The sequence below is a fragment of the Fundulus heteroclitus genome, unplaced genomic scaffold (assembly GCF_011125445.2).
Source record: "Fundulus heteroclitus isolate FHET01 unplaced genomic scaffold, MU-UCD_Fhet_4.1 scaffold_54, whole genome shotgun sequence".
Lineage (NCBI taxonomy): Eukaryota > Metazoa > Chordata > Actinopteri > Cyprinodontiformes > Fundulidae > Fundulus > Fundulus heteroclitus.
In genome coordinates this window covers 2,298,419-2,442,597 of record NW_023396967.1, presented here as the reverse complement: position 1 = coordinate 2,442,597, position 144,179 = coordinate 2,298,419, and the positions used below count along the sequence as shown (strand labels likewise).

The 144,179-nt window shown below is 39.3% G+C and overlaps 5 protein-coding genes across 20 annotated transcripts in view; 3 read left to right on the top strand and 2 right to left on the bottom strand.

Annotated features, from left to right (window-relative positions):
* LOC105926067 (glutamate receptor-interacting protein 2) overlaps positions 1-9,935 on the bottom strand; it is a 54,466-nt gene extending 44,531 nt beyond the window's left edge. For 3 of the 7 annotated variants that reach the window (XM_036132776.1, XM_036132778.1, XM_036132781.1), the window contains exons 1-3: positions 9,588-9,911; positions 3,428-3,502; positions 1-95 (exon numbers count right to left, since the gene is read on the bottom strand). The exon at positions 1-95 is cut by the window's left edge and continues 44 nt beyond it. In XM_036132776.1, coding sequence (XP_035988669.1) covers positions 1-95; positions 3,428-3,502; positions 9,588-9,765 — 348 coding nt within the window. In that variant the 5' untranslated portion in view covers positions 9,766-9,911. Of the gene's footprint in view, positions 96-3,427; positions 3,503-7,622; positions 8,128-9,587 lie in introns of those variants that run through there. The other 4 variants (XM_036132782.1, XM_036132777.1, XM_036132779.1 and 1 more) reach the window with 4 other exon arrangements.
* Positions 9,936-12,009: 2,074 nt separating this feature from the next.
* Positions 12,010-15,357, bottom strand: rpl32 (ribosomal protein L32). Its single transcript, XM_036132784.1, has 4 exons — positions 15,225-15,357; positions 14,499-14,599; positions 14,161-14,342; positions 12,010-12,172 (listed from the first exon to the last, which is right to left on the bottom strand). The coding sequence occupies exons 2-4, from the start codon at positions 14,592-14,594 to the stop codon at positions 12,043-12,045; spliced, it is 408 nt and encodes a 135-aa protein (XP_035988677.1). The 5' UTR covers positions 14,595-14,599; positions 15,225-15,357; the 3' UTR covers positions 12,010-12,042.
* Positions 15,358-20,758: 5,401 nt separating this feature from the next.
* On the top strand, positions 20,759-42,070 carry ssuh2rs1 (ssu-2 homolog, related sequence 1). 6 transcript variants are annotated; one of them, XM_036132756.1, is made up of 14 exons: positions 20,759-20,869; positions 20,964-21,008; positions 21,099-21,166; positions 23,011-23,112; positions 35,749-35,824; positions 35,976-36,105; positions 36,257-36,317; positions 39,309-39,430; positions 39,654-39,716; positions 39,826-39,908; positions 40,003-40,095; positions 40,215-40,320; positions 41,144-41,251; positions 41,341-42,070. In XM_036132756.1, the coding sequence occupies exons 2-14, from the start codon at positions 20,986-20,988 to the stop codon at positions 41,479-41,481; spliced, it is 1,176 nt and encodes a 391-aa protein (XP_035988649.1). In that variant the 5' UTR covers positions 20,759-20,869; positions 20,964-20,985; the 3' UTR covers positions 41,482-42,070. The 6 variants fall into 6 exon arrangements, with proteins under 6 accessions (XP_035988649.1, XP_035988650.1, XP_035988648.1 ...); XM_036132757.1 differs by having other exon boundaries at positions 20,764-20,855; XM_036132755.1 differs by lacking the exon at positions 20,759-20,869 and having other exon boundaries at positions 20,907-21,008.
* Positions 42,071-42,098: 28 nt separating this feature from the next.
* Positions 42,099-62,483, top strand: LOC105926104 (DDB1- and CUL4-associated factor 1). Its single transcript, XM_012862305.3, has 25 exons — positions 42,099-42,305; positions 44,304-44,424; positions 44,530-44,606; positions 44,714-44,787; positions 44,904-45,017; positions 46,185-46,322; positions 46,470-47,066; positions 47,656-47,757; positions 47,843-48,001; positions 49,848-50,027; positions 50,168-50,377; positions 50,501-50,670; positions 50,777-50,901; positions 51,157-51,392; positions 51,506-52,590; positions 52,668-52,866; positions 54,530-54,612; positions 55,058-55,142; positions 55,238-55,471; positions 57,154-57,247; positions 57,681-57,785; positions 57,956-58,029; positions 58,117-58,212; positions 58,299-58,569; positions 61,386-62,483. Exons 2-25 carry the CDS (start codon positions 44,312-44,314, stop codon positions 61,439-61,441), a joined length of 4,677 nt encoding a protein of 1,558 aa, XP_012717759.2. The 5' UTR covers positions 42,099-42,305; positions 44,304-44,311; the 3' UTR covers positions 61,442-62,483.
* Positions 62,484-67,709: 5,226 nt separating this feature from the next.
* Positions 67,710-141,226, top strand: LOC105926120 (dedicator of cytokinesis protein 3). 5 transcript variants are annotated; one of them, XM_036132765.1, is made up of 54 exons: positions 67,710-68,460; positions 80,060-80,143; positions 84,082-84,122; positions 86,488-86,543; positions 92,682-92,778; positions 96,356-96,504; positions 98,267-98,351; positions 99,683-99,724; positions 100,769-100,923; positions 101,105-101,186; positions 102,423-102,483; positions 102,571-102,718; positions 103,720-103,808; positions 105,698-105,823; positions 107,746-107,870; positions 107,971-108,133; positions 108,272-108,378; positions 109,756-109,927; positions 110,010-110,107; positions 111,746-111,829; positions 111,930-112,030; positions 112,140-112,221; positions 112,642-112,812; positions 115,524-115,716; positions 115,847-115,974; positions 116,249-116,395; positions 116,520-116,618; positions 116,759-116,853; positions 117,039-117,114; positions 117,254-117,354; positions 117,454-117,512; positions 118,252-118,400; positions 118,506-118,591; positions 118,674-118,700; positions 118,793-118,888; positions 118,963-119,023; positions 119,116-119,209; positions 125,061-125,209; positions 128,267-128,353; positions 128,605-128,709; positions 129,402-129,543; positions 129,769-129,935; positions 131,424-131,510; positions 131,593-131,772; positions 131,879-131,962; positions 132,065-132,181; positions 133,003-133,127; positions 133,505-133,640; positions 133,779-133,860; positions 134,197-134,312; positions 134,419-134,503; positions 134,592-134,708; positions 134,895-134,977; positions 138,465-139,079. In XM_036132765.1, exons 1-54 carry the CDS (start codon positions 68,424-68,426, stop codon positions 139,077-139,079), a joined length of 6,243 nt encoding a protein of 2,080 aa, XP_035988658.1. In that variant the 5' UTR covers positions 67,710-68,423. The 5 variants fall into 5 exon arrangements, with proteins under 5 accessions (XP_035988658.1, XP_012717787.2, XP_012717785.2 ...); XM_012862333.3 differs by having other exon boundaries at positions 67,711-68,460; positions 133,006-133,127; positions 134,416-134,503; positions 138,465-141,226; XM_012862331.3 differs by having other exon boundaries at positions 67,711-68,460; positions 134,416-134,503; positions 138,465-141,226.
* Positions 141,227-144,179: the final 2,953 nt, after the last annotated feature.

The following is a 144,179-nucleotide window of genomic DNA, read 5'->3' as shown; positions in this document are numbered from 1 at the left end:
GCCATCTTTATCAGAGCCTCCGGAGATGGTGAGGCCAAGGCTGCTGCCTTCCCTTTTCATCAGCTCCACCGTGGTCACTCCTCGATACTCCTCTGCTGACAGACGCAGGCACAGACCCACAGAAAGAATTAGCCTCTGCTTGACAGAGCTGCTCTGTCTGCAAGGCACAGAAAGACTTTTTTTTTCCTCCCTGAATCTTTCAGAAAATATTCTCCAAGATACAACCACTGGCAACAGTTTCCAGCTACTTTCTCTTTTCTTTGTTCCTTCACATCTCAAAGCGAATCTTTGTGTTGGAATGTGAAGGAAACTAAGGGGCTTAGTTTGAAATTTGAAATGGGGGAAAAAAATGATAAATGCAAAAGTAGGTGAACGCTAAGATGACATGTTATAGTATATCCGTATTTCTTTAAGAAAAACACATTGTCTATTAAAACTAAAAATGGCCTTACTGATTCTATACAAATAAAGAACAGCGAAGCAAAGCGAAGAACTGCTTCTCCTATACTCTGGACTGATTTGACAAACTGGGTTTGGGCAAAAATGTAAATGCAAAGGTTTTCACAGTTTGTCGCTCAGGGGCATTAGTGGTATTTTAACACAACACCAAAAAGGGATGACAGCAGCAATGACCTTAGAGAAGTAATCGCTGCAGCCCATTTAACTGGGAAGCCTTACAGAGCCATTTTCAAATGATTTCGAGTAGCAAGTATTCACAATAAGATTCTAGAGTGGACACCCCAGGATGCTCTTCCCAAGGAGTGAAACTCAAAGAAGTGGGAAAGAAACTCAACGATTCACAGGGCCTTACAGAAGTATTCATTTTCAGATGATAGATTGAGCCACTGGTGGGCAAGTCCAATCCTCGAGGGTTGGTGTCCTGCATGTCTGTTTCCCTGCTTGGATACACCTGACTTAAACAATTGTATCACTAAGGCTACATTCACACTGTAGGTATTGATGCTCCATTCCAATATTTTGCTGAAATTAAAATTTTTTGAGGCGTCCGTTCATATTACTATTGAATGCGGTCGCTATCAGACTCCTCTCTGAACGGTTCAAGACCGCAAAGCGGCTCGCAGATACCAGAAGGAGACGTCACAGAGCAGCACATTGTGGAAGTGATGGTGAATGTAATTGTTTCTAGAAGAGTTCAATAAAGTTTTGTTAAAAAAAAAGCTTGAAAAGAAGATAAAAACGTGGATACTGGCCGGAATCTCTCCTTGTTATTACTAGAAACGTGTTGAGCAATGGGAGCAGACAACATTAAGACAGCATAATAGCAAGATGAAGTAAGGTAGGAAGAAGCAGCACAGCTATTAACAATGGTCTTTCGTGGAGCGCTAATTGCTACTGCTGTGTGTGGATTTGTAATGAGATATGTATCATATGCGGCGCAAATTAGATTTTTTTTTTTTTTGGGGGTGGGGGGGGTGAAAAGATCGGAATTGGGCCGTTCACACTGGGATGAAAAAGAAGGATATGGGTTGGATATGGGCAAAAAGATCAGATTTGGGTCACATTACCTGCAGTGTGAACGTAGTGCCCCTGTTGCAACAATTGCTTTTTGCCCAAATGCGACCTATGTCCGTCTTTTTCATCCCAGTGTGAACGGCCCAATTCCGATCTTTTCACCCCATAAAAAAATCTGATTTGTGCCACATATGATACGTATCAGAGTTTTTTCAAAGCATCCACAGTCTGAATGGTCACATCCACACACAGTAGTAGCAGTTGCCGCTCCATAAAATACCATTGCCAACTGTGCTGCTTTCTTTTCACCTTACTTCGTCTTGCTATGATGTGGTCTTAATATTGTCAACACCCATTGTGCAACAGCTTTCTAATAATAGCAAGGAGAGATGCCAGGAGCATCCACGTTTTTTATTTTTACGTTTTTTTTTTTTTTTTTTTACTAAATTTTATTGAACGCTTCCAGAAACCATTGCATTCACCATTACTTACATAAATAGTGAGTTGCTTTGTGACGTCTCCTTCTGTTATCTGCATGTGGGTCGCTTTGCGGCCTTGAACCGTTCAGACAGCAGTATGATGGCAATCACATGTAGTATGAATGGCCACGTCAAAAATATCTGATTCCAGCCAAAAAAATCAGAATTGAACATCAAGACCTGCAGTGTGAACTTAGCCTTAGGACACTGGCCCTGGGGGGCTGAAGTTACAAAGCCCTCTGTGAGTTAGTAAAGGTTTGGAAAAATCTTTTGGAAACACTTTTATATTTTAACTCTTCTGCAAAATACTCCACTACTCTATTTCAAGTCCAGACTTGTCCTCATCATTGTTCACTAGTGTCCCCTAACACCCTTTGAGGCCTTATTTAGGTGGACCATTTACTGTCCAGGTTACTTGAGCAAGCAGTTGGTTGATCGATTTTATTTAGGAAATAGGAGTGAAGCATGCCACACTTTTCATATTTGTATTTATAAAAACCTTGTATAATTTTCCTTAAACCTTATAGCTATGCATTACTATGTTCTATTGCTTAAAATCCCAACAAACTACTACTAAATAGATTATCGTTACAAAGTGAGAAAAATCTGAAAAAGTTGAAAGTGTATGAATATTTTTGCAAGGTACTATACAAGACTCTACAAGTTTCATTTAATTTGTGAAATGGTAAAGTACACGTCACCACGATGGGAACGAAAATACTGCTGTTGAGAGAAAGCTGCTTTTCTACTACAGTTTAATTTGCTGTGGCATGTGGATAAAGCACTTGATTTAATAGACAATATCCTTTGTGTAGGTGAGAACCAGGCAAAAAATGCCTGACCATAAAGAAGTTTGCTATATTAGCCCATAAATAAGAGACTAATACTTTGTTATTGCATAGGAGGTTTTACTGAAAGCTTTTGAATCTCAAGCATATTTGGATTTCATATTCTGCTTTAACATTTTTGGCTTATTTTTTCTGCATTGTCACGTGTTGGAGTTCAACTTAGCTTGTGTTTACTTGAGACCTGTCAAAAACAAGATTTGTTTGTTGTCGAAAATGTACTTAATAAACAGGGTTTACCTACTTTAACAGTGATTTAAAGTGAGTTTTGAAGCACAGTTTTATTATTAAATTAATGGCAAAAGAAATATAATTTGACTGATGCCTGCGTGGTTTTGTTGTGTCATGAGAGAACTCATTCTGTCTTCTGGTCCACTTTGTGCTGTGCTAGTAAATCCTCCTTGACCATCCTGCCCACAGCAGTTTAATACCAATGACAGGTATGCCACAAGTGCATTTTTTTCAACTTACCTAAGCATTTATAACATCAGAAGATAAAGCAAATCACTGGATGCACATAATTCAAAATTCCACAAAGACGGCATGCAATTTCTCTTCTTGGGGACCCAAAAGGATTATGACTCAGGCAGCGTATGAAACAAAACAAAGTTAGGTTTGACTGTAATGTACCTGAAAGGATTCGCCCCCGGGAGGAATGTGATTGGTCAGTTGTCTCTTTGCTGCCCTTTGAGTATGGTCCTTCATCTGAGGAGACAACAGAGATGTGAAGGAGGTTATATAAAGACTGTGGGAGAAGGATAAATACTGCCTATTTCTAACAGTGGCCCACACCTCCATGCTCTGAACTTTAACCCAAGTTAAAGGAACGCAGCGCTGAATGAGGGGGGGCTTTAAAGCTATTCAATCAACATGAGAATACATTTGCAGGAAATCCTAAGTACGCAACCACTTGGGCATGGAAACAGCATGGAGTTAATGGACTGATTTTCAATGGGGAGAAAATGATCATTTGCATGTCATTTACAGCAGCTGCTATGGAAAGCAGCAAAATGTTCAATCTGTTCAGCAGAGAAACAGATTTTTTTTCACTCCTCACTCATGGTGGGAACCATTTCTGACACCGTTCACAGATTAGCAGAGTCAGTGCCCAGCCATCTGAGCCTGAACGCAGCAATGAAGCCATATCTGCAGTCACCCCGATGAGGAAACTGACTTGGCATTTTTGTAATCCTGTCCACTATGGATTATCTTTTCGTGTGAATTAAACATCAATCTGGAAGCCTGAAGAAAAGCTTGGACATGTTCTCTTTTTAACGGGGGAACAAACGAATGTAAGAACGAGTTATACTTTTGTGACAAAGCTAAAAAAAACAACCTTTAGTTCATTTTTGCAAAAAGAGGTTTTCACCCTTCTAAGAAGACTCACTACTGCTTTTGAACTAAAAGATAAAATGAATCAATAAAATTAGGCATTTACAATATGTAAAATATGCAACAATGCAACTATATTTCAATTTTTGACAAATAGTTGCTTTGTTTACAGTCACTCATTTTTTTACTGTACTAGCAAGAAGTACAAAAACCTCCATAATATAAGCTAGGTAAACCCTGCCAAGACGGCTACAACTACAATTACAAATCAACATCATAATACAGTGACTCGCAGACCTTGAATGTTTTTTTTTTTACTTTTTGAACAATTTTGGACATTACAACCACACACAGGTAATATTATATATCTCAATGGGATTCTTTGTGAAAGATCAACACAAAGCCATACATAATTGTCAAGTAAATGGGAATGATCCATGGTTTTCAAAAAAAAAATACAATTATAAATCTGAAAAAATGTGGTGTGCACTGGTTTCATGACCCCTTTGACAACCCTAAATGAAACCAGGAGGTAGCATCTACCTTTAGAAGTCCCCTAATTGAGGAATCCCAGTGTGTCTGATTTCATTTTGCTATAATATGGTTGCTTTATGACATATTCAAAGGGTTCAGCCTTATTAAGACCAAGGAACACAGCAGACAGCTGTAGGTGTAAAGTTGTAGAAAAAGTTAAAGCAGGATAATGTTTTTAAATTATTTTCCCAATCATGGAACACTTCACAGAGCTCTGATCAGTCCATCATCTGATAATGGAAAGAGTTTGTCATAATGGCAAACCTACCAAGACATGGCCATCCACCTAAAAAGATAGAGTTTGACTCTAGAAAAGGAAATTGAAGGCTGATTGTAACTTTGTAGGAGCTGCAGGGATTCCCCCAGGAAAATATTCCCCCCGGGAATCTATTAGCTATAGGTTGGAAGTTCCACTCATATGGCCTTAATGAATGGGTGGCAATAAACGTTACATAAAAAGTGATTTTCAGAGTTTCCCATAAGTCAAGAGGAGGACATAGCAAACAGATGCTCTGGTCAGAGGAGACAAAAATTGAACATTTGGCCTACAGTTGGTAGTTTACAACACTATTGTCTTGCTGCGAGAAGGTCCTGGGTTTGAATCCCACCTCGGGGTCTTTCTTCATGGAGTTTGCATGTTCTCCCTGGGTTCTCTTGGGTCCTCCCACAGTCAATGTGACTGTTAGGTAAATTAGGTGTGAGTGTGTGTATTGTTGTTTGTCTTGTGTGTCTCTATGCTGCCCTGTGATGGACTGGTGACCTATCCTGGGTGTACCCTGCTTCTTGCCCAGATAAGCTAGAGTGCTAGAGAGAGGCACCTACCACCCACAACCTTGCATGGAAAAGCAGGTATAGACATAGGTGGCAGAAAATCAGCAATGCACATAAACCCGAAACCCATCATGACTACCACAAAAGCACTGCGGCGGCAGCACAACACTACAGGGATTTTTTTCATTCAGCAGAGACAGGAAAGATGCTCAGAGTTGACGTAACAATGGGTGAAGAAAATATTAGGCAACAATGGAAGAAAGCCTGCTACAGGCTGCAAAAGACTTGAAACTTTGACAAAGCTGCACCTTCAAGCAGCATGACCAGTTTTAACATAAATTAAAGCTATATTAATAATAATGATAATAATAATTGTACTTTATTGATCTCACAATGGAGAAATTCACTTCTGCATCTTAACCCATCCCGTTGGGGAACAGTGGGCTGCCACTATGTGGCACCTGGGGAGCAATCGGGTGTTAAGGGTCTTGCTCAAGGACCCAGAGTGCAGGCTGTGAGGATCAAACCAGGTACTTGCAACCTTCTCAGAGCGCAGAGCGCAACCGAACTGCTCTAACCATTAGGCCACCAATCCCCTTCCCTTATAATGGGGTGATTTAGCTCAAAACATAAAACGACCCAACTCAAAGTCCAGACTTAAGTCACATTAGGAATATGCTGAGAGATTTGAAACCTAATGCTCTCCATCAAGTCTGAACATAAAACTTTTCAACATTTTTAGATTTCTACTTGTAAAAAATCAGGAAGCCATTCCTCACACTTAAGGTTGTACTGCTCTGTCACATACAGTTCTCATGAAATGCGTTGAAGTCTGTGGTTGTGATATGATAAACTGTGCAAACGGTCAAGGGGTGTGAATACTTTTGCAGAGCTCTAGTTTGTGTATGCACAAGCACTGAGACATAAAAGGTCAAAGCACTGCTCACCTGCTCCAGAGGTCAGAAACAACTGAACAGGTTGCATGTTATATCTGGGCATTTATCAGGTTAAAATACTAGATGCCACTTCCAACTAAACTATAAGTGTTTCTAGTCCTTCTCTGCGTTGATGAGCCAAGCCTGAATCCTAAAGAAGTAGAGCCAGAGGACATCAGGCCCCTTTATCTCTGTGTACAGCGACTCTACGTCTGTCCAGCTGAAGCTGAAACCTTCGGACAGCCAAGAGGTATGGATCCTTCGTCATACCTTCAGTGATCTGAAACCTTCGGGCAGCTGCATGAAACACGAAAAATGTTAGCAGCAGCTGCATGAGTCAGCCCTCAACCACAAAAATATCTCAAGTGGACCCACGTATCACGGCGATGTGGAGAGCACAAACATCCGTGATGGTATTTCACTTGCTTCCTCGCATCCTTCGCTCGGTGCGTCGAGACGATTTGAACACACACGGACACGGAGTGAATGACACATCACCGACACTTTGGGCAAGGCAGAAGCAGAGTAACCATGCAGGCTCCCGGGGGCCTTGACAGTCCAGCAGCTGTCACCTCTGTCAAAAGGCAGCATTAGCTCTGGGTTACACAGACCCGACGGAGTGCACGTGACTGAACGTTACTGTATCATCAAGCTGTCCGCCAGCAGTCCTCCTCCAGCTTAAAATAACCATCACTCACCCGAAGAGCCGGGGCCGTGAGCAAGCTGATTACATGCGACCCCCCAACAACAATGCATGGCAGACTAATCTATCTGTCGGCCAATCTGTAGAAGATGTGAGTTATGGTTATATAATTAGAGGCTGAGCAGAAGCATGATCCCCCCCCCTTTATAAATAAATAGAGCTAATTAAGTCCTCTTTAGAATCAGGGCGCTGAGTGACATCCGTTTCATATCCGACCAGAATGTGGGTTAAATACGGGGCCAGAGATGACACTGAAAGCCTAAGCTTATTTTCAGATGTAAAACTTTATTTTTAAAATGGGCGGCCCCATATCTGGTGTATGCTGCTATTCCTGCCCTAATTACACATGGTAAGATGCAATGCCGAGCTGGTGGTCCAGTCCACTCGCATTTAAATCTTTTCCAGTCTATCAAAGCCATTAAGCATGCAGCGTAGCGATTACACAGATTTCATCCAGGGCGGACGGAGGCAGAGCAACACTCGTTTACGAGATAAAGCGCGATCGGCGACCTCCTGCTCACTCTTAAGGCTCAAAGTGGAGTGCTCTTACCAATGCTGTTCTTGGTGTCTCTCCTCAGACCACACAGCATGGCTGCAGCTCCTCTAGAAGCTGATCTTCAGCTTAGTGTGCAGAGAGTTGGGGTTCCACCTGAGAGACCAGGTCACAGGCGCTCACATGGCACAAGAAACGCATCTCTGCTTTGTCACTGCCAACATTTTCTTCAGCCACGTTGCTGTTCATAAGAAAGACCAATGTCGTCCCTCAAATGGTCTCCCGATCTTCTTCTTCTTCTTCTTAAACTTGCAGGATAAATCACTTGCAGTCCTCACAGGCGGAAACCTCTATCAGCCGAGACCTTCATGAAAATCCATAGCGTGGAGAGGAGTGACTCGTGCCCTGTTCTTGGCGTCTCGCTGTGGCCCTCTTTTTCCCAGCTATCCTTACAAATGGTTTGTGGATTTTGCAGAGATTTTCTCATGCCCTACTCACACACTCACATGTGAGCTCACGCACAACCCTTCTTTCTCTCTCTCTCTCTCTCTCTGGTTGCTCATCCTCTCCTCCTCTCTGCCAGAGGGGCTCAGCGAGGCAGTCACATACGATAGTCACTCTCCCACTCCCTTTATACACACACACACACACACACACACACACACACAAACTCACACTTTATCCCACCAAGCCCTGAATTCCACCCTCTCACACATGCACAGTTCACACACTGAGATTAGGCACGACACAACAGCGCACAGCGCACAACAGCGAACTGTCGGCACAATTAACACCACCTGCGCATTCACTGCCAGACTCCGTGTCACGTTTTTCTCACATAGATTCTGCCCCCCGCGTTACAGAGCATGTATCTTCATGGTCCTGGCGTGTCTCACACACACACACACACGCACGCATAATGGAAAATGCATATGCAAAATTCCTGGGCCGAGCAGCTGCCCGCAAGCCTTGCAGTTGGGACTGATTTAAAGTACAGAGCAGCTGTCACAAAGGTGAACGACTCCTACCGCAGTGGTGAGAAAACAAGTCATATCTAACTATGGAATGCGACACTTTAATCTGTGCAAATTTGTGAAAAATCAAATGTATTTTCACTGAGAGGAGCTTTAAATGACCCATTAGTAATTCATGACCCAGTGAGACTCCACAAACCCAAACACATCGTTGCAAAGGCACTCATTTGTCATGCACTCATGTCCCAGCGCCTGCCACTTCCTGACCCCCACAGGCAACCCCGCTAAACCTCCTCTGCCTCATTTTTGGGTTCAATGCAAACAGCGTTCTCCTTTCCAAGACTCTAGAACAAGGCACAACACCAGCAATATTCAGATAATGCACCGAATAAAAAAAAAAAAAAAAAGCCATCTCACTTGGACTATTTTTTTCAACAGATTTTGGAAGTGAGGGAGAACTTGCAGCATAATTTGCAGACGTTCCAGTGGACACAGTAAACGTGGCATCTAATTTCCTTTGAGGCTGTTGTCCTTAATACCCCATTTACAGTGGGTGTGATTGTAGGCTTTTCGAGCAAGACTAATTAATTTCCTGCAGGAGAAAGAGAACTGGGAGATAAAACAGTGTTAGACTGAAGAAAAGAAAAACCCTCTGGGAACAAAAACCAGCAGTGATTTACTTGTAGAAGTGATTTAAGCTAACGTTAAAATAAGGGAGGTACGAAATGCTTTAGTATAATTTATCTCAAATTACACAGTATATTTAATTTAAATTGGAGTACTAGTTGTCATTTCTCTTAATCAAACCAACTACACTGCCATCTTATGGTGGTCTACTCCAGCTGCAGAAGAAAACTGGAGGGTGATATTTTTTTTTTTTACCTGAAATTCAAAAACAACTCAAATAAACTATTAACTTCTAAAGTTTTAAATAAATGAAATTAATTTAACACATGGCCTAGATGTATTTAAAAATATATATAAAAAAATCCACAATTTTGTCAAAGCAAATTTTCTACAGGTAATAAAGCGTTCCCATTTATTTTACCTTTGGTTCGCCCTCTGATGATGCCCAGTCGACATCTGAGCGAAAAAGAAAACATCCTCCTCTTTCCTCCTGCACACCGACCGCCTTTCCTCAGGGAATCTGTCTGAGGGAAGGCGAATGAAAGCTGTTTGGGGGTGAGGTGCCCTTTTCCAAACACTGCCCTTGCTGACATATTCATTTTCTGACCCGTCAAAACAAAAACAACAACAACAAAAAACACAGGATTCTGTCCTACTCCTTGCTTTGCAGCCTGCGCCTGTCCTGCTGCTCTCCTGTTCTCCTCCCTTTTCTGGAGAACATCCAGTCCCGTCAGATGAGTCTTCCACAAACAGGTGCAGGTTCTCAAACGGGGCAATGTTCAGATCCAATTCAGGTTTTTTTTCTACCTCCAAGCCTTCCTTGGTCTGTTACTTACTGACCTAAGCGGACCGGCAGAAAAAATGTTGTGTTTTTACATCTCTGGCAATATCAGCTTTGCAGGAGCAGATGGCAGCGAGTTCACGGCTGTGGGGCACAGCTTGGCTGCCAGGATGCAATGGAAACCTTCTCTACAGGGAGTCACCATTCTACCTTTTAAAACAAAGCGACGCCTGAGCAAGCAAATGCAGGGCAATGTCATTCGATGGCAAACTCCTGCAAGTTGCATATGAATGTCACCAGAGGACACAGACTAACCTTGGAGACGGTCAAGGGACCTTGGCTGGCATTTTCTTGGCTTTAACTTTTCTGCACCTATGGACCTCCAAAGAGTTTGACTGTTAATCTCTCTCCCAATCCCAATGGATTTAGTAAATACTACAAATTAGTATTTGTCCCTCTAACTGTTCTTCAGAATCAGCTGTACAGCCATAATCGTGTGCACATTTTTTTCTTACTTTGGTTACAACGCTGTGTTCAGATATTTGGTATACATATAAACAGTATGTTTTGGGTGTATAGTTTTTTTTCATTTTATGAAAAGAAAGGGGATATTCTTTTTTTCACAGCAGTGTAGCTGACTAATCAGGCTATAAGCCCAGGGGACTACAAGTCTCTGGTGGCTGCTCTTTACTGCCAACCTGAGGTTAAACGTCCAACCAGTTGGTGTGCAGGTTGTGTGGGGTCTGCAGAGAGGTCAGCTGGTTGTTTCCCTGACCCTAAACCTGTGCAAGTCATGGATGGGACAATCCGCCCTGATGATTCTCTATGCAGACCAAGTCATTCGTTGTTGTCTGGGCGTCCTGTTTTGTGGATGAGCCGATCTACACAACGATGGGTGAACACAAGGAGCCCCATTCATGGTTGCTTATAACTGAACTCACTTTTCTGTTAAGCCTCTTCATATTTTGGAATTTGAACACCAATACACTACGGATAGATTAAAACTTTTGTCACTTTTCAGAAAGTCAAACTCAATATATATATATATACATTAAATATAGTGAAGTGCTGCAAGCTTTTGTTTCTTGTAGTTTTGATGATTATGGGATACAAATTAAAAACTCAAATCCGGCATCTCAAAAAAAATTAGAACATTGTTAAAAAGTACTGAAAATTAATGGTGTCACTCTGTTCAGTTAATCAACTCAAAACTATTTGAAGGAATAGTTGAGGCACAGAATTCATGTTGCTTGAAGGTTCCAGTCAGTCGTGGTTTGAGGTGCCGTGTTGTCTGCTGGTGTTGGTCCAGTGTTTTCTGAAGCCATCAATGTAGCCATCTAACAATTCTAGAGCATCCCTATGCTGACGGGTTTTATGGAGATGCTGATTTCCCAAGAAAAAAGAAAAAAAAAAAAAAGCCAAAATGTTTACCTTCGTGTAATGAGTTTCACTTTGGAGTGACAAAGTAGAAATACTTAAATATCTACAATAAAGCTTTGTTTCCTGTATTATTCCAAGATGCAACACCACGCTAAATATCTGCCTATGCATTGTCTTTATAAATTGGCATCACTGAATAGTTTACTTTAGCTTAAACCAGTTCAATCCAACTCCCTAGTGCCTTCAGCTAATTAAAAAAAGGAAACGTTTAAACTTACATTTCAGCAAAGTGAATGTGTGAAACTAAAGCTGATTTGTGACTCACCCAAAGTACAGGACACGGTCTATGACCAAAGTGTCAAAGTAAATCCTTCATTTTTAAGCTTATTCCAAACAGGTTTTCCGCCTTAATTTAAATGTTCACACATGCATTCAAAAGTTATCCCTTTCATATAAATTACTTTTGATGCAGCTGAGCTGTGGCCTACAAAGTAGAGCATCCACCTTCACATACAACTAGTTCATATTTCTCCTCCAATGTTCAACAACTGAGTCACAATTGGGCAGAAAAGAGCTTTTCAGAATTATTCAGTATAAATTTGGTTTTACACTTTTCAAAAGTTGCCAAAGCCATTAAACAGACCCGTGGGAAAATAGATAAGGTAACAGATCCAGAAACCAGTTACTTTTAATGAGTTTATTGGAAATAAGCAGTTTATTCGTTCTCCTCGCTCCTGAGCCTGGCATTGGGGTTGGTGACCTTAATTGCCAGCTGAGCTGCTCTTTCCACGATCACCTTCCTGTTCTTGGAAGAGACGTTGTGGGCAATCTCAGCACAATGAGTCCTACAGGTGCAGAAAAAAAAAAAAAACATCACTGAGGATTACAGTGCAAAGTATTGACACGTTACTACTGAAATATCAATGAGAAAATTTAAACCGAGAACAGTAACAGTAAAACAATGTGATCTTAACATATCTTTAGGGTTCCCTGGTAAAATCAAATGCTTCACACCGTAATCTTACTTTTTCTGTAATTAAACTGGTGCAAAACCAAATGACTAGTCTGACTACTTCAACACTGGGTTCAATAGTGACAGCGGTGGGCTAATATTTGGGCATATCAACAATGTCACAGTGATAAAAACCACGAGACAATAACTGTTTACATGCACAAACTTTCACGATTGGATTAAAATATCCGATTGCACCGTTTATATGGGCACGCAATCCGATCAAAATGTGTTTGTATATGCACCTGGCTTTATTCAGAATAACTGACGTGTGCAGTTATCAACCCCCCACCCCCCATAAAAAATAAAATAAAAAAATAAAAACATAGAACTTCCATCTTTGCTAAACAAAAAAAAAAATTGTAATCAAAGAAATTGTAAATGAGTTTGTTTTCCGAACGCCCGGGCTAGACTTTCACGACATTCTAATTACAGTTGAAACGTTACTGAGTAAGCAACAACTTTGAGCTCATCTTTTCAAACGGATATATCAGAAACCCCGACAGTTTTACTTCCCGATGCATTTCTGCCACTTAACGCGGACATACGTCACGTTTATGTTGGGTCAGTTTGCCTCATTCGGAGTAACTTGAGCCTGACTGAAGATTTTATACGCACGTTGATCGGATTATTAATCGGCATAAACCACTCCTCTCATTCAGAATACAATTTTATTCCCATTGAGCCTAATCCATTCATACTCCGATTGGCTTGTTTACATGACGCCTTTTTTTATACTGATCGGGCCTTTATTCAGATTACTTTTGTCTATGTAAATGTAGCTATTGAGAGAACCCCCGAACAAAAATTTTTTTTCACCTCATGCAATATTGAAATACCATAAAAATAAGGAAATTATACCAGACTTAAGAACCTTCTTAAAACAAAATAAATTGTTTACAACAAGGGCAAAGGACTTAAATTGTTAAATGACCTGCCTTCAAACTCTTATTTGGGCAATCTAGATGCAGCAGTTATAACTGGAAAGGTCAGCTTTGAAGTTTCCAATTTATTTTCCCCTCATGGAAATACGCCCAAAATTGCTTAACCGAAATAAAGACAATGTTGTGACTGCAGAATAGATTTTCAGCAGGACAATAGTTTCTTCACAAATGAAAAACAATACTGCAATCATAAAGAATGAGAGACTGTTCAAGATGTCTGGCACAAAGCTGTACCAGCGTTGTGGATGCAGGTATGAATACTTAATTCAGAAGTTCTGGATGAATGTCTTCATTCAGCCAAGCAGGTAGAGGAGTTCTAACACCGGACTTGTACTTTACCTCAGCTTCTCAGATCTTAATAAGGATTGTATTTTTAACGCTCTCTCTCTATGCCTCATGAAAAGACAAACTATTCCCTGCGCTTAGGTTTGTGGTCATAAACCAGATTTTAATCACGGACAACAGTGTGCGGGAACTCTTCTTAAAAACTTTAAGGACTTTAGCTAATTTTAAAGAACATCTTTATTACAATGTTTTATTTATATATATATATATATATATATATATATATATATATATATATATATATATATATATATATATATATATATATATATATATAGACAGAAATTGACAATAAATATCAATCTGAGTTTAGCCGTTAAGGTTTGTTTTCACTGCAAAACAGGCCTTTGCCAAAGCATCAGTAAGCATCTGCCTCCACCTCAACATACAAGTTGTTACAGGTTTTGTAAACAGATATTAAAAACTAAACGCATTACTAGATATTACAGAATTTATCGTAATACACTGAGATATAAATTCCAGTGTGATCCTCATAATTTCTCACCCACATTTGTAAAATGGATCAACTTACTTGTTACTCATCATCAGCACCTCCAACTCCTTGACATTGTGCACCAGGAACTTCTTGAACCCAGTTGGCAGCATGAACTTGGTCTTCTTGTTGCTACCATAACCAATGTTGGGCATCAGCATCTGGCCCTTGAACCTCCTGCGGACCCTGTTATCAATACCTCTGGGCTTGCGCCAGTTTTGCTGTTAACAGAAATACAAGATTAAAAAGGTACCTCATTAGAGGGAGATATGTACAAGTATTGAATGACTTACAAGGCAAGTTTATTTTCTATAGACAGTTCATGAACAGAACATAAGGAAACAGAGGAAAGTACACTGGATGCATGCCACACTTACCCTAATCTTGACATATCTATCAGATTGATGGCGAATGAACTTCTTGGTTCTCTTTTTAACAATCTTGGGTTTCGTTAGGGGTCTGAGGGCTGGCATGATGACTGTGGACAAACAGTTAAAGGCAAAGTCAGGATAAAATGGCAACTCAGGCGTTACTGTGCTATTTGTCCAATATTATTATCTCGGACAGTGAAAAGCATGAATGTCTGGTGTGCAAACAACACTGCTGAAGCATTAAGAATAGAGATAACGTTTACGCCTTTTAAAACTACAAACTTGCATGTGTCTTAAACCCAAACAAACGCGCTTTTACAGGCGGAGTGAGCTATAAATTAAAACGTGTTGCACAAGGTTAGCATGCTAGCTACTACGAAGCACCGCTTAGCTTTCCAGTAGGCCGTGGTACTTTTCACTTTTGCTCTGCAGGTATGAGCTGAACAGAACATATATAACATAAAACCAAGAGTGTCTTAGCGTGAAATAATGTATGTTAGCCGCGAAACACAGTTGGTCTTCGATGAATGCTATCGGGGAAGCACTGCTAGCCGGCCAGCCAACTACTAGCATCACGTCACTCCGTATGGACATATTTAACCCACAACTTGGAATACTACTGCCAATATGATCCATCCCGTAAATATCAGCGGTTAATAAGATATTACCGACGTCGGGTTGATCAGATTATGGTCGATATCATGCGGATTATGTTAGATTGTCTCAACTCACCCGCCGATGTAAATCCAAAAGGACCTTCGGCGACGGCGGAAAGAAAGAAAAGGACTTCCGCTAATCTGGCAATGCCTGATGGGTAATGTATTCTCTCTAAATAACAAACTTTAGCTTACGGCACAAAGGTCTATCACTTTTTAAAAACATGTTGGTAAAAATATGTTAGCATCAAACTAACAAAGAAATCTAATAATTTGAACACATTAAAGTTAAAAATGAGTTTGTTATTTCTTATGTTCCAAAGTAAGTTTAATTTAAAATTGTCATTGGTTATCTTGAGGGTTCTACTCAGCAAGCCTGAACATTTATTTATGTTTTGGTGCATACACAGTGTCACCAGAAATTATTCAACCCCTTTTACTTTTATATAGTTATTGTAAAATTCAATTTAATTTTATTTATATAGAGCTTATTCACAAGTCAAATAAGTTCAGTTAGTCATACATCAATCAGATTGGACTGACTTTGTAAAGTGCCTTGAAATGACGTGTTGTGAATTGGTGCCAAATAAAAAAAAACGAATTGAACTGAACTGAATATTAACTGAACAGGAAACTCGGATGTGACCCCAAACTGCAACAATAAGAGTGCAAACAAACCTAAATTCTGTGTGCAAAATGACAGAAATGTCTTCAAACATATGTTCCAGCCTGAATTTAAATCTGGGGAGTCCAAGTTTGAAAACAAGGACCATTGCCTTGGATGTGTTGCATGTTAGTATTCAAAGGGCCTGGTATGTGCACATGCAGCTCTTCCCACACAGAAAGGATAAAACCCAGTATCTACTCACAGTATCTTGTGATAGCAAGTCAAAAACTGCTATTTTGACTTGCCATTACAAATGAGACTGTTTTCATTGCCAGAGATCCAGAGTTTTATGAGTAAGCCATCCACACAAATTGCTTAGTTTTATTTTCTTATGAACCTTTGGCAGCAATCACATCCTCAAGTCTTCTTGGATATGTGTCTACAAGCTCTGCACGCCTGTTATGTGGTATTTTCCCTTATTTTTCCAAGCAGATCCCCTCAAACCCCTGTTAGATGGGCAGTGTAAATTAGCAGCTAGGTCTTAGATGTTCAATTGGATTTATGTTTTAGCGCTGACTGGGCCACTTCCGGGAATTCACAGACCGCTCATGAACCCAACATTTGCTATCTTCGTGTTGCATTGACTACCATAGAACTGTAAAGAAGTTTTATTTTTGTAGCTTCTGCTACAAAAAAAATAAATAAAAAAAACTTCCCCAACAGCATGATTCTGCTACCTCTTTGCTTCAGACTAAAGTTCCTGTTAGCAAGATGATGAGCAATGTCTGTTTTTCTCTAAACATTATAGTCAAAGTTCAGGCCAAAAAGTTCCGTTTTGATTTCATCAGGCCATAGGAATTTGTTTCTCCTGGTTTTTAAGATAAGTTCAAGTTTGCTTCTATGTACATTTTAATCAGGAGTGGTTTCCATTTCTGCTTAAAAAAGCCTGATTGGTCAAGTGGATTAGCAATGGTTGGCTTGGTGGATAGTTTTTATATTTTCACAAGGGAACATTGGAGTTTCATCTGTATGAGTAATAGATTCTTAGTCACCTCTCTGATCAAGGCTCTTCTTTCCTTACTCTGGTCAGGCAACCATTTTTATAGATCCCGGTGAATACAAACTCATATTCAAATAATGGCGGCAAAGTGCTCTTTTAATTTTCAGTGTTGACAATTTTTTTATATCCTTCTCTAGATCTGTGCCTTGACAGAATCTGGTCTTGGACATCTGTGATCCTTGGCTTTGTTGCACGGTTTCTGTTCTTGTGGCACACTCTCAACAGTGAGACCCCGTCCACACTGAATTTATCATTAATTGACTCAAAAAAATGATGGACTCCATTAAAGTTGTAAAGCCATCTTTAGGATAGTTTTAGATTAGTGGAAATCATCTGTGCCTGAGCTCAATTTTGAGTCCAAAAGCAAAGGAGGTAAATAATTATATTTAATGCGTCTATTTGTTTTATTGTTGGACACTTATTAGTTATTCATTGACAATCCAAACATGTTGTTGCACAACAATACAATATCTCAGACTTAATAGCCCCATTTAGGCTGTGTCACTTAGCAGAATTTCTAACGTAAAAAAGGAAAATTGGACCCCAGCTAAATTTAGCTGTTTTTCAGTTCCTCCATTCAGTCCCACAAACTACTAATTCAGTCTTTATAGGCACATTGTGAATATTCAGTGAAAATATAATAACTCTGAACCTGTGGTAAAAAAAAACAGGCCATTAATGTAGATCACATTTGTGGATGCTGAGTAGGTCACTGCTACCAAGCTGCTTGTGGGATTGTGGGAGAGAATTAAAAGCTGCAAGTTTCAGCAATGGCTACAGATTCTGTCTCAATCAATCACACCAGCTCAAGTTATTTTAGCCAATGCAATTTTCCAAAGTCAAAAGGAAAACTTCTGTTTGCACTTGCAAAGTAAACTGGTGAAGATTCCTGTCAAAAATCTACATTGGACAAAACATGGCACTATTTATGATGGATTCTATTCACAGTCTCCCTGATGTGGTGAAACATTTTATTTGTATGGTTTAACTAGTGACTGTCCACACGTCTCCTGAAAGCATTTTTCTCAAGGAGAACCTCCTGGGTCAACATATTTTTGGATGATATGAGGTGTGGAGACAATGTTGGAATACATGCAGAATGTGGTTGGATCCGGTCCTGCTGAAATCAGAGAACTCTTCCCTCAGAAAACTGTTTTACCTTGCGGTTGCAAGATGGGTTCCTTTCAAATCTGTAGATATTATCAGCCATTAATTGCATAATTTAAAAACTGCCAGCATCCTTTATTATGTGTGCAGATAACAAACGGTAGGTCGCCTACTTGTATAGTGCTTTGTCAAGTCTGAGGACCCGGAAGTGCTTCACACTACACTCAGTCATTCACACCCACACACGGTGGTGAGCTACACTGTAGCCACAGCTGCCCTGGGGCAGAATGACAGAAGAGGGGCTGCTATGACCACCGGCAGCAGGCAAAGCCGAAGAAGTGTCTTGCCCAAGGACACAACAACTGAGATGAACTGACCCTGGAGTTTGAACCGGCAACTCACTGGTTACAGGATGAATTCCTAGTTTCTGCTCCACTAACTGCTCGCCCCATAACAAGTGAGGTGGTTCTTTAACTCTAGAGGGGAGAAGTGTATTTGATTCTAAATAAACATGGACCCAGAGAAGAGGATGCAGCCTTTACACTGCCTCTGTTTCAAATTATCTTTAAATTTTTTGGGGACAGTAAAAAAAAAAAAAATGCAGGTTTCAAAATGTTACCTTTGTTTTAAATGTGATGCAAATTGTTTATTTCAGATTTTTATTTATATCAATTCAAAAAGGGAATCAGTTATTAGCGGTGGCAGGCCTGAGCTTTAAGTGGAAGCTGTTTCTATTGCTGTCACAAAGCATGCATCCAGCCTCCCTCACCCTAAACAACGTTGGATATTTTAGTTTTCAAGTTGTTTGACAGCTTATTGAACGTTACAATAACATCATTTATATGAACATAATTTATATTTATATTTTAGCCAGAATATACATTCGAAAGTAGTATTTTTTTTTCTCACTGACATCAAAACCTCTGCTGTAGATACAAATTGTGGCATGAACCAGGAAATGCCAGCTGGTACCTTTTTGGGAACCTGCTGAACTGAAAAAAGAGGCCCCAGGAGGAGAAGCCGTAAAATTCACTGCAGCTGATGTTGCTCCCAGCTGTCCCTCCATCGACCGGAGAAGAAGAAGGAATGGGGCCCTCATCTTCGCCTACTTTTGGACCTACAGGCTTTCTTCACTGATGGTTCCCTACAGCACTTTACCTTGACATGGGGTAGGTCAATATAGCTGGCTACATACTCAACAACCCACTGGTGGGTGCAGTCAGCAGACCTAAAATCCATCTAAATGCAGTCATTCGACAGGCAAAGACTCCCTCCTTTCCTAGATCTGACCCAAAACAGCGTGCGTACCAATAGTTGGTGGAGAAGTTGTAGCAGGCATCTGTGAGTCAGCAGTGGCAAAGCATTCAGCCGAAACCTTTAGACTGACTACAGTGAGAAATGTCAAAGCAATTCACATTCTCTCAGTCTCTCAGTCTGGGTTGTCAAAGTAGTAATCAGCGGATGTACGTTGGCTGGAGATCTTGTTGAATTGTATGAGAGTCAGTTTAAAGTCTGATAGGCGTATCGGTTCAATTTTTAGCTCTTCTGTGTGTTGGTTGATTTTTTTTTTATTATACTCTTGTTTTTTTTCTATCCCTGCTTTTCTCTTTTACTTATTTTTTCACTCTGTCTCTATTTGGCAGTGACTGTCCAGTGAAAAAGTCTTCCGTGACGACCCCTGGTTGTGGGAGTGTGTCGAGCAGAGGGGCATTTTCCTCCACATTCCTCGCCTCGCAATTAAATTACAATTTTTGTGTCTATGTGTTCACTTTGTGTCTGTCCATTCTCTCTGTCTTTCACTCTTTCTTTGTTTTTCCACTTCCTCTGTCATGTTTGGCATCAGTTTGTGCATCATACCTTGACAGCAATAAAATAAATCATCAAGGATTTCTAGGTATAAAGCGTTCTTGGATAAGCAAATATGTTTGCCATGACTGCAGCTGCTATTCTGTCTGCCATGACGTTGGACATAACAGGGGAAAAAAACAACTTCCCTGTAACACAATAAAAGCTTACCCTGATTTTTTCCCCTCTACTTTTTGTTATACATTGAAATACCTTTGTTTCTGCTACCAGTACCACTGCTCTGTATTTAACAATATTCCGTTCGATCAAATGCTCTTTTCTCAGGAAAAACTGTCTTGAGTTCTTTTCATTTCGAGCAATCATAAAATCCTATCAGATACCAAATTTGGTATTATAAGCCTCCCCTGGGTGTTCGGCAACATTACCCAGTCCACTGTGCACATGACAGCCAGGGGGGGAGTCCACTCCTCTTGGCTGGACACGTCAATAAGCCATTAAATATTTGATCTGGGTTTAACTGACAGTTTTCTAGTTTTAATGAAGCCCAATAAAGCTGAAAACTGATAGGTGAGCGCTAGCACTTTCTGCTTTTGCAAGTTTGACACCCCTGAAAGCACCTGCTCAGCCACTGCTGTGCAGACGGCTTTGCTTTTATAACTTTTCTTCTGCCATGTGGTGGCTAAGCTGCTCTGGACAAAAAGCCATATAAGGCATCAACAATGCAATACTGAATGCAACTGTTGCATGCTTCACCTTGTGTAACAATGTATGTGATTTAAACTAATTTATCTGCTAGATCAAGCTTCAGTTTGTTCATGGCAAACCCTAAACACTTAATTAAAACAAACTAAAATCACATACTAGTGCACATGCTCTGCATTAATCGGACACTTGAGATCAACGAGGTGACCAGTCATTTATTCATTTGGGGGCAAGTGCATTTATTTTTCCGGTCATAAACGCTTTCGACCTCTGGTTCCTCACAGCTATGCGCACTTCCTGATCAGATGATCAGCCTGGTGATACTTTGATTGAGGGTACGTTTTCACTTCACAGACTTCCACATTAAAAGTTCCTCTTCTGCTGTGAGCGTAGGGGGCGGTAGTTGCGGGAAACGGGCTTGAGGGGTGAGTGATTAAAGGTAAATAATTTTTTTGTGTGTCACATGATGAGTTGTCTGACATTTCCTCTTCAGGCTCGGACTCTGAGGTCTCTTTTTATGTTTGCTCTTCCAGCTGCGTAAAACGGGACGGAGGGATGGATTCTAAGCCTATATTGAGGTGAGGATCTCTTGCTGTTTTTAACACCACAGCAAAGCATGCTCTCAAAGTTATCTTGCTTAAGTTTTCGTTTCACTTAACTCGTTTCAGCGGCGGGCAGCACAAAAAATATGGCATTGATAACCCCGGTTTCCCACCAGCAGCGACAGGAACCGCAGGTAAGAGCTGCAAACCTGTATTTCGACTTCAGTCTGAGTATTACCACTTTTATTTAATGCAACACTTGCTCGTGACTTCATTCTTCCTGTGACGTCACAATTGAGTTGATGTCGAGAGTTCAGTGAGCAGAGCCTCTAAAACATGTTTTTTTGTGAAGTTTTGGCTGATAGATCAACAGTTGCCTAACATTTTAGTTTACAGCGGGAAAATGTTATCGGTGGTGAGATGCAACCTTGAAGCTTCATTTGTATCCGGGTCATTTCGCCCCGTCCTTTCAGTCATTTTGAAACCGTAAACAAACCATTTTGTACCCACGTGCCTGCCATTTCGCTCTGTCATATCTAACTTGGCTTACACAATTACTTGATATGCAATAAACTGTGGAAATATATATTCGTCAATAAAACAATGAAGCTTTATTTACATTAGATTTATTTATTACCCCCCCCCCCCCCCACACACACACACACACAGACAGATTCTCAAGTCGTGTATGAGCTAAATGTTGAAATTTAGGCAGGCAGAAGGGTGTCACGTGATATTCCGAGGTACCAAACGTTTTTTTTTTTTTTTTTTGCAAAAACTTAAAGAAAATATTTTGTAGTTTAAAAAGAATACTGTAATTAATTACTTCTTTCTGCTTTCATTACTGGTTTCTGATGAACTAACAACGTGCAGATTCTGGTCAATCCCTATGTTGTGGTAAATTGATAATTACATAATTAGATTTTTTTTAAATGCAAAGATTATTATTATTAATTATTATTATTATTATTATTATTATTGGCCAGAAACAGATAAGGTAACATTTCACATTTTAAATATATAATATATTAAACAACTGAGTCTTGTTCATTATTGTACGTCTTATTATTTTTGCAAAAAAAAAAAAAAAAAAAAGCAAATATTCTATTATCATTGTTTAATAAGAAGATTGGAACCCCGGGTCTGACTCTAAAAACCTCTTAAAATTTGCAAGAGGACGTGGCTGCAGACTCTCCACGAGGAGGCGCTGGCGATCCTTACGTGCCATCATTACAATATTTAGGAGCGATTAAAGAAGGTGGAACCAAGCAGCAGGCTGTGTGAATATCTGTCAAAAAAATCAATTCTAAGGCCGAAATCGCCGCGGTGTCGCATAATGGATTATCAGCGTTTACCAAGGTGAGGGTCGCAGCGTGTTTCCTATCTAGAGAAAATTCAAGACTACTTCTGTTTCTTAACTTTCGATTTCCCCGTTACTCGCTTTTAGCAGCGGAGAGCACCTAAATTACGGCATTCCCAACCCCGGTTATGTGCCAGCAGCTGCACCAGGTATGATCCACGGGCCTGAATTTCCACTACAAAGCATGTTTTAAAGTCGACACTTTGGCACTCTTGTTTATGTTCCTCCGCCAATGCTTCGTGGACAGCGACTGCGCTCGTCTGGTGACGTGACGTCACAGGTCAAAATGGGTGGCAACATGTTTTTGGAGTTGTTGCAAAATCTAGAGGAGCTTTAAGTTTCTCAGACAGTTGCAGAAGTTTACGCTGAGGGATTATGAGCTAGCTGGAAACGTGTATTTGCGGCGTTGGGTTCAGAAAAGCTGTCAGGAATGGACACCGTAACAGAAGGGCACGGTAAGTCGCTGCGTGTCTGAGGATGTTGACATGCAGGAACGTGTATTAACCTGAAAATGACTGTAACCAGTCCAATGAGTTTCCTGAGCCAGGAACCTGTTGCTGGGCTGTAGTGGAGGGCTTTGGGTTTATGGAGAAATGTACTAAGAAATTCACAGTTGTGCTTAATATTTCAACGTTTGCTTCTGTTTCTGACTAAACTGGTTCCTCTGGCTTGATTTAGCAATGATGGCCCCACCCGCGGATGGCTCCCAGGGCCCCAGCGCGCCTCCGGTCAGCTTGTTTGACAACATGCCCGGATATGAAGGGACGGGGGCTGGAGGAGGTACAGTGAGCTATACTGACACGCTAACCCAGTGTTTAATAATCGACAAGAGTTTTAAAGTGAAAACAACATATAGTAACACAATCATTTTGATGAAACCTCTTGATTAAGACGGCAAACGGGCTTAAATCGGGGGCAACTGGACTTCCTCTCAGTTTGTCCCAAAGTCTGGTTGCCTCAGGTTTAAGCCTGTTTGCCTGTTTATGAGACAAATGAGAATTTGCCCAGGCTTCATGATTGAGTTTCATTTGTGCTGATTCAAAAGAAATGTCATTTATTTCACATTTCAGGATAAACCGTACCACTTTATATCCAATAATTTAAGGAATGGGACTGCAGATAGCTATAAACATCACCACTTCTTCTACCAATATATTTCTCCAGTAATAAGTCTTTTAGAAAATAGTCCATAGCTATCTACAACCTACCTTTTTTTTCTAAAATAAATAAATAAATAAAAGCCCTCTGAATTTAGATGGTTAAACCTAAGACAAAGTCTAAGTTGTTTTTGGGGAACAAAATAGTGCTAGGCATTTTTGCAGGGTTATATATACTAAAACCAAATTAATCAGGTTACGGGTTGGGAGCTTTGGGTTGGGCGGTGATGCTGCATCACAGTTCCCATTCACTAATGGTTCAAATTCAAGTCTACCGAGTTCATTCCTGTACATCCAGTCGTAAAGTCAGATACAGTTTGCCTAATACCACTGAATGTAATACGGAATAATTAAATTCTTTGATTGTGCCACGCAGATGGTAAGTTAGTTTTTGTAAGGAAGATTGCATCAAGTTTCTGCTTTTGACACAGTCGTTCCTTTTGCATGTTGCAGTGGTGTAAAGCAGGGGTTCTCATAATATTGCAACTTTATTCTTGTATATGACTTTATTCTTGTACACCTAATATTATCACTTTATTCTTGTAATTTCCTAAGAGTATTACGGTCACTGTAGATTAAATAGCATGAATTATTGGCCACTAGGAAGTAAATTTCCGAAAAAAAAAAAAATACTCCAGAATTTTGAGCTGAATTTCACGTATTTGCCAGAAAAAATGTGGATGTATTCTGATGTCAAATAGTCATACATTTTCTAGAAAAAAGTATTTTCATGATTAAAGGCATAAATTGGCTATATTAAAACAAGTATATCTCTTGTATTTTGGATCATTTGCGACCCCCACAAAGTGTCTCACGAACCCAGGGGTCCAATACATTTATTGTTGAACTATTTTAAGAGGAGTCAATAATAATAATAATAATAATAATATAATAATAATATCAATTTTAATTGTATCATGATTATTTAATTATGTCTAATTCATTTATACACATTCAATTATTTAATTCATTTTACTCACATTCAATTATTTAATTCATTTATTCACATTCAATTATTTAATTCATTTATTCACATTCAATTATTTTATTCATTCTATACAAATTCTATTATTTAATTCATTTGTACACATTCAATTATTTATTTTATTTTATATACACCCAATCTTGACGCTCAGCAGCATACCCGTCAGACTTTAAATAAACTTTGCTGAATACGGATCCTACGGGGGAAAAAAAACCTCTGTCCCGCACTGTTGTGATTGCGCAGACATAATCCAGAGGAGCAGGTGAAATAGGGAATCCTTTAAGAAAACCTCTTTTAACCATCCGTCTTTGGTCATAATATAAAGCTTAATTCAGTCCTTCCTCCAAACTAAAGGCATTTACTGATCCCTTCAGTAGTACAGCCGAGAAGAAAACGCGTCACCATACAGCGGTAGTCAGTGTCTTAGGCCGTTTCTCAATATGCGTTCTTGAGCGGGCTCGTGTGCTCATGACACGTCATCAGCCTCAATCCGAGCACTGTTCCAATTGCCGAGAACGCACCACATCCCCGGATGTTGTTCTTTCCCCGCCCTCTTTATCGAGCATGCATCAGAGCAGACTTGTGAGTTCTTCAGACTGACCGCTTTCCCAGAATGCACCGCGGCAAGATCATTTTTAGGCTTTTTAGAAATTAAAAATGTTGTTTAAAATTTTTTTTCAATAAAATTTATTGTGGTATATAAATACTTTTGAATGTTAAAGAAATTCTAAAGAACTGTGCGTCTCATGACGTCACGAGTACGCTTCTGTTCCAATACAGATACGTGCTGCGTGCTCGCGTTCTCGTCAAGTCCGATCTTCCTGTGTTCTCGCCAAGACCGGACTTGTCGAGAACGCGAGTACAGACTCGCGTTCTCGTGAATTGAGAAACGCAGTATTGACCACAACCTCAGTTTCAAGAGATCTGTTGGGGGAGGAGTTTCTCAAAAGAGCACCTGTGTGGGCTTTGGACGCTGGAGGAAAGGGGGAAACGAATCAGCTATCTGAATGAATAGACTTGTGTCGGGCGTTATCTTAACACTTCATACACCTAACAACAAAACTGTCCCTTTCAACGTGCATGACACCTTTTTTTTATTGTTAGGTATTAAACAAAACAGGAAACGTCTCTGTTATCTCAATGAACAGACTGACTGGTCAGCGCAGGTCAGTGCATGACACAGCATTTCATTGTTAGGTAATAAACAAATCTGGAAACGTATCTGTTATCTTCCTCAGCATAACATCATCCCACTAAAAATTAATACGGTCAGTAAAAGTCAATACGCCGGTGGAAGTCACGACTTTCTTATCCTACGACTCTTGGTTAAAAAAAAAAAAAAAAACTATATTTGAACCAAATCTGAAGGCAGTCATTTCTCTACAGATGGTACTAATATTTGTCCTGTCACCTGTACATGTCCTAACTAAGGCTCTTATAAACTATTATTTTAATAAATGATTATTCTAATGATTATGCAGACAATTAATCATGTAATCATTAAAAATTTACAAATTCTGCTAATTCTTAACATAATTACTTAAGCTTATTGTATGAGTAATAGAAATGGAAAAAAATGCTAATCAGTGAATAATTCACTCTGAATAACAAGGATAAATCTCCAACTAAAAAAGTTCTTGGATCAAAATGTTAAAAGTCCAGCACCTTCTGGTTGACTTAACAGTAGTGAAAATATTCACAAAACGTATCAAGTTCCACCTGTACATTACATTCTGGATTTTTTTTTTTTTTTTTAGATTAGAATAGATTTTATTCTACTCTATTTATATAAAACAGATCCTTCTACTGTACTGCCGGGGCAAAGTTAAACAATTTTTTTTTTTTTAGTTGACAAATGATAATATAATGATAATGACACATTTGTCAAATAAGGTAAATTCAATTTTCGATTCAATTTTATTTATATAGCGCCAATTCATGAAACATGTCATCTCAAGGCACTTTACAAAGTCAAATTCAATCATATTATACAGATTGATTAAAAATTTCCTATTTAAGGGAACCAGTTGATTGCTTCAAAGTCCCGACAAGCAGCATTAACTCCTGGAGAAGCGTAGAGCCACAGGGAGAGTCGTCTGCATTGTACATGGCTTTACAGCAATCCCTCTTACTGAGCAAGCATGAAGCGACAGCGGAAAGAAAAACTCCCCTTTAACAGGAAGGAAAAACCTCCAGCAGAACCAGGCTCAGTATGAACGGTCATCTGCCTCGACCGACTGGGGGTTACAGAAGACAGAACAGAGACACAACAAGACAGACAAAAAAGCACAGAAGCACACATTGATCCAGTAATCTGTTCTACATTAGATGGTAATAGCGGGTGATCTGTCTTCGTTGGATGATGTCACAGTTAGACAACAGTCATTTCAATGCAATGCAAAGCAAAACTGGGGAACTGTAGAAATCAGTAGTGAGAGAAATAGACCCTGGTGTCCTCCAGTAACCTAAGCCTATAGCAGCATAACTATAGAGGTAGCTCAGGGTAACATGAGCCACTCTAACTATAAGCTTTGTCAAAAAGGAAAGTTTTAAGATTAGTCTTAAAAGTAGACGGGTGTCTGCCTCACGGACCAAAAACTGGGAGTTGGTTCCACAGGAGAGGAGCCTGATAGCTAAAGGATCTCTAAGAACCACCAGCAGACCTGCAGCCTGAGAGCGAAGTGCTCTGTTAGGAACATAGGGGGTAATCAGAGCTCTGATATATGATGGAGCTTGATTATGAAGGGCTTTATACGTTAGAAGAAGAATTTTAAATTCTATTCTTCATTTAACAGGAAGCCATTGAAGGGAAGCTAAAATTGGAGAAATATGATCCCTCTTGTTGATTTTCATCAGAACTCTTGCTGCAGTATTTTGGATCTTTGAACTGCATTTTGTGGACTTCCTGATAGTAAAGAATTACAATAGTCCAGCCTTGAAGTAACAAATGCATGGACTAGCTTTTCAGCATCACCCCTGGACAGAATGTTTCTAATTTTGGCGATATTCCTGAGGTGAAAAAGGAAACTCTGGAAACCTGTTTAATATCGGATTTAAATGACATGTCTTGGTCGAAAATAACACCAAGACTTTTTACTTTATTACCAGAGGCCAAGTTAATGCCATCCAGATTAAGTGATTGATTAAGAACTTTATTTTTTTGAGGACTCTGGTCCAAAGATTACAACTTCTGTCTTGTCAGAATTTAAGTGCAGGAAATTTAAAGTCATCCAGCATTTGATGTCATCAAGACATGACTGCAGTTGAAGTAATTGATTGGATTCATCAGGATTTATGGATAAATATAGCTGAGTGTCATCAGCATAACAGTGGAAATTAATCCCATGCTGTCTGATAATTTTGCCAATCGGAAGCATATATATAGTAAAGAGAATTGGTCCAAGGACTGAACCCTGTGGTACTCCACAAGTGACCCTAGAGTTTGAAGATTTATTATTAACATGAACAAACTGCAATCTGTCCGACAGATAAGATTTAAACCAGCCTAATGATTTCCCCTTAATCCCTACAGTATGCTCAAGTCTTTGTAGGAGAATATTGTGATCAACTGTGTCAAATGCAGCACTGAGATCTAACAGGACAAGTATAGACACAAGTCCATTATCTAAGGCCACAAGAATATCATTAGTGACCTTCACCAGAGCTGTTTCAGTGCTATGACGAGCTCTGAAGCCTGACTGAAACTCCTCAAGTAGGTCATTATTTTGTAAATGTTCACAAAGTTGATTAGCTACTACTTTCTCAAGAATTTTAGATAAGAAAAGAAGATTAGATATAGGTCTGTAATTTACTAATTCATCTTGATTAAGAGATGGTTTCTTTAGTAAAGGTTTAATAACAGCTACTTTAAAAGCCTGTGGTACATATCCATTTACTAAGGATAGATTAATCATGTCTAAAATAGTGCCACTGATCAGAGGGAATATCTCTTTAAACAAGTTGGTTGGGATTGGGTCTAACATACAGGTAGAAGGTTTAGATGAAGCTAGAATTTTAGATAGCTCAGAAAGCTCTACTGCTTCTAAACAGTTCAGACACCGCGCAGGTTCTAAAGATTCCTCCAATGCTGCCTCACTTACTAAGGACGAGGTAATCATGTTTGGGAGGATGCCAGTTATTTTATTTTTAATGGAATCAATTTTTTTTATGAAGAATCCCATAAAATCATTACTGCTAAGAGCTAAGGGAATGGATGGATCAACAGAGCAATGTTTGGCAACTGTACTGAAGAGAAATCTAGGATCATTTTTGTTCTCCTCAACTAATGATGAAAAATATGCTGCTCTAACTCTGCAAAGGGTCTTGTTATACAACAAAAGACTGTCCCTCCAGATTAGGTAGGATTCCTCTTGGTGTGTAGAGCGCTATTTTCTCTCCAATTTCCTAACATTGTGCTTCAAGGAACGCAGCTCTGAATTAAACCAGGGAGCCAGCTTCCTGTGAAAAATCCCCTTCTTTTTCAAGGGAGCTACATTGTCTAATGCAGAACGCAATGACGAAGTCACACCGTTAACAAAGACATCTATTTGTGAATGGGAAGAAACAACATTGCTGCTATCTGCAGGGTATTTCTGCAATACTGACGATATTACTGACAACTGATCCAAAAACTGAGAGTAAGGGCCCAGTGGACGATACAAAACAACAAGCAGAAGAGGTTCTATTGCTTTGCAATTTGGATGAGGGAAACTGAGGGTTAAATGTTCAAAAAAACTGTAGTTACTTGTTGGCCTGGGACTAATTAAAATATCTAACTGAAAGATGGTTGCCACTCCTCTTCCTCTTCCCACAGATCTGGGAATGTGGAAATTTGATTAACTGGAGGGAGTTGACTCATTTATACTAACGTAGTCCTCTCGTAGCCAGGTTTCTGTGAGACAAAATAAATCAATCTGTTTATCAGAAATCAATTCATTTAACTAACAAAGTCTTTGGAGGGAGAGACCTTTATATTTTTATTAGTCCATATTTAATTGTTTTATTTTTTGGTTCAAGGTGAGCCATATTGATTTTTAATAGATTTTTATGATTTGTTCCTTTTTTTTAGATCAGTTTTTGATCTGTTAAGTTTTGGCCGGGGGAAAGACACCGTCTCAATAGGATAATGGGTGGGTAACAGTACAGAAGCTGCAGAGAGGTGTGTTAAACTACGGCTTTACTTCCTGGTCTGGACCCTGGGTTGTCAGCATTTAGGAGAACTAATAAATCTGGCCAGATTCCTAGAAAGATTCAAAGTGGGATGGATGCCGTCTCTCCGGATCAGACCAGGTTTTCCCCAGAAAGTTTGCCAGTTAGCAATGTAGCCCACGTCGTTTTCAGGACACCACCTAGACAACCAGCGGTTGAATGATGACATGCAGCTAAACATGTCATCACTGGTCAGATCAGGCAGGGGACCAGAGAAAATTCTGGAGTCAGACATTGTTTTAGCAAACTTACACACCAAAGCAACACCAACTTTAGTGACCTCCGGTCGGTGTGACCGGGTGTCATTACAGCCAGCGTGAATAACAATTTTACTGTATTTACGCTTATCCTTAGCCAGCAGTTTCAGGTAAGATTCGATGTCGCCCGTTCTGGCCCCTGGCAGGCATTTAACTTTGGTCTCTGGTGTCTCTAGTGCCACGTTTCTGACTATTGAGCTCCCAATCACCAGGGTCGGCTACTCAGCGGGTGCGTCACTGAGTGGGGAAAATTTATTAGAAACGCAGACGGGTTGGTGGGGACCTGGGAGCTGAAATCTAGAGCTATGCTTCCTATGAACCGTCACCCAGCCAGCCTGGTTACCCGGCTGCACGGGTGCTGCTTCTGGAGGACCGCTACATAAAGTTACTCTATGTGGCTCCATACTAGCAAAGGGGCGGCAATCAGCTGGTTTTCCATAGCATGGAGCCGGGTCTCCAATTCTGACACCCTTGCCTCCAAAGCTACAAAAACACTACATTTATTACAAGTACCATTATCACTAAAGGAGGCAGAGGAATAACTAAACTTCTGACACAGAGAGCAGGAGATAGGGGGAGACTTAAACGGAGAAGCGGAGAAGAGAGTAAGGGAGGAAGCCATTATGGAGCTAAAGCTAGGCTAAAGCTAGGCTAGCGCCCTTTTACCACGCCAAAAAGCAAACCGTTTGAAACACAAGGAGTTCCCAAGCGCGATGTGCAGCAACAGAAAATGTTTTAAAAGTGCTTATGTGTTAGAAACAGATGTTACAGCAAAGAGATTAAAGATAAAAGCGAGAAAGTCTGGAGCAACAGTCTGTAATTCACACCATGAAAACAGAAAGTGACACAATACGCCATACCGCAAACAGGAAGTGACGCATCAGCACTTTCTTGACAACAAAGGAGATTAAACATCTAGCTTAAATTAAGGCATGATAAAACTACCTTTTTCATATCATTCTGCCCAAGTTTTAACAGAATAGAAATAGCTGTACCGTCCCACAGTGGGGAGATTCAGGTGTGAAAGTGGCAAAACAAGTGGGCCTAGACAGCAGACTTGCAGACAAGACTAATTAAAATGGAACAGAGCTCAACTTAAAGTTAAGCCGTACAGCAGAAGAAAAAGAAAACAAACTGCAATTGTTAATACATAAGGCCTAGTCAGATAAAAATGGGAAAGAATTAGTTCATTTGCAGAGTAATGTAATATTTTAAACATATTTTGTTACACAAATTAACAAAGACTTCCACAGACTTCCAGTCAGTAGCTTTATGGAGCTACTTAAATTCTTAATTTCTGCTTTGTATGTAGTACCTTTGTGTCGCAATCTTTCCATTTACATATTTTTTTTTTATTTTTATCTGACTAGGCCTTATGTATTAATAATTGCAGTTTCACTCTTCTGCCTTTGTGCCAAATAAGGAATAACAAGACGTTGTGTTTGAGTGATAGCGATAGATAAAAAGGTCTGACCAGTAACCAACATGTGGATGGGGTGTGAAAACTTTCCAGTGCACCGTCAGGTTTTGACTTGATGTCAGAACTTTTGCTCTCTTGTTTTTTAACACACGTTAATTAAACATCAATTAAAGTTCACACATTGTGAAAGACTTTACTGTGGATGAACAAAATATTGAATACATTAAATGAGAGTGTATATATAAATGATTTAAGTGCAGTTTAACAAGTTTTTGAGTAATTTAATTGCAGATTTTATAATTTATTGATTATATTTTATGTAAAATTTCACAAAGTAAAAGCTATATGAAAAAAGATGCGTAAAATATTTTTTTGTAACTGTTGTAAAATCTGACTATACCAGATATTCTTTTCATTATTTGACTCGATTCTGATCTCAGTTTCAAATGAACAATCCTTTAGAATTTCAGCACATAGTCCTCTTGCAACTAGGTCTTCCAAATGCAAACAATTAATGCTATAAAATAAATAACTTTGGTGACCATCGTAAACGTTGCTCGTAAACAAAGCAGCGTGTTTTTAACCAATGAAATTAGACACCTCATAAACATCATACTATCTATCCTCTTTACCAAAGACAAATTCAAAAACTAGCAATAAATTATTTTTCTACATGATTACCCCCAAAGGAGTAATAACTGGTGGGTTTTTATAGCATATATGCCATAAAGTGACACACACACACCCTGACCTATTTGACACCTTAGGGTGTCAAATACATTTACAATCCACACTAGTATTCTATGTTGGTTTCTTAATGCTAATTTTGGACTGTTCTTTTTCAGAGTGGACAGACAATACAACTTTAGAAATAAAAAAAACACTCAGGTTTTCAAGTTTAAATTTAATATTTTCCATAAATCTACATACAATACAATTTTACTTTTAATCTGGCAGAAGCAGAGACACAAAAACAAAACAGAGACACTGATCCACAAATGGTTTCTACGGTAAAGAGGGTAATGGCGTCACAGCTAAACAGAATGCCAAGGTGGATGTACCTACTATGAAGAGAAAAAAACAGAGAGAACAAAGTTGAAATAACAACAAATATTGCATAAAATAAAAAGGACCCAAAGGGTGTAAGTGTTGACTTTGAAAAATAGAAGTAGAAAAGTTATTTAGTCAATCTAGACCGTTTACATATTTTTTTTAAATAGTTTCACCTATACAGGGACAACATATCCTGGTATTTTCCAGTCAGAAGTTTACATACACTGATTGCAGAGATGAATTTTGGAGGGGAAAAAAAATGAAATTTTTAGCAATTTGGTGAAAAGCCGTGAATTTATTGTGGGGGGTTTTGCCACTCTAGACGGGGTCAAAACATTTACAGGCTAAACCTCTCCGCATGTTCACCTAAATGTTTTAACCAATGGTGCTGGGTCTAGATGTGTTTGGAAACTAAATGAAAACTAAGAGAAACTTCTATCCACCACAAAACTCCCCCCATAGTTCAGGGTTCACTCCATGTAGCTTTAGAGGATTTGCAGGACTGGTTTGTCTGTTAAAGAGTCTGTTGTTCTGCGGTTGCCATTGATTTCAAAGCAAAATCCAACAACTTTGTGTTTGTCAGCAGTTTTGTCGAGTAAAAGAGAAAGTTTAGACAATTACTGCCATTATTCAACAAGAAAAAAGCCACTTCCAAACCGACTGATTTAACCTAAGTCAAGATCGGTCTGTTAGTACAAACAGACTGCGTGGTTTGCGTGACAAAAAACGGCAGTGCCAATGTTGGCTTTACCGATTACCACCCAACAGGTATTGCTGAAATCAATGAGTAACTGACAGCACCGCGGCATTGTTACTGTGCTGCAGGCCGGGCAGTACCCTGCATGGTTTTCTGTTGCTGCTCACAGCCGCTTGAAGATCAACAGCCTTTGTATCCACCAAATAATGGATCAATGTTTATAATCATAAAAAACGCAATTATTATGTATTAATAATTGCAATTTGTTTTCTTTTTCTTCTGCTGTACGGCTTAACTTTAAATTGAGCTGTGTTCCATTTTAATCAGTCTTGTCTGCAAGTCTGCTGTCTAGGCCCACTTGTTTTTGCCACTTTCACACCTGAATCTCCCCACTGTGGGACGGTACAGCTATTTCTATTCTGTTAAAACTTGGGCAGAATGATATGAAAAAGGTAGTATTTATCATGCCTTAATTTAAGCCAGATGTTTACCTTATTTGACAAATGTGTCATTATCATTATATTATCATTTGTCAACTAAAAAAAAGCTAAGTTTAACTTTGCCCCTGCAGTATACTTGAAGCATCTGTTTTATATAAATTGAATAAAATTTATTCTAATCTAATAAAGAAAAAATCCAGAATGTAATGTACAGGTGGAACTTAATACTTTTTTTGTGACTATTTTCACTACAGAGGCATCTGCACTGTTAAGTCAACTAGAAAGGGCTGGACTTTTAACATTTTGATCTTAGAACTTTTTTAGTTGGAGATTTATCCTTGTTATTCAGAGTGAATTATTCACTGATTATCATTTTTTTCCCCATTTCTATTACTCATACAATAGGCTTTAGTAATTATGTTAAGAATTAGCAGAATTTGTATATTTTTAACGTTTACACAATTAATTGTCTGAATAATCATTAGAATAATCATTTATTAAAATAATAGTTTATAAGAGCCTTAGTTAGGACATGTACAGGTGACAGGACAAATATTAGTACCATCTGTAGAGAAATGGCTGCCTTCAGATTTAGTTAAAATATATATGTTATGCTGAGGAAGATAACAGATACGTTTCCAGTTTTGTTTATTACCTAACAATGAAATGCTGTGTCATGCACTGACCTGCGCTGACCAGTCAGTCTGTTTATTGAGATAACAGAGACATTTCCTGTTTTGTTTAATACCTAAGAATGGAATGGTGTCGTGCTTGTTGAAAGGGATGATTTTGTTGTTAGGTGTATGAAATAAGATAACGCCCGACACAAGTCTGTTCATTCTGATAGCTGATTTGTATCCCCCTTTCCTCCAGCGTCCAAAGCCCACACAGGTGCTCTTTTGAGAAACTCCTCCCCCAACAGATCTCCTGAAACTGAGGTCGTGGTCCATAAGACACTGACTACCGCTGTATGGTGAAGCGTGTTCTTCTCGGCTGTACTACTGAAGGGATCAGCAAATGCCTTTAGTTTGGAGGAAGGACTGGATTGACCTTTATATTAGCACTAAAGACGTATAGTTGAAAGAGGTTTTCTTAAAGGATTCCCTATTTCACCGGATTATTTCTGCGCAAACGCAACGGTGCGGGAGGGAGGTTTTTTCCGTATGATAGGTATTCAGCTTTACGTAGAGTATAAATCTGACGGGTATGCAGTGCAGCGTCAAAATTGTGTATAAAATTAATTAAATAATTGAATGTGAATGAAATGAATAATTGAATGTGTATAAGTGAATTAAATATTTGAATGTGTATAGAATGAATTACATAATTAGACATAATTAATCACTATATTATTATTATTATTATTATTATTATTATTATTATTATTATTATTATTATTATTATTTATTTTTATTATATCATATTGACAATAATTTAATATGGGTGGGGGGAGCTGGCTGAGTGAAAGGGAGGGGTCGTGGGGGGCAATAAATAATCCATCAACTCGATTAATTAAAATTTGACATTAGGGTTATCCTATTAGTGTGTTTGAACTATTTTAAGAGCAGTCCAACATTGCAAACTTTCTTGTTTACCAGTAGACAGAAGTTATTTAAGATCTAAAATATTTGCAAGTTTGCTATTTTAATGCTGAGCAATAAAAATAAGCCAGTTAGGTTTGTACGACGGACAAAAATTTGTCAGGGGCGTTTGAAATCCCTGCCGTTATTGTCCTTTTATCTTCAGCCTTTTAATCAATGCTGTGTCCTGTTTATTTAATTTACTGTAAATTAAATGTATTCTACAATAAAAGGTTTGAAATAAGTTGCAATAAGAACATTTAAAAACATTGGTTTCTAATAGGTTTTTGACTAGTTTAACAATCCTCTCTTCAACTTATTTGAAAACGTTTTTAGAGATATAATGATGGTAATTACAATCCAGATGAAAACTTTGGCTTTTATAAAAATGAAAATGGCAAGTTTCTGTCAGAGGGTAGTTTTAGACATTTGTTGATTTTGGTTGGCATCAGTTTAGCTTGCATTCTACTGAATTGTGGGTTTAACATTTTTCTTTCCTCATATAACTCTAAATAAGAGCTCTTGGACAGTAAGATCTGAGATCAGATGTTATCAGCCTTACCTGAATAAATTGGGAAACCATCCTGAAAAGACTTGTTCTTCTTAACTTTTGTTGCAGGTGGCTTTCTTCCACCTCCCATGCCTGCTTACCCAGCCCCCCAGCCTACACCTGGACCTGAACAACCTCAGTGGAAGTAATGCTTACACCATGTCCCTTCTTTTCACAGTGGCTTCGGATATTACAAAACTTCCCAAATTGGAAACAAAAATACTAACAGCTGTTGCATGATTTGTAAATGTCCCAATATATGTGTCATTCTGCATACCATTGCGTCTTGCTTGCAGTATCCCATCTATAACTGAAGATACAGCCAGGGATGCCTTTAGTCTGTATGTCTCCAGCAAGTGTTGCTACAGTTCTGCACCAGTAAAGGATGGAGTGATCACCAACATGGAGGCATTCAATACTTATAGGGTAAGAGGGAATCTCGTTTGAAAAGGTTTTGGAAAAACTTGTGAGAATTGAGTGAAAGTAAAACAGATGGGGGCATGTCAGCTTTTTCCTTTCATGCATTTCTGTGCTAATAAATTGTCTTCACTCTTCTTCTTCTTCTTTTTTATTGTAGTATCGCCTAGAAACATTTACCGAATCCAGATCTACTGAGTGGAATCATGAGCCATACCACGGTGGGTTTCTGTCGCTACTATCTGCATTTTTTTTTTTTTTTTGCTTTGTTTAATTTTTATAACAAAAAATTGTGGCTTTAGCTGGCCCAACCTGACAGTTGGGCCACTTCCAGCACCTCTTACCCAAACCCACATATACACGCACATAAGCACAGAAATAGTTCATGGACATGTACAAACATGGAGGCTGTGGGTTTTGTTTGCAAACACATTTGGTTATCTGCGTGTTTACGCTGGAGCTGTGGTACATTTAAAGTGTGACCACTTAGCCTGAAGCAGTTTGAGATTCTCACTGCATAATAACCATGGGTAAAACTAGGTCTGGTACTTTAAAGCATTGGTTTCAGTCAATCTCAGGAAAAAAAGTTAAATTACAGATTTTATTTCACCTGTCTCATTTCCATCCTTTCTGGCTCACCAGCGACACTGATGCACACACTCCAACGCTGCTGGTGGTGGTAAGGCAACTAAAGATGCAAATGATGCATTGACTACCACAGCATTTTTAGGCTTTCAGTACTGTATCCTGTCTGTGTTTTTGCCACTGTTGCACCCACATTTCCCCATTGTGGGACAATAAAGATATTTCCATTCTATTCTAACGTGTTGTTGCAAGCGGTCGCAACAGATGACAGTAATGCTGTAATGCTCCATTGCAAGCATGTAATGAAGCAGAGGACAGATAGGAGTTGAGAGCCAGAATTTGTAAATCTTATGTCTGACATGACGCAAAATATTGCTCTTTGCAGGTTGGCTTAAGCGGTTTAAAAACATGATTCATCAAGATTCATTTACAAAGCTTTAATTTTAAATTTGTATCTTATTTAGGGGAGTGCTTGCCTTGTGGTTAGAGCACAGAGCTTTCGGTCCCAGAGGTTCTGAGTTCAACTCCCACAAGCTGCCATTCTGGGTCCCTGAGCAAGACCCTTAACCCCCAATTGCTCCCCAGGCGCCGCACAGTGGCAGCCCAATGCTCCCCAAGGGGATGGGTTAAGATGCAGAAGTGAATTTCTCCATTGTGAGATCAATAAAAGTTTTATTATTATTATTATTATTATTATTATTATTATTATTATTATTATTATTATTATTATTATTATTATTATTATTATTATTATTATTATTATATTTTTATAACATTAATAAAAATACTATCGATACCAATTATTAATGTGCTGATTCACTGATTAACGCAAACATTTCAAATAAATGCCTTCAAAATTTAGTAGTAGTTGGTAGTAGTTGCCAAGTGCTTATTGTGCAAAAAATATAAACTGTTCTACTTTTTTTTTATTATATTGTCATTCTGCAGAGTAATACTGGATGTATAGCAAACTGATAACTTAAGTTGAGATAACTTGTAACACAACTGCATGCAAATTTCACCACTGGAAGCTTCAAATGTCATTCAAACAGTCATGAGGCAGACATTCGTATTTTGTAGAATCCACATGAATGCATATGCATATATATTTTTGGTGTTCATGAAATTGGATATTTATTAAAACACAATCTATCTTATATTCCATTTGGCAATTTTTTTTTGGTTAAAATAAAAAGTTAAAATATAAATTGTTAAAACTTTCTCATTAGAAATGTTATATTCTTCTGACTTAAGCAAGAAAGACAGAATAAGGTGGCAGGAAGAAATATGAGGAGTTTTTGTACAGTCATATTTAATAAATTAGAATATGTGTTTCAGTGAGGCTTGTTTGTCAGACGAAAAGTACCTTTATGTACCTGCTTAATAACCTTTAAGCAGGTATTCAACATACCTTTTTATTAGGCAACCATTTCTGCATTAAAACTTGTTTTGTTGGTCTGATGTAACTTTCCAATCCTAAATGACACATTTTCATTAGCTGTAATAGAACTGAATAGAAATACCTTTATTGTTCCGCAATAGGGAAATTTGGGTGTGACAGTGGCAAAAACACGTAACAGGATACACCAGATTTACACTCTAGATTAAGTAATGAGTTAAAAAAACAAAAAACAAATTTAAAGTAAAGTTGTAAAGCAGAAGATAATTAGAAAGAGAAAAAAGCCCAATTATTAATTATAAATACAAAATATTCAGATAAAATGCGATAAACAAGTTAGAGTAAGGATAACCAATTTACAGAATGATGTGAGACAACTGCAATATGTATGACTGCACAAGCAAACACCTCAGAGACGCTAAAACGTGCATATTGTCATTGGTATCAGAGATCAGATAGATAGAACTAAAGGCTGAAAATTATCAGTCTGGGTATAATTAATCCGTAATGTGATTAATTTTGTGAATTGTGTCAGAAATTAATGAGCTTTTCAAAGATCCAATTTATTAAATAATTTAATTGAATAAAAAAAGGTTCTTATTTCATAGTTTAGCAGATTATGTGACATTTAACAGTAACTCATAATGAACTGTATTAAAGATTCTTTACATAACGAGGGCCATTCATTTGAGAAAGATTCTGAACATGTTGAAGGACATTCCGACAAAAATCCTTTTGAACACAACACTTGTTAAGGTCCTAAAAACATTCATACTTGAGAGATTCGATAGGTGGGTATTTTTGCTCATTAAAAAGATCTGCCAATGCCATTTTAAAGTGACCTGGAAAAAAAAAACTGTTCTTATTGGTGAAAGGTCTGATCTGACGTGTTGATGTGCACTTCATTAAAGTTTAAACATGTGGACAAACATTAAGTGTAAGATGCTTATTTGTTTGGTTGGTGAGATTAAAAGCTTGCATGACAAGTTATTTTTATTTTAATGGCAAAAAACAATACATCACAAAGACAAGTCTCAATAGCATGGCATAGTTCTGCTGATGGTTCCTGCACCTCACAGTGTGACATTCTTTCATTAACTAGATGATAGTTAGACTGATCAGTGTATATTTTTATTTTTTTTGCCAATGATTACTAAACACCATTTTGATTTATTTAATTTAATCGCAATGTTTTGACCCCTAGTTTATGTTGTTTATTGCGGAACAGGTCAGCCAGTGGATGCCTTTTCTCAGCAACCTCCAGGGCCGTGGGATATTCCTGCCAGAGCCCCCACCTTTTTTGTGGAAGGCGAACAGAAGATTAAGGTTCCGTACACGTCATCTATGAAGGTAAGCTACACAGAACAAGCAGGAGGAGGGAAAAGAAGGAACGTTTGTGACTTAGAATAGGGATTTTTCCTGATAAACATCCTTATACACGCATTAAACGTTTCTTGAATCTTGGATTATTTTTATAGTCTAAAGGAACTTCATTTCGTTCTCAATGTGGCCTACCTGATGTATGTATATTTTTGAGTGACGAATAACTGGATGGTTTATTCTGTTGTCCTAGCCTTGCCATGGATGTGTAGGAATGGGGCGAAATCCTTGCAAAGACTGTGCAGGCTCTGGGAACGTAAGTGTTTCCCACTTAATTAAAGAATATCAAAGTCTTTTAGTGCAAAAACATGTAAATAGGTCTTTTTTTCTTCATCTTCTTTTTTTTTTTTTTTTTTTTTTAACAGAAAGTTTGCTGGGTGTGTAATGGATCTGGTTACCGTCATGGAGACGATCGATGCCTCCAATGCAGTGGAAGAGGGAGGGAAAAGTGTGTTTTTATTTCTAATTAAATTTAAACGACAAGGATGCAGCACAAAGCATTTATAAACGGATGTACTTTAAAAGCTTGTCTTTTGTTTCAGCTGCACACAGTGTCAGGGGCAAGGATCAAAGCTATGTGACATGTGTCGTGGAAAACAGCAGCTTCTGGTGTACATCAACCTCACTGTGAAATGGTACACTTTTGTCAGTGATGTTTATCAAAGCTGTCGATTTTCTGATAGAACAGAGTCGTCTTAGGTTGTTTCGGTGTCTGAAGACGCTGTAATCTGATCAGCTGTATTTGTGTTTGCAGGACTAACAACACTGACGATTATGTTGTTGAACAGTCGAGTGGTCTTCAGTTGGCAAACCTCAGTAAGGTGACAGGGAAGGAGCTTTTCAGAGACTCTCAATACATGGTAAGGGCCATTTTTTTTTAAGTAAAAATTACGCTTAATATTATATTTAGGTTTTAAAAAGAGGTGAAATATTTTTCTCGGTTGTTTTTTAAATTTTACTTTTTATTAATGCACATGCTGATGTTTACCATGCAATAAGAAATATTTGCTCCTTTACATATTTCTTCTGTTTTATGCTTTTTTTTCTGTTTTGTTTTGTTTTAATGGTAGAGATTAACAAATACAATGTTATATTGGAAAAAATATTACCTGAGTAAATGCAAAACATCGCTTTTAAATGTGTATCCAGTTCATTAATGAAAAAAACTACCAAACCAACCTGACCCAATTTGAAAATATAACAAAGTAGTTAAAAAAAAAAAGGAACACAATAAGTTATTAGGTTCAGGTGGACGTTAATCCCTGGTACGTCAAAATTGCTTTTTCCCTTTCTAAATTACATTCTAATTTAAAAAATGCATTTCGTCTTTTCTTTTTTCTAATAAAATTTATTTTGTGATCTGAAATATTGAAGGCTGGTTAAAACAAACAAAAAAAGCTAAATCAAAAACAATCTGTAAAAGAGCAAAAACGTTTTTTAATGCACTATGAATACCACAATATACTATTTATTTTTATAGTACACCTAGATCTATAGAGTAAGTCAATACAATTATAAAAATCAGACACACTTGTCATTTAGTGTTAGGGCTTTCTAAACAGTGTCTTAACAATATAGTTGTAAATCAGTTTGTGTAAATCATGTATCCTTTACATGCAGCAGCTTGCACATACCTTAAACAATGACAACACTTCAACAATATTTCTTTGATACCCTCGACAGGTGTATCCACTCATGGGTTTTCCGGACCCTATGGTAGTGCAAGCTGCACAGCGACTTGTTGGGGATCATCAGGGCAAATTCTCCCAGACGTCACGCATTCTACAGCAGGTATTTAAAGATGCTATCACATTGAAGGGGCTTCGGTTGCCGTGCAAAATGTTGATATTTACTTCTTCTTTTTTTTTTTTTGTCGACAGCGTCAAACCATAGAGCTGATCCCTGTCACAAAGGTCACCTACACATGGAAAGGGAAAACATACATTTACTTTGTCTACGGAAACGAGTTCAAAGTTCATACGAATGACTATCCTGCTACATGCTGCTGTTCTCTAATGTAACTGAAATTGATGAGTGTGACTTTAAATGTGAATATAAAAATAAATATTAGAAATCAGATATTTGCAAAACATTTTAAAATAAAGTTGTAAAAAAAAAAGTTGAAAAGAATGAAAAATTTGAAACTGAGGCAGGAGTTGCATACAAGCTGCCTCACCTTGTCTGGGTCTATGTACATTCCAATTAGGCAGCCTGTAAACCTGTCTGCTCACCTAACGAGTCAGTCAATGTTGACTGTTAATTTGTTGCCCAATGTTTGACTGACATTCATTTTAACATTTCTCACGGTATATTTTTGTTTATATGGGAATGTGTTGTATAATTAATCAGATTAAGAGCACCACTTCATTAGATAAAACCTAAGATTTTATTTTTATTGTTTGCATTTATCTTTTTTTTTTTTTTTTTTTTTTTACAAAGTTACTCACCTTTACTCACATGATCCATTTGAATGTACTCGTTTGTATACATTTGTATCAATAAAAAAATATCTATATAGGCCTTTATATATGTATGTTGTAATAGTCTGTTTCATGTAACATGGAATTCCTACCGTTTCTTTGCAAGATTTTAATAAAGGCTATTTCCCAACGTCGTGTCGTCATAAACAGCGGACGGTCGCGTGTGACATGACGCAAAGAACGTGTTCGCCGTAATGCTAACAAACCGTCCACTCAAAGCTACAATAAAAACAAATGGAGCCGTGTCTGTGAGACGGCTCTTGATGCGTTGAGCCTCGGCAAACAATAATTAGGTAGGGACTTGTGTCGGTGGATTTAATTCTCGGTGTAACCGAAGAACCAAGCAAGAACGGAGTAAAAACGAGGTAAAGTTAGCATGCTGGCTAAATATCCAGGTTTTTGCTAATACCAAACAGTGCCGTGTGTGTGTGTGTGTGTTTGCCTTTGCGGGCAGGTTTGATTGGACCCGACATTATCTGAATTCTGCAAATCAAGCTACACGCTCCTAGAAATCGCAGAGCCGCCATGTACTTCCGCGACGGAGTACTAAAGTTGGGGGTTTGAGTGCGTTGTTGTTGCGATAATAACGATTTAGCCAATGTTTAGCCGATGTTCGGCTAGCCAAACATCGCATCTGTGAGCGGAGTTTCCAGCTGCCCGCTACGCTGGGAAATAGAGTACATCATGAATTAATACACGGGGATACTTTAGCAAGTGTTCGGGTTGTTAATGCATGGCTAGTTAAATATATTTTCTAGTTTTGTGGATAATTTATTGAAAACAAGCAAACTTTGAGTGAAATGTGACAGTTGTGTTCCCCAGAGAACAGCCGCACCTGCAGCACAGAAGCGGATCAGCTACTTCTGTTTTTTTTTTGGCTCACAAACATCAGTTTGCAAGACTTCCTATGAGACCAACAGCACGTTTTACTGCCCTCTCCGGCCTTTTTTTGCCCTTTTCAAATCAGCTTTGTGTGTACAACACCAGCTTTAGCAGCGTGGAGGGGAAACGGTCAGATAATAGGAGAGGAGCTTCAAACATGATTAACGGGGAACAATGAGCAGGTCGGTTGGGGCCAGTAATGGCTGAAAAACATTCAGCTCGGGAACCACATGCATGGGAGGGGAATAAAGGGGAAAGTGCAGGAACTATAAGAAGAAAAGAGGTTACCTACTAATGCTAACGTACAAAACAAAGAGGAAAGTACGAGACGGGCAGTGATAAATGCCACAACTGCCAGCAGAAACAAGGATTTTCTTCATAAATTGAAAACAAAATAGGGGCTAGTTGTATTTGAAGCGTGTGGGAACCACTAGAAATCAACTTTTTCTGCTGGGCTGCATTTTCTCAAGGTAGATTTTTGCGCTGGCTCTCACTAACAACCCGTGTTTTCACAAGTTCTTTGGCCTGTGCTCAGTCTCTCCATTACAATGATAGCCTAATTGCTGCTGTTATGGTAAACAACAAGGTTGTCCAAAATGTGGCCTTAGGAATAATTTTTTCTTGGGGGGGGTAATGATCTGACCTTTCATAAAAGATGTAAGGTGAAACACAAAGTATTCATCTTTTATCAGCCATGTTTTTGCCTTTTAATTTGGTTTTATAGTAAGCAGGACAATAAACGTCCTGTGACTTTATCTTAAAAAGCAGACTTGGGCATGCCCATTTTGGAGAAATTTAAGTATGAATGAGCCATATTCTGTTCTTGCTAAAAGGCCACACACGATAATTTAGAAATACATGATCAGCATAAAATATGCTAGTAGGATGTTTGCCGTTTTTTTTTTTTTTTTTTTTTTTTTTTTTTTTAAATCAGACAAACCTAGAAGACCCGTTTTATGTTTCAAATCTGTGATGATTTAAAGCTCTCTTTTCTACAGAAATCAGACCACTTTTCCTGTTTCAATAAAATAGTGTGTGTTTAGTTCATTGTTGAGCAGGTAGAAATACTGTTGCCCCGTAGTACATTCAACCTCACATTTGTGGCCCCATGGCAAAAGGTTGGGACTCCGTTTCTATAAAAACTCACAAATCGTGGCCAGTCTGTCCAGACATTTTAGTTATAAGTTAACTCATTTTTGCAAGATTGACATTTTCTCTAATTAGCTGGATCTTTATGTTAAACTGTGCATATTAAAATACCAGCTTTACGCTAGATTGTTTGGTTTACTTCTAAAAAATGTACATCATCCCCGGGAATCTCAGTCTTAGCACAAAACCTGGCCAAATCATCCAACAAAGAAACGGTAATATGGGGGAAAAAGTTCTTTCCTGTTCTGTTTCCTGCTGCAATGTACGCTAAACTGTAAAAAAAAAAATATTTTTAGTATCTTTCGTGTCTTGAGCACATGTCATTCTGACAGGTTGCACCATGGCGTCAGCACCTGCCACCGTGGATTCGAAGGCAGAGCTGACTGCTCTGCTGGAACAGTGGGAGAGGGAGCAGCAAGGCAACACCCAGGAACTGGTCAACATCCTAACCAAGTAAGTAGGCAGGTGTTTAATGGAGATGGTCTGCTGTGAGGCCTTTTAAGATGAATTGAAGGGGCTTCAAGAGTGTTAAATATGTGATTTTACTTTCACTTTTAGAATCTCAGAGCTTGTTGAAAAGGAGACGGAGGAGTACCACAAAGCCGACCCTGACCCTTTTGATGACCGACATCCTGGTATGATTAAGAAAAAAAAAAAAAAAAAAGAAAACTGGTTGCATGACTGAAAGTCCTCCTGATTTAAATATTCTGCAAGCATTTGACATACCTCTCTTGGCCACCAGGGCGAGCCGATCCAGAATGTATGTTGGGGCACCTTCTGAAGATCTTGTTCAAAAATGATGAATTCATGAACACAGTAAGCATTAATAAATACTATAAGCTGTTTTTTTTTGTTGCACTATAATGAACTGCATTTAATATCTTTGTTAGAAGATGATTTAAAAAAAAAAAGTAAACATTTCCTTTTTGTAGTTGGTGAACAGCTACGTGATGACCAGCAGGGAATTCTCTCTAAATGCAGCAGCTTGTCGCCTGCTGCAGAACATCATGCCTGGGCTGGAGACAGCTGTGGTCTTTCAAGAAAAGGTAGCGTGCTTCTGCCCTTATCGTGTGTGTTTAGTGTTTTAATTTTAATGCTTCCCTTAAAACAAAAATCCACCTACTAATTGTTATCCCCCCATCAAACTCTTTAGTTGGAGGAGGAAGATTAAGCAGCATAATACCGGCACTTATCAGAAAAGGATTTCAGCTATCTAGAGACTGTAAAGTCTCTAGATAGCCTCTAGATAGAGACTGAAAAATAATCCTTCAGATCTTTTCCATAGTCTCTTTTTCATAGTTGGGTGTAGATATCTTGAGAAATTTAATACAAGTGAATTAAATTAGTGTTGTAGAATGTTTTGGAATATTTTTAAAAGATCAAGTGGAGCGAAGTTTTGCATTAGTTGAAGCACCCGCATTTTTTTATTTTTCTTATATTGGTCATTCGTAGGTTTCAGGCTAAAGTTAACTGTCTAAAGTCCAAACCAAGCTTTTTCTGTGATACTTCAGAAATCAGAAAATGGACCAGTCAACATCTTACACCCTCCCCCAGGAAACCCAGCCAGGGCTGATCATGGCCTGGCTTGTCTGAATAGCTTATGTGGTCCACAGATCCCTCCGTGGTCCACAGCCATCTTAAAGCCTTTTCGGGAGATTCTGTGATGTTTTCAGTGGGTTTTTCTGACTTATGTACCTGATCAGTGTCTGGCTGACGAATCCCTTGCACCCCACTTCAATGAGGTAGCACCAAGTCCTCCACCCCTTGCTTCTGCATTTGCCTGCATGCAGCTAGGTATTTGGGAGACAAAACACATCAATTTGATTGTCACAAATCATTAACTAACAAAGTCTTTGAAGAGAGAGGCGTTCAATAAACCCCTTTTGTTTTATTCTCTGTTTAATGGGAGTTATCCTTATTTTTTATGAGATTTTAAAGACTTGCTTATTTAAGATAAGTGTTTGATATATTTGATTTTGGCTGTGGGCAAGAGACACTGTCCCCATATAGTAATGTGTGGGTAACAGAGCAGCAGCTGCAGAGAGGTGTGTTAAACTGGGATTCTGCTTCCTGGTCTGGACCCATATACAGTATGTGCTTTATTTAAAATAAAAAAAACACTTCAAACAAAGTTTGTAATTAAACACAGTGGTTTGTATTTTCCCTTCTTGGGTATCTCTGTTATTCACTATTTTTCATGTCATTTTTTTCAGGAGGGCATTGTTGAAAGGCTCTTTAAGTGGGCTCAGGAGGCCGAACAGCCTCTAAGAATCTATGCCACAGGCTTGTTGGCGGGCGCCATGGAGAACCAGGACATTGCTGCCAACTACAGAGAGGAGAACTCTGTTCTGGTCAGTAGGGGGTCCCCCCAGCTCGTATGTCAGTTTGTCTTGATGAATAATCCAGAAGCTTATAGCGAAAGACAAAAGATAGATATTTTGCCCTGTAGTTTGCTCACAAGGATCCATTAGATTATTATTTGTGCTTCACTTGTACAGGTGCCTTTGATGCTGCATCGGTTGCGGGAGCTTCAGGATAAGGATGCTGAGAACAAACGGGAAATCAAACGGCCCAGCCCCAGGAAGACCTTCAGCGAGCCTTTGCTGCCTTTAGACGAGGAGGCTGTTGACGGAGGCTTTGAAGACAAGCCCTTCTCGCCGAGTAAAAATGCAGATGAAAAGGAAACGGTGGGGCCACAAGAAGACGCCGAAGTTGCCTTCTCAAGCGTTGAGCCTGAAAACGAACTTTCGTTCCGGTTCAGCTCCCCTCACAGAACGAGCAGCCGTGCCAACTCGGCAGTTAAAACCATGATGAAGCCCATGTCTGCCCCAGGTTCACTGACACACCAGGGCGTGTCTGACGGCAGCAGCTACCTGAGACGGAGAATTGAGAGAGACAGTGCCAGGGCCTCAAAACAGAAGCTTAATTTCTCCCTCCCCGAACCAGAAAGGAACTTTAGTGAACTTTCCAACAGCAGCTGGTCGGAGATGAGTCCCTGGGTTATTGGGAACAACTATCATCTGGACCCGCTGACCCCAGAGATTGAGCAGAGGCTCATCCTGCAGTATCTCACACCTTTGGGGGAGTATCAGGAGGTTGGTGTTGTTTAAACTTGTGTATACGATTTTACACCGAGCTAAATTAATAACCAAAACTCTGTTTTGATCATATTAATTTTTATTTATTTATGATAACCAAAACTCTGTTTTGATCATATTAATTTTTATTTATTTATGATAACCAAAACTCTGTTTTGATCATATTAATTTTTATTTATTTATGATAACCAAAACTCTGTTTTGATCATATTTTTATTTAATACACAAATTATTTCAGTGTTTGAAAGGTGAGGTCTTAATAGGAACAGAAGTGCAATCCTCTACGAACTGATGGAAAAAACATTTTTCTTCTTGGTGGGAAATTTTTTATAGTGGCAATTAATGCCAGTATTTTATATAGTTTTTGTAAAAAAACGTGTGTATATGGTACAGAGAATGTGCCTGTTCTGTCATGCTGCAAACCTACCAGCAGGTGTCAGTCTTACATTTTGATCACAATTCTGAGGAAAGAAATTATTAAAACCAATTATTTAGTTTAAAGGCAATACTATGTTTTAAAAAAATATTATTTTAATATGTTATAGTGTGATAAACTAGCATTTTTTTATGCCTTCCTTTTTTACAGCTGCTGGCAGTGTTTATGCAAATGGGAGCCAGGGAGCTCCTCATGCACTATATGGATCTAAAGCAGACCAATGATGTTCAGCTGACCTTTGAGGCTCTGAAGGTAAATCCTCTCTTCTTTCTTTGAGTCTTTTTGGTGCTCAGAGCAGAAAGTTCCTTAGTCTCATGTTTTATTTTCATTCTCACAGTATCTGGCTTCGCTGCTATTGCACAAGAAGTTTGCGGCAGAGTTTGTCGCACATGGAGGAGTTCAGAAGTTGCTGGAAATCCCGAGGCCTTCGATGGCTGCTACAGGAGTGTCACTGTGCCTCTATTACCTTGCCTATAACCAGGATGCAATGGAAAGGGTATAAGAGATTAATACACAATGCAACAAAAGTTTTTTTTTTTTTTTTTTTTTTTGCTGCATAGATTTTACTGGCTTGTTGTCACACTGATCAGCTATAACATAATGACCACCTTTATTCAGTTGGCATCTATGTTTCTAACAAGTTACTGGAGGACTGGTTGAAGCTATTTCTGTCCAGGGATTTTTTGGAGTTTGGGCCGTCCTGATTTAGATCTTTTTTTTTTAAATTATCAGTTTGAGAGCTAAGTTTACGTGTTTTCACCCTTCATAGTGACATTAATTGTTGACGAGCCTGAGTATTACGGGGTTTCCTTGGCGTCTTTAAAAGTTCCGAATCCAAAATTTTAAGTTACTTTTATTTAACCTTATTGGCTTGTTCATTTTTTGCATCTTCCAAAGCCTAATCCTTGTAATCCTTTTGATGCTGATTGTAAAATGAGCATAACTGAACTATACAACAGTGACACAAATTATAATTCTATCTTTGCTGCACAGTTTTATTGTTGCTTCAGTGACAGTGTTACTAGGTAAAATGACTGTAAAATTATCTCTGAGGCAAACGGCATACTTATAGACAGCCCCCCCCCCCCCCCCCCCCCCCCCCCCATGATAATAATGATCAAATCATCTCACAGGAGTGGTCTCACTGATAAACACCTTCATTCAGTCTCTGGACTATTTCCATAAATAAGTCTGATCCCAGTGATTTACAAAAGTAGATATTTCCCTTTTTTGTTTTACAATTATTTTAATGTCGTTGCTGATTGCGGATCCAGTTTGGGTGGTAGTCAGAGCTATAATGACGTTAAGCTGAAGGGGCAATACAGGACAGCCGTACAAGTGTGACCTAGTTATTTAAAACGAAGCAAAGAAAGCAGCAGCGGCGGCGTAGTCAGCAGGTGCAGCAACACAGGGCGGTCCTCCAGTGTCTGTCTAATGTGAGAAATGCATTGATCAGCAGAATCTGATGCAAATAGGAACATTTTGAGGACTGCAAGTAGGGAAGGGATACGAGTAGGGATACGATTTTCTTTATTTAGATATTGCAAATATTTTGTGCTGTTTAGCGGTGGTAAAACGTAGCCTCTTCATTAATTAGTAATGTAAGTTTTATCTTTACAACATTTTGTGTTGGTTGGGCTCTGTCACAGTTATTTTGCCACAAAGACGAAGGTGCTGATGAATTTCTAAATGCTTATCATCACTCCTATTGTTATACCAATAAATAGCTCAAAATATTGTGACAAGGTCCTTATCGCCTTCCCAATGGACAGCAACATTTTTTTATTTTCCACAATAGATTTGTAAAATTTGCAGGATAACCACGACACGGTGATCAAGCAGATGTAGGAGAAATCCCCCACTCAGATCTGTCACTTAATGCCTCTGTTAAACCTAATTTTTAAGTCATTGGGATCCTGCCGGATCGACTTCATTGATCCGCTTCGGTCCTGCTGAGAGGACTGGTTGCTGTTGTAGAGGAATCTATGGAAACGTCTTTAAAATGTTACGGTATCCATGTGAATGCTGGTCAATAGTTTTCTAACAAACTCAATAGTGTTATGTTACTATGCATTGGTCATAATGTTGTGGCTGAGCAGATTGTGGTATTATTGGCCAAAAGGAAAGTGGTTTTGTTTTTTTCTTAATAGCAGTTATAATGTGCAAATATTATGCTTTATGTTTTCAGCAGATGTGTTTTTCTGACATCGTTGATGCATATGGAAAACGCTGCAGAACCAAATAGCACAATATTGCAGAACTCGTTGCATTATGTGGGTTATTTTTATTTTTTTCTGTTGGCGTCCACATTTGTATTCAGGGCTGTGCTCTCTCCACTCAAGGTGTGCATGTTGCCCCATTCCGTCTTGTCAGATGTGGTTGGTTACACGCTGTGGCTGCTGGAGTGCTCACATGCATCAGGCTGCTGCCACGCAACTATGTTCTTCTCAATCTCCTTTTCGTTCCGGGCTGTCCTCGAGCTATTCGACAACCAGGACGGACTCAGGCGGCTTGTCAACCTGGTAACAACAACGAAAACACATTTGGTCCTCAGTGTAACCGTGTAGACTTTTATTTCTCTGTGCCCTGTCAAATTGTACCATGGTTTTTTGTTAAAGTTTGCAATGAATTTACTTTTTTTTTTTTTTTTTTTTTTTTTTAGATCAGCACGCTGGAGATTCTGAATCATGAGGACCAGGGAGCGCTGCTGAGTGATGATGAGATTTTCTCCAGCAGGCAGAGAGCCAAGCACACCTGCATGGCTCTGCGCAGGTACTTTGAGGCCCATCTGGCAATCAAGGTGGAGCAGGTGAAGCAATCCCTGCAGCGCACAGAGGGAGGTGCCCCCATTCACTCGCAGCCGTATTATAAGGTACACAGAGGATAGGTTTATTTATCAGAAGACCAAAAAATCTTTTTGCACCTTTTCCATTTGTGCTTTAGCTCTGAAGGTGGTTTCTGATTCGGCATTGTGTGTGCTTGCCTCACTGGTCAGGCGGTCAGCTACAGCCGTGAACAGGTGGTGGAAATGATGGAGTTTCTGATAGAGTACGGCCCACTCAGGCTATACTGGGAACCAGCGGAGGTCTTTCACAAGCTATCTTGCGTCCAGCTCCTCCTGCAACTTATCTCCATTGCTTGTGACTGGAGGACCTACTACGGCAGGTATTGACAAGCGTTATTAAATGTTTGCTGAGCTTATTTTGACGTTTTCCAGACTTGGGCCTGCTCGCCAGCTGCAGATTTAGATTTTTGTCCTCTGCTCTTGCAGGAGCGATACAGTACGATACGCACTCGACATCCTGAGTATCCTCACAGTGGTACCAAAGACGCAGCTTCTGTTGTCCGAACCTGTTGCGGTGCTCGACGAGGGAGGATCCACTGTTTCAACTGTCGGTAAGTCTTCTTAGAGAACAACTGGCAAAAATGGTTGTTGCCAGTAGTCTCAGTTTTTTTTTTCTTGTCTTTTTAGATGTTCCTTACTTTATTGGTTGCCAAGCAACAGTGTCTTGCATTGTTGTAAGAAAATCAGGTTTATCCCTTTTAAAGAAAAAAAATCTGTATCATATTATCTATAAAATTTTAATATGGTGCATGTTTAACATGCATTTTTGCAACGTGTTCATATTCTCTCTGTCTTTTTTGTCTCAGGCATAAGTATAGTCCTGGCTGTGGCGGAGGGAGAGGTGTTTGTCAATGACGCGGAGATCCAGAAGTCAGCCCTGCAGGTCGTCATCAACTGCGTCTGCGCTCCGGACAAACGCATGTCCAGCATTGGCAAGTTTATCGCGGGCACCCCCCGTCGCCGCCTGCCGCAGCAGACGAAAGCCAACGAGAGCGTGCTCACCAAGATGTGGAACGTTGTGCAATCCAACAATGGTATCAAGGTACACTTAAGGCAAACCTTACATCTATTTTTAAAACCTGCTCTTTGCTTAGAAAGACTTGTTTTTTTTTCTCTTTTTTGTTTTTTTGCTCACACTTTGTATGTGTCCTCTAGGTGCTCCTATCCCTGCTGACTGTGAAGATGCCCATTACAGATGCAGATCAGATCCGAGCTCTTGCTTGCAAAGCTCTGGTGGGTCTGTCTCGCTCCAGCTCTGTGAGACAAATCATCAGCAAGCTGCCGCTGTTTAGCAGCGGACACATCCAGCAGCTCATGAAGGAGCCCGTTCTCCAGGACAAACGCAGCGAACACGTCAAGTTCTGCAAGTTCGCAGCAGAGCTGATGGAAAGGATCTCTGGGAAGCCGTTGCTGATCGGTACTGACGTGTCTCTGGCGTGGCTACAGCGGGCCAGCGTGGTCGCTCAGTCCAAGATCACCTTCCCCGAGAAGGAGCTGCTGCTCCTCGTACGGAACCACCTCGTGGCCAAAGGCCTGCACGACACAGCGAACACACTCACCAAAGAGGCGGATCTGCCCATGACATGCCTATCGCATTCCTCTCATTGTTCCCATTCGGCTTCCTCCTTCCCTGCCGTTGCGCCTCCCCCACCCGCCTCCCCCGTTACAACGCTCCCCCGCACCCCACGGCTGGCCAACGGTGTGGCGTCGCGACATGGAAACCACCCCGCTCACTCGACCTCCCCAGCATCCAGCCACCCGCAACCACGCCCTTCCACGTCGCAGCCGTCCGCCCCGCCTTCCAGCGCCATGCCCTCCACGTCTGCCCCACACTGTAACAACGGCTCTCCGCTGATCGGCCGCATCGTTTTCTCCCGTGATCGGCAGACGCCGTGCGGCGCGATGAACTGTAAAAAAACCAGAGTGCTTCGACAGAAGTCGGATCATGGGGCTTTCAGTCAAAGTCCGGCCATGAAGAAGCAGTTTGACAGACACTTGCCTTCTCCTCCTGCTTTGGACAGTATTATCACGGAGTACCTGAGGGAGCAGCACGCGCGCTGTAAAAACCCCGTCGCAACCTGCCCACCTTTCTCGCTTTTCACCCCCCACCAATGCCCAGAGCCCAAACAGAGACGGCAGGCGCCCATCAACTTCACGTCGCGCCATTCGCATAGAGTTATATATCCAAAATACGGAGGCGTGGACGGCGGATGCTTTGACAGACATCTTATATTTAGCAGGTCGGTGTCTTTCCGATTTTCCCTCCTCGCATTCCTGCGGAGCCATTCTTTACGTTCTCCGTGTCGTTTTTGTCCAGGTTCCGTCCCATCTCCGTGTTCCGGGAGGCGGATGAGGATGAGAGCGGATTCATGTGCTGTGCCTTCTCGGCTCGTGAGCGGTTCCTGATGCTCGGCACGTGCACGGGCCAGCTCAAGCTCTACAACGTGTTTACGGGCCAGGAAGAAGCCAGCTACAGCTGTCACAGCTCAGCGATCACTCACTTGGAGCCGTCACGGGTCTGTAGAGAAATCTGTGATAGGTTATGCAGGTGCATCTCAATCAATTAGATAAAGTTCTTTGATTTTTTTATTAAATCAGTTCAAAAAGTGAAACTCCTGTTATTTAGATGAATCACACAAAGTGATACATTTCTATCATTTATTTCTGTTATGTCTTACATTTGAATGAAAACCCAGAATTCAGAGAATTCTTGACATGATCAATAAAAAGCTATGAAATGTACTGTTACAGCACTCAGCACCTGGCCAGGGCTCCTTTTGCCCAAATTACTTAATCAGTTTGGCATGACATAGAGGCGACCACCCTGTGACTCTACTGAGGTGTGAAATGAGCCCAGATTGCTTTAATAATGTTCATCAAAGCAGGTTTGGTACTTTTGGCAGTAATGAGCAACAGGGTTTCCGCTGGTCATTAAAAAGCTTTAAAAGTCATTAAAGTATTTTTTTTTTTTAAATTAAGGCCTTAATTGGCATTAAAAGTCGTTAAATGTGATTATCAGTGGCATTTAAAATGCCTTATTTTTTTCCTAAAAAAATATGTTCATAAAAACAGTTATATCAGATATATTATATCAGATATAACTGATTCCGCGTGTTTGCGCGGAACCAAACATGCTGAACTGCTTCGGGTTGATCGTAAAGCCGTATGTTTTTACGATGTTCGGAAAAGAAGCTCGAGGCGGAGAAAGAGCTAGAGAATGGGGAAAATGCAAATTTCAACAAAAGTGGATGGAAAACGAGGAATTCGGGGAATGCCTGCAGCCTGTCGACGGTAAAGATGATGAAGGATTTTGTCGTGTTTGTAAAAAAGATTAAGTTTCTTGTGATCATAATCGTCATCATTGTCGTCATTATTTAAATAGCACTTTAACACGAGATAAAACAAAATAACATCTAATAAAATAACTTGGGTTAAAGACTCAACAGTTTAAAACAATAATAATGATGATAATGATAAGAAGAATAAAAACTTGATATCAAACATAATAGAACCAGCCGGCACAGCAGAAATACGAGTACCAAGAAAAGTTGAGAAAGATAAAATCTCAGAAAGGTTGAAGGCCAATGAGTAGTGCACCTCTGAGTAATGGTGCAGTCTTTTTTTTTTCTCCTTAGTCCTGGATCCATGTGTGTGTGTGTGTGTGGTGGCTCTTTAAGCTCTGTCTCCAGTTACGGTCCACACTTGTGAATTTCCTTACAATTCTTGAATGGGGCTCGCTTAACAATCCCACGGCCGTGGTTTCTCCTGTTGCTTGTGACAGTTTTCTTCAACCACAGTTCTTCCCTTCACCTAACTTTCCATTGATGTGCCTGAATACTGCGCTTTGAGCTTGCTTCTTATCGAGGGTATCAGCGACTCTGATTGTCAACTTCTTTATGATTTTTTGCGGGCCTTAATATTTCTAAATTAAGTCTTTTTTTATTGGTCTTGTGTAATATTACCTTTTTTTTTTTTTAAGAAACCAAATTGGTCTTTTTTAATTGGGTTTAAATGTTTAAATTTGTATCACTTTGTGTATAATCAATGGAGTAGTTTCTGAATTGAATTATTTAAAAAGATGAAACTTTTTTATGATATTCTAATTTATTGACATACACATATGTTTCATAAAGAGTTGTTTTTATCACTAAGATCTTTATTTTTTTTTTCCTTTTTTAGGATGGTTCTCTACTCTTAACCTCGGCCTCTTGGAGTTACCCTCTTTCTGCGCTGTGGGGCATGAAATCTGTGTTCATCATGAAGTAAGTCCTTTTCCTAGCTCCTTGTTATATGTTGAATACGCTCCATCAAAAAGAACTTGCACTCTTTTGGAGTTTAAAATTGCCCGAATCATTACCATGTAATTAATGTCAGTCAGCAGAGTTAACTTCCCTCGTTTTTTTCCCCCCTCCCATTTCTTCTATTTCTGGATCCTATCTACCCAGTACAACAGCAGCTTTATTCTGTTTAAAAGGAGCTAACAGACACACTACATGTTGTTTAATTATGCACACTAACAGCCCCAGGCCTGCAGTCGTCAGTCCTTAAAACTCTTCCGCTTGGGTTCATTCATCCAAATGCTTAAACTCAGATAAACCACTTCTTGGAGGCTGCAGTGACTTTATGACACTGCCTGGTTTTTAAGTGCTTTTCCTTAGTTTTTATGTTTTAGATTAAATGTTCAAATGTTGCTTCCACTGCATTTAGGCATTCCTTCCTGGGTGACCATTATGTGGAGTTCAGCAAGCTTTCACAAGACCGTGTCATAGGGACAAAAGAACACATAGCACGTGTATGTATATTTAATATATTATAGAATATTAAACAATTAAAGTGCAAACAACATGCAGTTAAGACACATTTTTACTCTGCGCTTCTCTTTCCTAGATTTATGACATACAGACGGGACAGGTTACCCTGACCCTCAACAACCCAGACCTGGCTAACAACTACAAGAGGAACTGCGCCACCTTCAACCCAACAGACGACTTGGTTCTGAATGATGGCGTGCTGTGGGACGTACGCACGGCTCAGGCCATCCACAAGTTTGATAAATTCAACATGAACATCAGCGGGGTGTTTCATCCCAACGGCCAGGAGGTCATCATCAACACAGAAATCGTATCCTTCAGATATTATTATTATAATTTTTACATGCACATATGAGAAAAGGGTTAATGCTGCACTTGAAAACATTTTAAATCACTTTAAAACTGGTTCTTTTTTTTCTTATTTAAGCCATACATGGATGTAATGTGCCCACCATAAATATCGGTGTGCCTCATGCAGAAAAATCCCAAAATGATGCAGAAAAATCCCAAAATAAATTCAGTTGTCATTGCAGGAGCGTATTCTCACATGGAAAGACCCACCCAGTAATTTTGAGGTTTATTTATTCAGTGGGGGGGAAATCACATTGGTGGATATTATTGTTTTTAACAAAATCACTTGTCACACTTTGGTACCTATAACAATCCATAGAAATAATGTCCTTCACGCCAACATGTGCATTCTCTTAGCAGCTGAGATGCTAAAGCTCATGAAGAGGGAAGAGGAAATTATTTAATAGTGAAGAAAGGATTTATTATAAACGATGTGGTTACTGCAATTGTCAGTAATACTATCGCAATTTATCATCTTACTTGAAATCATGGTTCCCCAATCAGTTTTAATTAATAATTCATGATATTCAGTTCCCTTTGGTTCATAAATATGAAACAGAGGCCCGTTTCAAATGACATCTTTCCTCTATGCTGGATGAGAAGCCATATTTATCTTTCCACCTTGCAGAGTTAAAAGGATGGGAAGTAAAGGAAAAATTATCAAATCTCCCTGTTGGAGCTTCCTAGATGCTCCTGTAGTTCCCAAATCTGCATAACAGTTGTTAGACGTGAACCAAAACCTAACAGGTTGTTTTATGTCCCAACTTCACAAACATCAGCGCAGAGTTTGCTAAACAGCTAAAACTTTAACTGGAAAAACGACAACGTTAAGTTTACACTAACCTGTCTATGTGACAAGGCTAAGATCTGCTCAGTTTGCCCTCTTGTCCTAACGAGAGGTTTTGGTGAGAAAAAATAGTTTCAAAAACTTTATAGTTAAGCTTTTTAACAATTCTGTAATTAGTAATGTGGCCTGGATATCTGGAGATTATTAGAGATGGAGGCATAAAGGCTAATTTTCCACTTGTTCATGCTGGCTTTCTGATCTAGAAAAACAACACAACACTGAACCCGTTACTGGGAATTCCTTCCACTGCTGTCGGCTCTGGATGATCTATGGAGTTTGGTAAAAAAATAAAAATAAATTAATAAAGTGCTTGCCTACTGGCAAAATAGAGGGGTAACTTTTTTCAACTCCTTACAGTTTTGAGAAAAGTTACATTTCTCAAATTCTCTCTTCGTGAGAATATGCTACTGCAATAACATGAATTTACACATTTAGAAAAAGAGGTTCCAATCAGTGTTGAGGAAGATGTATTTACGTTCTTATTTATATTTAAAAATCAGGAGCTTTGGTGCATTATTAAAGCTGAAGAACTGCCGGCTCAACACCGGAGACGTCGGTGTGACCGCGGCATAAAATAATTCTTCTGGTGATTGAATGTGAAGCTCTTCCAGCGATGGGATGACGAACGAGGATTTATTTTACCGCTTAGCATTAAATATTTATCCCACTAAAAGTCTTTTATTTCTCCGGAGATGGGGGCGGAAAGAGGCACGTGATCATTGTTTAGTGTAGCTGAAGTTGAAGCAGACACAGCTGGAGGAAAAAACATTATGGTTCTTAACTGCGTGCTTCAGTGGGATCTGCGGACCTTCCACCTGCTCCACACGGTTCCTGCTCTGGACCAGTGCAGGATAGTTTTCAACAACAGCGGCACAGTCATTTATGGAGGTAAATGCACAAGTCACTCGACTATGGGGTTGGATTTGTTTGGCTTCAGTGCCTACAAGTCGATTCACAGGCTACGTGTGAAATTGTCTGAATGGAAGTTGGGTAATTATGAAGCTACCAGAGCACGTGTGTATTTGCTGAAAGGTGTGAACAGAGCTTGCACGGGTTGGCAGGTGTGTTTGTGTACATTTGAAGCCACAGCAAGTCGACGCCCTGTGGGCAGAGGACTCGAATGTTGGATTGGCATAAAAAAAAAAAAAAGCAGTTTTTCACAGAATCGGGGCACCTCACTGGAAGAGCCACAGGCATGCAGAGATGGAGCCGCTACAAGACCATTTCAGGCACTCTGGAGCCAGAAATGCAGCTCACCAGCTTGCACTGTTCAGTTGTTTATTCACCGTCTCTCTCTCTCTCTGGCCCTTTCTGATTGTAGCAATGTTGCAAGCCGACGACGAAGACGACATGATGGAAATGCAAATGAAAAGTCCGTTCGGTTCATCGTTCAGGACCTTCAATGCCACAGATTACAAACCAATCGGTAAGACCTCTTACCTTTTTGAACTATCGTCTGATAATCTTTGTTTTTAAGTAATCAGTTTTCCTAGTGAAAATAGTTATTTTTACTCTAAAATACTGTAGTAGATTCTTTTTATATTTTGCATCTTGTAATATTCGGAGAGATTTACGTGCTCTTTTTCCCTTTCTCAGCCACAATTGATGTCAAGAAGAATATATTTGACCTTTGCACAGATACAAAAGACTGCTACCTAGCTGTGATCGAGGTAAATAATTAATGTGCATTACTTCATTTACAAAACAGCTCCAGGAATCACCCTTAAAATAAAAACCTTGTCCCTGTGTGCTTACAGAACCAAGACTCTGTGAACACTGACACTGTGTGCCGGCTCTATGAAGTCGGCCGCCAGCGGCTAGCTGAGGAAGAGGAGGAGGATGAGGAAGACCAGGTTCATACTTTGTTCCTGCAATCATTATGCAGCACCTCCGCTGCTCCTTCTGGTCAGAGAGAAGAACCTTGTTTTCTGCGTTTCAGGAGGATGATGATCAGGAGGAAGACGACGACGATGACGACGACGACTCGGATGACGACGTCGACACGGATCCTCTCATCGCCGAGCTGGAGAACGACAACGGAGGTGATGATGAAGGCAACGACGAGTTCTCTCCTTCGGACGAAGAGGTCTCTCAGCTCCTTGAAGATGACGGTGATGGCGGAGATGACGACGACGATGATGACGATGACGACGATGATGATGACGATGATGATGACTCTGATAATGACGTTGATCTGGATGGTGACAACGGTAAGCCACGTGTCGTTTGGCCTCGGCACAAGTGGGTCTTGATCGTTTCTCATCCTCTGAAGGGAAGAAGCTAAACAATTTTCTTATTCAAAATTATATATATATCTTTTTCATCAATAGGTAACTCTTGCCAGATATGCTTATCCTGTTCTGTGTTGCAATACATGTTGTATACAGAACAAGCAATGATGGAGAATGATGGGCTCCATAAATTGTGAATCATTAAGTAAAGCAAATGATAGGCTACTTATTTAATTAGATATTATCAGTCCTATAAATGAAATGTATAATTTTCTCATCAGTATCAAAATTTGTCAAGGAGTAAATGTCCTTTGTCAGAGCCTAAATGGACACGTCAGTTGGAAATTAATGATTATACTGGATCTTGTACTGCTCATATTGCTTTAATTAAGTAGACACAAAACATAAACAACACAGTTTCAATGAATTTCTATTTATCTATATGGCCACAGATTTCGTGGGAAATCTCAAGGCAATTTACTAAAATGAGAATAAAGCAAATATATACAGAAATATCTTGGCAAATTCTACAGATGGATTCAAAATCTGTTTCATACAATCCAGTTCTATCAAAATATTCACACTAGATGCCTGTTTCCCTCTGAAATGTTGACCTAACATTTTTGCACACAATTTGGAGTGTAAATGCGCAAGGGAAAGTTTGGAAAACTGCAGCATAAAAAGGAAAATGAAGGGACTGGCCTTTTTGGGGTCCAACAGGTTCCAGCATCAGAAACAGCCTCACTCATAGGACAAGACAAGAGTCCCTACAGCTGGGTCAGAAACTGTTGACTCGGAACCAAATTTTAAAACAAGTGGACCAGGCTTATTTTATGCGACTGGACCTTCTGTTGGTGCTGGTGCTGGTTCTGTGCGTTTCAGCCCCGTCATTCCCTCCCTCCATCTCTCCATCTCTGACTGCGCTAACAGAATGGTGCACCCATCTTGACGTCATCAGGCACTGACTAACGGAGGAGTTTATCATACCAAGGCCAAGAGGAATATAATTCTTTTAAACCCTTTTGTTGAGGCTTTAGAGAGACACTTTGGCAACATTAGATAACACTCAAGGTCTCAGACATGCACTGAAATCTCCTTAGCAGGCGAGAAGACAAGGCTGCATTCAGTTTCACACCTTTCGGTTAGGACTGATCTTGAATTGGTCGTAGTTCCAAACTAGCAGATTAGGAACATTACTATTTGACATGCTTGTGTCCATCTACATGTGTCATAAACATTTCATTTGAATATAGTTTAACCACTTCAATCTGACACTGGAGAATCATTTTCTGCAGGAGAAAAGATTATTTTAGCTCACTGTTTTTGTTGTCATTAAACCTTTTTTTTTTAACGGTCTTTGTCATAATGTGGTCTCCAGATTTCCGAACCTGTAAAATGCAACGAAATGCAATAGATCACAACTTTCACCCTAAATAACAGACCTCTATGTATCAGTTGAATGCAAATATGACAGCAGATTAAAGGATTATAAAATGCTGCTTACATGAGCTGCTGTATAATTTATTTAAAATCTTTTTTAAAGATAATAAATTGGGGTTTTGAACTTGTTTTAGCCAAGCTGACGTTCAAGTTCACCCTCTACTGTACTGAATATCCTGCTGGCTGATTACTACCCCGCAGAATGGCACTTTCACCAAAACAAATGTTTTATAAAATATTTTTTTCTTTCAAAATTGCAAATCCATGGGTTCCTAGCTGTGGGTTCATCGGTTACTTTGGTCTTAACTAACCAGGTTTATTGGTAGAACATCAGATCTTTGTCGTCAAATATTGCACAAGCATTTTCTCTTGCCTGTTTTAATCTCTTTTGAAAACACTTCTATTCCCAATGGCCTTCGTCACAGAGTGAGTTGGTAGGTTCCTTTTTAATGTTGCTTTTGTTTGTTTTTTGTGTTTTAAAATTTTATTAATGCGCATCACTTTAACGTGTTTTTTTTTTTCATATAAATTCACTTTTGGTCTTGACAAGAGCCAAAAGGATGCAGAAATATAAAATGCCAAACCCTGGTACTGTCCCCGTAAACTGGAAAAGTGGCAGTGATCCTTATTTCAGCTCCATAATCCCTGTGCTATCCCTGTGATAGTTGACAGTTAATTTGGATTAATTTAGCCGTTGTTAGAAAAATGTATCTCTCTGGTTCTTCAGGAACTTCTTAAATTATGTTTTAGCATGAAAAAGGGGAAAGAAATCAACCATGCTCAGTTTATTAGAACCAAGTGTGTAAACCATCGCTATTAAGATCTGCTATGACCAGCATGTGCTGAAAAAACGCCAACAAAGAAGATGCATTCATTAATTTCTTAATATTGTAATGAAAAGCTTCATTCTGGTTCGTTTACATAAAGTAGCTATTTATTTTAGGATCATGAGTTGTAAATCGCTAGATTCTAGGTCTCTTGAGGTTCCTCTTTAAGTTAATACAGAGAAGATTCATAAATTCTGACACCTTTGGATCCAAGTTTAAATAGCCTTTCTGAATTTTTTTTTAATATGAACACATAAAAACCGTTTGATTAAAAATCATCTTTATATTGTTTTTATTCCTCTCTGGTCAATCTGTAGTGGATATATAAAAAAAAGCTGTTTTAGGTTAATCCAAGACTCACCACAATAAAACAAATCATTTTGAGAGGGGAATAAAAACCCAGATGTCATCTCACCCAGCTGGTTTATTTTTGCCGTTTAGCACTTTTTGCACTCGCCCACTAACCTACTCAGCAGAAAATCTATATTCCCAACTTTCTGAATCTCTGCTTGTCTCTCAAACAAACAGACAGCTCGGACAACTCTGACCTTGAGGATGACATCATCTTATCCCTGAACGAGTGAGGACGGGGGCCAGGGATCCAGAGAAGATGTCACGATTTCTTCCTCACAGACGTTTGATCTGCAGCGGATCAGTCACGAAAAGAGAAAAGCAACGGGTAATCCACTCTGAGCACTGCCAGTTTGAAACTGTAGGTGTCTGAACACACGGCGAGAGCGAGGAGAAGCAAAAATGATTGTATATGGTATAATTTTATAAAGGAAAAACAGGATCTGCAGGATGAGTGATGAGACCTTTGTGAGGATGTGGTGAAAGAAAAGGTCTCACTTTCGTGGCCTTTTGTCGAGCCTCTTTAATGCACACGGGTTTCCTCCCTTTGGAAGCATCTGTTTGGTCACAAATTCAAGTTTCTTGAAGAGATGGTTGAGATCTACAGTGAGATTGAAGACGTACTGCTCGTGGTTGCTTGCGTTTGGCCAGACTGACTAGTCACCAAAATGTCCTGAGGGTTTTTTCACAAAGATTCACCATCCTGCCTTCAAGTTTTATTTTCTGCAGATATTCCATTCCACATGCAGCGGTGCCATTTAACATGACCTCTAGGTGATGTGAACACTGTAATAAAAGCGCCCACGAGTTGAATGTCACCCAAACTGACATGCTTTAACATTTTTTTTATTTTTTTTATTTCTTTTTTGTTGCCAAACAGTATTTAGCACAGTGACAGATTTATTAAGACTACTCTGAACATACAACTGTTCTTTTTATTTTCTCAAGCATCTGAAATGGAATTAAAAAAAGTCCCAAAATTTAGCAAAGCCGAAATAAATTAATTTTACTTTTCCTTCAACAGTAAAATTTAAAGCCTTCATTTTGTATATAAAAAAAAAAAAATGTGGTACATGCACATATTTTTGTGCTGTCCAGTTGTCATGATTTTTTTTCCTTATAGTTTTACCTTGTGTGATTTTTTTTATTTTTTGTTTTTTTTCCCCACTAGGAGACTTTTTGAGGTCCTTGAAAGTTCTTGTACAGATTGTATGTATCTAAAGTATTTTTACTATAAATAAAGCTGCAGAATTTCCTTTCTGTGTATTTATCTGACTGTCTGTGTAACTTTGTATGTTTTAATATGTTTTTGATGGTCTAGAAGCAATACAAATAAATAGGGAGGTTTAATGTTAGCTTTGCAAGTCTTGGGCTATTTAAAGGAGGCATGTGCCTGAGTGTTTAAAAACTGAGTTTAAATATGAGCCAAATTAGATTTTAGTGTACGTTAATAACATGGAAACGGAATTTGCAACAATACAATATTTATTCAGTTTTTGATTCACACTTAAATATTTTTATCATGAAACAAAATTTTAGTCACAGATATCTTGATTAAACTACAAGTGTTTTCGATCGATGAATTCATTTATTAAGAGAAAAAGTATCCTAATCAAATTGACCCTATGTGAAGCAGTACTTGCACTATAAACAGAAGAACTGATTGTGTTACCCTTTGTTGCAAAAAAACTGCTATCAAGCAGTTTAAGATAACTGGAGAATATTGTTGTACATTGCTGTGGAGGTTTTTTTTGCCCAAAATATGGCTCAAAAGCTTTGTTTTGAGTCTTGGAGATGAACCTGGTGGTGTGCTACAGATCATTGTATAGCTGCATATCAATGCACTTCAGGAAGTGAGGGGGGGGGGGGGGGGGCGCCGTTCTTTGGATGATGTTCTGCTCTTTTATGTAATGGATATAGTTGGGGCAATCAGAGAGGTTCAACACTTTAGTGTTTTCTAGTTTTGGATCATGGTGTTCTCAGTGGATCGCTGGAGTCTTTGATGTGTAACGTTTTTCATACTGACGTTTCCTGAGATTGGGGGGGGGGGGGGGGGGGGCGCCTGATTTGTTGAAATTTAAGATCTTTAAGCCTACTTTATGTCGTCATAAAACTTCAATGGAAGCAAATTCTTGATTGAACTGGGCTGGCAGTGATCAGGTCAGGGTGGGACTAGGGGAACACAAAAGGTTAATTCACGATTTACCAATAGGAGGATTATATTGTTACGGCCAGGTTGGTGTGGATAGCTTTTTTTCCCTTTAAAGAAATCATAATTTGAAAACTGCTTGTTGCATTTATGCTGCTTACATGTGTTGGATATTAAAAGTGGTATGATCTGAAAGATTTAACGGCAACAAAACAAGAAGAAAGGCGAAGAGTAGATTTTTAAATGGAGCTGCAAAATCTGTCCAGTCGTCTCCACAGCACCAGTGTGTGCAAAATGACAAAGGAGTGCTTGGATGCAATATTTGGTAAGATGTTTTTGCTCCTCATGCTAACTAGATTTAGCCAGCTGGGTTGGCTAAATCATTCAACCAATGAACCTGATACAGATCCTACAGACTAAGACGCCAAAGCTTAGTAGCGAGGGCATTGTGATGGTGCAAAAAAAAAAAAAAAAAAATTGTCTCTGATATTGTCACTATATTCTACAATATTCTCAGAATTATATACTTCTCTCGCAGCCCTAGTTTAAAATAAATTGTTTGGAACAAATAATGGATAAGGGGGTGGGATATCCTTTTTGTCACATTTTCTGTTTGCTGTCGACTTGATTTGTGAGAGTTTAAACTGTCAGGCAGACTACGCTTTCAGCAAGCTATCAGAAAAGTGACTAAATGCTGGAACAGCAAGTAAAAAAAATAAATAAAAAATGCATTAATCTTCTTTGTGCCACATTTGTACCATCTGCACGCAGCAGTTTCACCACAGTGCATTCTCTGCACCCATGATGGAAGCTAGTAATTTGTTATGTAATTTTTAACAAATGCTTATTGTCTGGGATGCATATTTAGCTTATGAAACGCCCCCTTCTCCTCCTGCTTTGTGTGTGTGATTGGGAAAACCGCCCACAATGTTCCACTTGAAGTAATAGACAGATGGGAGTCAGTCACAGCGTCTCTATGATGGGGAGAAATTACCCAGCTGAATACTGCCCTCCCTCCCACACTGCATCAGACTCACTGCTCTACTCGGCGCTCACCGAATCACCCTATTTTCCCTGTGCCTTATCTATAGGGCAAGCATGCAGGAGTTTGCAGCTTTACAAGTCACGACTCCCCAAACTAATCGGGTTGCACTTGCACGTTTTTCTTTTTTTCACATGGTGATGCTCACAAACACGAATTACAAACTGTTCCCGTACAAATTTCATCACAAGGTGAAGTAGCTTATAAAGAATACACCTAGTTTGGAAAAGGGCTGTCTTGTTAACTTTATTAATTGCTATAACCCGACACCCGTTAAGTAATGAACGAGAGTTGTGCTTAAATTAGTTCTTTCTTGTAACTTGTCCTCGTTCAGGTCTAAATTAATATTTCTGTATAAAATATGCAACCTCATGACAAATGTGGGAAAATAGAAGTTTTTCAAAAAACATGATCCCGGATGCATAAATAAATATGAAAACTACCCTTTGGTAAAAAACAGTTAAGCAATTGTAAGGATAGTTTTTATTTGGATACAACACATACGCACCAGCGAGAGTGCAATGTCTTCCAAAAGCATTTATACCCAACTTTTTTGCGTCATGTACTCTATTTTATTATTTTAATCAGATTTTATGTGATAGGCCCGCACTGTCATGTATAATTAAGTGGAAAGAAAAGGATACATGGTTTTTACAAATTGTTAACAAATGAAACTGAAGATGTTTCTGTGCATCTGCATACAGCTCAACTGAGTCAATACTGAAACCATCTTCAGCTAAAGTTAGTGCTGAAAATCTTTATAGATATGTTTTTATCAACTTGTCTATCTAGAGACAAAATCTTTGAATATTCTTTAGTAAAGTTGTTCAAGCTCAGCGTGATCGGATGAAGTGCATTTGTGAGCATTGATTTTTAAGTCTCTCCTCTGATCCTCATTAGGATTAAAGTCTAAACCCCTGGCTGGCCATTTTAATGCACGTGCTTTGATTTATACCAGGCTATCATAGTTCTTGTAAGTTTTGTTTTGCTGTCTAGCTGTGGAATGACCCTCTGCCCGAATATCAGGTCTGTTTCAGCCTTTAACAGGTTTTCTTCCAGGATTGTTCTGTGTTTAGCTCCATCCTACTCTGAGCAGCTTGACGGCCTTTGGTGAAGAAAGCCATCCCCACAGCATGGTGCCACTACCACCCTGTTTCAACATGTGAATGGATGGTAAATTCATTGTAAGGGATTTGTATATAGCCACATAAAATTCAATTGTTTCATCTAACCAGCGCAGTTTATTCCACTTGTTTGCTGTATCCGCTACTTGGCTTGTATTGCAAATTGCAAACAGCATGCCTTTATAGATTTCTTTTAAATGATGGCTTGCCTCTTTAAACTCTCCTATTAAGGCCAGAATTGTTGCACAAGTCACTGAAAGTTCCTTTTGACACAGTCTCCCACCCAAGGTGGGGCTGTCTCCAGCTCCTCTAGAGATTGGACATGGTAGGACCAAACATTTTGGTTGTCAGGTAAACGAAATTAGAAAAGGTTATAGAATAATTTTTTGCAAAGAGCTCCAAATGATTTACTTGCTAGACTTTTCTGCAAATGTTTTGAATGTTTTTGGGAGTTAAAAGGAATTCTTCCAGAAAAGCTTATCTGAGATCAGAGAGTAATGTTGGACATGAAGGTCTAACTTGCAGTCTCTAATTCATCCCAAGGGTGTTCTATCAGTCTCAGGTCAGAACTATTTACAGGCCTGTTAATTTCTTCTGCTCAAAACTTGCACTTGTCCTTGAGGATCTTGTTAGGGGCACTAGTGCACAGTCATGTTGCGCTCCAAAGCCCAGTTCCCACGGACTCAGAAGCACGAAATTGACCAAAATGTCTTGATATACTGCAGCAGTAGGAGCTCCTTTCACTGTAACTAGGAGCTGAGCCAACTTCCTGAAAAATAGCTCACACCATAATCCCCTCTGCACCAAACCTTACACCTCATGCAGTGCAGTGACATTCTCTTGGCCACTGCCAAATGGAGACTTGTTTGTTGGATTGCCAGAGAAAAAAAAGGTGTGATTAGTTACTCCAGAAAATGTCTCCTCTAGAATCTAGTGGGTCTGCCCTTCAAAGCGCTGCATCCAACGGTTTGCACCACACTTAATAATGTAAAGCTTGGATATAACTGCTCTTTAGTTTTAACTTCAGTGGATCTCTACACTCTGGTCTGGAGTTAATCTGGGGGCCACATGAATTTTGGAGGTTTGTAGCTATTGACTCCACAGAAAGTTGGCAGTGGCTGAGCATTTATGCACCTTAACTTCTGCTTACCCCATTCTGAGATTTTATCACTTGTAGTTCCGCTCAAAACATGTAGCCTGGACGAATGTATGTGACTATTCATAGCATTCAACTCTTTTATTTGATCTTCTTTCAAATTGCTTCCACTTTGATATGATATAACAGTTCAATCTGATATATTTAGCAGTGAGGACATTTCATGACTGGACTTATTGCACAAGTAGCATTCTCTCACTGTGTGTATTATGTATCGCTGTATGTGTGTTATGCTTGAGAATTTCTTTGTAACCTACTCCTGACTGATACCTTTGTACAATGTAAACTGTCTGTAATCCATCTACAAACCATAGCTTTGGCGGCATGATGCAAATGGGACAATGTCTGGAAGAACCTTATTAATACGTTATTGTATGTTAATCAGATTAACATTGATGAAGGGTATGAACCTAAGAACATTTAGTCCTGAAATTGAGCCAAAAGTGTTAGTTTAGAGCTGTCCTCATCTAGGGTTTGTACCTTTTTTTATTTTTGTTTTTATACAGTTATATGACCTAACAGATTTGTTACCTCTCAGTTGAATTAAGTACATTTTCACCTTTGTCATATTAAAGGTGGAAAATGGTTATAGATGAGATGTAGTCTATTTTTATTTTTGCAACACAAAAAGCTGATATTTTAACAGCTACGTGTAAACTAAGTAACACCTTAGGAATAAGGGTGCATTGAAAAAAAAAATACTTTTTGAATCACTAATGGTCACTAACATTTCAGTTTCACTTATTTCATGTAAGTTTCATCTTTAGGAGAATTGATTGTGAGGTTGTAAATAGCGTGAAATTATTTTTATGAAATCATTCAATCAAACTTGTCCAAAGAAATTAGTTGCACCCCCATCAGTGTGGGGGCATGCCTGCACTATGACAAAGCATTGCTGCTGTATAGTGGCTCTGCTTCTTGGAAATGACTCAACCAGGAGGTGTTTCCCCACATGGTGGTCTGGCCTGATGTTTAACACCGGGAGCTGCTTTATGGCCAGCAGCTGCCAAAGTAACAAGTCCAGTCAGTCACACGAGAGGCAGACTGCCAGCCATCATTCCTCCCCGCTGGAAGGAAAAAAAATCGGTTTGTGATGGATGGATAGAAGGGGCACACGGGGAGGAAAAGAGGAGGCGCATACATTTGCAAAAGCTTGACACATCAGTGTTGACAAAACAAGTCGGGTGACGACCATGAAGATGGCGCAGCTTATGGTGTTTTGCCGTTTTCTCAGAAATTTCCCGCAGCAGCTTTTCGGCACATCCAGTAATTACCAAGCGATCGGGCCTATTGTCGCTGCGTGGAAGCCCCCCCACTGAGCGTCCGCCGAGGAGGAAACGCGAAGAGACGAAGTGAGGAGCTGAAACCCTTAAAACAGGGGCTGCAGTAACACCTTTTGTGGAAAACAGAAGACCGATCGCCGTGTGCGTACGTGCGTGCGCGTGCCTGCGTGTCTCTTGTGTGTGTGTGTGTGTCTGTGCGCGTTGCGTGAGGTGGACAGGGAGACTGCATCAGACTGGAGACACACGCCGGGACATAATAGAGCAGAGACACTGAGCTTTCCAACCGTCCCTCTTCCCTCCCTTTTCCCCGCGCACATTCCGCTCGAAACATGTAGTCTGTGCAAACAGCCGATCCGCCGAGACTCTCCAATTTGTAGCCTTCAGCTCAGATTCTTTTAGCAGCATCATCTCCCGATAACGACATAATGTGGCTTGCTCAACCTGAGGGGAAATAATCAAATATGTGGATACCAACAGAAGAGGAGAAAATCGGAGTTGGTGAGTTAATGCCATCTTTTATTATCATCATTATTATTGCTCATTAGGTTTGGGTTTCTTACGCTTTCACCATACGTCGCTTTGGCAGTTTTTGCAAAAAAAAAAAAAAAAAAAAAAAAGCGCATAATTTACCCATCCTCATCAAGAACTGGCTATGCAGCACCTTATTTTCCTGTTAGTTAGCCGATTGCATCCAGCGAAACCCCCCCACATACACTTATAATGGCTGATATACGCGGCGGTGACTGCATTGGAAGGGAAATTGCGTGGGATGATCCAGCTTACATACCCCACCACCTTAAAGATGCCATCGCAGGCTGTGGACAGCCTCAGGTGGGGCGTTAAATCCGCACTCCTGGTTATTACACTGTGTGCTTTTGTAGTACCAAAAAAAAAGGGAGGCGAACTTGGCATTTTAGTCCTTTTCGCCTTCGTCTTAGATAAGTACAGTAGCATGTAGAGGAGGAGAGACGTGATTCGTGTTGAAACCACAAGGGGGCATCGTGGGTGCGTCCCTCCAACAGGTGTAGGCAGGAGTGATGCTGGAGTGTACCTGTGGCCCGAAAAAAGCAGCTTTTCTGCTACTGCGGCTGCTGCGACACGGTTTTACACTCATCACGCACCAGCATAAAGTACCCACGACTTGTTTAAGATTTAGTTCAATAGATCGGTAAATAGGCCTTATGTTGAGGAAGAACTTAAAGCCATCTGTATACAACCGAAGACGATTCAGTGTCTTTATAAAGTGTATGCTTGGCCCCACTATAGCAGCAGAGCGTGTGATTACCCTATAGAGGGTTTTCATTAGGTGAATGAGTCATGTCCAGATGCTCCACTGCTTGTTAGGGCTACTCACGCTGGCTCGCACATGATACTCCCCCTTACATGCACACGCCCACGTATGAGCAGTTTCTTTGGAGGCATCGCATTCGTCATGATCGCTTTATAGAGAGTCTCCGCCACTATAGCGCCGCCGCTCCTGATCTCTGTGTCACTTTATGCCTTCGTCCATCTGTCACAGAATCACTGCGGCTCATTTTCTAAGCACATATATATACGTGGGCCTTATTAAAGCAAAGACAGCAGCAGTGCGTGTTTGTGTCATGGTGTGGGGAGGGAAGCAACAGTTCGGCGCAGCCTCCGCGTCAGTCTGCGCTTGGCGACCTGGCGCTCTCCGCGGTCCTGAAACGTGGATGGCGATGACGCTGTCCGCGGTGCTGAAATGCGGGGAAGTGGAACCCGCCACGCAGAGAAGTACATACTGTACTTTGCAAAAAGGCGGCACGAATTGCAGCTGAATGCATCTCCCCCTTTCGGGTAGCATGTCGACATGCGAGGATCAATATTCCTCCAGCATCACTGCAGATGAAAGCCCACACAGGTGGACTGGTACATGCGCTGGCAGTGTCACCAGCCTGTTATCAGTCCCCTCTCCTACCTCATCTGTGATATCTTTGGCACCATTTTGCACATCTCCACAGCTTATTTGCTGATTTTATTTTTCATTGCCTGTATATTTCCTTTCACATAAAATGCGCTGCACAGATTGCAGAGTTGTGGCTCCCTCAGCAGCCTTCCGTGCATTTCTTGTTCTCTTGGTTTACCAGAATAGTCTCACTTTTAAATAAAACAAGCTATACAACAGTAGATACATAAAGTATCCACACCAATCTGGCATACTGGAAAAGTAATTGCCCCCCTTAACCTTGGGGCACTCTTTCCGACAACAATTGCAGCAAGCAGGTGAGATAAAGCCAAAGATCTTTTATATCACCAAAATCATCCACAAGGAATTTGCTGGTATGCTTTGAAGCATTGTCTTTCTGCAAAACCCGAGTGCGCTTGAGCTTAAAGTAGAGTCGCCGGTTTTTCTGGAAATGTAAGTAAGAAATGCCTATGTCCTTTTTTGAATATCTGCGCATGTGCAAGACCATCTTAACTGCTCTTCCGCTCCTCAGGGGGATCGCATGAAAGAATCTCCCAAATCCACTCTGGTCTTATTTCATTCTTCTGAGGCCTTCCTCGTCTTCTCATAAACTTGTAAGAGAGTTTGCTTCTCATGACTCTCAGCCATGTTCAAAGTATACAGTGAGAGCAGCCGAACTACAATGAGCGGCTAACACCAAAGCTAACTGAAGATATAAACAGTAGAAGTACGTATGCAGAGCCAGCAAGCGAAAACTAGCAAGGAACATACGTGCACATTGGCATTACGTGAGCATGTCATAACAATTATCATGTGCGACAACCAATAGATGAGGTGAAAACCTCAGAACGTGAGGGACAGAGGGAGTTGTTGGCAGGACCGATCCTCTGACCAATCCTTGCTATTTAGTCCAAATTAGTCAGGGTTTTTACAGGCCTGCAGCTTTCACAGAGGTCCATCATGATTCCATCAAGAACAAAATGTTGTCCAGATCTTGAAACAGCAAGGCAACCTCAGACCACCATTCTACCACCATGTTTAATTATTGGTATGATGTTATTTTTCTGAAATGCTTTTAGTTTTACGGCAGATCTAAAGGGATGCAAACCTTCTGAAAAGTTCTTATTTTGTCTCATGAGTCCACAAAATGTTTCTCCCAAAGTTTAGGGAAACTTAAAGATGTTTTTTTTTCTTCCCCAAATAATCAAAGAACGCAAGACTATAAAGTTATCAGAATACACAGTGCATTGCAGATTGTTGAGTATGGAGGCCGCGTAGCTGCAGACCAGCCAGGTGGAGATGGTATGCCCTTAATGGTTGAGGCGTCTTTCAGAAGGATAATGATACAAAGCAAATCAGGTTCCGGTTTTTGGAACACACAAGAGGATTCCCCATATCTCAGTACAATTGAGCATCGGCGGGATTACAGGAAGAAAACGTTTATTCAATTCAGGTCCCACCTCACGATTTAATTACTTAAAGCATCCATTGCAAACATCTCGGTGGCAGACAGCACAGCACACACGTGTCAGGGACTTTAGTGGAGCCCAGGCCTTGACATTTCAAGGCTGTTTTGGCATCAAAATATGGACTAACATACTAATAAGCTAGTGGTCAAGCTGTTATGCTTCATCTTAATATAGCTACCAATTTAATTTTAAAAACCTAAATTTTTATCCAATCACTTCTAGATATTAGGTTGTAATAGTAAAAACTGTGACTTGCCTGTATTGATTCATGTTTCTCAAAATGTTTTGCCTCTTCTTCAATGTGTCTTTTATCTATGGGTTTAAAGATTTATCACCTATAAGCACCAGGATTTCATCTTACTTGCATTAGGTATATATTTATCAGTAATTCAGTGGCCTCCCACTTGAGACAGCGGAATGAATCAGATGGTTTTGGCCACATGTCAATCACTGCAGCATCATCATCACATTAAACAATCAATGCACCATTTTCTAAGATCAGCAAATCAAAGTAATCCTATTCTGGCACAAACTACCACAATGAAAGACTATCCACTTGGTGCTGCTGAATATTTCTTCACCAAGAAATCTGAAAAAAAGTCAAGATTTTTTTTCCACAACAACAATAGTTTGCAGACTTTTTTTTGGGTCCAAACCTTATATATATATATATATATATATATATATATATATATATATATATATATCAGAGACATGCAGCTCTAACTGGACAACAACCTATAGAATTTGATAGATCAGGATGTCGTGCTGTCCATAATAATCTGGCCAAGATGACTGAATAAAGTGTAAAGAACATTTCTTTGACACAATGAGTACTTTAACTGTGGAAATTTGAGAAATGGTACATATAGTACTTGGTCCATTATCAGAGTCCTTGTCTTTACTCAAGTGGGGTCAAATGTATCTGCAGGTCCTTCTTATATTTTGAAGCGGTGCTGCATTTCTGTAAGGCTGTTACAGCAACTTTAGTTTTATTTTGCATTTCTGTGAGATTTCCAGATTAAATTCACACAATGTTGTTTTAAATTTCTCACATGGTTGTATCCTAGGCTGCCTAAGTGATTTTTTGATGGTAAGACCTGGCAGCTTAAAAATGCCTTTAAGATGAGTAATCAATACAAAGCTTGAGATTTTCCCAAACCTTTCTAATGCACGACAAAGTCCTGACATTACAGAAAACAAGGGAGAAGGACTGTTTTAAATGGTTCTTTGAATATTTTTTGAATATTTTTTGCAAATAAAATTGATGAGAAAGAATATTGGGAATAAATTATGGTTCTTAGCGCATATTCCATCACCTTTCTTTACAGCCTTGAGACTTCACAGGCAGGCAAAGATTGTCAGGAAACACATGCATAGCTTCAGCTTTTAAAGGTCTTACTGCAACAGAGAATTGATTGAAAGAAAATGAAAATGTGATTTATCTTTAGAATAACGAAAATATACATTAAATGCTCTATCTTAAGAAGGATTTGAATGCAGAACTTAGGATATTATGTTTTATTCGTAAGATTCTCTGTCCATCTTAAAAAGCTACATGCCCATGTCAATACTTGTTTAAATAAGGTTGGGATCAGAGGCCTTGGTGTCCATAGTTTTAGGCAGAATTACAATCCTTCTATTTAGCTGTGAGAACCTTTCAGATCTTGCATAAAGAAAGGCAAGCTTTTCATAATCAATGAAAAGCTTAGTTGGAAACCCCATATAAATAAGGTCAGGATGAAGCAGGCTATATATATATTGCTATATTTGGGAAAACAAGACATATTAAACTGTAACATACTATAAACTCTATACAACATACTTATATTTCATTCCTTGTCACACTGTGTAGAGATCTGGGGAAACACCTATAAAACCTGCGTCCAACTTATTTACATTCTGCAAAAAAGGGCACAACAATAGTAAACCATGTCAACACACTAATTATTTGTTTAGTAAATTGGGAGTATTAAAGTTTGCTGTCTTGGTAAAAATTAAAAGTGTACAAATAATATACAAAGCAAAAACTAATTTACTCTGTGACAATATTCAGGAAAGGTCCAAGGAGAGGGAGGGGAGAGATGAGTTAAAAGGACAATTTAATCTAAAACAGCCAAGTATAAATACTATATTAAGGAGTATGTGTATATCTGTTTCTGGAGTTAAGATGTGAATAGCTTGCCAGAAGATCTTAAACAAAGCAAAAACATAATACATTTTAAAAAGGGATTAAAATATAGCATGGTTAAAAGCTATAAAATGGTTTGGGATTTGATAGCAACGTTCATGAAGTGTATATACTTGTTTTATTTCGTCTGGAATAAATTGTGGATTCTAGATATCCTGTTAGTATCTGCTACTCAGAAACCTTAAGTTTTAATGGCTTATCAGAAATCAAAAATTAAAGGGTAGACACTTATAAGATGAATAGCTTCAGCCCACACATTTTCAATCTTTGTAAATGCTTAAAATTTTTAATCTAATGAATGTATGTGAATGTTAGATTGTTGACTGATGTTTGACTATATTATTTTGTGTTCAAGATCGAATACTACTTAACTATTATCTACAACTGTAGAATCTACATCTTTGTTAGAGGATGATTGTGTCATCATTGTATATGCGCTCCTGCAATTTGGGGGCATATCTTAATTTGAAGGACACAAGCTCAAGATTAGATACATAACATTAACTTCTCTGCATCAAGTCCTCAGCAGTCTTTAGTAGTCAACTGAGAAACTCTTAGTGAAAAATTATGCATTCAAGTATTTATGAGGCTCTTAACCAAGTGAGGGAAGCCCCAGGACCATTATATGTAACTTTAAACGTGGCTTACTGTGGGAAAGAACTACTTGATCTAGGTGGTAGAACCTTCATGGTCTATATACTCATACTGCTTTTTTTTTAACTATAATGGAATTAACTCTTTGACCAATTAAGTGGCTTCTGCAATAGTTGTCACTAAGATTAGTGCCAGAGATCAGAGTAACACGTTTCTGTATTTATTAAAATTTCATTCAGTGATAGGTTTGTAGTCAGTTATTTTGACAGTTTATAAACCATATTATTAACTTTGGTAACATTTTACATTTCTTTGTATATTTTGCCCAGATGGGGTACTGCTGTTTGACAGTATACAGATTTGTTCTTGGTTCTTGTAAAGAATGGGGGAGCATAGCAATAAATACATTTCATATTGCAGTAGCATTTTCTCAAATAATTATTAAAAAACATTTAAAAAGTTTTAACCTTAATTTTAAGTGTATCTATTCAGTTGGAAAAAAAGGAACCTGCTGTCATTAATAGCACATGGGGAAAGGATCGCTGACCATTCCTCTTTGCACAATCCCTACAGCTCTTTAGAAGCAACACTGACCCACAGCATCACAGATCCTACTTAACAGTGGGGATGCTTATTTTGCAACATATCCATACTTTAGAATCCAAACTCATCTGTAGTGTTTGCTGCAGAAAAGCCAAACTTTGTCCTATCTTACCAAAGCATGTGGTTTTAGTTAAAATCTTAATAGAGTTTAAGTGCATATGTTTGTATTTGTGACTGCATGACAGAAAAGGATTTACTGATATGCTTTCCAAGAAACAGAAGTCGTTATTTTGTTTTGGAGACTTAGTAACCTAATAATGCCATTCTTACTGTATTCAGTGACAACATATACATGGGTCCTCATACAGCCAAAAGAAATGGGCATCTTTGTCACATTTACTTACACCATAAGACACCAGATAGTCACTGATTACTTAACAAAATATCCTAGAAACTCTAATCAATTTACAAAAGTACAAACTGGAATAAAAAAAATGTGTTAGTTCCATTTAGTTACATTGATTTTAAAAGGGCTGTTGGGTGTACAAACAGTTGTAAAACTAGTGATTTAGATAAAAGGAAGTATTTCTTAACGCTAAAAATATACTCAAATGTTGGATTTTCCTAAAGTGTTCAATGTGAGATTATGCCTCTGCAAACAAAGATACATTATCTTAAAGCTTTTTTTTTTTTTTTTTTTTTTTTTTTAATCTTTACCAGGGGTGCCGATTAATTTGTCTGCATCTGCATGTTTGGTTATGATCTTTACCAGAAAGGGAATTTGCCTCAATCTCCTATGTTTTCTCTAAATCTGAGGTTAATATAAAAACTATATCATCTGCTAAATTTTATTTTTACTCTTTTTGATACATGACAAAAAGTCAACAAGAACTTTTATTTGGTGCAGCCCCCCACTTTTAGAAATGAGGTTCCTCATAAGTTGCTTCTTTGCACAGCGTCAAATAGAGAGTTCAATGTTTACTTATAGGCTTCCTATTTTAGAAACCACTTAGTCTGCTCTCATATTACATCACCGTTGTGTTGTATTGCACTTTTATTCTGCACACCATGAGTGGCAGCACTGCAAATGAAGAGTAGTGACAGTTTTATATATTAATATATTGGTTCTATCAATTATTTTTTACAGCTGCACAACTTTTTGAATGTATTTTATGGAGTCTGATGCATTTTTAATTGTTGTCACTATTATTTATTTATTGCTGGGTTAAAAATATTTTAAAAAAAGAATTTCATGCTGTACAAACACATTTCGTTTAAGAAACAAATCATTTAAAAAACTATGTAACTTTTCCTTAAGATTTAATTTTGTTCTTTAAAACATCACACGACATACAGTCATTAGGTGCTTCCCAGCTTTTAATCTTAACAATCAATGAAAACTAGGTGTTGACACACATGCTATTTCTTTTACTTTGCCATTACTGTGATTCAAAATTCTGGATACCTAATGGCCGATATTCAATTGTCGAGAGTTGTCAGACCTTTTTTAAAAATGATTTATCTTTCCATCTGTCTACATTTCTTTTGTACCTGGCAACAAAATGCAATTTTCGCAGGCGTGAAACATGGTTTAGAGGCAGAAGTAACCTGACTTTCTCCTTCTCTTCCTCTATAGAGACCTGGTGGTGGAGATATTTGAGTGACTCGTGTGAAACACACGACATACTTTCTTGCACTTTAAGCTGATTATTCTTATCATACAGTTTTGTTGCCTTAAACAGTTTTTTCATTACTTTTTAACAATATTTTTTGTCATTACTCATGTTTAATGTTTGATGTTCTTTCTTATATGTACCAGATGGAGAAGCTGTACTGCAAATTTAATTTTAAGCTCTAGCTTCAGTGACATTAAAGACATTAAAGTTGGAGCTACTTGCTCCTGTTGTCATCTGGAAGCTGCAGCTGATTGAAGGGTCTCTCATATTGTTGAACAAAAACATTGATACCCTGCACTTTTACTTTCTCTACACAGGAACAGCAATACATTCCTGCACAGTGGTAGATATACAGTAATTGGTTATTAGCTAAGTACACTCAGAATAAGTTGATGCTTGTTATTAAAAAAAGGCAAATATTGGCGTAATTTGTAGGCTCTTCAGTCCAGTATTCAGTAATATATTGTGATTCTTTGAGTTGGATAGTTTTTCGGAAGCAGCTTGAAAAAAAAGAATAGTGTTGAAAAGAATCAAGGGGCTAGACTGTGTTGACATTCTTAGATACTATATCTGTAATATTTAAAAAATGTACTGCCATTCTTTTATATCCCTAAAGGTTTTGAAACTCCAGGATCCAAACTGAGATAACCTCCCAAACAGAACAACGTGTTTGAGGTTATTCTTATTTCAAGTTTATTTTATATGGAAATGTTCTGGACAAGTCTGGATAAAACCCAGCAGCAAATAAAGCCCTCACAGTATCTAGGTGCAGATGTTGTCATACTTATCTCCCTGGATAGAGTTCAGTACAGTGCCTTGCAAAAGTTTTTATTTTCCGTTAGCATTTTATACCTTTTGTCTTGTCACAACCACAAACCGCTGTGTATTTTATTAGGATTTCATCTATCCTTTTACTTCCACACAAAGTGGAGGTAAAAAGATAGATGCTTTTCAACTGTTCATAACAAATAGAATCGTGTGAGGTGCATTTGTATTCAGCTCCCCTTTATTCTGATCCCTAAATAAAATCGACTGCTGCTAACTTCTTTCAGAATTCAGAAAATTAATTAATTGAGACCATCTTTGTGGAAGTAGTGAACAAACACCCTCATGAATACCAAGGAAAACAGCAGACAGCTCAGGAATAAAGTTGCATAGACCTTTAGAGCAAGCTTTGGTTGTAAAATAATATCCTATGGATATTTCATGGAGCACCGTTGAGCCCAGCTTCTGAAAATGGAAAGAGTATAACCGCAAAACTACCAAGACTTCACCTGAATACACTATCCTGTCAATCAAACATGGTGCTGGCTGCATCATGCTGAGGGAATACATTTTTTTATGTCAGTGAGAGAAATTAGTTGGCAGTCAGAGCTTCAATGGATTGGTCCAAATTTAAGCGTGTTCATGTATATGAATGGACCTTGTCAAGGTTTAAATCTAAAATTAAATAATCTGTGGCAAGACCGGATATTTATAATAAATTATTATATTATTTGTTGTCAGCATTTAAACCTGGGCTAAGCTTCTTGCTCAGGGACTCAGGATTTTAACCCAGGAACTTGTTGCCTCTCTAGGATGCAAGCCGTCTCCTCTGACCATTATGTCACCACTCCCCTGTTTAATGTTTACAGGCCCTTTCCGTTCAACTGGACTGAGCCTGAGCTGTTTTGCAAAGAAGAATGAGCAAAAATTTCTGTCAAAGATGTTAGAAACTTACCCCAAAAGAGTTTATTCTTCAGAGTTTCGACTCAGGAAGGCTGGACCCAAGTGAACAATGCACATTTCAGCTTTTAATGGTAACTGTGCTGAATAACTATATTGAGCTTTTTCTAGTCATACCGACCACTCAAAGAAAGCCATATTCATACACCGCTATGCTGACTGGTAAGCAACTTTGGTTTGAAGTGCCTTGGCCAGTGGCATATCAACACAGGGCCTGAGGAGGCAGGAGTTGAACCAATAACTTTCAGATTACAGGACGACTACTGTTTCCACTGAGCTGCCACAGTTGGCATAGTTATGTATGTAAAATATAGAAAGCCACATATTATTTTCCTTCGGTTAAAACAAACCAAGGGGTATGAATGTTTTGCATGGCCACGTACAGGATAGCCACAGAGGGAGCAGTTGAGCACAGGAGGCATCTCCTTCTGTTCTCAGACCCCATAGCTCATTTTAGTCAGTCGCTGGTTACACAACAGTAGCCATCAGATCCCATGTGACTATTGAATTCAACTAAATACAGCGACAGTCTGGGCTCAAATGCTGTTGCTTAGTTGAATCGTTGCTTTTGCCAACATTTTTTTTTTTTTTTTACTCCATGTCCCGTCAGTCCTTCCAACATCCTACGTTCAACATGTTGAAGTTGAAAGAAGAAATGTGTTGCCTCTGTAAATCTCTGTGGGCTAAATTAGCTATGAGTATGGCTGTGTGCTTGTTCACAACTTGTAGTTTTTTTTTTTTTTTTGGTGGATAGAGAGGAAAACATGAGCCCATATGGTGTCAACAGCTCTCTTAAATGTCTCAGCTTCTCCTGGCCTGGCCTCTGTTGGAGAGTGTTCGGAGGGTGTGCGTGAAGGTTTGACGTTACAGCGAAATAAAGTTTGTTAAAGAGTAGGGCTTTCAAATAAGGACTATTTAGTCGGATGCAGAATGATAAAGGTGACAAGAATCTTCTTAAGGACATTTCCATCTCTCCGACTTTAATACATGCCCATCTGAACCCGAGTGACATGCAGCATTCGTAAGCTTGCCGTCCTGATTTGTAAAATGCCCAGATCCCCGCAGCAGTTACAGTGAAGAAAGCCCTCCAGTTTGTGGATGATCTGTTCCCATAGCTACCCGAGCACAGGAACTGAACACTCGTTCCCCTCAAACAAGCAAACAGAGCCGAGGACAAGCCCCTCCTTCTTCTCCTCCCCCTCACAAGGTCCCCTGGCTAGTTCGTTACCATAATGATTCACACCAAACTCTCCTATAAGGGCTTCCAATTGTATTTTTTATTTTTTTTTTTTAGTCATCAGTGGCGCAGCATCCTTGTTGAAACACGCCTTTTCTTTACGGAGGCTTCTGTAGCGTTTTGTTGCATGGCTCATGCTTCCCGAGCCGCAGTGCTGCACAGATAAAGGCAGACTCCAGAGGCAGTGCAGTTGTCAAGGCCTTTACTGTGGCATCTATCCTCTGAAGAATAATCATGTCATCAGTGTTTGAGTCACAGGATGCTTCTGTCTATGGTCAAAGACTGCAGGATGTTAGAAAAAAAAAAGAGGTGTCATGGAGGGTTTATGCTAATACCTTCCTGTGAATAATCACTGTTAAGCCTGATAATCTAGCACTTTGTGTGGGCTCTATTTTGGGAGGTAGTTAAATTAACGTAACGTTGCTCAAAATCGGGTTGCTTAACAATTAATTACCTTGTACAGTGGCGGTTTGTTTACAGTTCACTGAGCATTTGGCATCAATGTGACACAGTGTGTTTACATGTTTGGCTGAATCGGCCTAATAAAAAAATGCACTGAGTTCAATGCTGCAATAATAATTAAAAAAAGTATTGTGTTCAGAGAAGGTGTGAAGGGTTGCATTTTTCTCAGTTAAGATGAAAGCAAGAGGGAGCCTTTTACCACCAGAGTTACCTTGCAAACACAAGCTTTTCTCACCAGCTTTGTCTCTCCTCTGTCATTTTTCTCTTCCTGCGCAGTGATCTGCAACTTCCGGTCACCGATATGCCAGGCGCTGGTCCTGGAGCTCGGCGAAACCGTCCAGATTCTGGAGAAGTTTGACGGTAAAAGCCCTTAAATGTCCAGTGAAAGCTTTTTAGTTTACACAATTATTTAACTCTGACAGTGTGCATTAAAAAAGTTGAGTACAATGTCCTCTAAAAGTATACTTTCCCCTTGATATTTTGCACATTTTATGACAGTGAAGCCAAAATCTTCAATGTAATTTATCAAGATCTTATGTGAAAGTAGTGCATGATTGTAAAGTGGAATAAAAATGTGTGTGGCACGTATTTATATTCAATCCCCTTTGTGTCAAATGAATTCTAGTGCAGCCAATTTGCCTTTAGACGTTATCTGGTTAGTAAACAGAATATATTACAATTATAAAAACAGATATCCTGTGGCAGCTTCATGGTTTCTTTAGAGAACAGAACTTTAGTTGTGGAGACGTTTTAAGCAGCGTTAGTTATTAAACAATATCCCATGCTTTGAACATGTCACGGAGCACGATTCAATTTGCCGTCTGAAAGTAGAAAGAATATAAAACAACTACAAATCTACCAAAACCTGGCAAGCGGAGCATTAATCAGAGAATATGGTGTCTGGTGGAGCTGCAGAGTTCTATAGCTCAGGCTGAAAAGACAGCCATAGAAATCCTATTTGCAGTTTGCAACAGGCCAGCAAATGTGGAAAAAAATGCTCTTGCCAAGTGAGACCAAAATTGAACTGCCTGATCTAAATGGAAAACATTACGTGTAGCAGAAAACAAAACTGCACATCACCCTGAACACAGCATTCCCACAGTGAAACATCATGGCAGCAGCATAAAGCTACAAAGCATTGAGTCACTTTTTAGATTTTTAATTGTAAAAAAAGTCAAAAGTCATGCATCCTTTTAGAACAAACATTTTCCTGCATACAAATACAGGAAGAAACAATAAAAGATTTCTCCAAAAAAGATTGAGATATACAATAAGTTTCCAGTTCTATCGAATTGAGTTCCAGTTCAGTTCAGCCTTTACAAAAAGGCTAGACTAATCCAATGAACCTTTTCCAAGAGTAATATTAAATTTCTTCTCACTGCACTTTGTCTGATAATGTGTTATGCAGCTAACAAACTGGCCATGTGGAAAGGAAGTTAGGTCATTGATAAATATACACATCTGACAATAGATTAGATCACATCACATTTTTCTACCATTGAACAATGATTTAAACGTACACCTTAGTTTGTATAAAGACCGAGGACTTCAAAGTTGTGCTGTTTGCTTTCAACCAAGTGGTTTGACAGTAGTGTGAGAGAATCATAGCCTGTACATCATAGCTGGTGGTTTTGGCATGGACCCGAGAGTTGAGAGAATAAATCGGACCAAAATACAAACCTTTTCACGCCATGACCCCAAACTAGATGCTACATGTGGAGGTTAACCACATACAACCTCAGTAATCCTACCAATATTCTCTCCACCAGTCTAAGGTCTAGCTGTGGAGCCTGCTAAACGTTTGGGCACTCAGATACTGCTTATTTCAAATAATTGGGATGGTTTGTCAAAACATTGCACTTGTACTGTACCCAGATCAAGTTTACACTGCACATCCAAGTCAGCATTCAGGGCCTATTCTCAGTACTTGCAGCCAAATTATAGAACCTCTAATGTTTTCTTGGGGAATGCTATTCTAAGTAGGGTTGAAAAATTTGCAAGTTTATCATTTTGCAATAAACAAATAAGATGAGATGATATATATATGTATATAAAAATATATATATTTTTTCCCCTCTGTTATTTGGTGTTTTTATTGCAAGTTGTAGGATTTTTCCAAATAAGCTGTCCCTGGTATTTTACTGCAGGTAGTATAACGTCATAATGACTAATAGTAAGTCTTACTCGTTTTGTACTACCTCTGCCAAAGTTTCAGCTGATCCACACAGGTGCTTTACAGTGAACTGGAAACATTGCACTCTGCTCATGAGTCACCTGTTGGCAGGAACAGCAGTACAAGGAAGAATCCGGCCCTGCAAGAAAAAAAAAAAACAGAATCACTACTATGAGGAACAGAACCAAAAACATGCTGGTGCCCCTACAGTGCAATCAGATTCATGCAGATTAAACTTCGAAAACTTTGAAAACCCTGTCAAACACGGACCTTTACAGTCCTGGGCTTAATTTAAAACAATAGACCTGGGTTATGGGTGTGAAGCAGCATACCGGTTTTGGGATTTAAATCCCTGAAAATGGTTTCAGTGACTAAAATCTAACAGTCAGACTTGGAAATAGTGGGATGAAAAAATTAACCCATTATCCAGATTAACAAACACTTGGACTGAAATGGATGGAATAAAATATGTTTAGTTTAATTCTGCATTAAAATGATCAGATTAAACAAATAAAGGCAAAATCATCATGTCTAATAGACTTGATGAACAATTAAATGATGATGACAAAAATACATATACTAACAATGTATAAAATATTTTTTCTGTTCTCCTTGGTGGATATTTAGGAACAATTCCAAAGTTAAAAAAAAATGAAAATAATGCAGCTAAAAGAAACAATACACAATACAAAAAAAAGTCCGTTATTAACCTGTTTATGTTGACGTTACGTTAATCTTTTGGACTGTTGAATATAGCTAGCTGTACGTTAGCGCATAATAGGCTAATGTTAAGTAAACAATCATGTTCTATTGCCATCTAAAGTCATTAACACAACACACTCATATTAACAATGTTAAGCAGCATTGTTTTACCCTCTTGCTATTTTCTATTTCATTCTGTAGAAGAGGTTCAGTGAAGTTGGAAATATGAAAATAGGTTCAGTGAAGTAATGAGACTCCTTCTTTTACGCAACACAGTGAATCACAGTATTTGACCCAATGTTTAGTTAAAAATACCAACTTTATATCCCAACAACATAAGCTCAGCATTTGGATCAAAGAGATTATATAGCTTTTTTTTCAGTGTATGAGCTACGAGGATGAAGTTAGTTTGCATGCGTAAAGTTTCAAATCTAGGTGTCTTTGCAAAAGTCCACCCCCTATTACCAGTAGCTATAAAAAAAACCAGTCACAACTGCTTGTAATGTAATATCAATGTATTCCCACAAATCTCCAAAGTACAACCAAGGTTTTATTTCTTTACTTTGAATAGTAGTGCATTGTTCCTGTAAGGTGCACAATACGTGTCATACAAAAATAATAACCAACAAATCGGATAAAATCTTCACATGGCCTTTAAAGACGGGGGCTCTTGACTCATGTTCCCTCTAATTGTCAGCATGAAAGAGGAAACCACACTTGATGGCACATTTCAAGCAGACGAATGTTGCAGTATTAAAAACAACTAATGGAGCAGTCTTAAAACCAGGGCTGTCAAGTCTCACACACTTCACACTTTTTACATTCTGTCGTGTCTCACATCCATTTTCTTCGGCAGCGAAAAAAAGAACAAGCAAATTCACAACCAAAAACATTTGTGGGATTAAAAAGAAGAGTCTGACACTACGTGCTACGCAGCAACTGTGAACCATCAGGCAATAGCCCCACATAAACTAAATATAACTAAATATAAGCTGAAGTCAAAACATTGAAACTCCCTGTTAATGGTGCTAAAATGCGATGCATCTAAATTTTTAAAAATATGAGTGCTGATAATTTTTTTTTTTTTTTTATATAAATATGACAGTTTAAGTGGGCAACTGCAGGAAGTGTAACAGTTACGGGAGCCTCGCTAACAGATAATCTAACATCTGTTACAGATCTGTCTGTTCCATCAATGAGTCAAGAAAATGTTGCAGTCTGGTGCATTAGTTGAAAAAGTGTAATAATATAATTAGTATTTTGTAATGTTTCTTTATACTGTCATAAAACCAGTAAAACAGCAGAATATTTTCAGTCTCATCTTCATCTAAAACGTGTTCTTTCTGCTTTGATCTAATAGTGAATGTTTCCTATGTTCTAACCAGCTAACATGATTTCTCACAACTTTTTTTTTTTTTTTTAGGTTGGTACAGAGGCTTTTCGACCAAGAAGCCATCCATCAAGGTAATTACAACACAAACTGTTGTAAATTTCAAGATAAATATATTTTGTGGTGATGGAGAAATTTGCCACATTGACAAATAAAATATTCTTGATTCAAATAAAATCTTGAAATGTTTCACCACACCTAGCAATAAAAGCTATGCACTGTATAGATGTTAAGCATATTTTATATTTATGTATATGCACTTTAGAACTCTAGCAATTTCCTGTCAATGTTGGTAAAACAATATTTATATTAAATTATTAATGCAAGCCTACAACTGAGTAAATAAAGTACAGACCTTTCAGCATGTATTGGTTTTCCTGTTTAAGATCTGTAACAAGGTTTGGAGATTATCTTTCTCCCTTTCCTAACTATCTTTCTTTTATAAACAAGATAAACTTGGGACCTTGTTCAGCCTTGTTTATTTCAGTTCCAGTTGTAATAAATATTTTAATTCTAATTAATGACAATGAACACAGATCTTTACTGCTTGAATGGGATGTTCTCTTGTCTTTCACATATTTTAAAGTGACTAAGAAAAAATGGCTCTTCTGTGTAAACTTAGAAAATTAAACTAAAGGAATAAGTTGCCTGTTTTGTATTGGGATTGACAGTAGTTTTAATAGTTTTTGGACTGGTGATTTTGTGGATTATTTTTTTTTTTCTTAGAGAAGTATTTTGTTTTTCCTCTCTGCTGCATATTTTTGAGTTCCAGGCTTTGAACCTTTTAAATTTGCCAATACAAGTGAAAGACTTTGTTCCATTAACACATTTATAACGCTCACTTCCCTTAGGAAAATGAGCTTTCCTCCTTAGGCCTTTATCAAACACCACTTCACTTTTGTAAATGACTTTGTGATGTAAAGGACCTGCAGCACAGAAATAACTTTGTCCTGACCACTGAGACCATGTGACGGGTTACATTAATGAACTGAGCTTTCATTTGATAGAAAAAGATAGACATTTTTTTTAAACCAAACTTCTAAAGATGCTTTCACAAAAGCATAATCTTAATTTCATAAAATAGCACACTTCCTGGTCAGGAAAATAATGTGCCATGTTTTAGATGCAGCCTCTTGCTTATCACATCCTGCCACCTTTGATGCTATATTTCAATGCAAAGATTGTTTTTATTCATGAAGGGGAATAATTGATAAAAGGGATGTTAGAATGCATACTGTACATTTAAATCAATGCTTAGAGTTTGACTTGTTTGAGAGACTGGTTTACAGAAAACATCTTTTTGTGGTGCTGATGTTGGCTATGTGTGACCCTACTTACCTAATTGGGACAAATATTTACCTTTTAAAACTTGAAATTGGATCAAAGAAATGTATTAGCTGAAGAAAATCTGAAAAAGAAAGAGCTTGCTTTCCTTAGTGACTGTTGCAATCCAGATGCAACAATACCTCTTTCATTGTCACATCTTTGATCAAACAGAATTAAAGTTTGAAGGCAAGGCAAGGAAAAGAGCCCATATTTAATTTGCATAGTTCTCTCATTTTGCATCTAATAGTTTGACAGTAGCAGAGCAGTTTTAGTCTTTCTGATGTTAATTATAAAGGGAGTAATAAAGAGTCTAATGTGGAACCCGAATAGCAGATATATTAAAATCACAGAGGAGCCACATATTCTTCATCTGTTCCGTACATATACTTGGCTTAAAGCTAAAATGTTAGAGGCTGGAGTGTTCTCTCATGTTGCTGGACTGCTTTAAAGACGGCATAAAAGCTGTCAGGTCCTGGTAAATGTAGGTGTTAGCAGCCACATGCTGTCCTTCTTTACTCCCATCAGCTATTTACAGTTCTCACCAACACCCCTCCATTTTGTTATGTACTCTGCCCACATTCATTCGCCCGCATGTTTTTTTTTTTCCTGTGCTGAGAGAGTTTTCTCTTCGTTTTTTTTTTTTTTTGTTCTCACTTTGGCCAATTTTTCACATCTGGCAGATTAGAATAATAATAATAAAAAAAGGATGAACTTCAACTGTTGCAGCTGGGAACACTCAATCTCTGAGGCCTTTCTCCTGCTAAGCCGAACTACAATAGGAAACCTGAAGCCTCTGCTGCCTCCTCTTTCTGCATATTGTGAAAGCAGTTTTGAGCTTTTTGCGTGTTTCCTTTGTGCGGAATAAATAAACAGGCTGCAGAAAATGTCGGAAAATACTAAAAAAAGACTGTAAATCTAAACTCTTTCTGTATGCTTTGGTTCATTAGCTAAACAACAACAAAAAAATCCATTATTATTATTATTATCATTTTTTTCTGCCAGTGCAGCACAAAGCACATTAAGCTACGATTCTAACATAACAAATGACTATTTTGGTAATATAAAGCAGCGAGTTTAATGTAGTAACGTTTCTGCTCTTTCATCCATCCACAGGGGATTTTTCCTGTCAGCTATGTCCACTTAAAGAAATCTACAGTGACAAACAGAGGGTAAGTTGGCTTGTTTAGGTATGTGTGCATCTTAGTGAGAACACATACAAATAACTTCAGTTTTCTTTATTTGTTTTCCATTTTGCTTAAAACTACTTCCCACGAGTCATAAAGTTTTTTCCTACTAAATAAAAGAGAGCCCAGGCTTCCAGGTGCTCAGTTTATCAGGTGATTATGCGACAACAGTTAACAAATCTACACATTAAAACGTTTCTCAAAATTGTAAAATGAAAAAACTGCACAAGTCAAATTTTGAAAAGAAGATGAACATTTAATGACGAGAAGAAGAAGAAGCCAACTGTGAGTTTGGATGGATCATGCTTCTGGTTTGTGTTGCAGATAATGACATGATGGGCCATAACAATCAATCAATTGTTGAATGTTTTTTAGTGTTGCGTGGAAAACTAGTCAGATTAACCCACACTCATATTTCCAAAAGAAATAAATAATCCTAGACGTCTGTGTGTCAGAAAGCAGAGTAACATGGTCTAGTTTCCCTCTCTGTTAATGGGGCTTTTTCGCTCAAATAACACATTCATTCAGTGGGGGATACCTGCAAATTCAGTTTCTCATTTTTCCACGAGTTGAAACTCTTTTTATGGGAGCTTAATAAGATGTTTGAAGCATGCTTTGGTCAAATTGCTGCAGAAAAACTACAATAAAACCTTGAGCAGTGGGGGCCTCAATAATGCTTTGTAAAAGGTGACCAGATTGGGGCACTTAATAATAATGGGGTTACAAATCAAAACCAAAAACCAATTTTACAATAACAAAATTTTATTTTGGTGCAGTTTATACATAAAACCCCTGGCTGGACAATCAAGCAACAATTGAACCCTTCTTATAATCACTGACTTTTTGAACTAGCAACATGTTTCAACTGGTATTTTGTTGACTGATCTTTGGTTATGAGCTCCAGTTGCAAAGACCTCTTTTCCTCCACCCTCATGTTAAGCTTCCTCTACAGAAGTCAGGACTCTGGCTGGACCACTCCAACGTAAATATTACGTCAGAGTAAATATGTTGGGAAGATGAAAAGATGCATTTAAATCTATACTTGCAGGAAGAATAATTTTGGGCTTACTCTAAAATATCAATTCTGCCTATTTGATATTTTATACTAAGCTTTTAGTAGTTCCCCCAAAAAACGTGTGCTTTTTAAATTAGTCTTACTCGCCCAATTTGGACCTAAATATATGATCAAGGGAGAATTTGAGGATGGTTTCTATAAAATTGTTGCTTTAAATAACAAAAACATTCTAATATCACCGATTTAATGTTGCAACTCTTTGAAGCGTTGCCTTTCTTCACCTAAACCGTATGCCTATGCAATACATCTGGAGCCAGTCGGGGTCTGTAGCCCCTGTGCTCTTATTTATCACTTCAAGATTGATAAAAGGGCTCCCTGTAGGCCAGTGAGAACGTTGCTCCATGCGGTGAAAATGTCTTCATGAAGAGGATCCACTGACATGAACATTTGTGAAAACCTCTCTCGCCATTCATCCCTAAATTTTTTTTTGGGGGGGGGGGAATTAGATCAGGAGAACCTGCAGCATGATCCCAAAAATTGATACTATTCAGGAATGCGTCCTTTATCAGGACGCCTTCATCACTGCACAGACAAGGATCCTCAGTGAAGAGGGATGATAGCTGCAACATCTCCACCTAGCTAGCCTCAGTTTGACGCCCTGGCAGAGTCTGACGCTTCATTGTTCCACTGGCAGACAAAGCTCCCAGACATGATGGAGGCTCCTCCACTGTGCTGAAAAGAAAGCAGCTTTTTGTTCTTTAATCCCTTCTGTCGCAGATTGTGTCCTATGGTTATTGTGGTACTGTCAGGATCAGTAAAGAGCTTCATTTAGCTTGAGGTTCTGCCAGTGTCTACATGAATACCCCATTGGATCCTCTGGTAACCTCTTAGGATCTTTTCAGTAGATTAAAAGCACTGTTTTACTATGCCAAATCTGTGCAGTGATGGATTGTCTTTTCACCTTCATGAAGTTATGATCAACCAGGATGATATTCAAACACTTCAAATTTTTTTCCAGGCCTTAAAACTTTGATCAGATGGAAAATGTAAAAGTTTTTGACTTGAACTATAGAGACTAAAATATTTGACCTAATGTAGTAGAAAGCTTTTTGTATATAATATTTTAATGAACAAACAGGGGTCTGTGGCTGGACCAGCTACTGCAAGACTTAACACATTATTGATTAAAAATTAATAAAAAAGAGACATTACCTTTAATCTCAGGCTATTTTAACACTATTGTTAATTGTGTATTATGATCTTGCACCATTTATACTAAACCTTTGACAAAAATGGTATTGTCTTGAATTATTATCATTATTAATAACCATTTCTTTATACAGGTAATCTCACTGAGACACAAGTTCTCATTTAGAAAGAGAGACCTGTCAATCAAAGACCCTCTCCCACTCGCAGAACAAATTCACCTACTGATATGGTGAAGACTAAATTTACTGGTGCATGTAAAGTAAATAAATAAATATACACAATTAATTTAATTCACAAATGATTAAACTCAAATTATATTTATCCCATGCTTGGTTTCATTAATAAAATGAAGACAAATAGGTGGACTTCTTGACTAAATGTGACTAATGTGATAAAGATGTATAGCACCATCTTACTCAGGTTTTAAAACAGATTGATTTAAACTCAATCTCTGTAAGATTAGTACGTAATATACTGTAACTCATAAAAAGCATTATCTGTGTTATTTGGGTATCATGAGAATGAACAAATCTGCTGCTTTGCAGATCATTTTAGTCGTTCCCAGAGTGCAGCTCAACTTTCCTGAGACCCGTTGAGTTGAAACCAGCTCTCAATTAATAATTTTGGTACCTGAGTAGGATACTATAGAAGTTTTTGTTATCTGGGTGGCCCCAGGAGCACCAAATGGCCCAGTAAATGGTGTGTGAAACAGGTGCAACACCTCTCTTTAACATCAGATTATGTATATCTCCTCCATTTTTTGCTTTCTGACAGTCTAATTGAGTTACTACCCCATTGCTGCTGACATGACCTTGGACGTAGTTATCCGGCCACAGCAGGCGGCCATGGCTGCACTGATCAGAGCAAGAAGGAGGATAAAAATCTGCAGCCAATTTTTTTATTTTCTTGGCTTGATTTCGACCGACTGTGGTCTGAGAGTTTTGACTTTGTAGAAGTTTTACAGTGCCATGTAGGAGTGTTCGTACCATTTGTTTCAAGGGATGTAACCGTAATCCTCTAATTATGCTACAACAAAGGAAGACTTCTCACTTGAACAAGTAAAAGTGCAGACTTTCAAATTGACATTATTATACTTCCTCGCTGCGGGAGCAGTTCTTTGGGAAATCTGCTCTTTGGGAAATTTGCTTCACTGTTTAATGAAGTTAATGAGGTGACACACCTACTGCATCTGCGTAGTTTTCCCAAAGCATCCCTGCCAAAGACAATCAGCCACCCACACTGTGTTACAGATGGAGATGCTCGCCTTGTTCCATAAACTTTATGCAGTGCTACATTTAATTCTCTGCAGCACACTTAAGAGCCTTGCGAGCAAAGTGCAAAGCGCCACAAGAGATCTGACCTTTGCCGATTTGTTTCCTGTCACCAAATTCCCACAAAATAAATGAACCAAAAATATGAAGAAACTTCTTCTTTGCCAGAAAAGGGTGAGATGCAAGGTGTAGAAAAATAATACAAAATGTTTGTTTTGCTAAAAATAAAAATTTGGCCCGTTTTATGACGAATGTGGAAGCACGGAAAGGAAGCAGAATCTGTGTTTTTAGTTTAGAGAATTGTAACATTATCTGTCTATAACCAGACCAATTCACATTTCTGTTTACAGTTTTAAAAATGTCTTGCAGGACTATTGTTGAAACACTAGGTTCAGTCATCTGGTTGGTTTACTCAGAAAACATTTCCAGTTTCAATAAGGCTCAGAAAGAAAAGCAGATGGTGATGTGATTCAAATGATACTGGTATCCCTGGCTTTATTAATGTGTATTTTAACATTTTAGGTAATAAGATGAACCCCACAATTTTGTGTTTATTGTGTGTAAACACGAGACTACATAAGAAAATGTACTATACAATAAAAGTAGACAATGTGGCTTATATATTATTACATTTGTATCTGACATACATCCTCCACATGACTGTAAAGTGAAATCAAAAATATTTTCCCCCCAAATTAAAATCTGAAAAGTGTGGGATGTGTTTGTACAGAGTTCCTATAAGTCAATACTTTAGGGCAATCATATTTTGCTCCATTTCCATCAGTAGATTATTTTTTGTAGTAGAAACTGACGTTTTAGCTCATTGCTCTTTACAAAATAGCTCAAACTCAGTCCGACTTGATGTAAAATGTCTGAACATCAATGTTTCAAGTCTTGCCACAGATTTTAACTTGAATTTATTTCCGAACTTTGACTGGGCCGTTCATACATGAATAGTTTTTTATCTCAACAGTTTGATTTTAGCTCTGGCTGTATGTTTAGATCGATTACCCTTAATGAAGGTAAACATATTTCATATGATGAATTGAACACAGCTCTGTGAGTTGTTGTGAGCTCAGGATATAGTTGTATGACCTAACCCTGCCTTAAACCTCACAATTTTCTCCCTGACCTGTCTGCTGTGTTATTTGGCCTCCATGATGCTCTTTGTTTATCAGTGTTCTCTAACGAACCTCAGAGGTCTTTACAAAACAGCTGTAAATGGGATCGAATTAAACACTGGTGGACATCATTTACATACATAAAAATCCTAAATCTTTACTTATTTGGGTTGTAAAGTCATAGTTTGATAACATTTTCGTCCTGCTTCTTTCAGAAAAAAATAAATAAGAATATATGTTTTTTTTTTTTACTTTGTTCAGCGTTTAAGCAGAGCATATTTTTAAATTTCTGAAATCATTCAGATTCTATTATGTTCTAAAACTTAAAAAAGCAGAAAGTATAGAACTGACTGGAGATTTAGGGGGATTTGTTTCTACGGATGAAGTAGACACGGCCAACGCCTGGGTACGGCAACATAACCACAAGAAAGTGGTCAATGTTGGTAATTAAAATCTTTTAAATAAGACTGTCGATTTCTGAGAACAAAACTTGTTTAAATCACTTTGAAGTTGTTTTGATATTGCAGCGGTGTCACAGCTGTAAGTGAATGCAGCATGCAGCAGCTGTTGGGGGAAATCCCTTCTCATCCACGGAGGCTCCTCCTACTTACATTTTATATGATTTACGGAGTCTGGACTGATAGGATGCTGCTAGCAGCCGTTTGGACCTCAGTGGATTTTTCTCTAAGATGTTTACATTTAGCTTGAAGTTGTTTCAAGTGAGTAATTCAGTTAGGTGCAGGGTGTGTTACCTACCTTTACTTACCTTACGGTTGTTGAAAAATACATGCAGCAGAATAAAGGTTTTGTTCAGGCAACTTTTCTTTCTCCACTGTGGCTGCATTAGAAACCTTAATGTTCCCAAATTTCCGAGTTTAGTGATAGCTGTCTGATCTGTTACAGGGTCCCCGCTTAAAGCTGTGCTACAAAATTTTCATTTGCGCACTTTCTGAATGTTTTCACGTGTTAAAACAACACAACCGACAACGCTCTACTGGATACATATTTGGTATAAATAAGTGTATCGTCACACCGCTAGTATTTAATATAGTAAGCTATAGTAATCACTTCTAAAAGCATTCAGTTGCATTGGGTTTTATTCAGGAAATTGAAATATAAAGGTGAGTATAAGCTCTGGAACATTCCCCAGTAGGATGTTATTTGTTCATCACCATTCTGAACCTGTGAAGAGACCCTGTTTGTCGGGAGGTTGAATATCATTCAGTTGGAAACCTTTCTTCTATCAATAAGATCGCTTTAATTTTAACATGGCATGACATGAGAGCATTTATCATGGAGGCTGATTTTTGCTTTTTAAAGTAGGAGATTTGGAGAATTGCTGTTTTCATGTTTTCAACTAGCAAGAAATATATTATTTCTTACAAAATGTATAATTAATATCATTTTATTGGAGCATTTAGTCATTACATATAGAAAATGTGAAAAAAAAACAATGTGCAATTTAGATTAACTGTTTTTTTTTTCTCCTTTCTATTTTTCACTCCAGGCTGTGTGAGACAGTGGTGCCTCTGGAGGATCCCATCATCACAGAGACCACCTCCACACTGCAGGAATGGGGCGTTCTGTGGAAGCAGCTCTATGTGGTCAGAAGCTATCTGTTACAGCACCTCTTGCTATTTTTTGAAACAAAACAAAAAAAAGCAATAAACAGCGAGTGTGGTTTTAACTCTACCTAGAAAATCTAAGGGAGCTGAAAGAACAATTGCAAAGAAACTGCAGTTATTAAAGGTAGACTTGGCGATTTTTTTCCCAGAAGTTTCCCCAAGTCCCTTTTTGAATAACTGCGCATGTGTAAGACCACATTACCTGCTCTTCCTCTCCTCAGTGGGATTGTATGAAAAGAATCTCCCAAATCCACTCTGGTCTTATTTCTTTCTAATGAGTCCTTCCTCTTCTTCTCATAAACCTGTACGCGGTTTGCTTCTTGCGGCTCTCAGCCATGTTCAAAGACTGCGGTGAGAGCAGCGGAGCTACGATGAACGGCTAACACCGCAGCTAACCGCTAAGCTAACCGGATATGTAAACACAAAAAGTTTGCATGCGCAGCCAGGAAGTGGAAACTAACCAGGAATGCGTAACTGGTATATGGGACAACCAATAGATACCAATAGATAAGGTGATACCCCAAAACAAATCTCTGCCATTCGGTCCAAACGGCAGATATTTGTCACAGTTTTTACAAGCCTGCAGCTTTCAAAAAGTTTTAACCTGATGTATTTGCTACTATTAGGATGGAAGGACCATTTCACCAGTATAACAAAAATTGTTTCTGAACAGGATTACCAACTATAGATTTAATGAGTAATTTGTGTGTGTGTGTGTGAGGAGGGGGGGGGGGGTCTGATGGAATAAGCTTTTTTGGGAGGTGTTTTCTTTTCCTTAAGCTTAAATTAAAAGCGTTGGCAGCAGAAGTAGGTATTCCCATACAATATGACAGTGGAGGTCCCTTAAGTTACTGTCCGATCGCATGTAAATCTGATTGCCATGCTGAAATTTCTTTACAATATATGTGAGAAATGTATCTCTATATTCACAACGTGGGAGCAGGCATCATGTTTGGGCAGATAATGGCCCCCCAACACCATTGTATCCAATTTCAAGTTGCGTCCTTCTGCCATTGATTGATCCTGGCCTGCTGCATACAGTTACTGCATCCTCCTAAGATCCACCGTCTTTAGTCAGGCTTTACTTGCTGGGAAAAAGTGATTACTGGGAAACCAAAGCATCTTTAATCCCACTAAGTGTCGAGGGGGCAGGCAGACGTGGTTGGTGGGGTTTAGAGATTGGAGCTGAGTGGCTACGTTGCAGAGCTGGCTCTGAGTTTTTACATAACCTTTCACTGAGGACTGCTCATGCTCTGAGCAGCTAAGCAGCCCTAGGCATTGGTGTGATGATGTAACTTCCACTGAAGCTTGACTAATGTGAAGCCTTGATTTAACTGTGCTGGTTTTGTGCCCACCCCCTGAGTGGAATGGGCCATGTTGCTACAGTTCCATCCATAATAATAGGATGTTGCACTAGTTAGATGTTTGTACGTTTCACCTCACTGTTGCCCATTAGATTTGATGGTATTACTTCAGGGAGCAATGACCTAAGCATAACTGTGTATTTCTTACAATGTGCGTAATTAGCCCTGCAGAAACTAGGTCCAAAAGGACTCATCAACCCTGACAAAGTTCTTTGTTTTCAGCAGCTAGCAGCCTTTAAGAGCATGCAGTGTTTATCCTCATTAAAGTTACATGGCCATTGTGGTGCACTTAATCTTTGCATTTATGTAAACAAACCTGGGTGCTAATGTGGGCTTGGCAAACAATTAGGGAAAACAAAACGTATGGAAATTAAAAGTGTCCTCTTTGGTCTACGAGAACTGATGATTAAATTAATCATAATGTTGAGGTCAGAGCAGACAAGTACGGGACTTTACTTGTTTTTTATTTTTGATTTTGCTTCTTAATTGGTTTATTAACAAAACCTGTGCTGTCACAACACAATTAAATGACTTACTCACGCAGGAAAACAGGTGGATGAGAGCATCTTAAATGGGCCATTGTTTTTGTCCTGATTTTGTGTTCGACCTGAAAGGACAGACTTACCTAGTTCCAGATATTTGCTATTGATTTGTTGCCAACAGTGGCGTGAGTTTCATTCATAAATGCAGAGAAGGACTAATTCCGTCTACTTAAAACCCCTCCCCTGTGAGCAAAAGAACAGAGACATATCTAAAGACTGCAGACACCGTGTATCTACCCTCATTCAATTATTAGATCTCCTGGAAAATTAAATACATGGATATTTTATTGTAGAACTATAATCTTGCAGAGAGAAAAAAAATAAAATCCAAACTTCAAAATACAGTGAAAAACATCCACTGTAACAATTGCATGTTTTATTTTATGTGAATCACCACTATTAATACTTTTCACAACGCTGGTGCATACAGAGAGAAGAATCTTTGCCCATTTGTCTTTGCAAAATGTATTTTGGTCATTGTTTCCAAAATTATTCATCGTCTGATCCACAAAATGAGAACTTGAACCTGACAACTGGCAAAGTGTATCAGCATTACTGCACAGTCACTTAAGGAGGGGTATAATGACAACAAATTAGCGCCAACAACCAACATATAGTTTTTAACTATTCAAAACTTTTTTTTTTAATCTTTTGTAACATTTGAAACAGAAATAAGCTTGAGCTTTCTAATTTGATGATGCCAAGACCCCACACATGTTGATTTGCAATGCCGGGCAAGGTTTGGAACCTGACTTTGGGAACCATTGCTCCCCATCATTCATTCCTGAGTCTTGTCTTATATTCACTTTTCACCACCTTACCTCACATATTTCCTGTAATATTAAGGGCTGCAATAACCATGGCAGAAGGTAGATTTTGTGTCTGAGCAATTTTTGTGTCAATTTGATCATGTATTTGAATTGTTATCCTGCTGAGACACACCCACTAATGACAATATCAGTTTTATGATTGAGGCAAAAATCTATTTAAAGTCTCCTAATTTCTCAAAAAGTTAATCATTTCATGCTCTCTAACAGGGTTGTCTGGACTGATGGAAGAGAAACAGACCCCCAACATCTCAGATCCTCCACAACACTTAATCCTTTTTGTTTTAGAGCAGAATAGCATGTGTGCGGCAAAAGAGATAAGTCTAGTTTCATATGACCAATACACGTCATTACAAAGTCCTGATATAATTTTTAGCAAACGCCACATGTTAAAGTTTGTGATGGTTGGGGAAAAAAAGCCATTTTTCTGTAATGTCTCCTAAATGCACTCAAAAATGTGGATCAATTAAAACAACACTGCAAAGGAAGGATGGCTTACTTCTGCCACAGCGATATAAAAAACTGATTTTCATTTACTCTGGTTATCTTGGTCTTATAGTAACGTCACTTTGAGGCATTTAAGAGTGGAAAAAAGTAAAAAAAAAAAAAAAAGAACATGAGAAATCTCTAACGGCAAATACTTTGGCACTGTACATGCGCGTATATTTACGCATTATATTATGATGGCATTAAATAATATATTTTCGGTTTCCCAGCTACCGTTCTTGAGTTTACTTTACTTTACTTTTTGTATCTCAAACTCTGCTGTAGAACATTAGAATGTCAGAGCCGAACCTCTTTTTTTTTGTGGTTTCTTCAATAGAAACACAAGGTGGATCTGTTCCATAAACTGCGCCATGTGATGAACGAGCTCTTCGACCTGCGTCGGCAGCTCATCCAGGGCCACCTCGCTCAGGACCAGACTCGCGAGATCAAGAGGCACATCACTGTACGGCTGGACTGGGGCAATGAGTGAGTAATGATTTAATGACCGTGTTAAATCAAGGAAATTGATGACATAATCCACAGTAAACATTTGTTTCTAATTGTTGGCCCCGGAAGAATCGTTTTTTTTTTATGTTTTGGCAACGGGGTGATCTGCAGCCAGCGCAGGATGAGTGGGCGTACGGCGGTATCTCACTGATGGAATTTCATGGTCATTTAGAAGATGAGTGACTCTGAAGCTGCTTACAGTCAATGCAAATCGGTCTGCAGGAACTTTACAGTCATCTTCCTCAAACTCCAGCTGAGCTCTCTTGGGGATCTGCAAGAGAAATAAAGATATGAGGGATTCAGCTCAGCAGCCTTAGTCTGAAATAAGATTACACGTTAATGCACTCTTTTGTCCAACTGCAGTGTCTGGAAGAGCAGTAAATGTGACGATGTCTCAAATGTGGCATATTTTGCTTGTAGCATTGCTATATAGTTTTCCATGAATGGGAAACTGGAAGTGCATTACCAGCAGTCCTTCTGTCTATTTGCTAGACTGTAAATATTTCTGCCTTTTGTCAAATAAGGGACAAAAGAAAGAAAATTAATGGGGAAAAAGACACTTTCTGTCATCTAGTTAGTATTCCCTTTTTTTCAAAGGCTTTTTGTTGTCCTCTATTATTATTATTATTATTATTATTATTATTATTATTATTATTATTATTATTATTATTATCTGAGCAGCAGACGGTCAAATTGCAGAAGTGCTGCAACAAGCTCTATCCATAGATTTAAACCTTAGTCTTCCAAATATGATAAATTCTCTTTCATTTAAATTATGCGTCTGCTTGGGTTATGTTTTTTTTTCTTATCTCATCTTATTTTTTTTGGGTGCGGGAGTTAGCATGTGTGGTGGGGTGGGGGGGGGGTGTAATTGTAAGCTTAGACCTTCAGAATAACATCATTGAAAATCTAATAATAATGATAATCATCATCATCATAATCATAATAATACCGTGCTGTGTGGATCAGTAATTGGATCGGTGGTGTTAAGCCAGTATGCCATCCACGAAGGACATCAGAATCAGAATTGGTCAGAAACCAATATTGGACCTGACCAGTTCTATCTGTAGTCATCGGTGGTCAAGGCTCATTAATACACATGGGGAGCATAGGCTGTCTTGTGTGGTCCGATCCAACAGACAAGCTACTCTAGCACAAATTGCTGACGAATTTAATGCTGGTTCTGACAGAAAGATCTTAGATTAGAAAGTACGTCTTAGCTCGTTGCCTGTTACGCTGAATACCCGCAGAAGAGTCAGGGTGACGGTGTTGATGCCAGGGTATTGCTGAGGGCACCAACAATGGGCATGCGGGTATCAGAACTGCTTTACAGAGGGATGGAAGAAGGAGGCATGGTTTGATAAATTGTGTGTCCTACTTGAAACATCCCTACCCAAAAAGAAAAAATGATTCAGGAATAGATTGAGAGAACAGGTTTGATTTGACTCGACCTCCAAATTCTGAAGGTGCTTTGTCCAGATGGGAATTTGTTTGATATGATGAATAAACAAGTCCATTGAAGCCCTACCTCCCATTTTACAGGACTTAATCTGTGGCCAACATCTTGGAGCCAGATAACGCAGCTCATCTGTAAGATGCTAGTGAAGCTGCTTTTGCAGTAAAAGGGGGCCCAACACACAATTAGCCAGTGGATCATAATGCAGTGCCTCATCAGTGAACATTTTCTTGAAAATCTGCAATGTGCTTCTCTTTTCTTTGTTCTTTGTTTTTTTCTCATCAGGCACCTCGGCCTGGACCTTGTCCCCAGAAAAGAGTTCGAAATGGTTGATCCGGATCAGATCAGTGTTTCCGAGCTGTACAAACTGGTACGTTATATTAAAAAAATACTTTGAGGCTACTATAGCTCATCTATTGCATGGTTCAAATAAATGTCCATTCCCTGGACTGCAAAATGCTGGTAACGTGTCCCTGCAGCATATTTATAGCGATGACTGACTGGCACATTATGAGCTTTTGTACCTACAGTGTACCTTTGTGTTATTGCACCACTGGGATTTTGAGACAGGAAAGTGTTGTTGGATGTGTAGGGATGTGTGAATGTACTGATTATCAAATCATCCATAAGAAGATGACTCAAAAACAAAAAGAGAGAGAGAGAGAGAAAAAGAGAGAGAGAGAGAAAGAGAGAGAGAGAGCTATCGAGCTGGATTCAGCTGTCGGAGCTATCACATGTTGGGCCATATTCAGCCTGTCCCTTTTCTTGCACGCATGTGATTCCTGCAAGTTTGATAGCTAGCTTTCGATGCAAATGTTATTCAAGCGGACAGCACCAATCTGAGCTCCAGGAGAGCACATACACGCAACCGTTTTTCTATTTAAATGAGATATTTCGGTCATTTTCCATACCAACAGCCTCTCGAGAGATACGCTTCTATAAATAAATAATGGCTCAAATATAGTTTGGTTGGTCGATGACGTGGGATTTCACAACCTATACATAAACAGGGTGAGGGAGGATTTACCGAAGCGGATCCAATTTTAGACACGTGCCGTTTGAGCACAGATGTTCCCAAATCTAATGTAGTACTGCTGGAGACTGTTATCTAGGAGGGGAGATCCTTTCTGGTCAGTAGCTGCAGCTCCATATGCCGATGAAAACATTGTCCAACTGCCCTGCAGCCTCCCATTATCCCATTGCCATGTTTCTCAGCTTTACACGCAGAATGTTTGTGCACTAAATGCTCTGTGCAGAAACAACAGTGTAGCAGCTCGTTGCCAGAAAGCCTCCTGACTCTGGTGATGAAAGTGAGCTTGTCTTTGGCAGGGCACAAGGCCTTGGCGCCTCTTTGGATATGGGTGTTCTCTCAGGCTGACGAGGAGAGAGCGCTTCGCCTGTGAGTGTATGTGTGGGGGCGATGCCGGCTTTGTCCTCTTCCCCTGCCCACATGCTCACGTTTCGCCTCGTGTGGGCTTCTCTTTGCTCTGCAGGAACACTAGTGTAGCCGTTCTGCAGCGTACGTAGGTGCAATCTTGTCAGATTTTAAAGAATCGAGAGGGGCATTTAGGCCCGTATGGTGCTTCTGAGGATGCTGTAATGTAAATAAGTTCAGTGCTGTGTGGGATGTGTAAAAACTGAATAGAGGGATCTAACGCTTGTCCTTTTTGAAATTTACTCTTTTTTTTTTTTTTTCTAAAGCACGTATCCAGCAGACACTGTGGTCAGCAAAGCACAAACCAGGTACAGTCATTTTAAAGCTCTTTGTTTATGAATTCATCCCAATTTTTGTACTCTGCATCTGTTTTCAGCTCCCATTTTAAATCTCTTTTCATGAACATTTTGTAACAAAGAAATATCCAGAAGGCCAAACACTCACTTTCAGACCCCAGTATTGGTGGCCTATGGATTACTCATGCCTAAGGGTCAGGGCATTAATTCCCACTGGGATCACATATGCCCCAGTTCATGCCTCAAGCTGTGAATAGTTTGTGCGTTATATTTCACTGGTGTGTGAGCATTTTTGTGTCGATAGTTGCATTGCAATATCACTTTTTAGTTTTATGAAATCAGTGTTTTGTTTGCAAATGTTGTGACACATGTCTTGTGCATGCAAACCAAGCATAATTTATTCTTTCAACCTTTTATATTCTTTTAAGTGAATTTTTAACCTTTTCATAGTACCATTTTCCTTACGCCTACCTTGTCCTCTGAAAATGAAAGTCTTTAAAAAGAAAATAATTATTTTTGTTGATTATTATTGTGTACATAATAAAAAAAAGCTAAATTGGAGATGCACCAATTATTCTTTTCCAAGCAAATATCGATTTCCAGTTTTTATGTAGTTTTCAATGTCTTTTGATGTTTTTTAGGTACTTTAAGCATAGACAGATACACAGACTTTTGGGGGTATTTTAAATAATCCTGTAGTGCCATGTTACACCACAGATGTATAACATATAGACACTCCACCAGTCACAATTTTGGACACACCTTTGTTAATCTGTGGCTTTTTTTTTTGTTTTTACTTCCTAGATACTTGCTTAAGTCATCAAAACTATGACACAAAATATATAGAATAATGTAGCATGCAAGAAATTGGTAAATAACTCAAAACATCTTTTTTTAGAGATTCTTCAAAAAAATAGCCCCTCTTTCCTTTGATTACTGCTTTGCACACTCTTTGCACTCTGCAGGTAGTGTGACCTGAAGTAGTTTTCCAACTGTCCTGAAGGAGTTCCCAGAGGTAGTAATAAAAAATGCGGTAACTTTCCATTTAATTACCAGGGCGACAGCTTGAGACAGCGTCATGGTGATGGTTGTCGCATCCCCGTGTTGCACCACCTCTTCATCAATCTGAAGAGCTTCACCTACAACAGCATCAGCGAAGATGCGGACGTCTTCTTTTCTCTATACGACTCTCGCGAAGCCAAACAGATCAGGTATGCTGACCAATCCCATTGCTAATAGAGCACCCTCTGAAGGCCCCAGAGGACATGCTGTATGTGTGCATGAGCTGACAGACACAGTTAGCACACACACTATCTCGGTCCAGCAGATTGACTATTCAGGCACTTTGTGGCTGACAGACTCTCTGAAACTGTGAACTGGCTTCTCTTGCAGTGAGAAGTTCATGGTGAAACTGAATAAAAATGGGGGACCAAAGAATCCAGAGAAGGTTGATCGCCTTTGTGCACTCTTTACGGTGAGAAACCTTATATTTTGACTTGTGAAAATGTTCCCAGCCCTCGCAATGTATCATTTATTTCCATGTGACAACAAAAAAAAAAAACATTGAAATATTTGATTAGGATTGTATGTGCCAGACCAACACAAAGTAGCAAATAGTTATGAAGTGGAAAGTGTCGGGTTAATGTTTTGTTAAGCATTTCTCAAATAAAGATCTTAAAAGTATGCATTAAAGCATGAAGGGCCAGTTTAAATGCATAGTTTGTATGTTTAGGGTGATTGTTCTGTCATCTGAACGCCTTCCATCAGATTTGCTGTTTCCCTTGTTGGGAACAGGAATTCTCATGACTTTCTTTATGCTACTCTTCCATAAACGCCAGATTTGAATAGAACTGCTTTGAACCTCTCCACAGCCTGTCTGGCATGTTCTTTGGTTCTGATGATGCTTTTTTCTCCACTAATGTCTAAACTAAACTCTCAAGGCTTCTCAGAACAGCTGCATTTTTATGGAGATTATCCCTGCAACCCTGCAAGGATGAGCAGTTATAAGCAATGGATGTGTGGATGATAGACTGTTTACAGTAACTTCAGAAGGAAATTGGTTACCCTAGGTATTTTTGGTAGCCTCTATCAGAGTAAATTAGACGGGATAGAAATGCACCGCACACTTTTCAGATTATTGTTTCAAAGCATGCTGAAAACAATGTATTCCCATCTTTCCACTTCAGTTATGTCCTACTTTCTTTGGTCAGAAGTTGGCTGACAGCATTAGCAAACTTGTTTTCTTAGGGACTCCAGGCCAGCAGAGGGCCTCAAAGAGCCTGTGCACATAGATCACACGACTTATTTTGAAGATTTCTTTGATAAAGTTTAGCAGTAATGAGTAAACCCTAACATTTGTATTTCTGTTATCAAAATGGCAGATTTGTTATGCAATAACATACATTTAAAAATCACTGACAGGTACTACATGAAAACAGTAAAATATACAGCTTTTAATTGTTTGATATATTTTTTTGTTTAAATTAAATAAATGGCTCCCTATCTGTGTGCAAACCCAACAAACAGGCTCATTCTGTTTAGGGTCTGTTCTGTGTTGGTCTAGCTAATGAAATACTTTGTCATTTTTTGCTAAACTAATTTTTTGTTGCAATGTGATGAAATGTGAAAAGGGAGAAGACAGTTTTTCCAAGGTATTATAAAATTAATACTCTGATATCCTAAAATATATTGTGTTTTGATTCCTCCATAGGACCTAAGCAGTAAAGACTTGAAGAGAGACCTGTACATTGTTGCACATGTAATAAGAACTGGTAAATACAACAAGCAACAAAACTCTCTTGAGCATTAGGACTTATTTGCGTTCCTCTCAGCCCCCTTTTTGCTGGTTTTGTTTCCAGGTCGTATGCTGCTGAACGACTCAAAGAAAGGCCCGCCACACGTTCAGTATAGACGGCCTTATGGATGTGCTGTGCTTGCCATGAGTGATGTTTTCCACACCATCACAGATCTCAAAGAAGAAAAGGACTTTGTGCTCAAAGTTTACACGTGAGTATGCCACTGAAGCTATTTGTCCTATTCTTCTTTCCACAGATACTCAGGATTTGATCGGCTCGGTTTGCAGTTTGGCAGTGTGTACGTTTGTAAATGAAAGTTACAAACTGTGTCTGCAGTGATGAATCTATAAATGTAGATTTTTTTTTTTTGTGTATGAAAAGCCTGGAGCTTCCCTGTTGCTACTGGTGTGCTTTGACCTGAATGATAATGAAGTGTCCTCTGGAAAATCAATAGCTGCTCGCCCTGGGTTTGAGATAGGGCACCTGGCATGTTGTGACTCTGGCTTCTGCTGTTGGGCTTCGCCACAGATAGCTGTTCCTTTACACCGGCCAAGAAAGTGGAGGAGGGAGATGGAGAGGAAGAGGCAAAGAGACAGAGCGGGATGACACAGAGATAATTGAGGACAAAGCAAAATAAAACCCAGCTCAGCATATTTTCACATCAGTCAACAGCTTAAATGTCTCCTTGTGGTCTCCGCTCTGGGTCAGAGGTCATTAATGCACTTATTCCATTTACTTTTACTTGATTTCTCACTTGTTTGACGCCGACAGGACAACGCCATAGCTCAGCATGAAATAAAGATTTCTTGAATAGAGAGCTGATGTCTTTATTGGTTTTCTCCAGCAACATGAAGAGCTCTTCCTTTTAAAAAAGTAAGCAGTGAATCAGTGCTGAGCAGCCTCCAAACTGTCGGCTCCTATAAGGCTCCAGTCTGTGCATTTCCTCGTGCCTTTCCCAGGGGCCTTTGGGCCCACAGTAATGAAAAAGGCTGGTAGAGAGCTGGCTGTCAGGTTTGCTTAGTGTGCTGTGCATTTGGGCTAATGTGCTGCTTGATAGCAACTCCCCCCGCTGTTACCTTTTCTCCAGGAGGAAATCTGCTCTGGGACGCATGCTGTTCATGTGGTCCCCAATGCACGCAGTCCTAAAACCTCCATCTGGATTTAGAAGTGGGTGAGCTGTAAACAGCCTTGTCCGACTCTTTTTCTCCCCAGTTGCAACAATGAAAACGAGTGGTACCAGGTCCACGAGAACATCATCCGCAAGTCCAACACCAAGTATTCAGCTCCCAGCACCAATTATGGTAAATGGGTTTTCTTTAAGGATCTCAGACCTGTTATATTTTCATTTCACAATATTGATGGGGAACATGTTTTGTCTAAACAGTTTTTCTGTTGTTGTTGCACATTTATCGACTTATACGTGGGTTCAGCTTTTGGCCATAGTCCTTAATTACACAACCATAAAAATACAAAGGGTGATAGATGTTGATTTAAATGTGATTATAAAAATGATAAAGAAAAACTGCCTCGGTCCATCTGCGAAACATAAAACGTTTATATTATTACTGTCCCAGCTGCAACTACTGCTGCAATAAGTGCTTAGAAAAACAGCTGCCGTGATTATGACAACTAGTTTGGATATTTGCTGATACAGTGCAGAATTGTTTAACAGCCAAATACTGGCATTTAAAAAAAGCTTGCTATCACAGACTTTATGCAGGAGACAGACAAGGCTTCTTGGTTTGATGCCAGCGTCGGGTATGTTGACCCTGCGCTAAGTCTAACCTCCAGCAGGGGGGATTCTGCTGGTAGCAAAAAGGAGTCAAAACCCGTCTGCTGCATGTGAATGACTAGATATTACAAACTAGCTTTACATTGGTAATACTTGCTCTGATGTTTATTCTTTGCTTTAGATTACTAGTTTTAAGATGTCTATAATATTGCATGAGGTTAATTAGTTTTCACCATTTAGAGTAATAGTGGTAATAAACGACTTGGCTTCCTTTTCTTTGAGAAGTGATTTCTTTATATAATATCTGGGGTTTCACAGTCAGCTCTACATCTTGCAGGCAAAATAGTCCTACCATTCATACCATTAAATATTAATATATAAAAGAAATCTGAATTTTTATGATCATGTTTCTTCTGACTGTGATAGCCAGGGTCTTAATTTGAATCCAATAATGAGTCTGTGGGAGGAACTAAATATTACAGTGATGGCAAAGAGGGACTTTAATCTCAAGTACATGAAGATCCTTGCAGAAGAGTAAAGGTCAAAAAGACCAGAAGTATCAAGCAATAGATTGCTGAATTAGAAGAAGAGTTTGATTCCTTTAATAAAGGCATTTCCATTCATCATCGACAAGGTGTAAAGTGTTTTCAACACATCATTTGTTTTATATGTCAATAAAATATATATTATATATTTTTCATTTTCAAAGATTACATTGATTGTCTTACAATCTTTTAAGAGTGAGTTCTGTTCAGAAATAAGATTTCTGGTTAAATGAAAATAAATTAAAATCCAAAACTACCTGGGATATGAATAATTTTGAATCTAATCTTAGCAATTCATTTTAAAATATTCATATTTATAATTAATGATTTAAAATTAAATTAAGATTCAAAATTGCTTGCAAATTCCAAAATTAAAGTTAAAATGAAATTTTGTTGTGTGATTAAAATTCAAAATTATGTTGAAATTTAAATCAAAATGATGGTTTTAGTGTTACATAGGTTTCTTGCAACAATAACTTCGATATCATCACCCAATATAAATAAACATAACTGTTCACTAAACTGGTTGGCTTTTACAACATTTAATTGTCCTTGATGTAAAATTAGGTTTCACTGTGAAATATTAATAATGCTTGTTGCTATAAAATGGGACATTTAAATGTTTTATTAAACTTGCGACTCAAACTACACGATAATATGGCACTACTTGATAATCTAACATTTTCCCCTCTTGCTGTTCTGCCTCTGATCACATCCACTAATGTCTTTCCTGTTCCCTCCCACATTCTGACTAATTTCCTTTAAAAAAAAACTCCATTCTCTCTTTCTTATTTTCTAACCCTGTTTATTTTCTTCAATTTCCCCTTTTTCTATCTTTAATCATCCTCTTTCGTCATACCTTGCATTTACACACACGTGGCCACTAAACTCGCCCCGCTGCCATTTTCTGCAGGCCTCATCATTTCCCTGCAGCTGCTGCGAGGTGAGCTGGAGCAGATCAGACGGGAGAACCAGGCTGTGTTCAACAGGGCGTTGGCGCTCACACGCAAACTGGGTTTCCCAGATGTCATCTTGCCAGGTAAAGATGCAAAGAGCAGCAGGGGGGGTGGGGGAGTTAGGGGTTACAGAAAGGAGGGGGGAGACCAAAGGCCAGATGGCTCAGAGGAAAGGAAGGAGGGGAAGGTCACAGATGCTGGTAAACAGGAAGCGTTTGAATGTCGAAGTGGATAGAGCAAAGGAGATATACGACAGCTGGAAAGACAACAGCAGGAAATGGAGGTCTGTAGTGGAGAGCCCGTAGCTGGATACGGTTTTATATATATATAATATTATGTGGTATTGTAGAGGTTCTGTTAAAAATAAAATACTACCACTACTATGTTTGACTCTGGGTTTGATGCTCTGGGCTACAGCCCTCCTTTACAAACTTCTGTGTTCTGCTGCTTTCTTCTATACCGACTCATATCTCTTTTGCTCTATCCACTACCTCGTATTGTGTTGTTTTTCTGAAATGTTAGTCTTTGTGCCAGATGTAACGAGATGCAAAACATACAAAAAGTTCCACTTTTGTCTTGTCAGTCCACAGAATGATTTTCCTAAAGTCTTGAGAGGTCATCAAGATCTTTTTTTTTTTTTGGCAAATATTTGGTCTCTGTGTTAATTTTGGTCTGTCGGGATTTGCTTCAAACCTCCCCAGTGGATGCCATTTTTATTCAGTTTATTTCTTATTGTTGTGTCATGAGCAATGACGTTAACGGAGGCAACTGCAGCCAGCAGTGTGTTAGATGTTGTTCAGGGTTCTTTTGTGACTTCTGTGTACTGACAGCTTCTGGATCAGCTGTCAGTGCACTCCTAGAGTAATTCTGGTTGGTCAACCACTTCTGGGAAGGTGTAACACTTTTGTCTTGATTTCCCTTTTTTGACTAATGCCTTTGGAGTCACAAAATGCTAGAAATGGCTTTGTAACCATTTTTAGACTGTTTCTGAAATTGACATATTTTCTTGAAATTCTTCAGATCAGGGCATTATTTGTTATCTTTTCTTCATGTTGTATTTACAGGATTTCTTGATTCTACAGGTATGGGAATACTACTACCAGGTTATGGCTTGTGAAATTCAATCAAGCTTAAAAAAATATTTGGTTTATCACATTTAATTTGGGATTTAACAATGGTGAAATGAAATCATTATTTCGAAACAGCATTGTTGATTTACTCTGGTCATCACTTTCTGACATTAAATTTGTTCTGTGATCTCAAACATCAAAACAAGTGTGACCAAAAGCAAAAGCAGAAGAAATCTGTAAAGAGGCAAATATCTTTTACCAAAACACCACAGCACTGTAAGGGCCCCGGTCCACAAAGGTGGCTCAAAGACAGCGAGGTTTATTTTGAATTATTATTTCACCGGCTCACTATGTAGTGCTTTGTTTCCACTGACGATTCGTTCCTCTCCTCTCCACTCCAGCTTCTCTCCGCTTTGCTTGAAATACCTCCCCGATATCGCTCCTTGTGACTCATCTGTCCCAAAGGAAATGACTTGGATATAAATAACAATAATCCGATTTTATAAATAACAGCAATATCTTCCTCCACTTTTTGCCTCTGATGTTTATTCCAATAAACACTGACCTTACAAAAGGTGCTGAGACAGTCATGAGGCCTCGCATGCTTCAACTCAGCAGGGTCATCTTGAATTGAAAAGAGCGGTGGCATAGCGTGTAATCCACAAAGATGAGTTATTAGTGTTGACCGCACAGAGTTCGCGTGCGGAGCAGATGGAGGAGACGGGCTTGTTCGCGCTATCAAGGATTTTTTTTTTTTTTGGGATGGCTTTACTTTTCTAATGTAGCCGTATTCCGCTTTTCTTTTTTGACTACGTCTTCTAGAATAAAGGACGTCAGTTGTGGCTCCCTCTGGCGCTGCAAGAGGCTCAATAATATGTGTAAAATGTGTGCAGTTGACTTTGAAACAAAGCTCCTTGTAACTTTAATTGCCCCAGGGGATATACGCAATGACCTCTACCTGACCCTGGAACGAGGGGAGTTTGAGAGGGGTGGCAAGAGCGTCCAGAAGAACATTGAAGTCACCCTGTATGTGCTCTACGCTGATGGGGACACGCTCAAAGTATGAGACACATGTGCATCACTTATCATGTGCAGTATCATCAGTGTGTGAGCGCGTGTGAACTTGACCTTCTTCCCACGCCGCCGCCGTGTTTCTACAGGACTGCATCAGCTTGGGCACCGGCGAGCCGAACACAACGGAGTATCGCTCGTTCGTCCTTTATCACAACAACGGTCCTCGCTGGAGCGAGATGGTCAAGCTGCCCATCCCCATCGACCGTTTCAGAGGGTCCCATCTTCGCTTTGAGTTCAGACACTGCTCCAGTGAGTCACAACTGCAGCTCCGTCTCGATCAAACCGCCCCCTCCCTCCCCCCTTAAAAAAGCAAAAGCATCGAGGCAGAGTGCCTGACTGCTATCCAAACGTGCACGAGACATGATATCACGCTGTGCTTCCTTTCAGCTAAAGACAAAGGGGAGAAAAAGTTGTTTGGTTTTTCCTTCACTCCCCTGATGAGAGAGGACGGGACCACGCTCTCAGACGAGATCCATGAGCTGTATGTGTACAAGGTACGGTAACGTCACGGTGGACACAGCGGACATGCATTTAGCTCCAATTAACCTGATTCGTCTTCACACCTTGTAGGTTTTAGCTGTGCTTATTAATGGAAAATCTTTCCAGTGAGCTTCCATTACATATTGGGAGAGATGATTCACATCTTTTCTGCTTTTTTCTCTTTGAACTTTACAGCCATGTACGACTGATCCAAAAATACCTCACAACAAGTTTGCCCTTGGGCTGTTGTCTGTCATTTTCTTGCCCTATCCATCTTTCTTTGTGCAGTTTGACCTCTCTCAACTCTGGACACTTTGTTCTGCAAACAAAGAATGCTTAGAAAGATGGGGAAGGTGGGAACATGCTACGAGATACATGTTTTAGCTCAGAGAAGTCTTTCAAAAACAGACTGAAGGGCCAATCCTTGATAGGGCAATATAATATTTTCATATTTACAATTTCCCTGCAGTTGCTATCACTTTAGGAGCATTCATATGAACAAAATATCCATGTTTTTAGTTACTAAAGAATCCCTGTTTTTTTTTTTTTATTCCAGAATGTTAACATTTAATTTGTGCACTGCACAAATTACTGCAAAATCCTATATGTTAGCATCTTGCCAATGTTGCATTTCTTTCTTGTAGTTAGCCTGTGTCATCCCACCATTATTCTGCTGAAACAGGGTGGTTCCTTAATGGAGAACATTGAATAAAGATAATGTTTCTGAGCTCAGATGCACGACAAACTCAAACTTAAAACGGTCCATTGAGTCCATGACCAAAGCCAGACAGCCTGATATGCATCACCTGCTAAAACTAAAGCTGTTATGAACAATTAACAGCTTATATTATTATTATTCTTTATATAAATGAGAGTTGATTGTCTTATTCCACTGAATAAATCAAGCACACGTCTGCTCTTCGTGAATATAAGGGGCTTACCGCTGCTGTCAGTCTTTGCTTTGTTACAATGTGTAACTATATTAAGACTTTAGATTAATATACTCTGCTTTTTTAATTAAAATTGAAAATCTTAATTCAATTTGTGTACATTTTATTTCAATCTCTAACTAATTTTAAATTGCAAATTCTTCTCAAATTCGGAATTGAATTCAAACTTTAAAATAAGATTAAAAACTCTAAATTAAAGTGTCATTCTACTTTAAATGTAGGTTTTAATGTAGTACTTAATTTATTTAGATTTTTCAGTGCCATTCCACTAATGTTCTGCTGAATCTATCATTTTAAAAAAAGTAAAAACTACAGATAAGCAAAACGTTTCAGAGCTCCTGTTTACAAAATAAAAGTAAGCCTCAAAAAGCTATTTTTCTGTTAAAATTTTCAGCCGATCTTTGAATTTTCCTCTCTTCCTCTCTTCATCACACCATTCAGTGTGATGAAAATGCCACCTTCAGTAACCAGGGGCTGTACCTCAGCCTTCCCTGCTGTAAGGAGGATTTCAACAGCTGCCCCAACCTGCCAGCCAACCTGCCTTTCCAGAGGAGCCCTAAAGAAACCTTCTGGGTCTCCACCATCCTCTGCTCGACCAAACTCACTCAAAATGGTAATTTACCAGCTCACACACAAATCCTCTATGTCTCCTGTTTGATTCAATTCCATACATTTTGGTTTTATTGAATTTTTAGTGGATCTTCTGGCTCTTCTGAACTGGAAGGCCCATCCAGACAGGGTGTTGGATATCCTCGGTCGACTCCGACAGATCAGTGGAGAGGAGATTGTGAAGGTCATTACACCATTATTATTATTTCTTGAATAATAATATTAATATTTACGGCCTTTTTAAACTATATACCCCAGTTTTTACAGTTTGTTGGAATTCCTGGTAAAACTTTTGCAAATTCTTGAAAATATATATTTATCTGTTTTACAGTAAATAATCTTAAATAGAATAATCAAACCTTTGGATACAATGGGAAATTATACATGACAGTCATTGACACTCTTGCCATTAATATGTTTTGTAGTCTCTTTTTAACATTTCCCGAGCTTGGACCATACAGAGAAAGGAATCTTTCACCTTTTATTTTTGCCCAATCTGTCTTGATCATCTGGAGTCATTGTATCGTCTCTTATGTTCCTTTCCTTTCAGCTCAGCTCACACTTTTTTTCTACAAGATTTATGTCTGAGGGCCCTGAGGCCCATTTAAAAAGGTTAATTTTGTGTCTGGTGAACCATTTCCGTATTAAAGTGGCCATATGTTTTAGATTGTAATCTATCTGAAAGACCCTGTGAAGACCCATTTTTCGTTTTCAGGTAGAGTCAGACACATTTTTATGTAAAAAGTTGTCTTTTATGAGTTCTTTGCACAAGCACTTTAATGATTCCCAGGGGCTTTGAAACAGTAACAGGCTGACAGCCTCATAGATCCTCCACCGTGCTCAACAGTGGGCCCCCGGGTGCTTTTCCACATGTTCATCCTTTGCCTGTGCAAATTCTCAGTTGTCCGGGTCATCGCAACAGCAAACAGGCTTAAACCAGAGGCGACCAGACTTTTAGCTCAGTTGTTTCTGAAAACATTTCAACACCTATCCAGGAGTCTTTATCAATTCTGGTGGCTCGCATTTGAGCAACCTGTAGTTGGTGCTCTGCTGTTTCATCCTTTGTTTCATTCCAGACCAGCCTGGAGTGTTTATGTTGGAAAGATCAATCTTAACTTCATTTGATCAAAGCACACAGCTCTAGTTAATGTCTCTGCAGCATTTAGCAAATTCCACACAATGACGTTCTTTTCGTTTATAAAGTGTTGCTCTGACTGTAGATATGGCCAAGCTTATGGCATGTGATTGTTTTATTGCAGCTGTTTGTTGCATCATAAAGATCAACACACACCTGCCTTACTTTAACAGCATATTATCTTGTCTTTCCCATTTTGAAGAGTGGCCAAGAGAAGGGGTTGAATGACCATATTTACATCTAGGGGGAAACATAAAGTAGTTGATCAGTGATTAGAAGTTCCCAGATACTCTGATCTGATGAAAAAAGTCTCCGCTTAAAAACAGACTTTAGTTACATTTATCTTGTAAAAAATTTAAATGTAGTGAATGTTCTTAGCAGCCAATTTGTTTTAAGGATTTTAATTATCACATGTCACCTGTGATCCCTATAACTGAGGAAGAGATTATTTTTTAGCTTATTTATATCTATTATAATAATAATAATAATACATATGGGTCTCTAGAATGCATTAAAGACTGCTTTTCAGCCTTACTATGTGTTCAGAATGAATGTAAAAGTTGATGTGATCAGTTTTTAGCCAAAGAAGCGATGTTTTCTTCAGGCTCCTTTGATTCCGTTTTAGTTTCTGGGAAGGCGGATGATGCAACGGTGGTTTTTGAGATTTGTTCTTGTTTCCCACAACAGTTCCTGAGAGACGTCCTGGATACACTTTTCTGTCTTTTGGACGAAAACACAGACAAATATGGACCGCTCGTTTTCCAGTCTCTGGTATGAGCATTCAAAGAACGCAGCTGCGCTCGCACATTAAATCAGGTCTTGTGACTTTTCTGCAGAGGAAATAGGATGTAACGTGTGTATCCGTGCTCAGGTGTTCATCATTAACCTGCTCAGGGACAGCCGGTTCTACCACTTCAGACCTGTAATAGACGCCTACATCCAAAACCACTTTGCCGGCGCTTTGGCATACAAGTAAGGCCAAACTGATCCTGTTCTTCTCAGAATCTGCGTCTTACTTAAAGATCTATTATTTATCTGTGATGTCTGTGAAGTTTCTTAACTTCAGCCAATTTGTGTGCAGAGAATTGATTCGATGTCTGAAGTGGTACATGGACCGCTCGGCTGAGGTCGTCCGACAGGATCACATACAGGAAGCTATGAGGGTAAAGTATCACACCCGCTTCCTCCTAGTTCTGATCTGGCTCCTTCAGTCGGGATCAATTAACTCTGAAAGAGGAAATGGTCAAACAGAAACGCAGCTGATAAGGAGTAATGCAATACCACACGAGGACTCGGGAAGTGAATTCACTGCACAATTTATTTGAAAGGAAGTCATTGTGAAGCTCTGTGGGTATTGATGCGAGGAGTGCTGCCTTTTTATGTGGTCTTGTGACAAGATAATGGTAAGAGATATTTCACTGCACTGCCTGATTGCAATAATTTCTTCCAGGTATTGATTTTTAACCTTAAACTGATTAGGTGGTTAGGTCTGCTCTCCTTACTGGGGAACTAAAAGTACGAGATGCCACGTGTGGCGGGTTATCTGATTGTCTCCATCTGTATCCTGCTCCCAACCACCTCAGGCGCTGGAGTACCTGTTCAAGTTCATTGTCCAGTCTCGCATCCTGTACTCGAGAGCCACCTGTGGGATGGAGGAGGAGCAGTTCAGAGCCAGCATCCAGGAGCTTTTCCAGTCGATCCGCTTTGTCCTGAGTCTGGACAGCCGCAGCTCAGAGAATCTCGTCTTCACACAGGTTAGACGGATCGTATCCAACAATTTCACTGTTTTCGGACTCAGGAAACGCATAGTATAGGTGCATCTCTATTAGATGATAACATCATTACAGATTCATTACACATACAGTGATATATTTCAAGTGTTTATTTGTGTTAATTTGAATTAGGTCTTACAACTAATGGAATTCCAAATTTTGTTTCTCAAAAAATTATGTCTTTTGCATGAATTAATGCATTAATGATGTGTGGCTATGGAGCTAAAACAGTGACAGCTTGCAGTGACATTGAAAAGAGGTTTGGTGTTGTAAAATCAAACATTAAAAAATCAAACATTAAAAAATCAAACATTGAAAAATCAAACATTGAAAAATCGCTTGCAATGACATCGAATAATAGATTTGGCATTGAAAAATTAGACATTGAAAAGTCAAACATTGTTGGAAAGTAAAAACTTATGATGATATTTTCATTTTATGCTGCAGCTTTTTTTCAATGAGAGACATTTTCATTGTAACTGCAGAGTTCCTTCAGCTATGATGTCACTATAAGATGGCACTGTTTTGCTTTCAGGGGCGGGGCTAAACTGAAGGCCCCTTCATGGGCCTAATGAAGATAATATTAATGAAAATATTATCCTTTCCTGTTGTCGAGCAGCGGTACTTGACCAGAGCTTTCCATAAGTTCACTGCAAATAAATTTAGAAAAATGCTGCGAAAGTCAGCAGTGTCAAGAGACCCTGAGGAGCAGGGGCGAGGTGTGTGTCGGGGGAGGGGGGGAGTTTGAGCAGGGCTGTGGCCAGGACAAGGGAAAGGGACATGTTGAAACATGAAGTGACAAGGGTGACACTAGTGGGTTTGCTACAGATTGGTCTTTTGAGGTGGAGGATGTTTCACCCCCCCCCCGTCACCGGAGGCTGAGGGAGGCTGTGTGGAGCCCAGTGAGCCTGAGCCTTATCAGTTCAAGCCGCTGGTTAAGACGCTGATTCAGCTATGCCCGAAGCAGGCACTGCAGAGGTAGTGGACAGAATGGTGTAATTACTGTGTGGTAAAATGATGTTAGCACCATCATTGCTAACAAGAGCTAATGTTCAAGGCAGTAACAAACGTTAAACACTATCGATCAATGTTCCTGAGTCTGTCTCGCCACGGGGGCGATGGGGCGTGTCTTGTGTCTCACTAAGAGGCTTTTATACACGAATGCGGGGCTATGTTGTAGAAAGCTTGTACTGTTTGAATAAGTAGAAAAATTCAACTGCAATAGCCACCGTTCAGGCCTAAGAGGGCAGCACTAAGATGGGTTTAAGACAAACATTGCAGAACTGAACAAATTCACATCAATGAAAGAAATTGCACAGTAACATTAAAATGGGACCCAGTTTATACAGTTCATCTGCAAAGAAAGGTTGATTTTGGGGTAAGTTAAACTTAAGTACAAATTAATTGAAATTTATCTGTTTTTGATAACATTTTATTCAAAAAATGGTATGGCAAACCAGGTTTTTGTTTCTGCTGTAATGAGCCTCAAGTCTCCTTCCCATATTATCTGTCAGATTTAAGTCAGGACTCCAGCTGGGTCTATCCTTTATAATTTAATTTTATAATTACTTCTAGTCAGAATAAACATGATGGTAAAATTAAGATTACTTCAAACCAACATCTGCTAGTTTGTTTTATTTTAAGTAAAGCTTCACACCACTTTTATTGCAACTAGAATTTTTTTTCTCCTGTCAGTAAAGGTTGTTTTATTAATGGCAGCAGTCAGCTTGTCCATATTAATGGGCCTGTCATCTTCCTCTTGATAATACTCCATAGAGTCTTTCTGGAGTTTAGGTCTGTGGTAAGACCTGTTGCCTGTGCAACCTGTTGTATCATACTTTCTCCTTCCACTAAACTTTCCATTAATGAGTTTGGATAAAAGAGTTTGTGAAAAGCCAGCTTATTTAGCAGTGAGCTATTGTTGCTTGGCCTCCATGTGAAAGGGCTCAACAACTTTCTTTCAAGCCTGCACGCTTCTCTAAGATTGTGTTGGCCCTAACATTTCTGTGTTTAGAGGCTGTTTTTATTGGTCCAATGGTATATCCTGATGAATTTTAGCTATACAGTAGCTAAAAGCCATTATCATCAAAATTCACAGAAACATGTGAAGTATATCACTCCATCAGTTTCCTTCCCACAGAGAACAAATTTCATCGGAATGTGCACATGGTGCAATGCCATATAAAGATGATTATCATTATAAAAAGATTATCTTTTTCTTTTAAACTATGTTCTATCATATTAATGCTTACTCTTTTATTTAGGATATTCTTTTAACTGACGCCTCAGTGCTTCACTGTCACTGATTTTGGACACCTTAGGGGTGTGACCAGCTTGCATGCCTTTCTGTGGTCATATGTCTTGGTTCTCGTCCTTTTTTGGTAACTTGCAGCGCCCCCTTGTGTTCGTCCCGCAATGCAGCACACGACGTGAAGCCATCGGCCTGCTCCAACAGGATGTTTCATTTTCAGAAACTGTTTTATTCATTTTAAACTTAATTTGGATTGCGTATAATTTTGGCTGCGCTGAAAGCAAAACCTTGTAGCCACATTAGCATTGTGCGTATACTGTGTATATTTTATATAATTTCAAATGTTGCGTGTCATTATTTAGGATGTTCAAATAAAAGCATTTTTATTTCTATTTTGGTGTGCTACAAATGATTTCTCTGTGTGCCTTCTCTTCCCTCCTAGGCAGCACTGTTGAACAGTTTTCCTGACATCTTCGATGAGCTGCTGCAGATGTTCACCGTTCAGGAGGTAGCTGAATATGTCAGAGGCACACTGGGGAGCATGCCCAGCACAGTGGACATTGGCCAGTCCATGGATGTGGTCAAGCTGCAGTCGATTGCTCGTACAGTTGAGAGTCGGCTCTTCTTCTTTCCTGGTGAGACCAGCATGAAGGATTTAGGACACCTCTTTTTCTTTTTTTTTTTCTTATTACCCCACAACAGTCTAGTTTGCACACCGAGAGTCTTCGATGTCACGTTTGCGTTCTTTCCCTCTCTATTCCCCAGAGTCCCGGAGTATTCTGCTGCCTGTCGTTCTGCATCATATCCATCTGCATCTGCGCCAGCAGAGGGAGCTGCTCATTTGTTCTGGGATCCTGAGCAGCATCTTTTCCATAATCAAGACCAGCTCTATGGTGCAGTACACTGTTCTATGGCCATAATTACAGAGCTCCTAAGTTTAGCGTTCCAGTGAAAGTAAACTGAAACTTCATTTAAATATGCAGTAAAATGTTTGTATTTCTAGAGTTTATTCTCTATCCTACTTTTATATCCATCTCTTCATCCATCCATCTCCCCAACCCTCACCTCTATCTAGGTTCCATATTTACATCTTTATCTATCACATACTTCCGGTTGGGGGTGGTTTAAAGTTTTTCTGACCTTCTTTTAAACTGTCCTTCTTTCCAGGAGTCCTCTGTTCAGGAGGAGGTGGAGATGATGGTGGAGAGCCTTTTGGATGTGCTGCTGCAGACTCTGCTGTCCATCATGAGCAAATCTCATTCCGTGGAGACGTCCAGAGGACAACGCTGTCCCCAGTGTACCGCAGAGATAACGGTAAGCTTTCACTCAGTCTGCCTCTTTGAAGGATGGTAGTAAAATCGCAAACTATAGTCATTATTTTTTCAGCAGATTTACCACCCTGTTTTATGTGTTTTCATACTTGTTCCTTTCTCTGCAGGGGGAGTATGTTTCCTGCCTTCTTTCTCTCCTCAGACAGATGACAGAGATCCACTTTCACCATCTCCTCAACAGTTTCCACAGCAAGGAGGAACTAAAGGTGGGAAAGTCTTAAAAGCCTGGTATCGTTTTTGCTCATTTCTCAATTTCAGTTCTGAACTGATATCAGAGAAAGCTTGACTGTCGTTTGTTGAATTCATACTTGGGCTGAGCTAACTTTGGTTACATCTTTTCCTGCAGGAGTTCCTGTTGAAGATTTTCTGTGTTTTTCGCAACCTGATGAAGCTGACTATCTTCCCCAGAGACTGGAGCGTCATGCGTCTTCTAACCAGTCAGTAAGTCTGCTTCTCCACTTCTGGTACATAGTTTTTGTCCCACAGATGGTGAGGGAATAAAGCCAGTTCTTTGTTCCAGAGACTTATCTGAAGGTGATGCTTGTGTTGCAAGTTTTTTTTTTTTCTTACATTAGTTTTTGACATCCAGCTGTTTTTTTTCCTAATACTGTGTTGTATTTCTGCAGCATCATCGTAGTGACGACTCAGTTTCTGTCTCCGGCGCTGCACAAAAACTTCTCCGAGGGAGATTTTGATTTCAAGGTGAGTGTCTGTGCAGCTGCAATAGGATGAAAGGTGACCACTGCACAAAGCCACTAAATACTTTACGCCTTTTGTTTAATCACTTACAAATTATTCCTTGTTTCAATGACAATTATGTTGATTTCTCTTTGAATTTTAGGTGTGGAACTCCTTTTTCAGCCTCACTGTCCTCTACATCAACCAGCCCAGTCTGCAGCTGGAAGCAATCCCTCCTGCCAAGAGAAAGAAAATTCTTGACAAGTAAATACAGCTGTTGACTAATAAAAATAAATATGTGCACTGATTCAGATTGTAAATAGTTTATCTTATTACCCACTTCCAATTCTTCTCTTTTTGTAGGCATGGGGATATGAGAGTAATTATGGCATATGAGCTCTTCAGCATGTGGCAGAAATTAGGTGAGTCAAATATGTCATTCCCTTCATAAATAATCATTTAAGTGAAATATTTGCAGTATAGCAAATTTATCAAGATTTGCTTTTATATTTTGCTTCCAATGAGCCATACTTTGTCAGATGCCCGGATCAATATTTCTTCGTGTTTCTTTAGGGTGCTTAGCTATTTAGTTGGCTCCTAAACTCAAAGGACTAACCAGAGCTTTGTCAACAGATCGCAGAAGACTTCATATGAAAGCTTTAAATTCATTAATGAGGCACTTTTTCTCCAGCGGCCTTTGAGAAAAGTACCGTTTGAGTCAATTTATTTAGGTACATTAACAAGGTATTCATACCCCTTGAACCTATTCAGATGTTTTCAAATTGAAACCATTAACTTCAATGTAAATAATTTAGAATGTTACAATTCCCTAAAAAAGCCCCATGCTTTTCACACTTTTTTCATCTTCTGTAAATTAACTTGATGCATCTTTTCTTACTTTTGGCCTTTGCTCTCTGCTTATTTTCATATTTAAGAGGGTGATCACACATTGCACAGCTTTCTTACATGGGCACACAGGAATGATGACAATGCAACTCTAAGGGCTCTTCAGAAACCCAGAGATCTATTGATCAAAATCAATAAAAAAAAAACATTACAAGAAAAATAAATTAAAGGGTGGCTATAATTTGTGTGTTTCCTGTATATTTTCATTAGGCTGTCCAACAAATACTTCTATTTGTATTAATCCATTTGATCTAGGTGACAACAAGCCACACTTCATCCCAGGCATGATGGGACCCTTCCTTGGTGTCACCTTAGTGCCTCAGACCGAGGTCCGAAATATTATGATCCCTATTTTTCATGACATGATGGATTGGGAGCAAAGGAAAAATGGCAACTTCAAACAAGTCAGTATAAAAGTCATGTGTTATGAAATCCAGATTATGTGCTGCATCTTTTGTATAGTTCTTTTGGGAACCAATGCGCCTGTTGCCCAACTTTTATGCCTGCAGGTGGAGGCGGAGCTGATGGATAAGCTGGACAGCATGGTGTCGGATGGGAAAGGCGACGACAACCACAGGGAGCTTTTCAGCCTGTTGTAAGCATCTAACATACATTTAGTGAGACAAGGAAACAAATACTCTGTTGTTAAACTCTGCTAAATTCCTTCCCTGGAACAGAACCCAGCTGTTCGGTCCTTATCCAAGGTGAGGAATAATCCTTGCACTGTCCAAACAGAAAGATAATGGTATTTACCTCCTGTGCTCATTACCTGTGGTCGACATGTGTTTTCTTTCAGCTTGCTGGAGAAGATTGAGCAGGAGACCTGGAGGGAAACTGGAATCTCATTCGTTACATCAGTCACAAGGCTTGTTGAGAGAATACTAGATTACAGGTATGCTTAAATAATGTTAAATGGTATGATTATTATTGTTTGCGGGGCATTAAAAAATGTACTTGTGCTTTTAGGGATTGCATGAAAGGAGACGAGATGGAGAACAAGAAAATTGGTGGTTCAGTCAACCTGATGGTGAGACGTTCATTACACTTCCACTCGTTTATCATCTTGAAACAGGGTAAAATAGACTTTAACTGTTTCACACCTTCTTATTAAAACCTCAGAACTTCTACAAATCAGAGGTCAACAAGGAGGACATGTACATCCGTTACATCCACAAACTGTGTGACCTGCATCTTCAGGCAGAGGATTTCACAGGTAACTGAGACGTGGGCAAGTTTCCGGCAGCAAATGCACATTTTTCATCTTGTACACTACCTCTAAAAAAGTTTGGGTAACCCGAATTTCTTTTTACGCTTTTCCAAGAAGAACTAACATTTTAATAATCAAATGAGTTGTAAAATTATTCGAAAATATTGTCAAGACATTGGCAAGGTTAGAAATAATGATTTGTACTTGAAATCCCAATTTTGTCTTTCAAAGCTTGCCTTCATCAAACGATCCTTTATTTGTAGCAAATACAGCCTTGCAGACCTTTGGCATTCTAGCTGTCAATTTGTTGAGGTAAGGTGAGGAAATGTCACCACATGCTTCCTGGAGCACCTCCCACAAGTTGGATTGGCTTGACGTCAAGCTGCTCCCACAACATCTCTGGTGACTGTGGTGACAATTATAGACAGGATGCCACATTGACAACGTCTAGACTGTATTTCTAAACAATTTAACACTATTTTAATTGAGAAAAATTGTGCTTTTTATTAAAAACAGGAGATTTCTAAGCAACCCCAAACCTTTGAGCGATAATCTAGTTTGCCATGATTCAACTCTCACGCTGATTGGCTTTTCATGCTGATGATTTTCAACGCAGGTTATTTTTAGTATTACTTTTAGAGTTGAAAAACTGTACTGAACAATACATTGTTATACTTTTGAGTAATCATTTGCAAGTTTATGCTCACACCTTAGAAACTTGGTGATGGTCTCTGGCCAAAAACAAAAAACACATGTGTTATATGTGTGCTCAAATTATTTATCTATAAGCTACCTGATTTGTTTCACCTACTCAAGGTCACCCTTGTTATAGTTCAACTAAAAAAGAATGTCACAAACTAGCTATCAATATGAAAAGCAGTCGCAAAGGACGCAACAATCCTCATACCCACAAAGGAAAAAGGAGTCCTACCCAAATGCGTTACCTAAGTTTAACATTGTACCATTCAAAGTATGACATTTGCACTGGTTAAAAGTTGATTAGTGGTGCTAATTCTATTTAAAATTTCACAATAAAAGAGGTTTTTATTACATTTAACAGTGTTGAAAAACTTCAACTGAGCGAAGTTTGTTGTGCGGACAATAAACCACATCTTTGGTGAGATTGCACTGCTGCAGCAAACCGTGAAACAGATAAATAAATGTCAATAAATAACAAAATAACAAATTCTAATTTATGATGCTGTATAACAAAGCCGAAAACAATCACAAGAAGTTAAGTTTTGGATAGTTTTCATTTCCTGTTTCAGTTTTCTCTTTTCATTTTTCTTTCTTTTATTCAACATTTTTGTTTTTAATATGCTGTAAACATAAACTGACTTAAATGACTTCATCCTGAAGCAACATAGATTTAAAACCCGGTGAAACCTTCCCAGCATTTTATTATTTGGTCCCCCACAGATGAACATGTTAATAGATAGGAGTCTTCCAACCTTAAAATCAAACAAGAATACAGAGGCTCCTTTAATTAAATTCATGGTCTAAATGTCAGGTAGATAATTATGTTCCGTTGGCATTTACTCTTTCATTCTTGGATTTATTATTTATTATTACTTCTTGGGAAAAGATTTACAGTTAATTTTGTATTTGATAATTCCCCTTTCAGTCATGTAAGCAGGGAGTCAGGGGAGGTTTTCAGCTTATGCAACAGGCTGAGTAAGTGGCATTAAAGAGTGTTACTCACAAACTGTACTTCATTATGTCCAAGTAGCAAAATAGGACTAATTGACACGTACATTAATCAGTTACACAAATAAACATTATTGATGCTAAACTAGCGTTTGGAGAAATATGGCATTATCAACTTGGATTTATCAATCCATAAATTTAGTTATTTTCTTTGTGAAATGGTTAGAAAGTCATGATGGTGGTTAAACGTGATTCACTCAGATCATCTGTAATATTTTGCCGTTTATTTTCTGATATTAGTACATTGTCTATCCTAAAATAATTTCAATTAAACTCTAACTATGTAGTTTATTCGAATGAAAACTGACAGATTATTGTGACTTTGGGCCGCCTCAAAGTCATTGCACCAAGGTCGCAACCACCTATTAATTAGAAACATTTGTATTTCTTTTCATCTCCGATGTCATAAAAGCCAAACTTTTAAACGTTTAAGAAACTGTTGAGAGGAAGCTGTTGACTGAAATGAAATTTCCCCTGGATACATGTTGGATTAGCTGCAGTTAGGTTCACTGATACTTTTAGTTGCTTGTAGTAGGAGCTGCAGCATGCAGAGGGCTTTCTCTATTATCAGGTGCACCATTGTGTGAGCTCATAATATTGAGTTAAGCTAGCTGATGTAACATTATAAGCTATGATACTGCAGTGGAATGCACATGAAAATGCATGAACACTGTCAAACAGAGAACAAAGTTGATAAATTAGGAATGTGTGTATATAATATATATGTATACCAGATTAATAGCACAAATCTGATTTATAATGGGTATATTTACTGGCGATTTTGAAGAGTTTGCATGTATTTGTGTATTAGCTAAGTAAAAAAAAAAACTACGGTAAGAATCTCTTAATAATGTTTATTTTGTAAATCAGAAAAAAAGGTCCTTTGGATTTTCCTTATCTAGTCTCCATTTTACATCCCCTTAAGCCCTAGACTCAACTCTGCAGTTAAAAAAAAATATTTGCAAGAGACTGAAAATTTTGTCTTGTGACCACAATCCGCCGATAATCAGCTTGATTAAACAGCGTTTTCCCGATCAGTGAATATAAAAGCTTTACTGTGTTAATGATAACATTTCTAATGTAGAAGGTTATCGCTCAATGCATCAAAGCTAGGAAAAGCTGTGGTGAATGCTCTTCTTGTATCTACTCATCCTCTGTATCTACTCTTGTATCTACTCATTTTGCTTTCTTAAAGAAAGGAAAATCATTTTAAATTGGCATTGGCTGATCGATGCTTCATATCGGAATCGACCAGAAAATTCAGATTGGTGCATCTCTAATAGAGACTTTGCTGGTTTACAGCTCTTTCTCGTCTCTCATTCGCTCGTGTTACAGTTGCGTCTCTGCTGACTTCGTTCTGCTGCGATCTGCGCTTCTCGACTTCACCTTCGCTGTGTGTAATTTTACCTACGACTCTTGAGAAACTGTAACTCTAAAGCTGTTCTTTTGGTGCCTTACTTGATGCGTAAACGCACCAAGTGACAGAGTGCTTTTTTCCTCATGACTGGCGGCCCTGATTTTTCTTTTTTCTGTGTCACTGCTTGAAACACACACACCAAACAGTCCAGAGCACAAACACAGTGAGAAGTAAGCCACATGGTGAACAGCAAGAGACACAATGGTGGGGGATGGGGGCCTTTCAGTGTGTGTCACTGGATTATTTATATGATGTTATATTTTATATGACCGTGTTCTTTATGCATTCACCTAATGACAACAGCAAACCGCAAACTCTCACTCTGAGCTGAAACAACACGAGAGAACGTAAATTACTAGTCATCACATAGTCTATTTAAAGCTAATTTGAACACAAAACGTTTGAATATAAGCTAACTTGAGCAGATGGTATGTAGTCATGTAACTCACAAGAAGAGAAACCTCGCCGTTTTTCACGAGATGCTAATCTACAGAGCAGGCACTCGTTTTTTTTTTTTTTTCCTATTCAGATTAAAAATAGATGTTCAGTTCTAATTTAAGCTCACAGTTCTGTTGTGTTGACTGCTGCATTTGCTGAAGCAGCAGAGCAGATCTCCTCCCACCTGGGGAACAGAGGGGAGAACTGCCTTGATTTGCTCATTCAGATATTTCAGAAAAGCAAAGGAAGTGAATGTTTATTTTTAGAGGTGCAAATTTACTTGTGGTTTTATTTTGACTCGCCTCACGTTGTGTGCATAGAGGAATGCTAATTGGGTGTTGGCAGCACATCTGCACAGTGTCACAGTTGTTTGTACTGTTGCTTTTTTTTTAAAGAATGAAGATTCTTGGTTCAAATATGAGGATTCTAGGCTAAATTTAGTATGTTCTCATTGAATCCTTTTGGTTTTAATGTACAGCGTTCCTGGCAATAAAGTTCATAGACATACAAAAAAAGTTTTAAAGATACAGTTAAAGGGTAACTCGCCCCTGTACCATAGACTTACTCTGACCACACCTAATATCAATACGGATTCAAAACTCAAATGCAGTACACTTGTTAAACCTGAAGAGGGCGTCACACAGACGATTTTAGACACTAAAAGCAGGATTTCAACAAATGTACAGTAAATTGTCAACAATCATGACCAGGATTTGTAGACAGCACTATAAAACATCCATAATAATAATAATAATAATAATACATTTTATTTCAAGCGCCTTTCCAAACACTCAAGGTCACTGTACATGTAAAAACAATAAATGGTAAAAGCAGTCGTCATAATTAAAAGAAACAACACAAATTACACATAGGAAAGTAAAAAAAAAATGTATACAGTTTATTGGCAAATGAAAAAAAAAAAGGCGATTTGTGCACGAGTTCACCTTTAATATGCATGTTATGCACTGTACAAAGGTACAGTTCTGGGGACATCCCTGTGCTTTAGTCTTTTATGTGCATCTTAAGGAATAAAAGGGAAGAGTTATTATAGGGAATAAAATTAGATGCAGTTACAATTAAATTGTTCCACATCCACTGCGAACAAGGTGTGTTTGCTAAATTTGAAATTGGAAAAACAAAATAAATAATTTATTACTTATTATTTAAACATTTTAGGTATTTGTAACACTTTACACAAGTGCATGGAGGATAGTTAAATTAGATTCTTATAGATGACCTCTGGTTGTGACAGTTTTCATTGAATATCAGAAATATGGCTAGGAGAAGAAATCTTTGCTTTGCAGTACCAGGGGAAATTATGCCAACACAGGTAATGTCCTGCATGCTCCTAGAGATACAGTGGGGAGCTGAGTTTGCAGGTTTAACATTAAAGAGTCGGATTGCTGAGGAGGCAGGTGGTCAGACCTGCTGGTAGCCTCCATGTTAAGACACAGAGGGTCTCCGTGTCTGAACTCCAGTACATGAACCACTAATGACCCAAAACCACAAGAAAAGTCACTCCAATTTCCAATAACCAATTTTTTGGGATTTCTGTTCTGCAGAGAGGTGAATCAAAACTAAACGGGCTCATGAATTAGGTGGAAGAGAAAGAACAAAATGCATGCTTAAAAGTAAACCATGTCTTTAATGAAGCATGCCGGCAGCTCATTGATGCTCTTGGGCTACTTTGCGTGTCACTGGATGGTGGAGGGCAACATGAATTCAGTCAAGTCAAGGAAATCCTGGCTGTAGATGTCATGCCACCTGTAAGGAAGCGGAAGCTTGAGTGCCATTGGTCCTTGAGTCACCAGTGATGATCACTAGCATGATTAAAAGCCCACCAAGGCTTGCTTTGAGAAGAGGTCCTGGACAAAAGTACTAGTGTGGCCATTATAGTCACCTGATCTGAACTCCACTGACTACTGCCGGTCATTAATGTGTAAAGTGTTAATGTAAGTTTGAATTTCCATCCTGAAAAAAGGCTGACTTTGTTTGATGTATCTTGTTTTGAAATGTATGCTCATTTAAGGATGTTTCTGAACATGGAAATCAGATTAAATTGATAAGATTTAAACATCCAAAATGATCTTTCAGCCTCTAGTCACCGTCATGCCAACATACAGCGACGAAGCTCAGGCCATCTTGTAAATTTGTGTTTCATGTCATACGCAGTCTGTCCTGAAAAATGTCTGGACCCTGAATTTCTGCTTTTCTTTTGGGCTATCAGTGTAAAACTGATCGTTTTCTCTTTAGAACCTAATTATGTGTTTGTTTTCTTTATGACTACTTGAACAGAGGCAGCGTTCACTCTGCTGCTGTACTGGGAGCTGCTGCAGTGGGAGGACCGGCCTCTTAGGGATTTTCTCCACTACCCCTGTCAGAGTGAGTGGCAGCGCAAAGAAAACCTGAGTCGTAAAATCCTCCACTACTTCAACAAGGGAAAGGCAAGTGATTTTATTCCTGTAGCTCTATCTTTTTTTACATTACAGATTTACATTTACTAATCTGACTCATTTCACTGTATCTGAGCCTCCAATTAAGTGTAAAATGAAAGATTGCGGGGAAATTTACTTAATTTCCGTGAACTAGCAGGAGATGTATAACAATATATTAAATTCTAGGAAAAAAAAGGACGGTTCTAGGTACCATTCCTGTTTAATTACCTGAAGAGGAAATCTAGACAGCGGATATTTTTAAACTTTCTTTTTGTCCCGGTTGTCAAGGAGCTGTTACATTCTCATCATCGAAGTGCAGCTGCTTCACAAGAAACAAAGTTATTCACCCATCATTAACTTTTCCATTCTTCCTCCTTAATCTTTTGCTAAAGTCTTGCATATTACTAAAACAGCATATGCCTTAGTAGATATGCTGCAGAATTGCATCCTTTTCACAAATTAAATTATGTTCTAAAGTCAATTAAATGTATATTAAACTTGCAAATAGCTAATTACAAGAATGGCAATTAACACTTGATTTTAATGTTTCAGCTGGTAGATTTAGAGCCAAATTTCTGACATATTTCAATAACTCAGGTAAAACCTTTGCACACACTGCACCACTTCTTACTGAGGATCAGCAATCAGTTAAAATGTAATTTTCTTTTTCAAACCTCTCCTCCCCGGTCGGTGTTCATCCGCAAAATTAAATTAGTTGACCGGCCCATGTGCTCTGCAGAGGAAAATACCCAGCGGACCCAGGTAGCAGCTGAAAAGAAATAAAAACCGTCATCTTTCATTAACTCGGTCCCTTCTCCTGTAGTTACTTCTGTGTATGAGAGGGGAGGAAAAAAAAGGCTTTTATAGAGCTACCTCATGCAGGTAGTGTTAGAATTTACACCGGATACAAATAACTCAATATGGTCTTAAAAAGCTGCTTGCAGGTTGGTAGTACCCAAAGGAATTTAAAGATTTGGAAATAAACTCTTCAGCTTTTCCTCGCTACTACTTTCAAACTGCTAATCGGTAAAATGAATAACAGTAAAGCGTTAGAACAGCAGAAGAAATCATTGGTTCTGGCATTTTTGGGAATTATACAATGCACAAATAACCCCGGTGGAAATCAGCTCAGCAATGTTTTGTAGTTTAAGGCTGAACATCCTGGTGCGGCGACAGCAAGAGCTGCCGTTCCACGGCCGAACCAACATGAACATGGCAGCGCAGGAGGACGCACTGGGACAGCTGCTATCACATCTGTTCCACGATTTCATCTTTGAAAGAAGAACAGGAAGAAGCACTTGACTCGCTTACCTTCTTGTGGTTTCTTATCGTACCTACTGCTTACGTTTTAATATGATACCGTGATTGGCTACAACTAACCTTTGGTAGACGGGCGCTGGGTGTCACGTCGCCCAATCAGCTCGGAGAGTTCTACTGAATGTCCTTCCTTTCCCCAAACCGAGTCAATGGAAGCAGTCCCAGATCAATGATGTGCTACACATTATCAATCTGGCTGGCCAGGTTAGAAATTGATTTAGATTTTTTCAAAATCCTTCCTTTCTTAACAATGCCCCCTCCCTCCCCCTTGTGATGATTAGCATCTCTAGCACTATAAATACACATCATCTGTTGGTGTTTGGGTGAATTAAACTGATGCAACAACCCAAATATATTATTTGAATGCATTCCACTTGAAAGGTAACAACCCACCAAATATTGCTTTCAATGACTCCTTTGCAACTGCGGTATTGTGCATAGGGATAACTGGTGCAAAGAAACGGAAGTAAGATAAAGAGACTGTGACTTTTTTAATACACGTTTTGAAGCACGGTTGACCCAAAATGCAGACTTAAAACTCAGCGTTTAGAATTCATGTGACGCTGAAGTCAAACTAGATTTAGATCAAGTCTTACATTTATTTCTCCCCCTAATTTTTAAAATCAAACTATCTCTTTTGCTACAAATAAGGTCCTTTCTTAGTATGTTAGTGTGTCACGCAGCAGTTTAATTTTTAATGTCCATCCATTCATCTAGCCGTTGTCTTTTGCGTATCAGAAATCGGGTCGCGGGTTTGCCGGAGGGAAACCCTGACATTGCTCACCCTCACAAACCTTCCAGCTCATTCTGGGGGAACCCCAGGCTTTCCCAGGCAAGACGGGATAAAGGGTCATATTCAGTAAATTGGAATAATATTGAAAAGTTGATTGATTTCAGGATCTCATTTTACTAAGTGAAACACACTATACAGATTCATTTCACACAAACTGATTCTTTGAAGCCTTTATTTCTGGTATCTTACGAAGATGTCCAGCTAAACATTTTCAGCTAAACACAGCATTTAAGATCAGAAAATTACACCAGACTAACGAAATCATGTTTGATACAGATGTTTGGGCCTACTATAAAAAATGTTTGATACCTTCTTAAAGTTTATTTTCAAAATGTACTATTATTTTGACAAATGATTCTCATCCAAGCACGTAGTCTAATTTCCTGAATACTGAATATGACTGCATAGTCCTTCCAGCTAGTTCTGGGTCTACCCCGGGGTCTCCTCCCAGTGGAACGTGCTCGAATAACCAGGAGGCATCGAGGTCGACTCCTGATCAGATGCATGAACCATCAACATGGAGAGTAGCCGCTGCACTTCGAGCTCCCCCCCAAATGAAGGATCCTCCCACCCTATGTTTTATGCTGAGTCAAACCACCCTACCACCCCCTGTATCCGAGGTGTCATTCTTTCAGTCACGATCCTTATCTCTTGCCCATGTGTGAGAGTAAGAACATAGGTGGATCGGTAAATTGAGAGCTGCGCCTTCATTACTGCAGATGACGCCCCGGTCCGTCTGACACCAAGATACTTAAACTTCCCCCATGTGACAAATCTCAGGTTGTGGATTGGCAATCTGCGCCATCAAAAGCACATTTGTCAATCCTCATTCTAAGCAGACAAATACAATAACAAAACGTATCATTTTCCTCATGATTTTTTTGTGGCTGACGTGAGCTAAGGTTTTAGTTTCACGTCTCATTCTTCCTTTATCTCTTTTATATTTATCTCTACAGTGCTGGGAATATGGGATCTCTCTCTGCCGGGAGCTGGCTTTCCAGTATGAGACTTTATATGATTATCAGAGTCTCAGCTGGATACGGGTAAGAAAAGTGCTGCACGCAACCCGTTTCTGCTGCTATCCTCAAACAAGCGTCCTCTGTGATGCTGGGAGGAGAGATTTTCAGCTCCCTCTGTCACTGTGACGCTCTGCCGTGTGGTGTGAAGTGCAAACACAATGTCCCAATTACCTGAGAACGCCCACACTCCTCAGGAAACGCAGAGGATTCAGTAAAGTGTGTGATTAAATTATTATTCATCATGGCTCCTCTGCGTGTTTGTCTTTGTGTCACAGAAAATGGAGGCAGCGTATTATGACAACATCATCGAGCAGCAGAGGATTGAGCCGGAGTTCTTTAGAATGGGCTTCTATGGAAGGAAGTTTCCTTTCTTCCTCAGGGTAAGACTTTCTAAGTCCGCAGTCATTGCAGTCACTGTATAAATCTCCATTACAGCACAAGACCAGGGCCCACTACTGGGATGGGGGTATAACGGACCTGGTCTGATAGAGAACCTGTGGAGAGAGCTAAAGATTAGGGTGATGGCAATGATGATGTTTGCCAAGATGATGTCGCATTTGTGATTAGAAACAACCTTCTTGGTTGAATAAAAATAATTAAAAGGGTTGGGTCAGGACTTAGCTGTAGATCCTTCAGTAAGGGATTGCAAATGAGTCATCATTTTAGATTTGGTGGATGAAAACATTAATAGCAACTACATCGCTTCATGTTGCTGGAGCTGTAACAAGCCTCTTTTTACTTTAAAACTACAACCTCAGTGTATAGTGGATCATATTATGTTAGTGTAATGTTAAAAGCAAGCTTTGAAAAATAAATCTCTTCCAGAGTCATTCACACCCCGGGAATCACACAGCGGTGTCTCTCAGGCGTTTATCGTTTCATAGTAAAAAGCTTAATTAGAGAGTAATGCTATTCACAGCAGCCTGCGCTGTCGGTGCTGAAACAGTAAGAAGGATAATCTAAAGTTTACTTAGAGTCCAGCAGTCATGTGTAGCAGCTTTTAAACATAGTCAGGGCTACAGGGTTTGTGTTAGTTTCGATCTCATGATATCTTCCGTCTTTTTCTCTGCAGAACAAGGAATTCGTCTGCCGCGGTTATGACTATGAACGGCTCGAGGACTTCCAGCAAAGGATGCTGGGGGAATTTCCACAAGCCATTGCAATGCAGCACACAAACCAACCAGACGACACCATCCTGCAGAGCGACGCCCAATGTATCCTGATGACATGCCTGCTAGTATTTTTAACTGAAAGGAGTAGTTGAGGATGACTGAATAATGATGTATAGTGAATAGAAACACTAAACCTCAATCTGTCATTGTTCTCCTGGAGCGAGACAGTAAAACCAAACGTGTTCTTCAAGCATTTTCCATTTCTTCTCCCTCCTCTGTACCTGCATCTGACTCGTTTGTCTCTTCCTTGACGCCTGCTTTCCCTAGACCTGCAGATTTACGCAGTGACTCCAGTTTCAGACATCTCTGATGTGCCTCAGCTGGAGCGTGTGCCTGAGAGGATCAAGAGTTTCTATCGCATAAACAACGTCAGTCGCTTCCACTATGACAGGCCTTTCCACAAGGGGCCTAAGGACCGGGAGAATGAGTTCAGGGTATGATGAGCCAGCTTTTATGCTCTCAGCTCAGCTCAGTGCAGTCTCTGTTCAAAAACACAATAGCCTTTTAACACTTGAAATGGATCCAAGTGTTGAAACAGCAGGTAATTAAAGCAGCAGCGGCCAACGTCTCAAGTGGTTTAGGCTGGTGTAATGCCCCCTGGTGGCCACAGCAGCAGCCACGCAAATGTTTTTTCATCACGTAGAATAAACCAGAGGTCAGTCTTCAATGTTTCTCCGATATACGACTATGATACCAGGCATTCAAGATATGCACCTTGGAGACACACTTTGCTGCATATTTTTATTCAGCATTTAAAAGTTAAAGACAGCTTCATTAACGTAATGTCCAAGAGTGAAAATTTGATAACTCAGGACAAAGTTTATTTGTGCAGTACAATTAAAAACGATCTAATTCAGTTCATTTATGTAGCATCCGTTCACAGGGAATGTCACCTAACACAAACAAGCACAGTTAATGTCATTATAATCAAATATACAACCAAGCCAGTCCAGTTCATGGCTATCCAATCCAATCATATAGACACCTTCAGTATATACTTTAACTAGGTGCAAGATGTGTAAAATCATCAATTAAAGTAACTTAATTGAAACCTTCCCTCCATTATCTTTTTCCTGCTGGCACAGGTTGCCAGTCCATCACAGGAGAGACGCAGGGCAAACAACCATGCACGCACACACTCACGCCTAAGGGAATCTAGAGAGTGCAGTTTATCAAACGGTCATGTATTTGGACTGTGGCAGGAAGCTGGAGCACTCAGAGAGAGCACACACATGCACAGGGAGAGCATGCAAACTCCATGCAGAAAGACCCCAGGCTTCTGCATGGAGGTTTGAACCAAGGCGTGTGAAAAATTGTGAGGATGCATACGCTAGATTAGATCTCCAAACTGACCTAGTTTTAATGTTGTTGGAACAACGCTACCCCATCTGTAGTATCTGAATAGCCTCAGCACACCTATTTTGGTCAGAAATGCTGGAGTAGCCTTGTCACATTAAAAGTAGTGACTTTTAATGTGTAAAACATAACAAGAATACTCACAAGACTTATAACACAGCAGTACATAACACAAGTAGGCAGGCTCCCCCAGAAAACGGAAAGATCTTAGCTGCTTTCATTAAATTATTTAAGAGTTATTCGTCTATGATATCTATCCAAACCCTGCAATGTTGTCTACTACAGCTGAAATGTAAAAGGAAAAAAAAAAAAACAGCCCTGGGGTTTTATTTTGTAGGAGAGTTGTTTATGCATATTAGTGTAGTTATTCTGTGACACAGTAACCCAGATTTAAGATCAAACCCTGTTGAGCATGTAGGTCAGCAGTCTAGAACTGTGTTTCTGTCTGCCAGTTTTTTTTATTTATTTTTTTTATCTGTAATACACAGTCAGATGCCCACTGGCTTTTACTAATATCAGTAGATGGTGTTAGAATAACCTCAGCGATTTATCTGCATCTTCAACAGAGTCTGTGGATTGAGAGAACAACCCTGATCCTGGCTCGCCCTCTCCCTGGGATCGCCCGCTGGGCAGAAGTGGAAAGGAGAGAACTGGTGAGCTCACATCGATCACGTGATGCATTGCTTCGTTCCCACACCTTGCCACATTTAATATCTACTTTATCTGTGCTTTCAGGTGGAGGTGAGCCCGCTCGAGAATGCCATTTATGTCGTGGAGAATAAGACCCAGGAGCTGCGGACTTTGATCAGCCAGTACCAACACAGGCAGCACCACGGCAACATCAACCCGCTCAGCATGTGTCTCAATGGCGTCATAGATGCTGCTGTGAACGGAGGCATCGCCAGATATCAGGAGGTAGCGCTTTAGGGCAGAGCGGCGGGGAGACGAGTGTAAAAAAAACGATGAGTGCCGAGCTGCTGTCGTGAGAAATCCTTATCTTTTGTTTGATTCTCTGCGACAGGCCTTCTTCGATAAGGACTACATCAGCAGCCACCCCGAGGACACAGAGAGAATCACGCATTTGAAGGATCTCATGCAGGAGCTGGTCCGACTCAATTGAAAGACTTCAGTAGATTTTGAAATGCTTTGGAAGTGGAAACATATTTTGGTAAACATCTTGTTTTTGTGTTTTTTTTTCTGATGTCAGGTGCACATTCTTGGAGTGGGGCTGGCAGTTCACGAGAAGCTGGTGCATCCAGAAATGCGTCCTCTGCACAAAAAGCTCGTGGACCAGTTCCACATGATGAGGACAGGTTTACACCATGTGAGTATGCACTGCCATGACTCTGGGTTTTATGTTCCTTTTGTAAGTGTGTCCTGGACATAACTTGCTTTGCAATGATTTGCACGTCAATAAACCTTTCCACATTTATTTGGAAACAAACTTGAATGTACTTTGTTTTAATTATTAAGTGGAAAGAAACGATACCAGTGGTTTTCAAAAATCTTTTCCCGTTAAAATCTGAAAAGTGTGGCTTGCATATTCATTCAGCCTCCCTGAGTCAATACTGTCTCTACGTGTGCAGCCACAAATCTTTTGAGGTATTTTTTTTTACAATCTTTGCACATCGATAGACTAAAATTTGTTAATGTTTTTCCACCAAAAAAGGTCGTCCTCTGTCAGAATGGATAAGGAACAAGTGTAGTTTTCAAGTCTTGCCACACATTTCCAACTAATTTTAGGTTTTGACTGGGCCATTCCGGCATTTAAATACACTTTAATCTAAACTTAAGAGAAGCATTCCTAATAGGATGATGCTGCGTCCACCACTGTGGGATGATGTGCTCAGACTTCTGCGTAGTCTCTTTAGTTTTCTGCCACACGTACCTTTTGCATGTTGGGGAAAAACTTTAAGGCATTGAAGTTAGTGGTTGTATCATGACAAAATATAAAAAAAAGATGGGTGATGTCAAGTTGTCATGATTTATTATATTTTAGCTTTAAGGGACTTTCATTGTGTGTCTATTTTGTGTTCAGTCTGGGCTTTGTGCTGGGTCATGGACACTTAGCATCCGGCATGTTTTATGATCATTGTGTTACGTGAACAGTATAAATATTCAGAGTAGTATGTGATTGGGTCCCAGCAGTGTGTGCCCAGCATGGATCGATTTGGCCCTGCAGGCTGTCCAGGGGTCAATTCTCCCAGAGGCATCCTTTCCTCGCACAACCACATGAGCCCTGAGAGCATCCGGCTGATCCACAGACACAGGTCAGTCCTTCAGGCTTGTATCCCATAAGTTTTGCTGCAGAGCTAAATGTAACCCAGACTTGACAGTGGACGTTGTTGCCTGGCTTTTTGAAAATCAAACGGTTCCCCAATTATTAATCCAGGGATTGCTCCAAAAGAAAACAATTTCCTTAATTATTTTACAACTTTAAAACTGAACCTGAAATGTAAAAACAATTTAAATTGAAGAAATCTGTATATTTAATCAGCCATATGTGACTACTTTTTAAAGATCAGAGTTTCTCAGATTTCGATAAAGGAATGCAATGAAGCTTTAGGACGTGATAGGAAGGTCTGAAGAACAGCAGCATTTACAGCAAATATGTTTTATGGTGTCCAACAACATCTTTGTCCTGCAGCCCTCTGAATTTGCAAGGCTCAATCCGTCACTCGTCCTCCTCCCTGTCCTCTCACACATCGAGTGAGGCAGGAAACCTTGTCATCATGACCGACGGCCTGATGGGGGAGCACCCAGAGGAGGCGATGCACATGCAGGTAAGTCTTTTTTAATCTTGCTGAAGTTACAAGTGGAATTTACTCATCAGTGTCTGCTATATTAATGCATATAACCTGATGTAGTTTTTTTTTATGTACAGTTTTTTTACTAACTTTGAGAATATAATTGTTTTTCAGCCGAGCCCGTCCTCCTCTAGCTTGAGCTCAATCCGCTCCAACTCCTCCCAGATCATAAACTCCGCTCCGTCAAGTGCCAGAGGTGAGAGCAACAGATGCAGAAAGTCATGCAAGAAAAGTTATTGCCTCACAGATGTCTTTCTCAAACATCTTATATATTTTTGAATCAGAGGTGCTTATGGCAGCCTTGGACGAGCAACCCTTTTGTTGTAATAGTTTTTTGCATGTTTCTACTGAACAGCCATATTGCTCACATCAAAAATGGCCACCGCTTTTAAATAAATGAAATAAAGATTGTTTAAAATTGAGTTAATCCATACAGTATAACTCACGGAAACCTTGGAACAACAGGGTAATTGTACTTTCCTGGCTTTCGTAGAGATAAGCAGCTGAACTATTTTGGCTATTTTCTGCGCAGGCTCTCCGTCTCTGCCCGATAAGGCCAAACACAACCGAGAAGTGATGATGCTTCTGCCGTCTCATCGCGAGAGAGCCAACAACTCTATGTATTACAACGTGGCAGAGAATGGACAGGCATGGACGATCGACACTATACTAAAATGCTATGTGTTACAAACACTGCTAATCCTAATACCTAAGAAGATAAATCCTGAATTTGAATTTCTCATCTTTGCAGCAGAATAACCACATGCAGCGTGCCTTACTTCAGCAAGTTAGCCCCTGTAAGCCTTGTGCTGATCCTCACATGAATCTACCAGAGAAAGGTAACTCTGAAACAATCTTAATACACACCTGAGGTGTTGGTGAGGTGTTTACTCACATGTGATGAACTTCATGCGGTTCGTCCTGCAGTCTTTTCCAATGCTTCCAGCAACTGGAGTCTGGATGGAGAGAACCGGGAACAGATGAACTATGTGCCGACTGGAGGAGTGATCATGCCCCCTGTTCCACCCAGGTCCTTCCCGTCAGGTACTTCAGCATCGCACCTCAGAATTTGAGCTTTTAACATCTTGTTTTCAGCTGTAATTTAATATTCTGTCTGCTGCACTTGTTGCCAGCCAATACCGAACTCGTCGAGTTTAGAAAAGCCCTCGGAGATGATGTTTTTCTTCACGTCAACATGATTTCTTCTTAAATACATAATTTTCTTTCCAGGTCATTTCATGATGCACTGTGATGCATTTCACCACCAAAACAGCGACCCTCCTCCTGCCCTGCCAGTTCGGTCTCTCCGAAAGGTATCTCCATAGAAGATTTTTGGATTTTTGCTTTAGAATCCAAATGCGTGCAGTAGGTGGGACGTGTTGGTGCTTGAAAGGGAGCGCATTTCTAGCCCTTGGAGGCTGGTGTCATAATTCAGATGTGTCCCTGCACCAACACATCTGATTCAAATAGTTAAAATCACCTCTAGGCTCTTCAACAAGTTCTGTAGGAGCCCCTTTTAATGACCCTGTCATTTAAATCAGCTGTTTTATTAGCAGGAAAATGTCTGATTTTAGTGCCCAGATGATAAGAAGAAGGCATTTTTGAACATTAAAACATGATAGGTCCTATTTTACTAATTTTCTTTTCTTTTTTAATCTTCTTTTAAAACATTTATATGTTTTAAATAGATTTAAAATTTTAGTTTTATGCTTTTTTTTATCTTTTGGTATAATTTATTTAAAGCTACTGTTGGTCTGCAAAGAAGAACAGGAGGAAGACGTGTCCGTAGGCAGAGAGAGGACAGAAAAGGCAGAAGTGGAAGAGTAAGAGTGGGGATTTTGAATGTTGGGACTATGACATTAAAATCTAGAGATTTGGCAGACGTGATGCAGAGGAGGAAAGTGTGGACATACGATGTGTTCAGGAGACCAGATGGAAAGGTAGCAAAGCTATAGGCTTTGGAACACGATCTAAGCTGTTCAACCACGGTGTGGGTGGGAAGAGAAGTTGTAGGAGACATATTGAAGGAGGAGTTTGTCAGGAATGTTCTGGAGGTAAAAAGAAAGTCTGGTGGGATAATGAGTCTGAAGCTAGAAATTGAAGGTGTGATGTTCAATCCTGTAGTGATTATGGCCCACAGGTGGGGTGTGATTTTGAGGAAAAGGAGAAATTCTGGAGTGAGTTAGATGAATTGATGCAGAATATCCCCAGAGGTGAGAGAGTGATGATTGGTGCAGATTTCGATGGAAAAGTGGGATCTAGGAACAGAGGTGACGAAGAAGTGGTGTGCATGTGTCTAGAACAGCAGTGCAGAAGCACAAATGTTGGAAGACTTTACAAAGAGGATGGATATGGCTGTAGTGAATATAATTTTCCACAATACTGGGTGACTTACAAGAGTGGAGGTAGGAGCACACCAGTGGATTACATCTTATGTAAATGATGTAACATAAAGGAACTTAGTGACTGTAAGGTAGTGGTTGGTTAGAGTGCTGCCAGACAGCAGAGGATGATGGTTTGTAGAATGACTCCGATGGTGAGGACAGTGAAGAGGACAAAGGCAAAGCAGAGGACAAAGTGGTGGACACTGAAGGGATAGAGACAGGCTCTGGTTGGGCATGAGGTGCTTCCAGATGACTTGAAAACTACACCTAATGCTATGAGAGAGACAGGTAGGGGAGCACTTCTGGAAGAAAGTTGACAACATGACCTGCTGGTAAAATGAGAAGGTTTAGCAGTGTGTTCAGAGAAAGAGATCAGCTAAGAAGAAGTTGGACACTATGAGGACTGAAGAGAGTCACCCGCAGGCCAGGGAGACGCAGTGTAAACGTAAGGTAGAGACACCTAAGGCCTAACTAAGGGATTACAGTGACCTTTATGATAGGTTTGACAGTAAGGAGGACGATAAGGATTTTTTACAGGTTGGCGAAGCAGGGAGACGGGAAGTATGTTCAGGAGGTTAGGGTGATTAAGGATCAAGATGGAAATGTACAGATTGGTGTTAGCAGATGGAAGGAGCACTTTGAAGAGTTGATAAAAAAAAAAAACAAAGACCAGAAGTTACCATTCTGGATGGGGAAGTGCTAACGATTAATATTGAGAAAGTAAGGAAGACTTTGAAATGGATGAAGAGTGGGAAGCCAGTCGGTACTAATGATAGACCCGTGGTGGTCGGGGAGTGTCGAGTAGAGCCAGAGGTAGAGTTTTTGATTAGGCTGCTCAATGAGATCTTTGAGGGCAAGAAGATGCCTGACGAATGGAGAAGTGTTTTGGTACCAATTTTCAAGAACAAGGGAGATATGCAAAGTTGTAGCGACTATAGAGGAATAAAGTTGATGAGTCATGAAATTAGGTTGTGTGAAAGCGCAGTGGATGCAAGGCTGAGGTCAGATGTGAGCATCTGTGAGCAGCAGTGTGGTTTCATGCCAAGAAACAGTCCTACAGATGCAGTATTTACTTTGAGGATGACAATGGAGAAGTACAGAGAGAGTCAGAAGGAGCTGCATTGTGTTCTTGTAGAGTTAGAGAAAGCATATGACACGGTGCTGAGAGAGGGGCTACGGTATTGTATGAGGAAATCGGGAGTAGCAGAGACATATTTTAGAGTGGTGACGGATATGTGTGAGAGCTGTATGACGGGGATTGAGGTGTGCTGTAGGCGTGACATTAGAGCTCAGGTAGAAGTGGAACTGCATCAAGGATCGGCTCTGAGCGCCTTCTTGTTTGCTCTGGTGATGGACAGGTTGACAGATGAGGATAGACAGGAATCTCCATGGACTATGATGTTTGCAGATGACACTGTGATCTGTTGTGAGAGCAGTGAACAGGTGGAGGAAAACAGAGAGATGGAAGTTTTGTCCTGGAAAAAAGAGGAATGAACGTTAGCCTTAGCAAGACAGAATGCCTGTATGTGAATGAGAGGGATCCAAGTGGAGCCATGAGGTTACATAGAGCAGATATAAAGTAGGTGGATGATTTTAAGAGTACTTAGGGTCATCCGTCCAGAGCAACGATGAGTGCAGAAAATAGATGAAGAAACATGTGCAAGCATGTTGAAAAAGGGAGAAAGAAAAGTGTCAGGTGTTTTGTGTGATCACAAGAGTATCTGCAAGCATGAATGGAAAGGTACCAAGACTGTGGTGAGACCAGGAATGTTGTCTGGTTTAGAGAAAGGAGGCAGAGCTGGAGGTAGCAGAGACGGCAATGTTGAAGTTCTCTTTGCGAGTGACAAGGATGGATAGGATCAGGATGAATTACATCAGAGGAACAGCTCATGGTAGATGTTTTTTAGAGATGAAGCCAGAAAGGCCAGACTGAGATGTCTGGCTATGTACAGGGGAGGGATAGTGAGTACATCGATAGAAGGATGCCGAGGAGGGAACTGGCAGACAGGAGGCCTAGAGGAAGACTAAAGAGGAGATTTATGGATGGAGTGAAATAAGACATAAGTTGGTGTGAGAGAAGAAGTTGCAGAAGATAGGATTAGATGGAGACAGATGAGTCGCCGTGGCGATCCCTGAAAGGCAAAAGCCAATGGAAGAAGAGGAGGTGTCTTTATGTAAATATTTTATACTCAATTTATATTTATTACTCCATTGTGCGCTTTTGATTATTTAATGGCCACTTGCTCTTTTCACAGAGGGAACCATTTTATTGAGAGTTCTGATGTATGATGTAGAGAAGAAAAAAAATCTATATATTTGAGTGTGGAAAAGTCTGGAACTTTAAAAGGGACATTCTTGTTATGCAGCACTCCTAAAAGAACGTCACTCCTGACAGCTGCTGTATTTGTCTCTCCAGTCTCCACTCCACCCTATCCCCGGCTCCCCAACCAGTCCTCAGTCAGCTTTAGGTGGAAGTAACTCTACTCTGTCAGGCAGCGCCAGCAGTGGCGTCTCATCTCTTAGCGAGAGTAACTTTGGCGGCCAGTATCCTGATCCCGGCCCCATCAGGAATGACGCCTTGGAGCCCCTTCCCAGCCACCTGTGGTCCCCTCCTGATGAGTACATGCCTTCTCCTTACCTCCACATCCACTACGGTGGCACAGAAATCGACTCCATGGACCCAGTTCGGCCTTTTCATTATCGCCACCCTGCTTCACACCCGCACGCCCACCAACACCCACACAGTCACCCGCACGCCCACCCTGGGCTTGAGAGCCACTCCCACGGCCCGGCCTCGCACCACCACGTTCCCACTCACGTCCCGCATCACATTCCTTACCGCAGGCCGCAGCCTCCAGCCGTGCCCCCCAAACCCTACCTGAGAGAGGGCTGCATCCCCGAGGAGGAGTTGACGCCGCAGCCCATCCCGCTGCCCCGCAGGATCTTCCACTCCCCCCACGGCCACAGGGAGGACCCGGGAAAACACCCCTGGGAGCAGTGCATCAGTGAGGAGCACGAGGAGAACCAATGAGGGGGGCGGGGGGAGTCTCCAGATGGATACAGTCAGAGAGATCTTGTCTTTATCTCTTCATCTGCACTGAGCCATGAGAGCAGTAACAGAGCGTCTCGTGTGAAAGCATGTGCGTGTTTTTTGGGATTGATCCCTGTCACCGTGTATTTTGTCGCCAGTGCACATGAAGGGATGGGAAGGAGCTTAGACTCCGCCAAAGCTGCAGTCTGAGGCTCAAAACTACCTTCACCACTCCACACGGCCTCTCAGGCCGGATTCAAAGAAGAAGCTACAGAACAATAACACAAACTAACTGTTCAAAAATTGATATTGATTGTACACAGCTGTACAATTCGTCTGTGAGCATGTTTTTTCATTTGACAATTATATGACTCAACAGTTTTTTCGTGGAACATTGCAACAAACATGATCTATGGTGCAGTATTAGCTCTGAGCGACCCTTGATTTTGCTTTTCATGTCATTTTTTCACAGCAAACAAACTATTACTCACAGTGGAGTGACTTCTCTTGTTTAAACGCTTCATATATATGAATCATTATTTTGACAAATTTGCTACATTGTAGTGTTTTTTGAAGGCTTAAACCCATTTTTTTTTCCAAACAACACTGTTAAGTGCTCCTTAATAGTGAATCATATCAGATGGCGCGCTGTTATACGTGTTGCTGTTGGGCTCTCATGAATCACAGCTCTTTAAGACTGAGCCTGCAGCTCTCCGTTTGGACATGAGCTACCAGTGTTCCATCCATACCCACGCGTATGGACACCTATGTGAATGTATTCAGATGAGATGTTCTTCTTGTAACTGCACAAGCTGCAAATCCCACTTTTCTGTTCAAGTGCTTTAAGTCCAGTCCTTATCTTAAGTCTCCGTTAGTTCGTTAGTCTTATACTCGTGGCAGAGATATCTAGAGATGAATGATGAGCGACTGCTGGAGAATGGAGGACAGAGGCAAACTCGTCTCGTGCCTGTCGGCTTTCATGTTCATGGCGAATATAGGAGGAAGACTCCGCTTCACAACCCGACGCTCCTCCCTGCTGGACTCCGGACACCAACCTTCCCCTCCGCGTTTTTCCTTCTATGTTTGCCGTCAGGTCAGCGGTGAGGGTTGAACCAGCACGGCTGCTGCGGCATTATCAGGTCTCTCCTGACGGTGTTGGAATCGCCTACCTGCCTTAAGTGCACTCTAATGCAGTCTGACCTCTCACCATTAAGCAACAGCCATTTTTTCACTCTGTCCTCTCACTGAAGGAGAAAACAAAAACAGACCAGATATCTACCCAATGATGTTTTTCTATGGTTCCATTCTGCTTTGATTTGAAATTGCTGTTTTTTTTTTTTGTTTTGTTGTTGTGCTAATATTTCTGACTTGCCTGAAGCTCTTTCTCATCCACCTTCTGTTGTTTGACTCTGAAGATGGAGAAGGCTGAAGATGAACAAGATGGAGAACAATGCTGATTTTGTTCTTTTTTTTTGTTGTGAAGTAGGAGAAACTGCGCTGTTTATCGTCCTGTTGTTGGTTGGAAGGATATAGCTAATATTTTACCAATTCCTTGTTTTTCTGGCTGATGTTTGCAGGTGGATGCTTTGTGTTTCTGTACATCAAGTTGTCAGCTGACTAGACGAGATCTATTTTTGTATGTGAGATCATCAGTTGTGTGTGCATATCACAGAAACTGACAGAAGGTATCAGAAGGCTGCTGTAGTTTGAATGGATTTATATGCGGCTTTGAGGATAACCGGCGACTGAAATGATACTCAAATAGGATTTTTCAATGTACATTCTGTTATTGTACATACAGCAGTATTGTGAAATATTTTTTGAGATTTATCGCAGAAGCCCTAAATAAAAAAAAAAAAAAGGTTTATTGTTGTTTTGTGTATATACATGTACTCAAGAGATCAACGTAATTGATAAATATCTATAATCGGTGTTTGGGAAAGGACAAATTCATTAGACTGTGGCCTGTCTTTGCCATACTTCTCATATAAATACTTTATACACTTTTCAATGTGCTTTCTTGTACATATGGTGTTAGCATGATCAAAAAGTGTTTGGTTGTAAAAGTGGTTTTCCTACTCCCATAACTGCTGTGGTATGGAATTCATTAACAATGCCAAACATTAAAGACAATCTTTTATCAGCTCTCACTGCTTTCCGATACTCTTTCTTTCTGGCGTGCCATGCTTGGAGGGCGCAGTGTGTCGCAAGGGCAGCAGAGGGCACTGCTTGCTGTTGAATGGCTGGTACCAGGGATTAACAATGTTTGTTTTTTTGGTCTTGTTTTATTTAAATTATTTCACAGTCAAAAACACTCATTAATACTGGACGGTGAAGTTGTCTTGAAAAAAAAATGGAACGAGGAGCTCAATTACTGCATATTTATGACAGTTATGTGCTCATGAAATCAAAATTAATACAGATGGCCTAATTTTGGTCAGAAGCTGCTTTGACGTGTTATACCTTTGTTTGTAAGATGACACCATAGCACACAGCTTATAAAATTAAACAAGTGACGGTAAAGGTTCCTCCCCCACCATCCAGGTCTGATAAATGCCATAAACTAATATTTTGATCAAATAAAATACATTATTGTTATTTTTTAAATAAAATGTAATATTCTCAATAACTCTTTATATTATTTTTCACCAGAACTCATTCCACGCCTTCCACAAAATGAATGTGACTAATTTTGAAACATCAGCTTTCTTCAGCCCTTTTGAAAAATAGTGGTAATTTTAGTGGCTGAGTTGCAAAGAGAGTAGAGCCAATTTTATTGCAAATTTACATAATCTTAAACACCCGAAATCACACATTTTATTTGTACTGATTCTGGTTCATTATTGCATCATATTAAACTACATTGCTCATATTTTTACATGCAAGACAAAATCTGTGATTTATAGCACCACTTTGTTACAGTTAAACCATAAAAACGATGTCTTGGAAAAAAAAAACCTACAGTACGTTTTGCTTTATTGTAAACTTTTAAGCAAAATATATTAGCAGTTTGGGTTATTTAAGATGGTATAAATTTGCTCTTAAATGGACACTAATCTGAATCGCTGTTAGCTTAACAGACTTAATTTTTTTTTTGTTGAAGAATTGACTTTATAATAGTTCTGTTAGTCTATAAATTACTGAACTGCTTAGCCCCTAAATATATCACAGACTTGTTATCAGCGTATCAACCCTCCAGACCACTAAGGTCTTCTGGCTCCAGTCTGCTCCGCATACCCAGAACCAGAACCAAACATGGAGTTCTTTAAAATCAAGATTAAAAACACATTTGTTTAGGATTGCCTTTAAATGTTTTTCATCATTAGTGATGGAAACATCATTAGTTTAAGTTTGTAGTCCAACCCTTTTTAATATTTGCTTTTAGTTTCTATTATTTATTTTGAAAATTTTCTACATTTTATTCCAACTTAATTCCCTTTAATCATGTAAATCACTTTGCATTGTCTTTGTACTGAAATGTGCTCTACAAATAAATTCACCTTGCCTTAACTTTTCCATGTAAATTTTCCCTAATTCTCTTTACTGAGATCATTTAACCGACCTGTGCAGATAAGATAATGACTACAAAAAAGTATCCCACTCAAATAACCAGTGTTATTTGTTTTCCGGTAAAGAAAACTACACCACAGTGGCCTGATTTAAACATGTTTTATCCTCCAAAAAAAAAAAACTGTTTTGGCTTCACAAATATAGATTTTTTTAGGGTGTAAAGGGTAGTGTGACTGACTGAAACTATGAATGCAGAGATTAAGAAAAAATGTTAAACCTTTGGAAGTCTAGGATCTTTTGTCTCATCCCGAACCAAACTTCAAGATGCGTTTTAGTGTTTTATGTCTACTAATTTGTTATAGTGCCTAATTGCGAAGCCAAAGAAAAAAAATCACATGGTTTTTGAAAAAAATTTTACCACCAAAAAAAAAATGGGGCGTTCATTTATATATGATCGCGTAATCTTTTTGTTTGGTTCGTCTAGCTCTGTCTGTACATTATGTTTTGGGTTGTTTCCCTGCTGGAAGATGAACCTTTATATCACTGTGAAGTATTTTTTTAAGCCTTTAACAAGGTATTCTTACATGATTTTCCTGTATTTAGCTCCATCCACCGTCCATCAACTCTGATCAATGAAACCACTTTTTAAAACCGTGCAATAGAATTTGTTTTAAGGTTAAACGGGGCTGGATACAAATGCAAGCTACACTTTTTACTTGTTTGTACGTTGTACTTGTACCATGTTTCATTCAACCCTTGCTGAAGTAAAGCAACCCCACAGCATGGCAAAGTCACCACCATGTAGGGATGGTCTAATGTTTGTTAAACTGAACTTTTTGTGGCTTTCTTTCAACAATGCCTTCCTTTTTGCAAATTTTCCACAAAATACATTTTTTATTAGAGCATATGGCTGATAGTTGTCATAGATAGATTCTCCCACATGAACTGAGGCCATCTGCAGGTCCAGTAGAGCTATCTCAGGCCTCTTTGCTGCTTCTCTAATTAAAGCTCTCCTTGCCTGGAACATGCGACACATGTTTTGGTAAATTTGCAGCTATGTCATATTTTTTTCCCATTTTCCAATAATGAATTAAACATTGGTGCAAAAAAAAAGAAAAACCTGGAAAACGCAAAACTATTTGAAAGATGTGTGTCCCTGTCTGCTCGGTTTAGGGAATAATCTTCTGAAAAACCTGATCAATATATTTTTTTATAAATGTATTTATTTTACTTTATTTTATTCTCTGACATTATGAATTTTGATTGCCTCTTGGTTCTCTTTGTCCAGCATCGTTGTAGACGGACACACCGACAGTTTGGCTGTTGAGTTATCCTCTGAGATATGGGTATTTTTGGTCACAGCAAGGACTTTGAGCTCAGTATTTCATATAGCCATCATCCAGGCACAAGAAAAAAGAAGAAGAAGAAAGGAGAGTTAGGATAAAAGGCAGCCAGCTACATCTCCTGAGGATTACGTTGCTGCAGCTCATGCAGATACTTCATGTTTACAGCAACATTGTTCACTCCTTTTTTTTTCTTCTTCGTTTCTCTCCCCCAGATTGTGCTTTTTCGTTCTTGAAAACTCTTCTG

What these genes read in the sequence shown, in the direction of transcription:
- rpl32 (XM_036132784.1), bottom strand. Translation starts at nt 14,594, where the DNA reads ATGCCAGCCCTCAGACCCCTAACGAAACCCAAGATTGTTAAAAAGAGA. An exon ending in ATAGATATGTCAAGATTAGG is followed by an intron (nt 14,343 to 14,498) that starts GTAAGTGTGGCA and finishes TTCTGTTAACAG; the next exon opens with CAAAACTGGCGCAAGCCCAG. An exon ending in GTGCTGATGATGAGTAACAA is followed by an intron (nt 12,173 to 14,160) that starts GTAAGTTGATCC and finishes CTGCACCTGTAG; the next exon opens with GACTCATTGTGCTGAGATTG.
- ssuh2rs1 (XM_036132756.1), top strand. Translation starts at nt 20,986, where the DNA reads ATGGATTCTAAGCCTATATTGAG. An exon ending in AGCAGCGACAGGAACCGCAG is followed by an intron (nt 21,167 to 23,010) that starts GTAAGAGCTGCA and finishes GGCTTGATTTAG; the next exon opens with CAATGATGGCCCCACCCGCG. An exon ending in ATCAACCTCACTGTGAAATG is followed by an intron (nt 40,096 to 40,214) that starts GTACACTTTTGT and finishes TTGTGTTTGCAG; the next exon opens with GACTAACAACACTGACGATT.
- LOC105926104 (XM_012862305.3), top strand. Translation starts at nt 44,312, where the DNA reads ATGGCGTCAGCACCTGCCACCGTGGATTCGAAGGCAGAGCTGACTGCT. An exon ending in CTGTGGTCTTTCAAGAAAAG is followed by an intron (nt 45,018 to 46,184) that starts GTAGCGTGCTTC and finishes CATTTTTTTCAG; the next exon opens with GAGGGCATTGTTGAAAGGCT. An exon ending in ATCCACTGTTTCAACTGTCG is followed by an intron (nt 50,902 to 51,156) that starts GTAAGTCTTCTT and finishes TTTTTGTCTCAG; the next exon opens with GCATAAGTATAGTCCTGGCT.
- LOC105926120 (XM_012862330.3), top strand. Translation starts at nt 68,424, where the DNA reads ATGTGGATACCAACAGAAGAGGAGAAAATCGGAGTTG. An exon ending in TGAGGACAGGTTTACACCAT is followed by an intron (nt 132,182 to 132,984) that starts GTGAGTATGCAC and finishes TATTCAGAGTAG; the next exon opens with TATGTGATTGGGTCCCAGCA. An exon ending in ACGTGGCAGAGAATGGACAG is followed by an intron (nt 134,313 to 134,415) that starts GCATGGACGATC and finishes TCATCTTTGCAG; the next exon opens with CAGAATAACCACATGCAGCG.